The sequence below is a fragment of the Thamnophis elegans genome, chromosome 1 (genome assembly GCF_009769535.1).
Source record: "Thamnophis elegans isolate rThaEle1 chromosome 1, rThaEle1.pri, whole genome shotgun sequence".
Taxonomy (NCBI): Eukaryota; Metazoa; Chordata; class Lepidosauria; order Squamata; family Colubridae; genus Thamnophis; species Thamnophis elegans.
The window spans coordinates 69,992,044-70,127,527 of NC_045541.1; the positions used below are offsets into that span (position 1 = coordinate 69,992,044).

The 135,484-nt window shown below is 40.5% G+C and overlaps 8 protein-coding genes, 1 long non-coding RNA gene and 3 pseudogenes across 13 annotated transcripts in view; 7 read left to right on the forward strand and 5 right to left on the reverse strand.

The window, feature by feature from the left end:
* Positions 1-4,849: 4,849 nt before the first annotated feature.
* Positions 4,850-5,767, reverse strand: LOC116503346 (olfactory receptor 9G4-like). The gene has a single exon (XM_032209715.1). The coding sequence runs from the start codon at positions 5,765-5,767 to the stop codon at positions 4,850-4,852; it is 918 nt and encodes a 305-aa protein (XP_032065606.1).
* A 5,781-nt stretch (positions 5,768-11,548) lies between these two features.
* On the reverse strand, positions 11,549-12,491 carry LOC116503341 (annotated as a pseudogene).
* A 6,015-nt stretch (positions 12,492-18,506) lies between these two features.
* On the reverse strand, positions 18,507-19,459 carry LOC116505279 (annotated as a pseudogene).
* A 7,404-nt stretch (positions 19,460-26,863) lies between these two features.
* Positions 26,864-27,808, forward strand: LOC116505289 (olfactory receptor 9G4-like). The gene has a single exon (XM_032212453.1). The coding sequence runs from the start codon at positions 26,864-26,866 to the stop codon at positions 27,806-27,808; it is 945 nt and encodes a 314-aa protein (XP_032068344.1).
* A 9,948-nt stretch (positions 27,809-37,756) lies between these two features.
* On the forward strand, positions 37,757-38,698 carry LOC116503380 (olfactory receptor 9G4-like). The gene has a single exon (XM_032209763.1). The coding sequence runs from the start codon at positions 37,757-37,759 to the stop codon at positions 38,696-38,698; it is 942 nt and encodes a 313-aa protein (XP_032065654.1).
* A 1,341-nt stretch (positions 38,699-40,039) lies between these two features.
* Positions 40,040-40,708, forward strand: LOC116507455 (annotated as a pseudogene).
* Positions 40,709-48,966: 8,258 nt separating this feature from the next.
* On the forward strand, positions 48,967-59,287 carry LOC116517569 (B-lymphocyte antigen CD20-like). The gene is made up of 7 exons (XM_032230606.1): positions 48,967-49,200; positions 52,112-52,293; positions 53,294-53,410; positions 53,966-54,022; positions 55,747-55,893; positions 57,399-57,515; positions 58,667-59,287. The coding sequence occupies exons 2-7, from the start codon at positions 52,114-52,116 to the stop codon at positions 58,673-58,675; spliced, it is 627 nt and encodes a 208-aa protein (XP_032086497.1). The 5' UTR covers positions 48,967-49,200; positions 52,112-52,113; the 3' UTR covers positions 58,676-59,287.
* Positions 59,288-63,701: 4,414 nt separating this feature from the next.
* On the forward strand, positions 63,702-71,075 carry CCDC86 (coiled-coil domain containing 86). The gene is made up of 4 exons (XM_032219681.1): positions 63,702-64,714; positions 65,742-65,871; positions 68,124-68,198; positions 70,566-71,075. Exons 1-4 carry the CDS (start codon positions 64,482-64,484, stop codon positions 70,683-70,685), a joined length of 558 nt encoding a protein of 185 aa, XP_032075572.1. The 5' UTR covers positions 63,702-64,481; the 3' UTR covers positions 70,686-71,075.
* LOC116510218 lies at positions 65,411-80,785 on the reverse strand. The gene is made up of 3 exons (XR_004255627.1): positions 79,617-80,785; positions 71,044-71,146; positions 65,411-65,841 (listed from the first exon to the last, which is right to left on the reverse strand). It is a non-coding gene; the product is annotated as an uncharacterized LOC116510218 (long non-coding RNA).
* Positions 79,439-94,078, forward strand: BAAT (bile acid-CoA:amino acid N-acyltransferase). Of its 5 annotated transcripts, none has more exons than XM_032219665.1 (4): positions 79,439-79,586; positions 85,417-85,919; positions 87,584-87,786; positions 88,461-89,460. In XM_032219665.1, the coding sequence occupies exons 2-4, from the start codon at positions 85,457-85,459 to the stop codon at positions 89,055-89,057; spliced, it is 1,263 nt and encodes a 420-aa protein (XP_032075556.1). In that variant the 5' UTR covers positions 79,439-79,586; positions 85,417-85,456; the 3' UTR covers positions 89,058-89,460. The 5 variants fall into 5 exon arrangements, with proteins under 5 accessions (XP_032075556.1, XP_032075535.1, XP_032075563.1 ...); XM_032219644.1 differs by having other exon boundaries at positions 79,440-79,586; positions 85,435-85,919; XM_032219672.1 differs by lacking the exon at positions 88,461-89,460 and adding an exon at positions 93,241-94,078 and having other exon boundaries at positions 79,447-79,586; positions 85,435-85,919.
* Positions 94,079-107,268: 13,190 nt separating this feature from the next.
* ZP1 (zona pellucida glycoprotein 1) lies at positions 107,269-121,016 on the forward strand. Its single transcript, XM_032212464.1, has 12 exons — positions 107,269-107,455; positions 109,325-109,446; positions 110,215-114,358; positions 115,163-115,306; positions 116,110-116,294; positions 116,398-116,495; positions 117,196-117,323; positions 117,414-117,603; positions 117,905-118,055; positions 118,643-118,727; positions 120,177-120,293; positions 120,895-121,016. The coding sequence occupies exons 1-12, from the start codon at positions 107,269-107,271 to the stop codon at positions 121,014-121,016; spliced, it is 5,673 nt and encodes a 1,890-aa protein (XP_032068355.1).
* An 11,022-nt stretch (positions 121,017-132,038) lies between these two features.
* PRPF19 (pre-mRNA processing factor 19) overlaps positions 132,039-135,484 on the reverse strand; it is a 9,400-nt gene continuing 5,954 nt past the window's right edge. The window contains exons 11-16 of the mRNA XM_032221481.1: positions 135,462-135,484; positions 135,272-135,341; positions 135,040-135,125; positions 134,062-134,232; positions 133,370-133,475; positions 132,039-133,197 (exon numbers count right to left, since the gene is read on the reverse strand). The exon at positions 135,462-135,484 is cut by the window's right edge and continues 133 nt beyond it. Of these exons, the coding sequence (XP_032077372.1) occupies positions 133,100-133,197; positions 133,370-133,475; positions 134,062-134,232; positions 135,040-135,125; positions 135,272-135,341; positions 135,462-135,484 (554 nt within the window). The 3' untranslated portion in view covers positions 132,039-133,099. The remainder of the gene's footprint in view (positions 133,198-133,369; positions 133,476-134,061; positions 134,233-135,039; positions 135,126-135,271; positions 135,342-135,461) is intronic.

The window sequence follows — 135,484 nt, forward strand, 5'->3', positions numbered from 1 at the left end:
GATCTCCAGGTAAGCATTTGTCTTCCATGTTGAGGGCCCTTAGAGGTTCAGTTACAACCATCACTTATTTCAGGACCTTTTCTAGAAAAACATCTGTGGAATGTAGAATTCACAATGGCAACTCTTTAAACTTATTATAATTATTCATTTAAACAAAGTTTACAGAAAAATTCAAAGAAAGAGAAACAACAAGAGAAACTATAAACTGAAGAGAAAAATAAAAAAGGAATTACTTTTTTCATAATGATTTTTATTTTTATTCAAAAAGAAAATGCAAAGCTCCAAAACAGTAGAAAATCCACAGGAACAAACAAACAGAAAAGGATCAAAACATTTTAAAAAATGCACACATACACATATTATAAATAAATATATTTATAATATAAATATATTATAACAATATTGGTTTCCCACCCTTTATGAAACAGGCCCCCCATATTTTCAAATTTATGATTCTGTTTATAAATCATTAACCTGTCATCTCTCTACAATATTAATGGCCACACTCCCAGGGAAAATATTTTTAGTCCAGGATAAAAATATTTTTAAAGAAATAATCTCCAAAGTGTAGTGACAGTCCAATATAGCTGTAAATCAAGTCCAAACACTTCCACTACTGCAAGGCATGCTGTGTTTCCCTTTCAGAAGACAAAGGTTATTCAAAAAAAGTTTTAAAAAATCACAAAAGGAAAAGAACAAGAAAGAAATGGATAAAATCCAGCAGGGGATTAAAATAAATCAATATTCAACCAACCGGTCAACATTTAGAGAGCTGAAGCAAAACAGGAGCTTTAAAAAGTATAATTGAAATCCAGGCATGCTTAAGAGAATGGTCTGTCAAAAGGAAGAAGATGGATGAGTTCGCTTTCTGCTGCCCTCATTAGGCACTGTAATCTTCAAGATTCCTCATCCTAGGTGAGGAAGTTGTCCATAGTTCTCTGAAAGCCATCAAATCAAAATTAACTAAAGTGAGTCAATAAATGAAATCTTTATTATGGTCATAGGTCAGCATAGGGATGTTGGTGAGTTACAAACAAGAGTCATTGTCTCTCCAGGTAGGAAATTTCTCTGAATTGGCTTTCAAGGATAGGTTAGCGGAGGCATACCATTGTATAAGCATGAAGGCCATCCAGTGTCTAGGTACTTCAAGGTTGTTAAAGATGTCATGAGAGAGACAGAGAGTCTATCAGGTTCATTCTGATAGGTTCATTCATTCACCAACTTTCATCATGAATAAAAAGTAAGGACCTGGCTAGATCCAACTGGGGCTCTGTGTCTGCTATATGCTGTTTGATGAGAGCTTTAGCTTGATCATATCCTGTGCTCAATGGAAGACTTGTAGAGAAGTCCAAGGATGAGGCTTTAGTTGCAATGGCCTTTTTCATGTGGATTGAAAATCATCTCTCACAGTTAGTGAGGCAAGGTCAATGAGAAAAATGAGACTTTGAGCCAATAATTGAGTATGGTGACCCACACTCTTGCCTCCATTTTCATGAGCCTTTCTCCAATCTCAGGGAGGCATTAGAACCACATTTGAGAATCTCAAGGGCCAGTGTTAGAAATTTGGATTGAACATATTGTAATGATGCAAAATTGTAAAATGGCCCACCTGCATTCTGTAAAGAATGTGTGTTATTGGCTTGGCTACGAATAGTTTGAGTGCTGTAAGTATGTAGTGGTCACTTCTTACCTGGAGAAATTTGAGTATGGCAGTTGTGCTCCTCTGTGCATTTTCAGCAATATAGTCCCCATGGGTTTCCTAGTTTCTTTATTACACTCATATCCCTATGAGTTTTCCTACTGCTAGCAGAGTGAAGGACAACACCCAGAATTGAAACAGGATACCTACTCAGTTTTCTACCCATCTAAATTCCAGGAGTGACTCTTGGGCCTTTTGGCAATTGCCATGATTCTAGTTTTTTCATAATTGAGTGTGTTAGTATTCTCTGCAGTACTCTGCTCATGCTTTTAATGCTGTTTTAAGGCCAATAGATATTCTTGAAAATAATGTTGTGTCATCTGAGTAGAACAGAGATGTGTCTTCCAGAAAGTTTTTTGGGGGTTTAAAATTCATTCTGAGGAGAAAGTCCACCAAGGAATTGATATGGAACCGTGATGTCAAATCTATGGCACGCCTGCCACAGTGGCATCAGGGCACATGCCCTGGCCAGCTGACTTTGGCCTTCTTTTGAGGCCATTTTTCGCCCTCTGGAGGCTTCCTAAAGCCTTCAAAGCGTGAAAAACTGGCCCTATGGGCAAACCGCAATTTCAGGAACGGACTTCCAATTTGTTCGTATGCTTCATTTTAGCCCTCCGGAGCATTCAGGAGGCCACTGGAGGCTTCCCTGAAGGCTCCAGAGGGCAAAAAACGACACTACGAGCAAACAAGAAGTGACTCCCAGAGGGAAGCCTCACTTCAAGATGGAAGCCTCCTGGAGGCACCTGAAGGCTCCGGAGGGCTAAAACCAGCCCTACAAGCAAACCGAAAGTCCATTCCCAATGTTCCAGTTTGCCCGTAGGACCGGTTTTTCGTGCTCCAGAGGCTTCAGGGAAGCTCCTCTGGAGCTCTGGAGCCTGGGGAGTGTGAAAATAGCATGCCAAAAAGGGGGGAGTGCTGGTTGTGCACGCATGTGTGCTGTGATCATGCGCATAGCATTATGGGTGTGGCATGCCCATGCATAACCCCCCCCTGCGCTCCCCCCATTTTTGACACGCAAGCCAAAAAAGGTTCGCCATCACTGGTCTAGAGGCTGTTGGGAACCTGATGGGGTAAAACAGGTTCTAATGCAACCTGAGGAAGACAGAATGGCTGTGGGTATTCCCCCCCACCCCCGAGGCACAAGATTCTTCCACCTTTAGTACTGTATGGGGTTGCACTACCCTAGACAAACCCAGTGCACAAGTGGCAGCTGTAGATTGGAGAGCCTTTGCACACTTTTGGGTGGTACACCAATTGCATCCATTCCCTCCTGACTCATACCATTGTAACCTCTCATTTAAACCCCTGAAGAGCATTTACAAACTTGAAGTGCTACAGAATGTGGCTATGGGGGTATTAAATAGTGCCAAATGTACACCATACATAACATCAATTCCATGTGAGCTCCGTTGGTTACTGGTGTGCTTCCAGGTGCCATTCAAAGTGATAGTTAGCTTGGTACCTGATTACCTGAGGGATAACCTTTCTCCAAGAGACTTTATCCATCAAATTAATATAGCAGATTGTACATGCCATAGATCCTGTCAGACAAAGATTGTCAACTGGTAGGTACTATAAGTCATGTTTTTTCCGCAATGGCCCCTGATCTATGGAATATCCTCCCTTCAGAGATTAGAATGGCCCCAATCCTATTAACCCTTCAAAAGGCCCTAACACTTGGCTATGTTCTGTGCCCGGGTTGCTGAATGTGTCAAGGGCCCCATTTCCTGGTTGAATTATTAACTGGTCAAGTATCTCGACTGCTATGCATAGTTATTTTGGATGTTTTTTTTAAGTGTTTTAAAATGTTTTAATGTGTTAATGTGTTAATTGGTCTGAGGACGGGGAGACTAATTCCCCAGCAGGCCCAGCAGGTGGAGCTGGAGCTCCATTTGAACATCATGACAAAATCCAAATCAGTCAATTGTAAAAGGCAGCTTTATTTGGAACCACTTCCATCCTGCAATACAATCTTTACCCCTTCAAAGAATAACTTTTGCCTGTCCCAGGACGTTAGAAAAGACTTGATAGGTGGTCAAAAGTGGCAAATTCAATCTAAACATTTGTTTGACTGGATGTTGAACTATAATAGTAATAATTAACATGATCCAAACAGAAATTAGTACCAAATTAAATTCTAAAAAAAATCAAAATAGCAATATGGATCATTTCTTTGTTTTGGCCTTTGGGGGGGGGATTTGTTTATTTTTTAATGAAAAATGACATATTAGGCATATAAATTAAATAAATACATAAATATAACAAATAAAAAAGGACAGTTTTTTAAAAAATCAGAAAATTTTTAGAACATCCATTCAAAAAGAAGCAATATTTTAGATATGGTTTATAAGTGAAGCTGATATTGATTCAAAGGTGGATTTGAAAAATGAAAGGCCACAAAAAGGATATTGGGGGTGGGGGGAATAGAAATATTGAATGTGCAAATGAAGAAGGGTTCATAGAAAAGGAGGAAAGAGCTCTTTCTGCTTCAGTCAATGGAAAGAATGTGACAACAGACTGAAAGACAGAATACTGGCACCGAGAGCACTGTTGCCTTATATCCTGTCACTCTGGTGAATTGAAAGATGGCTAATCCTCGACCCCAGCTACCTGCCTTCCGTTAGGCTGCCCCACTGCCCCCTTCAGTAAAGACAATAATTGCTGGGATTTTTTCCCTCTTCTAATGGGAGATCCTTGGTTGGGGCAGAAGTGAAGCTGAAGGAATACACCAATTATTGCCTTTAAATTATCTCATATGAAATCAGTAAGGATTATCCAGCCAGAATGCTGAAGCAGGATAGGACTCAGTTTTGAGTCAATGCAATTTAGGCTGGTACACATTCTTAAATAATTACATCAGTGCAGGAACACAAATGTGAACGTGACTGTGAGAAGGACTCTAAGAGAACACCTTTGAGGTAATTCCCAAATATTGGTTAGAGTTTGGGAGAGAATTAAGCACAGGTTTCATTCATACACGTCTATCATCATGATTGCTGTGGAAGGAAGGAAGGAAGGAAGGAAGGAAGGAAGGAAGGAAGGAAGGAAGGAAGGAAGGAAGAAGGCTGACAGTATAGGTTTAAATCATCTGAAGTACAATCTGGGGAAAGAGACTATCAATGGCATTCATTTGGTTATTGTGAATTTACCTCAGACTTTCTTGAGGGCTGCCTTCACATCCTTGTTGCGTAAACTGTAAATGACAGGGTTGGCCAGAGGGTTGACTACAGTATAGAACAGTGCATTTGTCTTGTCCCAGTTTGGAGTGTGGTTAAAGTTGGGTGTGAGATACATGATGAAAATGGAACCATAGAAGAGGGAGACTGACATCAAGTGAGCTGAGCAAGTGAAGAAGGCTTTGCGTCTCCCTGTAGCTGACCGGATGTTAACTATGGCTACTCCAATGCCAACGTATGAGCTCACAATGATAGCTGTAGTTACTAGCAAATTGGAACCTAATACAGCAGCCACAATGAGTTCATAGAAACCTATGTCATTACAGGACATTTTAAGAAGTGGAGGCCCATCACAAAAGTAATGGTTGATCACATTATTGCCACAGAAATCTAGCCGAAAGGTGTTGCCAGTGTGTACAATTGCATTGGCAAAGCCAGCTGCATAAGCTCCTACCACCAACTGAATGCAGAGCTTCTTGGGCATTGCTGTGACATAAAGGAGTGGATTGCAGATGGCCACAAAGCGGTCATAGGCCATGAAGGCCAATAGGAAGCATTCAGTGTACGCTAAGCCAGCAGAGAAGAAGAACTGGGCTGCACAACCAGCTAGGGAAATGTGGTTGTTCTTGGACACACAGTCAGACAAGATCCGAGGAGTGTAGACTGTGGAGTACCAAATATCCAGGAAGGAAAGGTTGTCCACAAAGAAGTACATGGGTGTGTGCAAGCGGGAGTCCAGGTAGATCAGTGCTACAAGGCCCAAATTACCAGTCAGCGTTAGGGTGTAGGAGGCCAAGAACAGCATAAAGAAGATTATGCGTAGAAATGGGTCTGTTGTAAACCCAAGCAAGACAAAATCAGTAAGCAATGTCCGATTGCCTTCCACTTCCATCATTTTCATAGGCACAACCTGTTTGCAAAGGAAAGAGAAGTCAAAATTTGGCAATGTTGAAGTCCCCCTTCTCTAGCATATTTGGTATGAGTTTGACTATTTTACTTTACCAAATGCTTTTACTTCTGCTTTTTTAATGTATATTCCAAATACATTCACAGGATTCATCCTTTATAAGAAAATTATAACATAAGGCCCTCATTGCTTAGGAGCAGCGCTCCATTGTAGTCTACTACCGTGTTTCCCCGAAAATAAGACAAGGTCTTGTTTTCTTTTGACCCACGAAATAAGCACTTGGCCTTAATTCCAGGGCGGTCCTATTGTTTTTGAGATGCAGGAGGTGGCGAGTGTGGTCACCTCATGGCTGCTGCTGTGTTGCAATATTTGTGGGGAGGGCTTATTTTCAGGGGAGGGCTTATTTTAGCGCATGCGCTCAAAAAGCCCAATTGGGCTTATTATCCGGGGAGGGCTTATTTTCAAGGAAACAGTGTAATCCTTTCTGAAAGCAGGCTCAGACTGCTAACAAGATCAGGGTTGATGAAAACTGGGTGGAAAATCATCAAGAATCCCTGACTGTAGATTTAGAGAAAACCTGGTTATGGAGGGGAAAAAAACTTTGACATTTTTGTCAAGAAAACTGCATGGTCTTCCTCATGTTAACATAAAGCATCATCCTGGACTTGAAGGACATATTGCCTTTTTAAAATGTGTTAAGGTGAAATGAAGGCATAAATTCCAAATGGATTTTACCTCCCAGGCTGTCCTTGGATTAGTCTCTCCATGTGTCTATCACTGCAGCTTCCTAGCATCCTTCGTAAGAGTTATGGATCATAAGTGATGAAGGTTGGGGGAAAACTTTTCTTAGAGAAAAAGCAAGCTCATTCACAGGTATGTATGGAATAACAAAACAAAGAAGATAGGTTTCTATGGAGATTCTCAGACATCCAGGTCATGGTGGTCCCAAAGGTGCTTTTTTCCAAGAGGCAACTAAATTTTCCATTAAGTCCAGTTGCCTCTTGAAAAAAAGTATCTTTGTGACAAAAAAGATAAGAATTGAAAGGATATATTAGATGAGGAAGCCTGTTAAATACAAGTGCCAGTCCAACAATTGCATTACTAGCAATTCTGTTTCAAGGACAATTATATTAAGAGGTATCTGATTACATATGCAAGATTATACATATGGACCCAATAAACAATTTCAAATGCAATCAGAATTGGATAATGAAGCTGGAATCTACCCTGAATAGAAAATAAAAAGAAATCTCACAGCAGAAGACAGGACCCTGGGAAAAATATCAGTGTTTGAAAAACTTATACAAAAAAAATCAAGAACATTGACCTCAAGCTACAATTTGTGGAGAAATTGGTTCAAAATATTTGATAGTTGATTTATGACTCTTTTACAAATTGCCAAGATGAACAAATTGTGCAATAAATATTGGAATTGCCACAATGAAAAATGAACATTTTAATATATATACAAAAAGACTCAACAGTATGGGAAAGAAATACCTCAATATATCGAGAAAATTCTGACAATAAATTTGAATCAAACATACATGTATTTTTATTAGGTATGATCCTAGACAATATCCCTCACAATTTATGAAAATATGTGCTGACAATGGCAAGAGTCCCTCTGGGACAAAACTTGAAAAGGGAAACCTTGCAAATCAAATATGTTTGGGAGACTAAAATTAGAGAATACAAAGCAATGGAAAAATTGACAGTATATAGCAGAAACTTAACCAAGTTTGACAAGGAATCTACCCTGATTAATATATTTGTTATAAAAAAGGAAAATAAAGAGAAATCTCATAGCAGAGGAAAGGGCCTTTTTTCCATTCTGTGGAGCAGCAGAAAAGATCTTCCCTCCCTCCCCTTGTGCAGTTGCACGCTTGTCAATCAAGGTTCTCCCCAAGACTCCTCAGGGGGTTGCCATCTTCTGCTTAGATCCAGATTATTGTCCACTTTCCTTTGAAGTGTGAATAGTTCTCTTTTCCCTTCGTGGAAATCAACTGTTTAGATAAGTAAACTTCTTAAAGATGTCCCGTGAATAGCTTTTCCTGCTGTTTCTTAGAGCTCTACCTGGACTTTGTCTTTCAACTCCCATTCTAAGACTCCTGTCAGAGGCATGGTTGACTCCAACCTTCCTTTAGAGGAAGGGTTGGAAGAAATGACTGCCATGCACATGGAGGGAAGCAGAAATCGGAAAAGTGAACCACTTTTGAACACCTTTCCGTATTCAGAAATAGAGAAGGGTTGGGTTGGTGCATGGCTCTGAGACCCTTGACAATCAGAAGTGACACAAATGGCTTTGAGAGCATTGGTCAAATCCTAACTGCGATAACCATAGAATCCTGTTGGACATCTACCTAAACTATTCCCAGATATGCCAAACTTACCTGGATGAAGCTAAGTACATTTTCCTGCTATGTCTGTTGGAGAAACCAATGAATCAACCTATTTGGGAACATTGTACTTTCATGAATAAAGTGCTCACATCTTTCCTTCAAATTGGGCAGCCTCAGTTCCCCATGGAAGCACTTAGATTAAATTATCCCTCTTGATGATATGAAGTGGGAATATTATAGTTGCTACCAAAAGTTTTTTTCCTAAACCTTCCATAGGGTGTTTCACCTATGGGAAAAAAGGTGAAAAATCACTCCAGAGGCTTCCCGAATTCTCCAGATAAACTGTCATATTCTACCCTGAGGACACTAGAAGTTCAGCTACAATCATCACTTGTCTCAGGGCCTCTTTTGAGGGGGTGGGGAACCCTCCAAAAAGTATATGTGATCATAGTGAATCCTTTTAAATTATTATTATGTATTTACTTACATAATATTTACATAAATACAAAAAAGGAAAACAAATAGAATAAATATTTTTTGCATTAATAGATATAATTGTCTTTTCAAAAACAGAAAAGTTATATGTCTCTTAAATCCTGCCCTTCATAATGAAATAATACCCATTTTCCAGTTTCTCAAAATAATTCCCTCAGGAGCAATCCAGGACAAATAGACTATATCTCTTGAAAGTAATTCTATTCCAAAATTTTGGCTCATAATTTCATATAACATCTATCTATATATATATATATGTTATATATATGTTAAAATATTTTTCCAAACATATGTGAATTATTCATAAGACCATAGGACTTAATGATGCCCACCAATATTTTTTATATTGCCAATTGTAAAAATCTGATGCTTATCCTTTAAAATGTATTATTTTGGTTGCCCAATATATTCAGAATATAATCTGTGTGTGGAAGCCTCAAAGTTTAAGAAGGTGTGTGCCAACAGTGGCAAGAATCCATTTGGCTTGGCACCAGGTTATCTGAGGGACTTCTTTCTCCAGGACTGTCTACCCATCCAATCAGATGCAACGGACTGTGCCCATCAGTCAAAGAGTGCTGACTGGCAGAAATTAGATGTGGACCTATTTCTGCTCTAGTTCCCTGCCTTATAGAACATCCCTCAGAGATCAGAATGGCCCCAACCCTGTTAGCGCCTCACAAAGCTCTAAAAACTTGGCTATGTACTTGGAATGCGAGAAGAGCCCTATTAGTTGGCTTTACTATTTAGCAGACTAATCATCATGGCTGCTGTTTATATTTGTACATATTTTGTGAGTGTTTTTATTGTTTTAATGGTTTTTTAAATTTTATTTATTAAATGTATTTGCCACCCATTCCTGCAATGCAATGACACTTGGAGATTTACAGCATTATTTGCTTTAATTGTTTTAAAGTTGTAGACTTGTAAGCTGCCCAGGGTCACTTGGTTGAATGGGTGGACATACAAATTGAATAAGTAAATAAATGAATAAAAACAGCATTTGAAAAGAGAACCCCGCTGAGTAATAAAGGGATTGGGACATTAAAATTGGAGGCTATGCAGCAATAAAAAACTAGTAGTATACATTCACAGCAGAAGTCTATGTTGTAAATTCAAGCAGGAGAGGGTCCAATAAATACAATGTATATCATACAACAAGACAATCTTAGAAGCTATGGTGGTTTTTTTTTTGAAGAAAGGGAGAAACTATTTTTAATAATAATAGCAATAATAGCAATTACAATGATCTAAACAAAAATGAGTAACAATATCCACATTAAATTATTTTTTTTAAAAAGCATTCAAAGAGCAATATGTGTCTTTATTTTTGTTTTTGGTCTTTTTAATGTATATTTTATTGAATGAGCACTGAAATGGGACACTTGTACATATAATTAATAAATAATTAAATGTAAGAACAAAAAACATTTTTTCAAAAAGTATTTCAATAGATTTTAGATGGCATCCTTTTCAGGAGAAGAAATAAAGTGATATAAGTCTTTTATAGTCTTTTATATAAATAAATATCTATTTATTTATATTTTGATAGAAATACAATGTCGATTTCAATTCAGATACAGACTCCATCAAAGATGAGGGCATCTCAGGTTTCATGGAAGCAGCCAAAGCATGCAGAATATACAGAATAGCAGATTTGGAAGGGACCTTGTGGCTGTTTCGGGTGATTTTTTACCACCAATATTGTGAATATGAGTGACAAAATTCTGATTCTGGTCAAATAATGCAATAAGTATTAATAATAGCAATAACAAGAAATAATCATTGCACAGTAATTGATCTCAAATATGTATCCCCCATTCATTTGCAGAACATTTGACTCCTACTTAGAACTGAAGTTTTCTGATAAAGTCAAATATTCATGAACCTGAATACCAACTATGAGTCAGCAGAGCTTAAAATGTCTTAATGGCTCACAATCCATGACTAATGGCAGTAACGATAATAAAAATAAAAATAGTAAGAAGAAGCAGAGAACAAAATTAAAAACTGCTAAAATGATTTTAAAGATTCTGAATCTTTAAAGTTCAAGATTCTTCACGGGGCTTTATTACTGAAGGTCTGAAGGAAGGATAAAGTGTTCATTGATATTGGGAAAATAGTCCTTTTCTGCTCCAGCCAATGCACCCTGTTCAGCAATAGACTGAATGACAGATTACTGGCAAAGTTGCTCCATCCTGTCACACTCTGGTGAGTTGAAAAGTGGATAATCCTGGATCCCAGCTACCTACCTGCCTTCAGTTAGGCTCAGCCCCACTCCACCCTTCAATGAAGAATAAAATTGCTGATTTTTCCCCTTCTTCTTAATGGGTGATTCTTGGTAGGGGAGGAAGTGAAGCTGAAGAAATACACCAGTTGTTGCTTTTAAACTATCCCATATGAAACCAGGAAAGGCTGTCCAGCCAGATTGCTGAGGCAGGAAAGGACTGGGTTTTGGGACAATGTGATTAAGGCTGTATACTTTTTAAAATAATCACGAGTGCAGGGACATTTATAGAATGGGACTATGAGGAGGGCTTTAAGAAACAAGCCCTTAAGTAATTTTCAAATAGTGGGTAATGTTTGGAAAATAATTAAGCACACCTTGAATTGATACATTTTCATCTTTCCTAAGGCTGAAACTGTGTCCCTAGTCTATCATTGTCCAATGTTTCCATCCTGATCTTGCCTGCTATGCTTCATCCTATTTACCCTCCATGGACCATATTTTGAAGATGCTTTTGGGTAAGGAAAGGCCTGGGAAGATGTGTGTGAGAAACAATTGCCCACCAAGAACAACAAATCTGGAGATTTTGAAGATGGTTCCCTTGACCACCAGGGAGGGAGAGAGGGAAGGGAGGGAGGGTTGATACCATAAAGTAAGGTTTAACTTGTTTGAAATTTGTCCAGAGAAAGAGAGTTTCAATGGCCTTCATTTGGGTGCTATGAATCTCCAACCAACTTTTTTGAGGGCTGCCTTCACATCCTTGTTGCGTAAACTGTAAATGAAAGGATTGACCAGAGGGTTGACTACAGTATAGAAGAGTGCATTTATCTTGTCCCAGTTTGGAGAACGGTTAAAGTTGGGTGTGAGGTACATGATGAAAATGGAACCATAGAAGAGGGAGACTGACATCAAGTGAGCTGAGCAAGTGAAGAAGGCTTTCCGTCGCCCTGCAGCTGATCGGATGTTAATTATAGCTGCTCCAATGCCAACGTTATGAGCTCACGATGATAGCTGTGGGTACTAGCAAATTGGAACCCAATACAGTAGCTGCAATGAGTTCATGGACACCTGTGTCATTACAAGACATTTTAACAAGTGGTGGTCCATCACAAAAGTAATGGTTAATGACATTATTACCACAGAAATGTAGCCGAAAGGTGTTGCCAGTGTGTACAATTGCATTGGCAAAGCCCACTACATAAGCTCCTACTACCAACTGAATGCAGACCTTCTTGGGCATAGCAGTGTTGTAAAGGAGTGGGTTGCAGATGGCCACAAAGCGGTCATAGGCCATGAAGGCCAGTAGGAAGCATTCAGTGTACGCCAAGCCAGCAGAGAAGAAGAACTGTGCTGCACAACCAGCTAGGGAAATGTGGTTGTTCTTGGACACACAGTCAGACAAGATCCGAGGAGTGTAGACTGTGGAGTACCAAATATCAAGGAAGGAAAGGCTGCCCACAAAGAAATACATGGGTGTGTGCAAGCGGGAGTCCAGGTAGATCAGTGCTAGAAGGCCAAAATTACCAGCCAGCGTTAGGGTGTAGGATGCCAAGAACAGCATAAAGAAGATTATGCGTAGAAATGGGTCTGTTGTAAACCCAACCAGGACAAAATCAATAAGCAATGTCCGATTGCCTTCCACTTCCATCATTTTCATAAGTGTAACCTGAAAAAGAAGTTCGAATTGTGAAGTTTTCAGCTCTGATATGAAGAGTGCATGCTAATATTTTGAATTATGTATTGAATCCCCCTCCCTCAACGCATTTTGATTTTGCAATTATGCTCCAGAATGCTTTTGCTTTTTTAATATCGTGGATATATTACAGGATTCAGCATTTATAAAGGAAGGACAAGATAAAGGCCTCATTGCTTAGGAGCACTAGATGGAAGACCACATGGATATCTAGACTGTGCAGTTGGAGGAACCTTCTAGGACTAGTAATGAAAAAAATACTTCTAAATATTTGTCAAGAGTATTACATGGGGATGATGCCTTTTTTAATGGGATGAAGTGGAAAGGAAGCATATATTCCACATAGATTCCTCCACCCAGATCCTTTTGATTTCTTTTTATACTCTTCATATGTTTATCATGCATCTTGCAAGAATCCCAGGTAATATTTTGGATGAGTGATGAAGGTCAAGGAGAGAGAACTTTCTTTCTATCCAACCGATTTAAAGGTTGGGTCAAGAGAACAAATGATGCTAAATTTTTGTCAGTCAGCTTAGACTTTAAAAAAAAACCCATCCTGATTCCCCAGGAAAGCTCTTCTGCCAACAATCACTCTATTTACTCAGATTCTTGGAAAAAATAAAATAAATAATTAAGAATTAAAAAATTAAAAGTGATGCATGGAAATTCAATTACCACAAATCCAGAAGTGAAGGCCATATAACGTTCAGAAAAAGGTTTAATCCATGGGTCTTCTAAAATAAAGGCTAGGTCATCTGCAAACGCCTGTAACTTATACTGTTCCCTTTTATCTCCATGCCTTTTATCTCCGTATCTTGTCTAATATTTCTATTTAATACTTCCAATGTCAGTATAAACAACAATGGAGACAGGGGACATTGTTGCCTTGTGCCTTTCTTGATGCCAACTTTCTGCTCCATCGGCTGGTTTTGGGGGGAAATTAAAACTGTTTCTAAACCGTTGCATGAGTTGTTTCTTTTGTTCATGTTTGTTGTCTTTTTATTTTCTTTAAGTTATGTTCTTATTTAATAGGGCACTAAAGCTGGAATCTTTATAAGATAGGGAGATAAACAATATATAATATTATATAATAATATAATAAAATTGAGATCTGTATGTATGCTAATGTTAATGCCACCTGTGTTGACATCCCCGGCTGATATTTTGGGACTCCAAGGAGTTGTGCCCTTTGTTAAAGGAAGCATAAGGTCCACGGAAGGGCTTACTTTATAATTTTATACACTTCTGTAGGCATTGGCCCCATAGTGAATCCAGTATGAATAACCTCCACATATGTGGATGTACAAGAGCTTTGAAAGAGATGCAAGGTTAGCAGATAAAAAATATCTGCCCTCAACGCAATGAACAGGAGGGCAATTTCCAAAAGTCAGAATGATTTCAAAGTAGCAGAGGGTGAAGACTTGGGCTGTCTGTGGAAGCTGGAATTTCCACAGACAGCCCAAGAAGGGCAACTTATTGGGAAATACAAAATTAGCAGATTCCACAAAATCAGAGCAAATATCAACTGTGTTCTCTATCATAATACTAATAAAATAGTATGACAATAGCAGCAATAGTACAATAGAGTAATGCATTCATTTTTGCTGAAGTTAATTACTTACTTTGTTCTGGGACACCCTCAGTATTCAACCTTTTAAAGCTTAGTTGCTTAATCCATTCAAACTCCTCAATTAGCATAAATTACCTTGAACCCAAATTCTTCCCTTCAGTACTGTGATGTTTATATTATGTAATACAAAACCTTCATTGTTGAAAAACCCATATTTCTGAAACCTTGAAATCCTTCTCCAGAAAACAAGAGCAATTCAATATTTTTGTATCTTCTTTGAATTTTCTATTTGTCATACAATTCTCTAGCTCACAAGATCACAGGGTTCTAACTCAATCTCTCTATCAAGCATCACTCTGTACAGAAAATTATAGAGAACCACCTTTAATCCAAATTGTATTTGATTGTCCCCAAAGATAAAGATTCAGAAGTCAGCGTCCACTATGCATGGAATTGATTCTGGGGGAAATCAGAAGTTGGAAAACTTCTTCTCTTCTATTCTTCCTCTATAATGGATCAGTGTGAGCCAGCCTCTTACAGCCTTGACAATCAGCTGTGAGAAGAGGGCCATGGGAGGACTAGAGTAGACCTAGTTCCTAGAATGGTAGTAGCTTAGGAGAGAGACATCTCCCTAAATGATGCTTCATGATCCCAAACTTACCTAAAGAAACCAGGTACATTTTCCTGCTAAGAACCTTTGAGCAACAGATCAGCATATCTGGGAATCTTATTTTTTCCCAAGTAAAATAACCTTCCTGAGATTAGGCAGCCTTGATTGCCTACAGTTGCAATAAATTTGTCCTCTTGACAATCTGAAATGGGAATAGTATTATCATGCCAAAATATTTTTTCCTAATGCTCCCAAGGGAGTTTTTCCTTGCGTAAGAAAAAAACACTGTCCCCTGTGCTAGCTGAGTTCTTCAGGTAAACAATCAACTTCTACCTTGAGAGCTGAAATTCAGCAGTAAACATCACTTGCTTTGAGGCCTTATCCAGAAAAAATATGATTATTGGTAAAAACCAGCCCTTTTTAAAGTATTATTTAATTGTTTATTTAAACATGTTTTACTAAACAAATGGCAAAAGAAAGTTAAAAAAAAGACAAAAAGATAGATATGAGATTAGATATGGAAAGAAAGGATTTTTATTGCAATTTTAGAGAAAATGTTAAATTACTGTACAAATGAAAGGAAAGACTATGAAATTGATTTATTTGTTCATAGTTAAATATATTATATTCTTATTTCTGATAACTCTTAATGGACTTTTACTGATTATGATTGAATGATGTGGCTTTATTGTTTATTATCTATTTATTAATAGATAAAATATGAGATACGGGATAAAGATACAGTATCTTTGGTTGGAATGTTAGAGACAGTGATAATTTATATTTCTTTTTCCATTCCCCCTTTTTCTCCCCCTCTCTTTACACACAATTTGTATTAATTTGTATTCGTTTTTTATCTTTGTATTTTTAAACTTTAATTTAAAAAATATTAAAATTATTATAAAAAAGTAATACTGCAGAATATTCTCAAAGAAAGAAGCCAGACATTATTAGCCACAATATCAGAAATGTCACATTGAGGTACTTCTATATATAGACTATGTCCAAAAGATGTTAAATCTGATCCAGAAATACTAGAACCAGAAATCCTGGATATGTTTTTAAAGTGGGTATTACAAAATAAAGAAGGCAATTAAAGTGGAATTACAAATCAAGCCAAGGGAATGGCAAGGCAAAGAACATTTTAGTGGACATGCAAACGATGCTGATTAAATCTTCCAAGAAGCCCCTGAGATGGGAAAGAGAAAAACTGCAAAGGGACCAAAGCCAGTGACATCTGAATGAGTTAAAGATCAAGATTTTTAGAAGTAATAGGAAGAAATATAGAGTTGATTTGGTTGATCAAAGTTAATATAATATGTTTACAAAGTTCTGATAGCCATTTATGAACTTTCTGCTGGTACCAGGATTGAAAAGTCGATGATTTATAGATTTGCCTGTAAATAAGGGTTGGGTTATGGGAAGAAGAAGAATCATTTGTTTGATAAAGATTGAAAGTCCTTTCTTTATATGTTTTCTTTGTCTTTGTTCTTTTTTGCACTTTTTCTTTATAATTCTAGTTCTGATTTTAATTTATATTAAATTTTACAACTGTAATTAAAATATTTAATAAAATTGTTAAGATATTGTTAAGGACAGGTAGTAAATTAATAAAGAAAATTTATAATTACTTATTTTATTTTAAAATGGAAGAAGATATGTAAAAGAAAGCATGATAGTAAGGGCAAAAATTTGGGGGTATTCGATAGCATTAGATAATTGGCAAAAATTGTGGGAAAGAAATTACAAGTTAATGATGTCAACAGCATATAAAAAAACCTGTACAAAATGTTCTATAAATGGCATTGCCACCAGCAAGAATGGCAAAAATGTTCCCAAGTATTTCACCAGAATGCTGGGAATGTAAACAGTTCCTACTCCCATATTTGATGGACCTGTCCAATGGCAAAAAAATATTAGTTAAAGATAAAAAAAGTGGTTAGAAGAGATGACAGCACAGCAAACAGATCTAAAACAAGAACTGTTCTTATTAAGTACCGGGGAAATACAACAAAACTTAATGTTACATGTAATAACAGCAGCAAGAATCACACATATGCACAAAATAGGAACAATGAAAGTATACCTATAGATGAAAAGGTAATAAAGAAAATATTAGAATGTGCTGAAAAAAACAGGATAACAATGGAAATTAAGAATAAAGAGGAAACAGAGTATTACTTAACATGGGACATTGTACAAATGGTTAGATAAAAGATGCAGAGATTAATAACGTAACAAAAGAAGATTATATATACATATAATCTATATATACACACATACAGACATACACACACACACACACACACACACACTATAAGTAATATTACTATTGGACTGTACTTGGCTAGAGATTAAAGTGTATAGAGTGACAAGTATAGATTTTTATGCTATAACTATGAGATTAAGAGTTATAACTATGATGTACAATATTATGTATATTTAAAAGAGACTACATTGTATGATTATGAGAACAATTATTATAATTAGAGTGTATAACACTATATATACTTTAAAAAGACTTGATACAAATAGTACCCTGCTGTTGCAGAAATGGAAACATGATGCATAATAAAGGAAAATGCATAAAAAATACATTTTGTTAAAAATGAGTAGGTTGTAAACCCATCCAATGTGTGTAAACAATGTGTGATTGCCCTCCCTTTCATCGTTTTCATAACCACAATCTGTTTATAGAGGAGGAAGAAGAAAGACATTTGCAGTTTTCAATACTAAAATAAATAATACATGCTAATATTTTAAAGAATCCACTGAAATTCCTGTGGCGCATAGTATTTCTATAACTATAATTTCTATAACTTTCTAACTGATGCAATGGTTTCCAGAGATATTCTATTGCATGTAGATCCTAATGCTGTCCATCCACCCAATAGGAAAATTAATACTAATTCTTGGCTTCCAGTATTTAATACTTGACAATAGTTAAGCATAATGATATCATTCCAGATTCCAAAAACTTAATTTGCCTTCATGAATTGACAATTGCATTTTCTATATTCTTTAAATTGAAGTACCCTATGGGGGAGGGGAGAAACAAACCTTTTTCCTATGCTAAATAGGTTCTATGGGAAAAGCCAACTTTAAACATTGGGGGAAAGATTATGTTATGAAAAAAAACTGGAGGGAAGTGGGAATATTGATTTTGGGCCAAGTGATAAATGATAAAGATGAATTTTTAAAATACTCTGTGCTTGAAGAGGAATATAATCTGTCAGATATAGTCAAAGGGCAATATTTACAATTATAGCATTTTGGTTTCTGGATGCTCAAGATATAAAAATAACTTGTTAAATTCTTTATAACAAAACAACAACAACAACAACCCACTATTAATTTTTATAGATATTTGTTTCCAGTAAATCAATTTGATATGTAAATGGTAAAAAATGGGTGAAATAATGAATTAGAAATTATTATATTGTCTGGAGAATGAGAGAGTATCTTAACTTTTGTGGAAAGAGTGTAGTTGGACTTTAAATTATGAGTTATACAACAAAAAAGATTTAGAGTTTACTGACCATTACATTTGTATAAAAAGGACAGTGAAACAAAGCATTTTTCTGAAGATATACTGTAATAATGCATCTTTAAAGCACATGTTTCTACAATATTCATCGTGGGAAGATGAGAAACCATTTCTCATAGAGAGAAGTAAGTGAGGAGATTTTACAGAATGAAGACAATGGTATATCACTGAAATAATCTCTCCGATCTCTTGATTCTCTCCAACAACTTTTATTTTTGTAATCCAATCTGAAAAAAGGAAATATCAATGGCATTCATATGGATGAAGTGAATTTCCCCCAGACTTTCTTGAAGGCTGCTTCACATCTTTGTTGCGTAAACTATAAATGAAAGGGTTGACCAGAGGGTTGACAACCGTGTAGAACAATGCATTTACCTTGTCTGAATCTGGAGTGTGTTGAGAGATGGCCTGGAGTACATGGTGAGAATGGAACCATAGAAGAGAATGGCTGAGACCAGGTGAGCTGAACAAGTGAAGAAGGCTTTGAGTCTTCCTGCAGCTGAACGGATGCTGACTATGGCTGCCCCAATAGCAATATAAGATCTCAAGATGACAACTGTGGTTACCAGCAGACTGCAACCCTCTACAGAAGATACAATGAGATCATAGATCCTTATGTCATCGCAGGCCATCTTCACAAGTGGTGCCACATCACAAAAATAGTAGTTGATGACATTTTCCCCACAAAATCGTAGGCGGAAAGTATTACTAGTGTGTGCAATAGCATTGGCAAATCCAGCTGTATAAGATGCCATCACAAGCTGAGCACAAAGCTTTTTGGGCATTGCTGTGACGTAAAGGAGTGGATTGCAGATGGCCACATAGCGATCATAGGCCATGAAGGCCAATAAGAAGCATTCAGTGTAGGCCAAGCCAGCAGAGAAGAAGAACTGGGCTGCACAACCAGCTAGGGAAATGTGGTTGTTCTTGGACACACAGTCAAATAAGATCCGAGGAGTGTAGACCGAAGAGTACCAGACATCCAGGAAGGAAAGACTTCCCACAAAAAAGTACATGGGAATGTGCAAGCGGGAATCTAGGTAGATCAGGGCCATAAGGCCAAGGTTCCCAATCAATGTTATGGTGTAGGAGGCCAAGAACAGCACAAAGAAGATAAAGCGTAGAAATGGATCTGTTGTAAATCCAACCAAGACAAAATCAGTAATCAATGCCCTATTTTCTTCCACTTTCACCATATTCATAAGCAGAACCTATTTACTGAGCAAAAAGAAATTAGAATTTTGCAGTTTTCAGCCCTGAAATAGGGAATCCGTTCTAACATGTTGAATGATGTGTTGACACCACCCACGATACATTTGGTAAGAGTTTGACCAATTTTCTCCTAAAATGATTTTGCTTCTCTGTATTTAATGTGCTGGATATATTTACAGGATTCAACTTTTAGACAAAAAGGACAACAGAAGGCTCTCTTTACTTAGGAGCACTCCCTGTATTCGGCTAATCTTCTCTGAAGGTGGTCTTAGCATATGTGTGTGCTTGAAGGTTCTTATTGGGGCTCAGACTGTTAACAATGTTGGGGCTGAAGAAAAACTGGAAAGAAGATCCCGAAGGAGGCTGCACTATGCAGTTGCAGAAACCTTCCAGAACAGGTAACATCAAATCAATTCTACTATCATTCTTACACCCACCTCTTTGCAGTCCATTATGTGACAGACTGCAGTACATATTCAGAAATAGACATGTGGAGAAGGAATATAATTCTTTGCTCATAGTTTAGAGAGGAGGTGTACAATAAGGTGACCAGACATCCCGCATTTGGCGGGACAGGCACGCTTTGTCATAATTTTTCCCGCGTCCCGGGCCATTCCCAAAAGATCCCGCTTTTTAATTTTGGCGCCTTCTTCGATCGCTCACTCCCCCGCCCATCCGCTGCTGCTCACATGGGCGGGATAGTGTAGTGAGTGAGCAGGCGGATGGGCGGGGGAGCCTGCTTGCCTTTCCAGCCCCACTTCCGGACAAGCCATGGGAAAGTCTCCGCCTCTCCGAAAGAGCCACCTGTTTGTGTGGCCCTCGGCAGGGTCTGGAAGCGGTGCCTCTCCGCCAAAGCATCCCTCGTGCACTTCGGGGTCCGGCGGGCAAGGCGAGGGCAGCGTCTCTCCTGCTTCTTCACTTCTCCGTTCGGTCGTTGAAAGCGGGAGCCAAGCTGGGTCATTCCTTCCAAGAGGCAAGTTTCCCATCGAATGACTCGCTGCCCTAGACCCTCTGCAGTCCCTCTCATCTGGCCAGAATGCCAGCGAGAGTGTTGGGCTGAAGGAAGGAGGGAATATACACACTCGCGTTCTCCCCCTCCCTCCCTCCCTCTCTCTCTCTCAAATGGCAAATCCGAGCAGCCGCTGCTGGGAGCCTGTCCCATGCCTTCTCCTAACCCCTGCACCCATTCTCTTAGCTACTTTCTGCCTTGTGATTGCTGTCTCTAGGCTGGCTCTCTTCTCCTATTATCGTGGAAGGCGTCTCATTGAGGGGGGGAGAAAGGAGGCCTTTTTCCATTTCAAGGAGCTGCCGCTTCTTCCGCCACCTCCTCCCACCTCCGCCCCACCTCTTAGAAGTCCAGCCAGCTGCCCGCCAAGCTCTCCGCGGAGACTCACCCAGAGTTTTCACCGCGATTTGCCTGGTGAGGGGAGGCGGGAGGTTGATGCAGACCAAATCCACATCCTGGTGCAGCAGGACCTCGTCTATCCGGCTGGTGTAGAAGGGGACGCTCATCTCCTTGGCCAGTTCTTCCGCCTCTTCCTGAGTGCGGCCCTCCTCTCTTAGCTACTTTCTGCCTTGTGATTGCTGTCTCTAGGCTGGCTCTCCTCTCCTATTATCGTGGAAGGTGTCTCATTTGTGGGGGGGCAGGCCTTTCTCTATTCAACAGATCCAATATACAGAGTTTTATTTTTTGGCCCTAAAAATATTGCCACTGAGGATGACAGAAATTTCTTCATCATTGCTATTGGCCTCAAGTAGCAAATAATTAAACATGGTTTTTCGTGTACTTAGTTAGCCATCTGCTTTTTAACGTTACATGGTATCAGTTTCAAGAATGCATGCATTCCTGAAAACTTCTAACAAACTTGTTGAAAGGCCTATGAAATATTTTCTAGTTTAATATAGAATAAGTATTCTTAATAAAAGAAAAAGTCATTTTTATTTAATCAATTGCATTCCTTTTTATAATGACATTAATTAACTAAACTGGAAATAAATCTATGTTTTGCTAGAGTTTTAAAATTAAAAAACCTTACATTTTGTTGCTATTATTTTAATCAGAGTTTTGCCAAGTGAAATTATATAATGGTTCCTCATGTCTCTGTAATTTTCTAAATCTCATCCAGAAGTACCACAGAATCTGGCATTTTCAGCAGAATGATGCTGATGCTAATAAAACATCCTGATTTTTGGTGAAAGGATGGAAAGAGGAAAGAAGAAGGAAGAGAGAACTAAAGAGCAGAAAGACAGAAGGTAGATAGGCAAGAGGAAGAAAGGAAGGAGAAAGAATGGAAAGGGAGGAAGGCTAGAAGGAAGAAAGAGGGAGGGAGGGAAGGAAGGAAGGAAGGAAGGAAGGAAGGAAGGAAGGAAGGAAGGAAGGAAGGAAGGAAGGTGAAAGGAGGAAGGAAGGAAGGGGTACTTCCACTTGTAGGCCTGGGACTGAATGCAGGAGGAGTCTCTCCATAGGATCAGCTGCTCCTCTGATCATGGTCTATGAAAATGTTACTGTCTGCCTGATGCAAATTTAGACAGATGGTGCTTTGGGCTGCCCCTCAAATCCCCCCTTTACTCCTCCCCCTGTAGAATTCAGCCCCCTGAGTTTTGCCTTTGAGGGGCATGTGTGGTTATGGCGGATGGCAGAGTCAGCTGGAGGTTGAGAGGGGATTGGGGGCTTTTGTCCGCCTGTGGAGTTCTCCCCATGGACAGGATGGGATGTTGGCATGAAAGGGATCCGGGCACAATCTCACCTGTTCCAAGTAAAGTTGCCTTTTGCAATTGGCTACCGGTAATCCTCGACTTACGACCAGGATTGATCCCCCAATTTCTGTTGCTAAGGGAGACGTTTGTTAAATGATTTTTGCCTCATTTAGCGACCTTTTATTGCCACGTTAAGTGAATCATGGTGGTTGTTAAGTCAGGAACATGGCTGTTTAGTGACCAAAGTTACAATGGCATTGAAAAAAGTGACTGATGACCATTTTTCACACTTAGCGACCATTTTCACATTTAGTGACTGTTGCAGCATCCTCATGGTCACACGATCAAAATTTTGATGTTTGGCAACAGATTCATATTTATGATGATTTCAGTGTCCTGGGGTCATATAATCACCTTTTGACAAAGTCAAATGGGGAAACCAGATTCACTTATGTTACTAACTTATCAGTTGCAGTTATTCACTTAAGAACTGTGGCAAGAAAGGTGGTATAATGGGCTTAGTGACCAAAGTTACAATGGCATTGAAAAAAGTGAGTGATGACCATTTTTCACACTTAGTGACTATTTTCACACTTAGTGACCGTTGCAGCATTCTTATGGTCATGGGATCAAAATTTTGATGTTTGCCAATAGTTACAATTTATATTTGTAAATTGTAGTTATGTTGAAATAAAAAAATATTACAATACTATTTTTGTGTTGTATGAAAATTTTTGTTGCTCCGTATAAAATTTTTAATCAAGGCCCCCCACCCCCCGGTCAAAGGTATCCCTCTTTACCAATCTGGTCACCTTAGTGTACAAGCATTTGTGTTAACCAGTTAAATTGTGTCAACTTAAATTACATCTTGCTAATGGGAAAATAAGATCTGATTCACTGGTTGCTTCAAAATGTATGTGAAAATTAGTATTTTTCTATTCAACTTGCAAAGCTCTCTTGGTGTGTGCATGAGAGGGGTGGAGTGTTTTCCTGTTCAAGAAAGTTTTTTTTCTGTATTTAAGGAACTGATTTTGAAAAGTCAACAAAAATATTTTAAATAAAGGGTGTAAACCAGTTATGGCTTTAAAAAGTATTCTTTTTTGCATTAGAGGCACCAATTTTTAAAAATCCATAAAAATTAAAACATTTTAGGCTTTTCTTCATTTTACAAGGCGCAAATTGAAGTTATTTCCAAAATATGAAGTCATTATATTCACCTTTGTTACTATTGATTTGAATCCATATAGGTTTAGAATCAGGGTCTTCGTCAAGTTAATCATTCACTCTAGGACTGACTGGAAGCTTTCTTAGTAAGTAATCCTTTTTTATTTATTTTTTTTCTCTTTAGTTTGTTATAGATTCTTCCATTGCTTTTTTTTGTTATTTTCTTTGTTTTTCTCTTTGTATTTTTTGGAAAAAAAATGTTTAACTAAATAATTACAATAATTTTAAAGGGATGATCATTATTAAATCCACATTTCCCCCCCTCTGGAAAAGGCCATGAAACAAGTTATGAATGTAGCTGAATTTCTAAGGCCTCTTAACATGGAAGATGATTGCTTAACCTGGAGATCTCAGGTAGCCTCAGGGAATAGTGATTTTTTTCTCTCTCTCTCTCTCTCACTCACTTTTGTAGAAGAAACTCCCCTTGGAGGAATTAAGAGAAAACTTTTGGCATGATCCTGATGCTCCATCTTCAGTTTATTATCCCCCATAGGAAAGACTCAATCTAAGTACTTCCAAAGGAAACCGAGGGTACTTAATTTGAAGGAATAGTGTATTCACCCTATTTAGGATAAAACACGGCTCCCATATAGGCTGATTTGTTAGCTTGGCTAAACAGAATTAGCAAGAAAATGTACTGATACTCAGCTGATTTCAGGTAAGCTTTGCATCTCCAGGTATAATTTAGGGAGATTCCTTCCAAGATTCTAATTTCCTCAGCTAGGATTTGATTAATTAACTCCAAGTATTCAAAGGTGGATCAATTTTCTGATTTCTAATTTGCCCCAGAAACAGGCCCATCCTGCCTCTGACAAAAATCTTAAAAGGATATTTGAAAGACAAAGTCCAGGTAGAGCCTTGTGAAGGGGCAATGAAAGCTCTTTAAAATATTTAATTATCTAAACTGCTGACTTCTATAATGTTCCAATTTTCTGAAGGAGGATTTCAAGGGTCCAGAAGGTTCAATGAAGAGTTGTATCATATGAGATAATTTGGAGATCAGAATATTGTAGGGATTACAGAATTTTAGGCATGGGGTGGCTCAGGCTAACTAATGAATCTAAATGCATTAAGCAGTGAAACTGTAAAAGACAACACTGTAGGTGTCACAGAATAAAGAAGCACAATAAGTATACAGTCATTACTATAATGCAAATATTAATCATGACTCCTAATATTACTCTGCTTTCTTGAAATCCATTAACTCTTTCTTTCCCTATTTGGTTTCTATTATACATTTGAGGTTCCAGTCTAAGCTTTTCCTCTCTGGAATTTTGAAATAATTCTGCTTTTGAGAAATTGCTCTCCAATGGATTGTGTTGAATGCAAAATAATTCATATGCATCCTAGGATCTTTGGTACCAAGCATTCTCTTATAGGGGTATCCTACATCAACATGTTGGAAGTAATTCGTGCTGGATTCATTACAGGGCCTATGCTTAATGCATAATGTTGCACTTTAAACTATTCCATGTACCCTATTCATTTAAAAAAATCCTTGAAAACTTGAAAGATAAGTGCTGGTTGTCAGCAAAATTCGAATTCATGTCAACAAGAAAAATGAAAATGCAAATCTCAGAATTATTGAACAAGTATCATCCCCAGCATTTAATGGCTTCAGATTTAATGTACCATTATGCAAGTGGTATGAAATAAACAGGTTGATAGTGACAGGAGACAAAGGGCAAAAGAAAACAATCCAGAAGATGGTTGGGATACCTGGATACAATTTAGCTTTCACCACCGCAAAAGAAGTCATTGGTGAGGTCTGCTTTCTCTAGCCAGCTTGCCTTCCCAGATGTGTTGCACCCTCAGGCACTTAGTTCATGCAGTGACTATTCTGGATGAGTATTATGATAACTGCTTCCAGTATATTGGGGAAGAGAGGACGAAGTTAAGAATGCTTGGCTGAACTATTTGAAGTCTGATGACAGAATATTAAGGGTGAAATTATGGAATCCAATACTAATACTGCCAAAGCACCTTAAGGTGAGGAGAGTCATGAGCCCCCCCCCCCCCCCCGCCCCAAAAAAGGCTGAGAATGGGGACTGGGAGCATTTTCACAAACTAATTTGATGTCAGCTTCCAGTTTTGTAAATGCAGGGCCCCAGATGAGCTAATTATGGATATACTATATGGCAGAGACCCTCTTGATGTATAACATGAATGGGACAATATTCATCCTACCAATCTGAGATTTCCATTTGTCCATAACTGGCAGGTAATAGATTGCCTGGATGGTATGTCATTACTATTACCAGTACCCATTACCCAGATGGTGCTCAAATATGAGGTTCACTGACTTTCATTCCATTGCTTTCTCTTGGTCTGTTGCACCTGACAAAATTATAGGAAAAGGAATATAGGGAGGGATCAGAATAAGCCTTGAGATGATTGGGGGGGAGGGAATAACAGATAAATTAAGAAATGAAGAATTTCCAGATAAGTAATTGGTGCTGGTTCATTTAGGAATGTGCAGACTTTCTAAAAGGATATTTTTATCTGTTTAAAAATTTGCACAACAGATGCATCTATTTCCTCGACAATTTATGGGAAATAGTATTCACTTGTTTTTGCAAGATTTAAAATATTTGGACTAGATTTGAATCATTCCAGAATAAAATCTCCTCTAAACCTGTTTTGTGAGATGCTGATATAAAATATTATGCCTCATTTAACCTTTGATTTTTACAGCCTGAAAATCTATGCATTATTATAAAATCAACAGGTGCAGAACTGGGCCTTCAGATTCTCAAATATTTATGCATGATCTCCCCCCTCCCTCACTTGTAGTTCATATTAGCAGCAGAAGCCCCTGCTAAATGTACACTTCCCCCATTACAATACATGGCCTCATCTTGTCTGGAGCTCAGCCTTTAACGGTGTTACACCTCCTCCCCCAAACATGAAGTCCACACCTTCATGTGGATTTCACCTTCTCCATTTTAATCTAATAAAAGGTACTAGGATACTTTTCTTCATTTTAATTTGGGATGCTAGACAAAGGATCCCTTTAATATCTCATTCTTTTCTTTCTTTTTTTCTATGCCCTATAACAAAAAGCGGTGTCCATGTAATTATCTGGGAGAAGCTGCCCTAGGTGATGTCTCTAGCTTCCCAGACTAGTTTTCCTCATTGTCTTCCTCCAAATTCTATTCATCCCCCAACCGTCCAACAGGTTTGACAGCCAATAATATCAGTCAAGTACTTCCATATGCTGAGAGCTATATTTAGAAATAAGTTTGGAATATTATTGACAACAATTATAAACAGCATGCTATAAATGTGTATAGAACATTTTAAAAGTAGAAGCAAAATCAGTTCGGGGCATCATTGACAAAATTGTACCAAAGGTCTTGGGAGTTCAACAAATCTTTCAAGAGATTGGAATGAATTCTCTATTCTTGGGCTGAGAACTGCAGAATTCTCACTTCACTTTCCTTTCTAAACAGGTTATGCTTATAAAAATGACAGAAGTGGAAGGCAATTGGACATTGCTTACTGATTTTGTCTTGGTTGGGTTTACAACAGACCCATTTCTACGAATAATCTTCTTTGTGCTCTTCTTGGTCTCCTACACGCTAACACTGATTGGGAACTTGGGCCTTATGACCCTGATCTACCTAGATTCCTGCTTGCACACACCCATGTACCTCTTTGTGGGCAGTCTTTCTTTCCTGGATATCTGGTACTCTTCAGTCTACACTCCTCGGATCTTGTCTGACTGTGTGTCCATGAACAACCACATGTCCCTTGCTGGTTGCACAGCCCAGTTCTTCTTCTCTGCTGGCTTGGCCTATAGTGAATGCTTCTTGCTGGCCGTCATGGCCTATGACCGCTTTGTGGCCATCTGCAACCCGCTCCTTTATGTCACCGCTATGCCCAAGAAGCTCTGTGTCCAGCTGGTAGTAGGTTCCTATGTAGCTGGTTTTGCCAATGCCATTGCCCACACTGGCAACACCTTTCGGCTACGCTTCTGTGGGGACAATGTCATCAATCACTACTTTTGTGATGCAGTGCCACTTGTGAAGATGGCCTGCGATAACACACAAGTATATGAACTCATTCTGGCTACTCTTATTGGTAGTAATATGTTGGCAACCACAGTTGTGATCTTGAGCTCCTATATTGGTATTGGGGCAGCCATAGTGCGTATCCGCTCGGCTGCAGGGAGACGCAAAGCCTTCTTCACTTGCTCTGCTCATTTGGTTTCAGTCACTCTCTTCTATGGCTCCATTCTAATCATGTATTGCAGACCTCACTCTCAACACACTCCTAATTGGGACAAGGCAAATGCATTGTTTTATACAGTAGTCAATCCTTTGGTCAACCCTTTAATTTATAGCCTACGCAACAAAGATGTAAAGGCAGCCTTCAAAAAAATCTGGGGGAGACTCACAGCCCCCAAATGAATGTCATTTAGGTTCTGTATTTCTCCAGACTAGATTACGGACAATTAAGCCCCAATTTTTACTGTCAGCTTTCCTTCCTTCCTTCCTTCCTTCCTCCCTCCCTCCCTCCCTCCCTCCCTCCCTCCCTCCCTTCCTTCCTTCCTTCCTTCCTTCCTTCCTTCCTTCTTTCATAAAAGATGATGAAGAAAGACAGCAGATCTGAGAGATTGCTGCAAGAATTAACCACCATCTTCGGTCCTCAAAAATTTCCACACTTACTTCTCAGTGTAAGCAACTGTTTCCGATATATACATCTTCCCATTCCTCTTCCTACTATACAACATCCTACAGAGAGGCAGAAACAGAATGAAACAGACACAGCATGATCAGAATAAAATCACTGGACAATGAGAAGCTGGAGAAAAAGTTGGACTTCAAGGTAAGAATTGGCAAACTGAAGCACAGCTCCACTGTGGCAGAATGAAGAGCTGATGAATAGACTGGCTCTTTGTGATTTTCCGCTGGACAAGAAAAAAGTCTTCAGATCACCCACAAATGCTCTACTGTATACAGTTGTTCTTTGCAAGGAGCTAGCACTCTGGAAGGTTTAGAGCTCTGAGAGATAACACTATAGCATCTTGCTAAAATTATGCTTCGCACCTTTAAAAGAACACTAGGTTTGCCTATGCCCTTGTTTAATCACTTTAAGAAATTGCTTGTTAATTGCTTTTCAGTTCTTAGGGACCTATGGATCAACAAGCCTAAAAACATCAGGTGTGTTTCCTTCAATGCTTGAAAGAATTATTAAATATAAATTTAAAGATTTTTTTAAATAACAGCAAAAAGGTGATTAGAAATATGCTTTTGGAAAACTATAAATTAATTATAATTATAAATTAAGGTCAGATGAATTAGAAATAAGATTAAGAGATAAGATTTTGAAATTAAAACAATCCTTGTGAGTTTCTTAAATCCTTTTAACACATGGAGATTTTCAATCTTAAGTGTAAGAAATCTTGTGGGAAAGTGTTGCGGATTAAACCCATGATAAAAGGGGAATTTAATGGTTGAACACTAAAGGCAACTAGAAATAACTAAATATTATAATTAAAGGAGATGAGCTCTACTAATATAGGAGGGAGAAAAGTATATTGACTTTCAAAGAAAACAAGGATGTTTGCTAACAATGCACTCAGACATTTATTTTAAGATTGTATGCTGCAATAAAACGAATTTAAAAGAGAAGAGGATACAAATGAGAATGAGACTGTTTGGGATATGGATTTTAAAATGACAAAATAGAAGAATGAAATGGAGAATGTATTTATAAGTGAAACCAGTTGATGACTTAATCACTAAAAGCAACAGACAAATAATGAATCAGGGGAGTGACGTGGACAATTTATTTATCTTGGACTTATAAAAAAGAAGTGTTATACTCACAAGGGAGTTTCTGAGAGAAAATAAAAAGAAATAAGCTTTGGGGATTCTTTTTAAAAGGAATAAATATCAAGATTTTAAAAACAAAAAGAAATATAAAGTTGGCTTATATGATCCAAGTACATATACATATGCACATGCACATGCACATGCATATGCATACGTATACACATACACATGCACATGCACATGCACATACACATACACATACACATACACATACACATACAATACACATACACATACACATACACATACACATACACATACACATACATAGTGATGTGATTCAACCAGTTCGCACCACTTTCGCTGAACAGTTTGTTAAATTGTTGGCTGACCCTGCCCTGCCCCTCCTCCTTATCTCAACCCGCCCACATTGACCGATTTCTACAGTCCTGCCTGTGGCATAGCTGCTGCTACCCTCTGGTTCCTTCACTTGCCTCAACCACGGCCCCCCACAGCCCAGCTGATCCTTGCCTACTGAGTCTTCCTTAGCTGCCTCTCACACATCCCAGCCTGCTTGCCTGCCTTTGCCTCTGCCTTTGCCTCTGCCTACATGATCTCTGCATGGTGACAGGGCATGTGGCTGACACTGCCTTTCATTGGGGGTCATGGAACGAGATGGAGCTCCTCTTCTCTCTCCCCCTCACCAAGCATGGCAGTGCTTCCTGCCCCTCGCTTTCACTGTAATTTGGGGACAGTTGGGGGAAAGTTTGTTTGGGGGGAGGAAAGGTATTTCAGACTCCCAGGTCTACTGGCTTCTTCCCGGCAGCTCTTGCTCTGCCTTTTGATGTCAGCGGTCAAAGATGAGTTTTTTGTGGGCAGAAAGGTTTGCTGGCAATGGTCAGATACCCTCGCTTCCCCCAAGCATTTATTCACCTACATGATTTCCAGCTCCATCACGTTTCTCGCCATCATGTGCAGAGAAACAAAACTTTGTGGGACTAAAAATAAAATGCAATCAATCAATTTCAACCTCTTGCAAAAGAAAAAAATCTTACAAAGTTGGAATCGATTGAATATTTTTTTAGTCACGAAAACTTATTTTCCTGCACATGATAGCAAAAAACACGACGGAGCTGGAAATCAGGTTGGCAAAGCAATGCTTGAGGGAAGCGACGGCATCTGGCTGATAGTGGGTGGGGCAAGCGGCAGAATCACTGTGAGAAAAAAACAAAGCTGCCCATTATAGCCAGCACCACCCCCCACCAAACAAGCAGCAGTTGCTCCATTGTGCCATGCGTCCTCCTGCCGTGGAGCACGGCCAGTCGTGCATGGCCTCTCCTCAAATGGGCTTAAAATTAGGATACAGCCATGATAGCGAACCTATGGCACGCAGAGCCTTTTCTGTGGGCACGTGTACCATCATCAGCTGGTCTTCTGGTTTCCAGCGCTCTGACATGCATACCGGCCAGCTGGTCTTTGGGTTTCTGGTGCTCCGGCACACACACACACACACACACACACACACACACACACACACACACACGTTCCAGTTTCCACTTGGTGCCGGAAAGGTTCGCCATCACTGGGATAAAGCAACTGTATGCTCTATGCCAGTAACTTGTTCAATCTGTTGTCAAACTGGGCGTTGCACACTGCATTGAAGCAGAAAGAACTGTTTCTCCCTTTTCAATGCATCCTTCTTCCTTCCTTGAGACCTTCAACAGTAAAGCCCCAGGAAGAACCTTGAAAGGCAGCACCTTCATCTCCCAGGGGCCAGACAAGAGACACATGTATCATAAGCACACACTCTTCCATGACAGCTTCATCAGGAGAGGCCTAGTCCTGTTTCTATAATTACTGACTTCTCCCCTCTTTGAAAAGAGCCAAAACTGGGTTTGCAAGGATCCCATTTAACATACAATAACGAACATGGCAGGCGTGACAAGAATATGCCTCAGTGGAAACCAGGCACCTGTTTTTCCTGCCAGACAAAATGGCAGAGGGAAGATGGGAAGGGCAGCCTGAAGGCGGTAAATCACCATCCACAATATATCAATATTGCTCCATAAGAAGCTTCCAAGGAGACACGCAGTGATCATAGTTCAGGAACTCATGATCATTTAAATCACAATATGTCTCCCAATAGAAAACAGAGTTTGATTCACAACTGGAAACTACATGCAGTTGATTCCCAGACATGCCTGGACATATAATTCTGATCCTTACTGACTGTCATGTGACAAACTTATTGGCTGTCATTACTGGCTGTCATGTGACAGACCTCAGCCCATGCCATGAATCATGATCCTGACCAAAGGTGGGTTGCTACTGGTTCAGCCCAGATCAAGCAAACCAGTAGTGGTGTTGGTGGGAGGCTCCACCAGTGGTGGGATTCAGCCAGTTCGCACCTATTTGGGAGAACCAGTTGGTAACTTTCTAAGCAGTTCAGAGAACCGGTTGTTGGAAGAAATCTCCTTTTGTTTTTTTCCACTTTACAGGGCTAGTCCTGTAAGGAAGGCAGGAAGGAAACATTCTAGTGTTGTTTCTAGCCTAATCTTTATTGCCCTGCTTACAGAAACTGCCTCTCCAGTTAACCCTTATTACATTGTAACAGTTAAGGCGAAGCGCCCATTTACCTGAGTGACCTTGAGTTGGCCATGCCTACCCAGTCACATGACCACCAAGCCCCACTTACCCAGATGGTCATTAGGGCAGAGAACCGGTTGTTAAATTATTTGAATCCCACCATTGGGCTACACCCATCCGCCAGACACTTCTGTGCATGCGCAGAAGTGTTGTGTGCATATGTGGGAACGCACCTGAACCGGTAGTAAAAAAAATTAGCAACCCACCTCTGATCCTGACATGTTTAGACATGTGGATAAGAAGTAGTATTGTTTGCTCTTGAGTTGGAGGGGAGATGTGTGAACATTTATGTTACCAGTTAAATTATATGAAATTAAATCATGGATTGCTAGTTAGGAAATAAAATCTGATACAGGGACTGGGTGAATATTCATATTTTTCTGTTCAACTTTGCAAAGTTCAAAATTTCTTTGCGGAGTGTTGCGCAGGCGCTGTGCTCACCGTGCACATGCGTGGAAGTGCCGAAGAGCTCAAATACAGGTAAGGAGTTCAGGTGGGTGGGTGGGCCCTCTTGAGCATCATACTGGAACGGTACCTGGTGCTCCAGGCAGGCACCGGTACTCCCGTACTGGGGTGTACCACCTGCAACCCACCACTGGTGAATATTCATATTTTTCTATTCAACTTTGCAAAGTTGTTTGCATGTTTGTGTGGTTCCACCACAAAATCGCGGAGGACAAAATCGCGCTCGACGAAAGCGCGCATTTGACGTCATCACAGCGCAACGAAAACATCGCACTGTGATCGAAAAATGTAAAAATAAAGCTAAAACCTTACCCTAACCCCCCCAAACCTAACCCTAAACCTAACCCTTAACCTAACCCTAAATCTAACCCTAAACCTAACCGTTAACGTAACGCTAAACCTAACGCTAACCCTTAACCTAACGCTAAACCTAACGCTAACGCTCTAAACCTAACCCTAACCCTTAACCTAACCCTAACCCTAAACCTAACCCTTACCTTTATGTGAATCGGCTTGCTTTAATTTTAATTTTATTTCAATTTTTAATTTTTTTCGTTGCGCTGTGATGACGTCACATGCGCGCTTTCGTCGAGCGCGATTTTGTCCTCCGCGCTTTTGACGGGTCACGGTTTGTGTGTGTGTGTGTTTCCTAGAAATAATTTGCCAAACTATGAGTCTTTAACATTTAGAAACATAAGAAATTGAAAAAGGGGGAGGGGGATTGTATTCAAGGGACTGATTTTAAAAGTTCCATAAAAATAAAATATTTTTAAATAAGAGGTGTAAGACATCAATTTTTTCAAAAAAAAATCCACAATTTTTAATAGATCTTTAGGCTTTATTTTATAATGCGGAAATTGGAGTTTACTTCTCAAATATGATGAAGCCATAATTATTCACTTTAGTTAGTTTTGGTTTGAATCTGTATAGACTTAGAACCATGATTCAAGTCAGATTAATCATTCACTTTAGCTAACAGCTTTCTTATTAATCCCTTCTTTTCTCTTCAGTTTGTTGTTGTTTTTGTTATTTTCTTTTCTTTCTCTTTTTATGTTTTTCTCTAAAACCTATTTAAATAAATAGTTTTTTTATTATAATAATAAAAGGTCTGGCTATTATCAAGTGTGAACAACACTGTTTCTTCCAGAAAGGGCCCTGAGACAAATGATATAAGGTGAAATGATAAATAAATACATAAAATGACTGAACTTTTAATGTGGAAGATGATTATTTACTTGAAGATCTCGGGTAGGGATGATTATTTACTTGAAGATCTCGGGTAGGAAATGGTGGTTTTCCCCCCATTCTTTTCTTAGATGAAATTCCCTTTGGGAAAGTTAAGAGAAAATGTTTGGCATGATACTAATGTTCCAGATCATCAGAGGAAAGACTCAGTCTTCCACAGGGAACTGAGGCTACTTAAGTTGAAGGTATATTGTGCTCACCCTATTTAGGAAAACACAAAGCTCTCATGTATGGTGGTCTGTTAGCTTGTCCAAACAGACTTAGCGGGAAGACGTATTCTGATTCAGGTAAGTTTGGCATCACTAGATTTAAATTAGGGAAATTCCCATCAAGGTTATAATTTCCCCAGCTGGAACTTAACTAATTGTAAAATGTTTGAAGGCAAATTACTTTTTGACTTCCAATTCATCCCAGAGGCAGGTCCATGCATCATGCATGGTAACACTTCAGTTTCTTCGCACTTTCTCTAACAGCTGGTAGGAGTCAAACCTGCCTCTGACACATGCCTTGAAAACAAAGGATTTGAAAAACAAAGTCCAGGTAGAGGTCTGAGAAAGGACAGAGAAAGCTTTTCACAGCACATCTTTAGAACGTTTAATTACCTAAACTACCTCCAAGAGAAGAATTGAATCTACTGTACGTTGGTAGAAACTTAGTTTTATGAAATTTTGTAGACAAAGAGCAGTGCAGAATAGTGAAATCAAGTTATCAGTGCTCTGGAAAGCTAGGCAGTTGTACAGCTGAGAAAAAGATTTATCTCTATCTATTTATCTACCTATCTACCTATCTACTTACCTACCTATCTACCTATCTATCTACCTACCTACTTATCTACCTACCTATCTACCTATCTAACTACCTACCTACCTACCTACCTATCTACGTATCATCTAGCCAGCCAGCCATCTATCTACTTACCTATCTCTATCAAACTTCTTACCCATCCATCTTCCTCACAGAAAGCCTTTAGAAAAGATAGAAGAAATGTTTGAGTGGTCCAATTTTCTGAAGGAGGATTTTAAAGGTCTAGAAAATTGGAGAGTATTTCAATACTTCTTTGTATTTTAAATCTTTTAGTATTTTTAAAACTGTTTTTATGTAAGCCACCGGAGTCCTTTGGGATTGGGCGGCATACAAATTCATTAAATCTTGAATCTTGAATAAAGAGTTGCATCATATGAGATAATTTAGAGATCAAAACATTTTCGGGATTACAGAGCTTTAGGCATGAGGTGACAGGCTAACTAGGGAATCTGAATTCATTAAGCAAGGAAGCTGTAAAAGACTGAACACTGTAGGTTTCACAGAATAAAGCAGTGTACAGGTAGTCTTCAACTTACAAAAGTTCACTTAGTGATCATTTGTGACAATGGCACTGAAAAAAGTGATTTATAACTGTTTTTCACACTTATGACCATTGCAGCATCCCTATTGTCATGTGATTTACATTCAGATGCTTGGCAACTGACTCACATTTATGACAGTTGCAATATCCTGGGGTTACACAAACACCATTTGCAAACTTCTGACAAGCAAAGTCAATCGGGAAACCAGATTCATTTAACAACTCTGTTACTAACTTAACAACTGCAGTAATTCACTTAAGAAATGTGACTAGAAAATTTGTAAAATGGGGTGAAACTTAGTTAACACATTTCTCACTTAGCAACATAAATTTTGGGCTCAATTGTGGTTGTACGCTGAGGATTATCTGTATTTCAATAGCACAACAGAGAAACAGTCATTACTACAGTGCAAATGTTAATAATGACTCCTAATATTACTCTGCTTTCTTGAAATCCATGAAATCTTTATTTCCCTATTTGGACTTTCTGCTATATGTTTTAGTTTTACAGCTCCAGCCAGCCTAAGCTTTCTCTCTCTTCTATTTTGAAATAATTCTGCTTTGAGGGAATTGTCCTCCAGCCAATTTCGTTGAGTATAAAACAATTCATATGTGACCTAGTATCTTTGGTATAGAGAAGGAACCAAAGTATGGGGAATTATTTCCAGATTGAAAAGACATTAATAACAGTTAAATTTTAAAAAAAAAGAATTCCCAGTTAGCATGATGAGCCATACAAGTTACCATAATTTAGCAAGAGGCAGATTTTCTAAAAAGATATTCTGTTTAAAATTTTACACTATGGATGCAGCAATTCCTTGACAGTTATGAAGTAATGTTTCCTCTGATGGCCAGTTGACTGAGTGCATAGTATTGAATTATTTTTGCAACATTTAAAATATTTTGTCTAGATTTGAATTATTCTAGGCCCCTCTAAACCTGCTTTGTGAGGTATTGATATGAAAAATTATACCTCATTTTCCCTTCTTTGATCTATCATTGTAAAATCCACATGTTCAAAATTTCATGTGCAAAACTTCAGATTTTCAGGTATTTATGTATGACCTTTTTTCACTTGCAATTCATGTTAACAGCATGTAAGTCTACTACATGTACTCTTCCCCCATTACAATACAGTGGCCTCATCCTGCCTGGAGTCCAAACTTTAAACAGTGTTCTACTTGGTCTCCTAACTATGAAGCCCACCCCTCACCTGATCAGCATTGTAGTAAAAGTATTTCTAGGGTTTGCTGTATCTTTTGCCAAGTGATAAAAATATTTCATCATCTCAGACTAATAGAAATTACCAGGATGCTTTTCTTTGTTTTAATTTGGGATGGTAGATTTTGGATCATTTTAATCTCTTGTTCTTTTCTTTTCTCCTATGTGTGCCCATAGCAAATAGATTGTTAAAAAGATCTGGGTTACATAGATTTAAACATGATTTTATAATTTAAACCATTCTCTTTTTTAAAATGTAGTTTTTTGTAGTTGCAAACATATCTTTATTTTCTGCATACCTGTCATTGTCTTAGTCTTGTTAGGAGCAGGAGTCTAATTCTGGGAAGGCATTTAGATTTACATTCTCTCTCTCTTTCGAGCCTTGGTAAAACCATGGAGTTTATTTTATATGTAGTATATATGAAACCTAATTTATCACCTCACAGACTGTAAAGCCAACTCTTGGTTGGAGAGGAATGCCAAGCAGAAGAAAAATATTGCCTCTCAATTCTAATCTTTGAGCAGAAGGCAATATAGTCCCAAAGATCTGAATGGGCTTCTTCAATTAATCATATAACAATGTAACCATCTCCAAATCAGCTGAAATGTCTTGGGTCAATCAAGGAAACTCCTACATTTTATTCTTTTTTAAATAATCCAGACACAACTTCAATATGGGAAATCATTGGCCAACCTTTTTTATATCCCTTAGGAGAAGAAATCCATGTGGAATATATGCCTCCATTTCCCTGTGTCCTTTTAGAAAAGCCAATGTTTCCTTCAACTCCAGGTTGACTCATCATGTTTATATGAGCAAGTTATCTTGGCAAATATGTAAAAGTGGCTACACATTATCTGTCCTAGGACGTATCTCTAATTTCACAGATTAGTCTTCCTCAAAATTCTGTTGTTGTTAGTTGCGAAGTCATGTCTGACCCATCACGACCCCATGGACAACATTCCTCCAGCCCTTCCCGTCCTCTACTATTCTCTGGAGTCCATTTAAGCTCATGCCTACTGCTTCAGTTACTCCATCCAGCCACCTCATTCTCTGTCATCCCCTTCTTCTTTTGCCCTCAGTAGTTCCCAGCATTAGGCTCTTCTCCAGTGAGTCCTGACTTTTAATTAGATGGCCAAAATATTTGAGCTTCATCTTCAGGCCTTCTAAAGAGCAGTCAGGGTTGAACTCTTCTAAGACTGATCGATTTGATTGCCTTGCAATACAAGGGATTCGCAGGAGTCTTTTCCAGCACCATAGTTCAAAGGCCTAAATTCTTTGGTGCTCAGCTTTTCTTATGGTCCAACTTTCACAGCCATACATTACAACTGGGAAAACCATAGCCTTGGTTATACACACTTTGTTGGCATGGTTTTGAAATTCTACTTATAACCAAGTCTCCTAAAGGTCAGACAGCCAATAACATCACTCTGATCTACATTCAGAAAGAGTTGGAAAAGTTCACAGAGTGCCTATGATTCTGACCTGCATCCTGTAAATAGTTATAGAACATTTAAAAAGCAGAAACAAAATTGTACCAAAGCTGTTGGGGGTTCAACACATCCTTCAAAGGTTTTGAATGAATTCTCTATTCCTGGACTGACTTCTGCCAAATTCTTAGTTCTCTCTCCTCTGTAAACAGGTTGTGCGTCTGAAAACAATGGAAGTGAAAAGCAACCAAACAGCCATTACTGGTTTTGTCTTGGTTGGATTTACAACAGACCCATTTCTACGAATAACCTTCTTTGTGCTTTTCTTGGTCTCCTATACCCTAACACTGATTGGGAATCTGGGTCTCATGGCCCTGATCTACCTGGACTTCCACTTGCACACACCCATGTACTTCTTTGTGGGCAGCCTTTCCTTCCTGGATATTTGGTATTCGACAGTCTACACTCCTCGGATCTTGTCTGATTGTGTGTCCAAGAACAACCGCATGTCCCTAGCAGGTTGTGCAGCCCAGTTCTTCTTCTCTGCTGGATTGACCTTCAGTGAATGCTTTTTACTGGCCGTCATGGCCTATGACCGCTTTGTGGCCATCTGCAACCCACTCCTTTATGCCACTGCCATGCCTAAGAAGCTCTGTATCCAGCTGGTGGTAGGTTCCTACATAGCTGGTTTTGCCAATGCCATTGCCCACACTAGTAACACCTTTCGACTACGTTTTTGTGGGGAAAATGTCATCAACCACTACTTTTGTGATGTGGTGCCACTTGTGAAGATGGCCTGTGATGACACACAAGTATATGAATTCATTTTAACTACTCTTATTGGTAGTAATATGTTAGCAACCACAATTGTGATCCTGAGCTCCTATATTGGTATTGGTGTAGCCATAGTGCGTATCCGCTCGGCTGCAGGGAGACGCAAAGCCTTCTTCACTTGCTCTGCTCATTTGGTTTCAGTCACTCTCTTCTATGGCTCCATTCTAATCATGTATTGCAGACCTCACTCTCAACATACTCCAAATTGGGACAAGGCAAATGCATTGTTTTATACAGTAGTCAATCCTCTGGTCAACCCTTTAATTTATAGCCTACGCAACAAAGATGTAAAGGCAGCCTTCAAAAAAATCTGGGGGAGACTCACAGCACCCAAATGAATGTCATTTAGGTTCTGTATTTCTCCAGACTAGATTACTGACAATTAAGCCCCAATTTATACTGTCAGCTTTCCACTCCTCAGATCTTGTCTGATTGTGTGTCCAAGAACAACCACATGGGTGGGAGGCACTGTTTTGCAGTGGTTCTCCTCTTACCTCTTGGACAGGTCACAGTTGGTGTTAGTTGGAGGGCAGAGATCGACCCCTAGGCCCCTAACATATGGGGTGCCGCAGGGTTCGGTCTTATCCCCCCTACTATTCAACATCTACATGAAACCGCTGGGCGAGATCATTCAGCGGCACGGGATAAGATACCTTCAATATGCGGACGATACCCAGTTGTATCTGTCTGCCCCGTGCCAACTCAATGAAGCGGTGGATGTGATGGACCACGACCTTGAAGCTGTTAGGGACTGGATGAGGGCTAACAAGCTTGTGCTCAACCTGGATAAGACCGAGTGGCTGTTGTGTTTCCCTCCCACTAATTTGGCAAGTGTTCCATCTCTCAGGCTAGGGGGTCAAACACTACACCCCTCAGTCAGGGTTCGCAACTTGGGAGTCCTCCTGGACCCACAGCTGACCTTTGACCATCATTTGTCAGCTGTGACCAGGGGGGCATTTGCCCAGGTTCGCCTGGTGCACCAGTTGCGACCCTACCTGAACCGGGAGGCCCTCACAACAGTCACTCGTGCCCTTGTGACCTCTAGGCTGGAGTACTGCAACGTGCTCTACATGGGGCTGCCCTTGAAGAGCATCCGGCGACTTCAGCTAGTCCAGAATGCGGCCGCGCGAGCGATTGTGGGTGCACCTCGGTTCACCCACATAACACCTATCCTCCGCGAGCTGCGCTGGCTACCTGTTGATCTCTGGGTGCGCTTCAAGGTGCTACTTGCCACCCATAAAGCCCTTCATGGTAGTGGATCTGGATACTTGAGAGACCGCCTCCTGCCAATTACCTCCTCGCGACCAATTAGATCACACAGATTAGGCCTCCTCCGAATTCCATCTGCCAGTCAGTGTCGACTGGCAACTACGCGGAGGAGAGCCTTCTCGGTAGTAGCTCCAACCCTTTGGAACGATCTCCCCGTGGAGATTCGTACCCTCACCACCCTCCAGACCTTCCGCACAGCCCTTAAAATCTGGCTATCCCGTCAGGCCTGGGGCTAAAGATTTAATCCACCCCCACCCGAATGGTATGAATGTTGTGTTCTTTTTAATTATGTATTGTTCTTATGTGTCATTGTTTGTATCCCCTTCCCCATGAGTTGTAAGCCGCCCTGAGTCCCCCCAGGGAAAAGGGCGGCCTATAAATAAACTTTCAAATTCAAATTCAAATTTCAAATGTCCCTAGCAGGTTGTGCAGCCCAGTTCTTCTCTGCTGGATTAACCTTTGGTGAATGCTTTTTACTGGCCGTCATGGCCTATGACCGCTTTGTGGCCATCTGCAACCCACTCCTTTATGCCATTGCCATGCCTAAGAAGCTCTGTATCCAGCTGGTGGTAGGTTCCTACGTAGCTGGTTTTGCCAATGCCATTGAACACACTAGTAACACCTTTTGACTACGTTTTTTTGGGGGAGGGGAAATGTCATCAACCACTACTTTTGTGATCTGGTGCCACTTGTGAAGATGGCCTGTGATGACACACAAGTATATGAATTCATTCTGACTACTCTTATTGGTAGTAATATGTTAGTAACCACAGTTGTGATCCTGAGCTCCTATTATTGGTATTGGGGCAGCCATAGTGCGTATCCGCTCGGCTGCAGGGAGACACAAAGCCTTATTCACTTGCTCTGCTCACTTGGTTTCAGTCACTCTCTTCTATGGCTCCATTCTAATCATGTATTGCAGACCTCACTCTCAACACACTCCAAATTGGGACAAGGCAAATGCATTGTTCTATACGGTAATCAACCCTCTGGTCAACCCTTTCATTTACAGCTTACACAACAAAGATGTGAAGGCAGCCTTCAAGAAAGTCTGGAGGAGATTTCTAGCACACAAATGAATGTTACCAATACTGTATTTCTCTAGACTGGATTACAGAAAATGTAAGCCCTTCATTCCTTCTCCTCAGACGTGCAAGCCATCTTTTACGTTTGGGCCTTCAGGCCTGCAACATTTTCTACTGTGGGAAAATGGGAGGGGAGATTATGTAGAGTGTGGGTGATATATAGTCAAAATAACATTTTTCCAGATGTGCCAATATGGCATCTCTAATAAAATGGAACTTTGAGGAAATCCAAGCCTCAGAGTCTTCATTGGAGGTATTACTTGGAACCCTGACACCTTCCTCCCTCCCTCCCTCCCTCCCTCACCCACTCACCTTCTTTCCTTCCTCTCATATAATACTGTGTTTCCCTGAAAATATGACCTACCCCCCAAAAAAGCCTTAGACTGATTTTCATGCCTGTGCATAAAATAAGTCCTACCCCCAAAATAAGACCTGATTAATCCCCACCCTCCATCTGGTTGTATGAGATGGGATTGAGGTGCAGCCTTAAAAATCAAGCTATGGTGGAGGTGGGGGGAGGAGTTGCCCCATGCGCCCCACACTCACTCACTTTAGGAATGTTGTAGCCAGGCCTCCCACACCCTACACCTATCACATCACTGCCCAACTTCTTCTGCAGCTGCTGGCAGTCACTCGATGCAAGGGGTCACTTCTTTCTGCTTTAGCTTTGCCCTCAATTAGGAGCGGGGTGGCTCATGGTGATATGGGTGAATTCACTTGCAAAGTATTCCTAAAGCCTCAGCAGGAGGGGAGGGTTGCTTGGGTCGTAGGCTGAGAAAGTGGGCTTAATACGCAGGATATGGGTACAGGTTGAGCTTGGAATTTCACCTCACTGCCTTTCGTAAACTTTTGGCTGCATGCAAGGAAAGCAGGAGCAATAGGGATCCTGGCTTGTTCCCCCAAACTCCACCAGCAATGGGTCTTTGAGAGGCTCATCACACCTGTGCATCCTCTCGTAGCAGGATGCCGCAAGACTTGTTAAAATCCTATTAAATCTTAAAATTAAATCCTAAAATCCTATTAAAATATATGAAAAATTTTGAATTTTAAGTGTATGATTGGATATGGTGAATGCAGCATTGTGGGCAAAAAGAACTACAATTTTTTGTTGTAGATTCTTGGGAAGAAGGATTTTTCATTTATATAGAACTACTTTAAACCCACTGCTTTTTCTCAATGATTTGATGAGTCAAAATGACAATTTTGGCAAAAAATGCTGATGCTTTTGGGGAATTTATTTATTCAAATTTGTTATAGCTGTGCAATTCTATTGAACTCCAATGGGATGATGGTCAGGGGCGCCCTGGGGTTTCATAAATTGGGTTCTAAAGCACTCATGGGCCAAATCACCATATGTCAATAAAATTAATAAAATAAATGAAATGAAATGAAATGAAATAATAAAATAAAGTTGAACAATGGCAGAACTTTACAAACAGCAAGATTTCATATTTAACAATTGCATAATGCAGTTCCTTCAGAATAATTGAATAGCATGATGCAATGAAAACACTATTGTAATCAACACCACAACACCACAAAAAGGAAGCAATGTGGCAAATAAGTTCTTTCATTTGGGTTATAGTAAAAAGTTTTCAGTAGAAATATTTTGGCCATGTTCAGTGTCTGTTTTAACCATAGGGGGCTTCTGCAATAGCAATATATTAGTTTACTTAACAACTTTGGACCATCTTCTCCAGGCCCAATCCATCTCACAGAGACTAGTGTCCATAGAGAGAAAGAGGAAGAACATTATGTATGCTGTCTTGAGCTCCAGAATGAAAGGACAGAATAAATAAGTGAATCAATAGCCAGTGTAGACACAATGCTACTCTGTTTAGATCAAACTTCACTACAAAGACCAATGATGTCTATTGGTGGGCATCATTGCTTTGAAAGTTTCCAAAACTGGACTTAAGAGGAAATGTTGGAAAAAGCATATTTGCCTGGAGAATATGAGATACCAAATGAAAACTGATAGCATCTTTAAACACATGAAGGATATACTGAAGAAGATGGGGCTAATTCTGAGTAGGTAAACTTGGGGAGTTTTGAGATAGATCTCTATGCACAAACATATATCCAGATAGCCTTCTCATTACCTACAAAGATACATACGTGTCCCTGCAAAGACAGAGAGATCTATAATCTAGTGATCTTCACTGGAAGATGAGGGAGACACTTGTGCATCAGCAGAGGGTCACAATTGTTCCATTTTTCTGCAATGACTTTTATCAGTTTCACTGGGAGGAAAAAAGATGCCATGAGTTTCCCTTTCCCTTCTGGTGAAAGACAAAAGAAAGTCTCCTGTACCTGAATTGCATCTTTAATACCAGACATAGCACAAAGTTGTGTCAATCCATTGCTGTCCTGCAGCTCCCAATGGTGTCTCTTGATCTTCCCTCACAAGAGTGGGCACAATTTATTTTTTATTTTGAGTTTTAAATTGCTTTAGCCGTTTTAAATTGCATCTTAAATACTTCTTCCTGTCGTATTATACTTACTGCTATTTTAAGGGTTCTGTTGTATAATTATTTAGAGATATTACATTAGATTAATGTTGGACACCATCTTGATTGGGCTGTTTGGAAATGCTGCTCAAAATATAAATAATTAGACCTCTGCTAAAAACATTTCATATCCTCTGTTAGATAAATATTACACATACACATTTTCTATGTTGTGTACATTACTCAACATTATTAAATCCGTCTTTCAGAGTTTTTTTTTTGTTTCCAGTGAAGTCCTTGAAACAAGTGATTGCAGTTGAACACTAAGTGCCCTCAAAGGTAGAAAGGTTTACTCAGAGAATTCAGAGTAAACCCTAGGGACCAGCGTTCCCCCCCCCCTTTTATTCTGTTGAGACTCCCTTTGGGGGAATTAGAAAAAACTTCTGGCATGATAGTAATATTGCTATTTTGGATTATCAAAACAATTTAATCTAAATGGTTTCACAGAGAATTTAGATGGCCTCATTTGAGGGAATGATGTTGTCATCTTACTGAGGAAAACATTAAACTCCCATATAGGCTGATATATGGGCTGGTCCAAACATACTTAGTAGGAAAGTTAAATTTCCTTCATTCAGGTAAATTTGATGTCCCTAGAGAAAATCTGTACTTTCAGCTTGTTTAGAGTAGATTGCAGATGAGGAAATTAACCTCTGGATTCCAGTGTCTGTCAACTAACCTTCCTTCCTTCCTTCCTTCCTTCCTTCCTTCCTTCCTTCCTTCCTGTGAAGAAAGTCTGGAAACCAAAGGTAACCAGAGGTGGGTTGCTGCCAGTTCACCCCGGTTTGGCTGAACTAGTAGTGGAATTCAGGCCTGGGCTGCAGAACCGGCAGCAACCCAGGCACGATACCCCTCCCCCCGAACCGGTTTCCTCGTTGCCACTTGGGTGCTGCCATTTTGAATTTTAGTGACTGCATGTGTGCAGTTCACTGTAAATTGTTCCACACATCCGCGCAGAACAATTTACATTGAACGGTGCACACATGCGCAGGGTTAGGGTTTTTCCCAACTTTTCACAAACACGGGCCCATTTGTTTTAAAAAAACAGGGCATTCATAGGCTTTGGGAGACTTGTAGACTGCTCCTGAGGGCTGGGGCACCAAAAACAAACAAAAAACAACCCGTTCTTCCAGGTTCTTTGCCTCCTCTTCATCAGCACTTCCTGCCTAAGAAGCAGTAGAGTCCTCTGGAGCTCAGTCTGAGTCATAGTTCTCTGTTTCTCCGAAAGGAAGGGAAGAGAAAGTCACATGTGGGGGTTAAAATAACTGACAAACGCTGCAAAAAAAAACCTGGTGTATTGGGGATACAGTTAGGGAAGTAATAAACTCATTGACCTTTTAAGCATCTGTCACAGAGTTCTCCAGTTTGGTGGCTCCGCTCAAGCTCAGTGGGATTTTGCACAGGCAAAGTAAGAATGCTTTCAAAAGTCACTTCCTGCTTGCCTGGGAAGGCATTAGCTGCTTTGCAAAAGGGGAAAACCAAGCACAGATTTTAGCAATGCTCCCCTTTTGCCTCTGCAAGTTCGGCCAACTTTATTGTTTCTTGTTTTAATGTGACTTCTCTCTAAATCCCCCTGGTGGGATCTGATCCACACAAAACATCCCAAAGTATAATGAGAAAGTAGCTGCTTAAGATTTAGTTAAGTTAGTTTAGCTAGTTGCTCACTTATGAAACTAATATATTTGGGAGCGGGGGTTCAACAAGCCATCTTCAAGCAAACCATGTCATAGTAAAATGTATAAACTCAATCTTAATATGAGATTTTGAGGACATTGTGTAGAGGTAGGCTTATATTATTTGGAGAAAGAAAGGAAATTCGGGATTAAGGAAAAGAAGTCTGTCGTGTAGGGAGAAATCTTCCTGAATACCTTCAGAAGAGGGTAAATTGGACAGTAGCTTTGTTAATTTACTTGGATGCTTTTCAGAAAGAGGAATAGAAATTTGCTGATTTTTCCCTTCGCTTTTCTCACGCACTTTCATTGTTTGTGCAACCACTTAATCTCCCCACCCCCCTCTGAGATCTCTGCTGTTGAAAGAGGCAGCTTGGAGTTCTTGAAACTCCATTGGGGTCAACTCCCTTCACCCCCAATCTAACCAACCAGCAGTAAGAAACAGCAGGTCTTTTCACCCAAGAATATAGTATTGGATCCAAGTTTCCGCAAACCTCATTTCCACTGTTTGCCTCTTTAAAGGGAAACATGTAGTATGAAAAGACAATTCAATGCATCAAGGATTTTCTTGATTTTCTTCCTGAATTTCAGAGTCTGGGTTCTGTGATATTCAGCCAGTTCTGACAGGTTCTGAAGAATCGGTAGCAGAAATTTTGAGTAGTTCAGAGAATCGTGAAATAGGCTGGCCCCACCTCCGCTGCCTCCCAGCTGATCTTCTTTTGTTGTCCTGAACAGGAGAACAGAGCTGGAAAGCAGGTTAGTGGGGTGGGGAGTGAATGGGGATTTTGCAGTACCCTTCCCCAAGGAGTGGGGAGGGAATAGGGATTTTGAAGTGTCATTCCCCTGCCACACCCACAAAGCCATGTTCACAAAGCCACTCCCACAGAACTGGGAAAGGTTTTTGAATCCCACCACTGGCTCTTACATGTACTGACATTCTCTTATATGGATTGTATTGCAATACAATCTAGTATTGCAATATTGTAATATCTTGCAATACTTTGATGGTGTTATTAAGATTCCCTGTAGCAGGGCAAACCATCCTTCAGTGACTAGGAGCTTTGGGTCATTCACTGTTTTGTAACCTAATATCCCTCACACGGACTGTCTTCCAGAGGCAATAAGCAGAAGGGCGCATTGAATGCTTCTCACGAAGGGAAGTATATCAGGACAATATAAATAAGATTCATGCAATATTTAACGCTGTACAGTTGAGCCATATCTGAGTTCCTCATAAAATTACATAATGGAACAATGAAAGATTTCTCTGGAATGTCCTTAAACCAATTATTAGAAAGCACTTTCCGAGCAACAGTCTGAGTGATTAAGGCACCAGGCTAGAAAATGAGAGACTGTGAATTCTAGTCCTGCCTTAGCTATGAAAACCAGGTGGGCAATTTGGGGCCAGTCATTCTCTCTCAGCCCAACTCACCTCACAGGGTGGTTGTTGTGGGGAAAATAGGAGAAGGAAGATATGTTGGATATGTTCGCCATCTTGAGTTATTTGTAAATATGATAAAGGTGGAATACAAATAAATAAATAAACAGTAGGGTTCACTTCTCAATAAATGCATATTCCAAATTTCTTTAGCAGAACATTCTCCAGATCTTTTCAGACCTCAGTGGTTCAAATTGCTAGATAATAAACATTTTCACCATTCTGGCTGGGAAGTGCCACATTTCAAGAATGCCAAGTTGCAGAAGGCTTATATCTAGGATGGGACTATGAATCTTTTCATTAAAAAACATGTAAAGCCATGTTAAATGTATCTACAGAATAAATGCATTATTGATTAATGCTTAAGGCCTTTCAAAGCTAATGGCCTAGATCTCTGCAGGACTGCCTTGTTCAATGATGCAAAACATCTGATTAGATCTAGAACCCTGATGGCAAACCTATGGCACAAGTGCCACAGGTGGCACATGGAGCCATATCTGCCAGCAGGCAAGCTATCAGCTCCAGTGCAATTTTTTGCCAGCCAGCTGATTTTCTGCCTCCCGGAGGTGCGGAAGAGGCCATTTTCGCCCTCCCCAGGCTTCAGGAAAGCCTCTGGAGCCTGGGGAGGGCGTAAAATGGGCTGCCTGTCGATCTCCGGGTGCGCTTCAAGGTGCTACTTATCACCTATAAAGCCCTTCATGGTAGTGGGCCTGAGTATTTGAGAGACCACCTACTGCCAATTACCTCCACTAGACCGATACGATCGCATCGATTAGGCCTCCTCCGAATTCCATCTACTAGCCAGTGCAAACTGGCAACTACCCGGAGGAGAGCCTTCTCGGTGGCTGCTCCGACCCTCTGGAACGAACTCCCCGTGGAGATTCGGACCCTCACCACCCTTCAATCCTTCCGCGCCGCTTTAAAGATCTGGCTGTCCCGGCTGGCCTGGGGTTAAGATTTCAACCCCACCCGAATTGTGTGACTGTTGTGCTCTTTTTTAATATGTTGTATTGTTTCCATATTGGAATACTGTTTGTCTCCCCCCCCCCTTTTTGAATTGTGAGCCGCCCTGAGTCCCCCCAGGGAAAAGGGCGGCATACAAATAAAGGAAATTCAATTCAATTCAATTCAATTCAACAAGCCTACCAAAGTTTTTCAACCACCCCAGGCTCCAGAGACTTTCCTGAAGCCTGGGGAGGGTGAAAACAGGCTCTTCTGCCCCACCCCCCGAGGAAATACCAAGGTCAGCTTGAAAGCGAGCAGTGCAGCGCACAGGGAGGGGGGAGCGTGGGGTGGGGGGTTGTATGTGCAGGCACATGTGGGATCGTGCTTTGCATGATGGGTGCGAGCACGCACCTGCGCTATCAGGTGCATACCCTTGCATTTTTGGCACCCAACAATAAAAAGGTTAGCCATCCCTGATGGTTACAGCAAGTCCTATGGTTCACATGTATCAGCTTCCCTAGGTAGTTTATGTAAGGCTACATAAACAGAATCTTGCAAGTCTAAAAGTACAGGTAGTCCTTGACTTACAACAGTTTGTTTAGTGACCATTCAAAGTTATAACGGCACTGAAAAAAGTGAGTCATGACTATTTTTCACACTTATGACCGTGGCAGCATCCCCATGGTCATTGGAGGAGATTCTACAAATGTTCATGCCGGCTGTGAAAGGAATGGGGATTTTGCAGTAACCTTCCCCTGCCACGCCTACCAAACCATGCCCACAGAACCAATAGTAAAAAAAAAATGAATCCCACCACTGCACAACATGTAATTTTGAGAAGATAAACTTAACAGTATTTGTGGGGTATATGATCAGATGTGGCTTTCTCATATGAACTAAATGTGCAATTACAAAAATAACAGATTTGAATTCTTGGTGTTAAAAACACGTATTTTTAGAACCCCACACCAGGAAAAAATTCAAAAATTAATTTTCACCCCATTAAATGACACACTTAGTGGCTGGAGGGCCTTGCTTGAGGGATACAGAGACCCACACAACTCTGGGGCTGGCTGACCCCAGGAGAACTCCTCCCCCCTCCCCCATTAACAACTGCTAATACACACACACCCCTCCTTCTTGGAATTTCTCACCTTTTGTAATGTAATGTTATTTTTGTAATTTTAAAACTTTTAAATCTTAAAGTAAGCCTGATTTTAATGTTAATCTTATTAATTATATTGTAGATACAGCCCCTCTCCTAAAGAGAGGGTGGTTAAGAACTAGGAAATTAAGAGATGGATGGATGGATGGATGGATGGATGGATGGATGGATGGATAGATAGATAGATAGATAGATAGATAGATAGATAGATAGATAGATAGATAGATAGATAGATAGATAGATAGATAGATAGATAGCATATAGACATACATACATAAAAAAGCAAATACATTTTTAAAGCAGCATTTCCCTAAAATAGCACATATACTTTTGTTAGGAATAATCATTTCTCAATCGGAGCAGCTGCTTCCCGCATCCTCATCTTATTCTATCGATACGTTACAATCTTTGGCGACGCTGCATTAGTAACCATTCTAAGAAGCGTCCCCAAATTAGCCGCTACGGAAAAACTCCGGGAAGCAACAGCAACCTCTTTGCGCGCGCGCAGAGTCCAGATTCGGCGTTTCGCCGCCCCTCCTGGCTTCCGTTCCGCTTTCTTTCCTGGAAAGGCGATGCGAGCGAAACTGCCAGCGAGGGGTACCGACCGCAGCTGCCTGTTCTCGGGGTTGGGAAGCGGACGCGGAGAACGAAAGAGGTTTGGGTCAGCGGCAACTGCCGGCCAAGGATCGCAAGCTTAGAGAAGGGAAGAAGCGGTGAGTGTCTCCCCGGCTCCTGTTGCACCGGCGTTGTGTTTTTCGGTGAGAGGAAGGAGCGGGCGTGGTGAAAACAAGAAACTACGCGGGTTCAGGGAACTGTGTTGCTTCCCTGGAGGCAAAGCCCAGTCAGAGCACGCACCTAAACATTCAGATGTGATCTTCTTTATTAGATTTTTTTTTTTTTTTGGTATTAGCAAGAGTGTAGTGGAAAAGGAGTACGGATTTCAGTTGTCTTCGGAGTGGGAGAGGAGTCAGCAAAAGCGCAGAGCTCCCGGTGGTATTGGCGTCAGAGTTGAACGGGGAAAGGCGTTTCGCCTTCTGCACACAAGTATCCAGACAGGAATTTAATTTTTCTCACTTTGTCCTCGAGGGTGGACTTTTGCAGCAAGGTTGTTGGTAGGTTGATTATTTTAAAAATCTGGTCGTCATCGCTGTGCTTCGGAGGACCAAGGTAGATGAATAGAATAGGAATGGGAATGGAATAGAAATAGAAATGAATAGGAATAGAAATAAATAGAATAGAATTTTTTGTTGGCCAAGTGTGATTGGACACACAAAGAATTTGTCTTTGCTCTCAGTGTACATAAAGAAAAATAAATTAGAATACTTTCATCAAGAATCATAAGCTATAATACTTAGTGATAGTCATAGGTTACTCATAAGCAATCAAATTATACTAGGAAACAAACAAAAACAATATAAAATTTAAAGATATCGCAGGTGTGAGGTTCTAGCTCCATTTTGGAGCCCTGGTGGGGTCCTCTATTCCCTACCCAGGCTGTCCATCTGGATTGGGTCTTGCTATTTGCTTTGAAAAGTCCATTGATGTAGTTGCTCTTTGTGTTAATAGCATCTCTTCCAGGCCGACCCTAAGATTCTGCCACATTTCCAGTCATATGCTGCTATTTTCATTTCCTTCCAGTTGTACAATGCAAGAATGAAGCAAGCAATTCACATACATGATGAACAGGCTGACTGGAACATTTTTCTTTACTGCCAAAAAAGGAAACATGAAAATGTCTGTGGAGATGGTGAAATCAACTCCTAAAGTGGAAGAACTGAAAAATGTTCTTTCTAAAACTTGTTTTGCTTTATCATTAATAAGGCTAGGAAACACACTGTAATTCTCCTAAACTTCCACATGGTGGCCTTCTGAATATGATATGAAGGATGTGGGTCAGTTACACATGAAAAATAATTAACTATGGAAACCTTCTGGATTCCTATGAATGCAGTAAGAATTTGCACAATAAACTTTTGATTGGAAGCACCATAAATATAGGCTGGATTCCTACATTTCATTAAGCCAAAATGCTTAGTTTGAGCTTAGCGTGCTTTCTGAACCCACAAAATTGCCCCTTATTCAATACAGGTAGTTCTTGACTTATGACCACAATTAGGACTAGAATGTCTTCACTAAATGATGTCATGAAGCGAGACACATTCTGTTTTGCAATCTTTTATGCATAGTTGTTAAGCGATACATATAGTTATATGAAGGAGGTGGATCATGGAAAATAATGAAATATTGAAACCGTCTGGATTCCTATGAATGCAAGAAATTGCACAATAAAAACTTTTGATTGGAATAACCAATCACTCCTAAAAGTAATTAACTGGTGATCAGCTTTGGAACTTGCTACTATGGTTTAATGAAGCTGGTACTTCTTGTTTAGGTTGCAAAACTTGGTTGCAAAACTCAAGTGGCTTATTAAGTTGAGCGTCTGTTTAGTCCTGGACCTACCACTCTTTCCACTCTGACAATGACTTTGGTAAACAAGTAGCAGAAATGCTTATCAAATTTGTAAATGATGCAAAAATTATATATCTCCCCCTCAAAAAAACTGAAAATTATCTAGGTAAGGTTAGATAAATGGACTAAAAAATAATAAAATAGTATTTTCTGTAATGAAAACCAGTACAAAATTCTCAGAAATAGAAATCAAACAAACAGATATAGGATTTGGAGGGGGTATTAAGCTTGGTAACAGTATTTGTGAAACATTTCTTGGAACAGAAGTTAATTGGAATCTGAGCCAGTTTGGTCTAGTCCAGCGGTCGCCAACTGGTGGTCCATGAGAAAATTGTGGTGGTCCGCAGAATTTTTTTTTGCATTTTTTATATTGCATTAAATCAGGGGTCCTCAAACTATAGCCCCTGGGCCAAATATATGCAATGAACACTTGTGTTGTTACAGAGACGCTTTGGGGTCTTTTTGTGCAGGTCGGAGGGGGGCAGGAATTCCGACTTGAGGTGTCCTTCAACCTCCTGGTGTGGGGCTTTGGCCAAAGGATGGAGGGAAGCACCGCTGGTGGCAAAGAGCTGGGGGGGCTTGTTCCAGTGGGACTGTATCATGGCCTGGAACTGGCTGACCATCTCAGCCCGCTGAGCCTCCAGGTCCCAGTACTTGGCCTTGCACTCCCACAGGTCTTCCCTCTGAGTGAGATGCTTCTTTTGAGCCTCCTTGGTCAGATCCAATTTGAACTGAGATAGCTATTTTGCCAACTCTTTCTTGTGGTGGCTGCTTACCTCCACAACTTCCTATTGGGGCCCTAAGGAGCCTGGGCGGGTGGGAGAGGAGTGGCTGGGAGGAAAGGGGTGAGTAGAGGCCAGTGAGGTAACATGAATGACATCAAGTTTGCCATGCCCATCCAGTCACATGACCACCTAGCCATGCCCACCCAGCCAGTCATTAGGCAGATCATATTAGTGGTCCACTGGATTTAAAATTATGAATTTAATGGTCCCTGAGGTCCAAAAGGTTGGGGACTCCCGGTTTAGTCTAGTGGTTAAGGCACCAGGCTAGAAAGTGGTATAATGTATCAAATGGGAAAACAATTCCACTATTTTTTGAATTGGTCAGATTCATTTTAAATATTGGTTCACCGAGATTCTTATAAACTGGAACACATTCATTTTGGCTCTTGCTAATTATGCATTTGGTTTTCTTTAGAAATGGCCAGCACTGTGACAGAACATGGAAATGTGAGGATCCTCACTCAAACAGTCCCACAGACAGGTTCTCTGCCAACACCGGCAGCTACTGTCAGATTCATTGACTCTGGTTCTGCAACATCTCAGCTCCTACTAACCCATAAGAAAAAGATCAAGAATACCCTGCTCAATGTGATTGGGGTAAGGCTCTCCAGATTTCTCCAATTAAGCCCAAAGTCTGTGAAAACTTCTGCATTTCTTTGTGAGACAACTCAGGTCCTCAAGACCATTCAAGAAAGACTTGTTAACAAATTGAATTATAAGTAGAATCACAGACTTTCATTTTTATGTGATTATGCTAGCGACTGAAAGGTACACTAAATTTTTATTGGGCGATCCTTATGTAGAGGGAGAACATGGCTTAATGCTTCCTCTCCCGATTCCCCAGTTCTATTCTAGTAGAATTTACTACCTGGACTGCTACATCTACATTTTTTTGCATAATCCCTGATTATGCAAAGAAGCTCATACCTCAAAGACATTACAGTTATTTTGTGTTAATATAGTTTTAGCAGATATTTTTGCTGTTGTACTACTTCTATTGGGATTGTTGGTAATCAGATATATAAGAATAACCTTGGACTCCTTGCAAACCTAGAAAGATTTTTAGTTTTGGAGGGCCTGGGAAACAAAGTTCTACTTTTTAGCATGGCATCCCTAAAGGGTTTAGTATTGCTAGACTCCTCTTAACCAATGCTCAAAGTTCATTCTACATTTCTTTTTTTAAAAAAATGAGGATTGCATTTAAAAAAGAAAAAGCAAAGCAGAGGAGGAGAAGGAGGCAGCACAAGGAGGGCACTGAATGGTCCCTCTCCAGCTACTTGCAAATCATTTGCTGAAATCCCAAGAACATATTTAAGGAGTTAATTATTAACCATTTAGTTGAAATGATGGCACTGGTTTTATTTATAATTCTGAGTGTGATTTTCATCTTCCCCCTCCTTTTTTTAATATTACTGTCTTATCCAAAATACTCTTTCTAATAGAGGAAAAACTTGATGTTGTAGGAAACTTCTCATTAAAACTTTTGACATAGCACAACGCATAACACAAAATACTCCTTGGGTTTGTTAGGTGGTGATGTTAATGCTTTAGACATCTAAATATATTACTTGGCACCCTCTTTTCTTTTTTCCTTCAGATCTTGCAGATTGCTTTTGGAGTTACCCATCTGAGCTTTGGCATTGCCCTGACAGCAGCTCAAGGAAGCTACACCGTCACTGTGCAAAGTGGCATTTACTTCTGGACTGGGATCCTGGTAAGCAAACTTTTTGAGAGGCACAAAGATTTACCCATCTTCAGTCTATAGAAGCTTCTGCAGGGTGCTGTATAGTTTCAGAACCAGGGAGAGATCTAGAACCTGCTCTCCCCTTCCCCCAGTAGACAATATGTTTGTTCAACACAAATTTTTCCTTACACATTTTTTTTACAACTTGGTGCTTTCCAGATATCTTAGAATTCAGTTCCCATAATATCAGTGCTGATTAGAAAGCAGTGAAGTTAAAATCCAATGTAAGCCAAAGACGCCAAGTTAAGGGATACATTCTTTGATGTGGAGGATTTTTAAGTTTCTGAGCATTTTCCACACAAATTCAACGGGCATGCCTTGACCTACCCATAAGGGAAACTGGAATAGGCTTTTTCTCATCTTTTAGTTGCCTTCAGGATTTAGTGCTTGAGTAAGGAAGAAGGATGTAAATCAAGTTAATTAATAAATGACTAGTAGGAACAGCCTGATTCTAGGAACACTGGTTCTGCAATGTAAAATAGGCTCATCTTTATACCTGCTGTTTGTTTTTCTTTGCTTTTGTAGCTCTTGATCGCTGGGTCCTTGTTGTTAGAAGTTGAGAAAAGACAATCCAAGCAGCTAGTGAGTATGTTGCCAGATTTATCAGTCCGGCTTTGTGTTGTTTTTTTCTCCCTCGGGTAAAGCCACTTTAGCATGAAGCAATAAAGAGAGAGCTGGCTTCACTACTTCACTGCTCTCATTCCTGTTTGGGCTGATTCAGGTCTCTGGGATGGAGATTGACTTAGAAAGTTAATAAGTACTGAGGAAAGGCCACTTGAAAGAACTGGATCGTCCTGCAGCCCAAAAGAAAATAATCTTGGAGGACAGTGCCTGAGAACAGAGGGAAAAACACTTGCCCACACTAATATAAAGTGTCTAAGCAAATTCAAGGAATTATCTGAATATGCCACCAAGAGAATGGTTAGTGACACGTTAGATTGTATCTACAGGGAAATCTACATTGAATTAAGGGATACCAGTATAGTTAAAGAAAACTCAAGGCTGCCTCACATCTGAGGTGGAGGCTATTTGAAAGCAATATCATGAGAGAGGGGGTGGGGATTCACTGGTCTCTTTGTGCTGCAATTAGATTCAAACGGGAAAAGACTCACACTTGACCAAGATAACTAAAGGAACATCTGCATGAAGAGTTTGCACCAGGTTAGAATCAACTCTTGACATTTGATCATATGCCAACCTGTTTTGGGGGACTAGGTCAATGTCTTCCTAGCTTTGCATTGTTTTAGTTGAAACTGGAGCAAAATTGTTTTCTCCCTTTAAATTATAGTTGCTCCAATGAGCTTATGAGTGGTATAATTCCTTCCTGCTAGTAGAAATCAGAATTACTGACATGCTACATTTCAGTATTTTAGCTTGTAAGAGGCAAGAAGAGCAGTGATATGATTTACTTATCTTCCCTACTGGTTCACAAATGTGCACAGAAGGTCACGCATTACATTGGGGTGGGTGGGCGGAGTCTCCCACAGCAGCCACTACCGGTTCGCCCAAATTGGAGAGGACCAGGTGAATACCACCTCTGAAGGAGAGGCAATATGCAGGAGAAAAGGAGCCAAATGCCATGTGAAGGCGAGAGAAGGATGGTGTGGGTCATGGAAGGTGTTGAGGGGGCAGCTCAGCTCAGGAAAAATACAGGTGGGCGGGCTGGGGAAAGTGTTTGTGGGGGGGTTTCTTCCTCCCTCCCTCCCTGCCTTCCTTCCCCTTTCCCATCTCAACAGACAAGTAAATAGCTGCCGGGAGGGGGCGGGGAGCAAAGGATTGCAAATCTGTCTGGAAAACTGTCACAGAATATTGAAAATAAAGATCATGTGACTGGAGCTGCAGCCCATCATTACAGCAGCAGCCATGAAGCAACTTCAACTTTCTCAAATGTTATTTGGGAGTCATGAGTCCTGTATTTTTGATTCATTCTGTAAGTTAGCCGGTTTGAGGTACCTTGGTTCAATAATTGTTGCCCTATGATGCACCATTTTGCCTGGTTAATTTATGATGCTCCATTTTGCTTGGTTAATTTATGATGCTCCATTTTGCCTGGTTATTTAGTGTCCTATGACTATCACTAAGTGTTGTATCTTATGATTCTTGATGGATGTATTTTTTATGTACCCTGAGAGCTTATGCACCGAAAACAAATTGCTTGTGTGTCCAATCACACTTGACCAATAAATTATTCTATTCTATTCCATTTTTAAAGATCATGACAAGAGTTTTAGTAGTATATAGACAGATGCTTCTAAGAGTTAAACAAGATGTGTAACAACTAACATTTATCTAATATATTGCTGTAGGTGAAATCTTCTTTCTTTGCCAACGTGATATTTTGTGTAGCTGGACTGGTTGCTATAATCCTACATGGTATTGAGATTGCACAAACTGTTAAAGAAGGAAACCCATGTGACTCGAACCACAGTCATTATTGCCGAAATTATCATCAGGTAAATTCCTGACCTTCCTTCATGTGTACGTAGCAGCAATTGAAATGATTCTGACATAGTAAGAGTCAGACCTTTAAAGACTCTTCAACTTGTCTAAATTTGGTATAGATATGAGCCCTGTTCTCTATTAGGATATTTATTTTGTTTTGTACTGTTTTTGTGGCTTTTGCAGAACTATAATTATATTGTGTTACACAGGTATTTTTAACTGGAAACAAAGACATTGACTGAGTTAACATAGTACATCCAAATACATGCAACACCCCAAGTCACAAATTAATGTTAACAATTCACAGTGGTTGGGTTCACAGTCAAAATTAAACATTATTTCTGAGTATAGTGTCTAAATCCAATTACTGCATACTTTCTATATTGATTGAGAAACTTGTGATATCATTTCTTGAATTTTGACTTATTCACCTTCCCATCTTAGCATTTATTTCTGTGCAACACTTCCCTGCTTATCATCTCCTGAATGCAGCAGTAATTATTATGAGTATAACCGTGCATGTTCTATGCAACTCTTTGCTGCCTGCACTGTTCAGTTGCTAGTGACAGAAAAGATCTCATTTGTAGGGAGGGACATGCATCCTGATGTCTTACTGCTTTTTCAGTCTTCATATTCATCATAAAAATTTGTTCAATAGATTTGTAGCCACACAAAAAAAGAAAACTGGAAATACAAGGAAAAAGTTAACATAAGAGCCGGTGGTGGCGCGGTGGTTAGAATGCTGTACTGCAAGTTACTTCTGCAGGCTGCCTACCTGCAATTTGGCAGGTTGAATCTCACCAGGCTCAAGGTTGACTCAGCCTTCCATCCTTCTGAAGTTGGTAAAATGAGGACCCAAATTGTTGGGGGCAATAGGCTGACTCTGTAAACTGCTTAAAGAGGGCTGTAAAGCACTGCAAAGCGGTATATAAGTCTTAAGTGCTATTGCTATAAAAAGAAACTAAAAACACCGAAGATGACATGAAGCCTAATGCGGTCATCACCTGCCTTTTTCCGCAAGAGAAGGATAAGGCCTGAGTGAATGAAGCCATTACATTACATTCCAATCTTGGCTACTCAAGCAAGGTGGTACCCTAGGCAAAATTCTGGAAAAGCTCATGTCTTGCATGGGAAGGATGAAGCTGAGACAAGGAGAAGCCCATCCCCTTTGACTTTGAGAATCACAGTAGGTGACTCCTGTAGTCTTCACCTGTACCCCCCTTTTTTATTTCAAAGGGGCTCAGGCAATACTCCTGGAGTGAGGTGGTACAAAAAGAGCAAATAAGCTCCAAGTTACCAACATATGCTAAAGTAAGTTAAATGTATATCAAGTGTAACTAAATTAAATAATTGAGTAATATTTTGGTTTTAAGTTAATTAATTGTTCTTCACTGAGATATGAATTCCTGTAGTTCCAAGCAACTATAATGATAATGTTTTCAGTTCTGTGGTTTATATAACAGAGGAATTTACAATCAGGTAGAGGGTGGTAATTTGCATGTGATTTTGCCCACAGATTCTGTCATTTGGCCTGAACTCTGTGTTCCTCATCTTTGTGCTTCTTGAAGTATCCTTAGCTATCATAGCCATGATTAGGCTCAAGACTCAAAATCAACAGACCTATCATCCAATGGTGAGAATGAAAACTTTTCTCTGGGTTACTAATGTAGCAAATGTAGTCTTAAACCATGAGGTTTGAAGGCTATAAAGGAGGAGAGCCAAGTTAATCAATGAGCTAGATAAACTCTGTTATCAAGGAGAGACCCAACCTAAAACTAAAGAAAAATTTCCTGACGGTGAGAATAAAACTGAAGGTTATTGAGAAGAGGTTGGACAGCCACTTGTTTGAAATGGTATAGGGCCGTGATGGTGAAGGTGGCATGCGGAGCCATATCTGCCAGGATGTGAGCCGTCAGCTCCAGCGCGTATGAACGTGCTGGCCAGCTGATATTCAGCCTTCTGGAGGGCCAGGGGAGGCTGTTTTCGCATTCTCCAGGCTTCAGGAAAGTATCTGGAGCCTGGGGAGGGTGAAAAACGGGCCCAACAGGCCAACCAGAACTTCGGAAACGATTCATTTCTGGCTTTCAGAGGGCCTCCCGGGAGGTCGAGGAAGGCAGTTTTCACCCTCCCCAGGTTTCAGGAAAGCCTCCGAAGCCCGGGGAGGGCAAAAAATGGACCCAATGAGCAACCTAGAAGTTTGTTTCCATGTGCAGGGGTGGCTGTTGCATGCGCAGATGGGCAGGGCGCATTGCATTGTGGGTGTGAGGCACACACACATGTGCTATTGAATGCACATGCACAATTTCGGCACACGAGGACAAAAAGGTTCTAGTAAAGGGTTTTCTGCTTGAGCAGCAGGTTCTTATTAGAAGATCTCCAAGGTCCTTTCCAACTCTGTTGGAATTCTGTATAATCCATAATAGCAAAAAAAAATTATCAGAAAAATCCAATAGTATTTTTCATATCTAACAAATATTATTAAATCCACATCACTCTATACACACGACGAAATAAGCCACAGCTCAGGAAAGCTTATGCCTTGTGATAAAATATATTAGTTGGAAAAGGTGCACCAGAACTTCCTTCTGATTTTCAAACTCTGGGGACTCTCAAATCCTGAACTTCTTTCTGTTACCGTTTAGAGATTTCCAAATGTTCTCCAGGCATTTTGATTCTATTATTTTGGGAATTATGCCCGAAAATCGAACTTGTTATTCCTGAGCAATTAAATGGTTAAAAACCTTTACAGATGCTAGACTAATCTTTTTTGTGTGTATTTTCCAGGCATCATGAAGACAAGTGGTTTCTCTTGTCCTGTCACACAATGGTGAATTGTACTCTACTATATATGCTTCCTTGGCTTGAAGCTCTATGAGTGTGATCTTCCTATCTTTACCTTTCCAGTAAACCTTTCCTTCCCTTGCTAAATCCCAAACATCTGCCTCAACCAAGAAATGGAAAACAAGTTTTGTATTTGTTTATGAGCAGCTTCTCCTATACAGGGCAGCCACAGGTTTATCCTAAATGCAATGTCTGTTACATTCCCTGTATTATGAAAGATCCTCTGTAGTTTCATCAATGTTCATATCCTGAAAAGCACCAATCAGATGTGTGCTGGCGGTTCTAAATTGTATAATACAAGGGCTCTACCATCATTCCCTTCCACTTTGGGGTCTTAATGAAGAAGAGACATATTATCTGCAAGTTCTTCCCTGTCCTCCACCATAAGAGGCCATCTATTTGGAATCGACTTAAATTTGTATATTTTCCTCTGTGCGTTTGTACGAGAGAGAGCTTTTTCTAAGTAGGCTTTCTGAGTTTTTTCAAGTTCACTTTTCTTTTTTATACGTAACTACTACAATTTTAAGATGACATAAACTATTAAGAATTAACATTTAGAATAAAAGGGAAGAAGGAAAAGAAATAAGAAAAGCATACAAAAATTGCAGAAAAGAAATAGAAATTATTTCTGATTATAGAGTCATGGTGGCACAGTGGCTAGAATACAGTATTGCAGGTCTAACTCACTACCCACTCCAGGAGTTAGATTCTGAGCAGCTCAAATTTGACTCAGCCTTCCATCCTTCCAAGGTCGATAAATGAGGACCCGGATTGTTGTGGGCAATAGGCTGACTCTGTAAACCGCTTAGAGAGGGCTGTGAAGCACTGTGAAACAGTATGTAAGTCTAAGTGCTATTGCTATTTTTATAGCAGTTCTAAGCATAAATGTATATTAAACTTTTAACTTATAGTTAAAACACTTTACATTTTTTAAATGATTATTTTATGTTCTAATCATCCAAACCATGTAGATCTCTTTTATAATAAGACAGATTCCAGAATGACTGCATTGCTGCATGTAATGCTTATGCAAACATTATGAGTACTTCCATTTCTAATGGGTTTTTTTAAAATAGAGTAATGGGTGCTTATTGTAATGGGAAAAAATGAAACAAATGCCTTTAGATTTCTAAACTATGTAAATATAACTTGCCATGTTCACATTGATATTTGCATTGAAATAACTATTCTTAACAGTTGCATTAATACTACTTTGGATAATGTATGTTAATATGTAATTATCTGAAATATTTCTTGTACTTTCTTGCCAATTTTCTAGTTTCTTACTAGGATTATGTAAAGATCCAGCTCTGAAAGGAAAACGTGATTTATTGAACGTGCCTGCTTTTGTAACACTTGCTGGGAATACTATAAATTAAATATTTCCCAGGTTTGTGTATCAGTTATGGACAGGGGCAGCAGGACCCAACAAAGATATAGTTGCTTTACGATATTCCTAGCAGGGGCTCTGTACATGCTACATATAGTAATCTCCCTGGCATTTTTGAATTGGGATCTCTGTACTGTAGAGTCCTATGTTTCTATATACTATTTCTGATTAATTGTATTACATTTAGTGTTCGTTTGATTTTTTGTATTCATATTACAAAACCAAATTTCTTGGTGTGAGTAAGTGTGCTAATAAATGTAAGGTAGAAACTTCCCGAGGATTTTTTCCCCCTCTATGCAAGCTCATGTCCCAATAATTCCTGTTACAGCCAGCAGATCCACAATACGATGAAATCTGGTGCTACAAAATTCAAACCATGTAATAAATCTTGAAATGCAATCCATATCGTCTTGTTTCTTCGTAGAGAGAGCTTTAAACAAAATAATATCCCAATCATATTGATCATAATAGCTCAAATATAAAAGAGCATTTGTAATGTAGATTGTAACTACATAAGGGGTTCTTGTAATGAATCAAATTGAATAGAAAATGGACCCTTTTTTACACCCGTTTAAAGCCCCAACCCAGAGTAGTGCATGCAGAGCTTATTTGCCTCCATAATATATAGATGAACAGGCCACTGGTGTTTTTCACACTGCCCAACATCTCCAGCAAGATGTAAGGAGAAAGGGTTCCACCACAAAATCGCGGAGGACAAAATTGCGCTCGACGAAAGCGCGCATTTGACGTCATCACAGCGCGACAAAAACATCACGCTGTGATCGAAAAATGTAAAAATAAAGCAAAAACCTTACCCTAACCCCCCCAAACCTAACCCTAAATCTAACCCTAAACGTAACTCTTAACCTAACGCTAAACCTAACGCTAACCCTTAACCTAACGCTAAACGTAACCCTAACGCTCTAAACCCAACCCTTAACCTAAACCTAAACCTAACCCTTACCTTTATGTGAATCAGCTTGCTTTAATTTTATTTTTATTTCAATTTTTAATTTTTTTCGTCGCTCTGTGATGACGTCAAATGCGCGCTTTCGTCGAGCGCGATTTTCGGGTCACGAGGAGAAAGAGCTAGAACTTTCAGAGGCCAATTGTAAGCAATTTTCATCTTTATTTGCAAGCTAAATCAACTGGATTTATGCAGTTGATTTGTGCAACTGGTTTTAAATTTGCATTCTAGATCACAGGGAAATTTGACAACTTGCCCCGTTCATATAGCTTGCAGCTTTTGAGGATATTGAGAGAATAGATAGAGGGGGGGGGCACTTATCAATTTGCTTAACTCTTCCTTCCTAATTGGCCACTTAGTTCAGACACCCTGATTAAGACAGGCAACCAATGTGTCAGAATGTGGAATGTGTTCCTAACTGCTCAAAAGAGGTAGCTATAAGAATATGAAAATATGTGAAAAAGATTTTCTTATAATAATTATAGACCAATTTTAAATATTCTATTCTTGGGTGTGATAATTGAGACTGTGGGAGCCCCAAAGTTCCAGATACATTTGAAACTTATTTTCAGAGCAAATTCAGTTAAAGGGGTATTTAGAGTATGTTCCTGAAACTGCTTCCTGCCCAGTCATGCAGCCAAGCTGCAAATGTTGGGGACAGCTGGCCTAGATAATTGATCCATGGTGCTTCAGAGTTCTGTCTTGTCCACTACAGTGTTTTAACACCTTATGAAAGCATTCAGCATGTTGGGGAAATTTGCTGCTTCCCTACCCCAAGAATGCAATCTGTAGCCATTAAATTAGCTTTAATGGGATGAGACAGACACCTTGTGTTAACTCAATCATTAACTTATATTATTGGAAAGAGAAACATAACTAAGGCAGAATAACAACAGATAACCTAAATATGCAAAGATGAAATCAGGAAAGCAAAGGCTCAAAATGAACAAAGATTTGTAACAAAAGTCAAAGATAATAAAAAAGTTTATTTCAACATATAAATAACAAGAAAAAAGTCAAGGAAACAGTTGGTCCACTAAAGCAAGAAGATTGCAAGGACAATACAGATTGTAGAGAGAAAGAGTGGCTTAACTCATTCTTTGCATTGGTCCACACACAAAAAGAAACTATAGTCCAACCTACCCAAAACATAACCGTAAAAGGCAGACTAGAAATAAAAATTAAAATAAGCAAGAAAATGGTAAGAGAATACCTATCTGATCTTGATGAATATAAATTACGGAACCTGACAGATTACATCACAGAGATCTGAAGAACTGGCAGATGTTATCTCGGAACCATTACACAATATCTTTCAAAAATCCTGGAGCATCAAGGAACTACCGGGGATTGTAAAACAGCTTATGGGGTGGACTAGTGAAATGCTGCGGACTTAGTATACTTAGATTTTAGTAAAGCATTCAACAAAGTAGACCACAACCTACTTCTTAGAAAAATGTAGGGTAGACTCCATCACCAACATGGAGTTGTAATTGGCTGACAAACTACTCAACAAGTAGGTCTTAATGATACTATGGTATATCTGGAAGAAAGTAGCAGTGGAGTACCAGAAGGTTCCATCTTAGGCCCAGTATACTTCAATGGCTCATTATTCAGGCAATTGCCTCTCCTGTTAATTAATCTGACCAATTTCTTAAATCAACGAGAAACATATTTCTGAAGATTCTCTTTGCCAGAGCATGATTAAAGGTTCTAAATCACTATAACTATCATTGAATTTAGAGGTTATAGTGACATCAAAGAATATATTTATATAAGTACCAGTGTATCAGCTGACTCTAGTTGAGTCTGTTTTACTTAGCTTTGTTACAATACATCTCAACTACTATACCTTAAAAAGCATCCAGTAACTGCAGTTGATGTAATAGCTTTGTCAGCAGGTGTCTAATGCATATATTTGCATACCAGGTACAGATATCATACAATGCATAAACTAAATATATGCATATATTCTATACTACCTTATGGCTACAATTTTATTTATTTACTGAGCTGCATTTATAAACCATTCTAATGTACCAGAATGTGCTACAATAAACCAAAAATAGATTATCTCAAATAAGGAAAGAAATCTGATAATCTGACAAATCATAATTTACTGTTCAATGGCTCATTATTTAGGCAATTGCCTCTTAATTAATCTAATCAATTACTTAAATCAATGAGAAACACATTTCTGAAAATTCTGTTCGTCAGAAACATGATTAAAGGTTCTCAAGGAAATAGTAAATGATACATAATTTAGTTTTAGTTTTTATTTTGATTGCATTATTGTATATTCTATTTTTAATATGTAAAACAACTTTAGATTGCTATAAACAAAGATAGGATAAAAATCAAAAATAAATTAAAAGATACTTCTAGTTATCTTAATAACTTTATTCCAGGGAATTAGACACAATATGTAACAATACAACAAATACATGCATCTCATATTGTGGACCATTGATCCATAGAAATTTATACAATTATCAGTTTATTTCTCTTTAGTCTCTGTGCTATTTTTAAGCACTGAGCATTTGAAATATTAGAATATAAAAATGATGTTAAATTCATTTTCTTCTCACAAGTTCACATATACATTTCTTATATTCGATACAGAAAACAGGATCTGTTTCATTAATACTATGTAGAACATTATATTAATACTATATAGAACATTAATACTATGTTCTACTATATGGCTCTATCTGCTTTTAATGTATTTTAATCAGTGTTGTGTATTAACTTTGATAGTACTGTCACTGTTCAATTATTACCTATTCACCAAAAATATTTCACCATATTTTTCTTCTAAAAAAGGGAGAAAATAAGCAATACCCTTATCAAAAGTCCTCTAGACAATTGTTTAAAATCCCTGGAAAACCGAAAACTTTCAACTATCAGCTTTAATTGAGTATCTTAACGGTATTTTTAATGGATCTTTCCCAACTAAGCGCTTTCCAGCTGTATTTATACTGCAAAGTCCATAATGCGCAGCCAGCATGCATTTCGGAATTCTGGCCATACTGTTTCCAAAATATTTACAGAGTACTACATAGCGAAGACCATTGTACTGAAATTTTACCACTCTTGCCCCGCATATGGACTCCACTAAAAGCAGAGAATACCGGAAGTTGTATTCAAGAACAAGTGAAACTTTCCCTCTTTCTAGTCAAGGAACCGCTCTAGCTTACATAACTTCCAATGAATACCGCATTTGCAGAGGACGGCCACAAAGAACGTTATGTTGCTCGTAATTCTGCGCAACCGCGTCCGTCGCATTTGGGACGTCATCCGAAAGAGTCCTACTGGAGTCTTCCTCGTGGGGTGGCGGGGAAGGAGGGAGAGCACATGTTTTTTCGCTGGGAGTGTGTAGCGAAGAGACCAAAAGGAAGGAAATGGCAGCGCTTATCCCCGAGGAGCAACTGCAAGCCGACCGACTCTCTCCAGAGCCGGAACGGGGTGAGCAACTTCAGCAGCTGGAGAACGAGGAAGGGGCTGTCGCCTTAGTGGAAGCTGGATCTGGGAAGCTGCAAGTAACTGCTTTGGGTAAGAAGCGGAAGGAGGCACCACCTATTCCCAAAGGAAGGCCTAAATCTGGGCGGGTATGGAAAGACCCCGGCAAAAAGCGGTAAGAATGCGATCTTGGTCGCCAGGTGATCCGACGCAGCATCTTGGGGGAAGTTTTCTCCACATCAGCAACTTTTAGGATATATGGGCTTCAACTCTCAGAAATTCCCAGCAAGGATTCTGGGAGTTGAAGTCCACTCATCTTAAAGCTGCTTTGAGTTAAAGAGAAATGGGTTGCCGTTTATGTGTATTTTATACCGCTTTGTTAGACAGAAATACTGTATATTGGTTAGTTCTCCTAAAGGTAAAAGGGCACATATGTGTTAGTCGTTGCTGACTCTAGGGAGTAGTGCTCATCTCCGTTTCAAAGCCATGAAGACGTCTCCGTGGTCGTGTGGCTGGCATGACTAAACGCCAAAGGCGCACAGAACATTATTACCTTCCCACCTATTTTTTCTACCTGCATTTTTTATGTGCTTTCAAACTGCTAGGTTGGCAGAAGCTGGGACAAGTAACGGGAGCTCACTCTGTTATGTAGCACTAGGGATTCAAACCGCCGAACTGCCGATCTTTCTGATTGACAAGCTCAGCATCTTAGCCACTGAGCCACTGCATCCCCTTCATACTTCTCCTAGACAGATTTTATTTTATGCACTTCATGCCAATCCAGTGTTCAATGTTACAAAAAAAAAAAAAGGAAAATGTTAATATTCATCTTCAGTTCAAGTTGAGTGTAAATTTTAGAGAGTTTGTACTTTGGTGTCACACCCTAATTAAAATCATAGTGTGCTTTTAATATTCTTATTTGTTAGGGTAATGTTTTTTATATGCAAAAGCATTTTGTTTCCTTGGAACTCATTGCCAAGTAAGAGTATGCAGGACTCTTATCCTAGATCTGCTTCCGACAATATGCTAAATGTTATTAAGATTGTTTGGTTTAGTTGCAGTATATGGCTCAGTGTATTGCACCAATTTGATATTAGTTATTCAGTAAGGCTTTATTAAGGCAAACTATAGCTGTCTTGTAAGGTGAGACCATCTAGTGCTGAAACTCTAGCACTTATTTTTAGCTTTCCCCATTACTCCAGGTTTTCCCATATGATCCAGGATAAGCCTTTACATACTTCTTGGCAACAAAAAATGAAAATACGTCAGGAAAAGAAGTTGATCAAAGATTTTGCCCAGGAGCTGAAGGAACAAAAACAAAGGGAACGTGAGGTAAGTAAAATATGTTCATTTCAATGGAAGCAATACATCCATAATATTATTAAGTAACTATAAGGTATCCCTAAGCATCTCTTTCCAGACATCATCTTCACTGATATTTTTTGTCACTCTAATTAAACTATGGACCAGTGATGGCTAATCTTTTTATCGTCGCATGCCAAAAGCATTCTGCCCAGATCCATAATGCAGTGCACACGCAACACTCCCCTGCACATGTGCACGTGATCCCCCCCCCCATGCGCCACATTTTGAGTAGGCCTCCCTGAAGCTTCCTGGGACCAAAAACAGACCATAGCACCCCTACATGCTACCCCCAGAGTATGTGTGCGTGTCTTCCGCATGCCCCCCAATCACATGCACAGAAGAGACCCAAAAATTAGGTGGATGGCAGGAGACACATGCGCGATGCTCGCAGGTGGCACACGTGCCATAGGTTCGCCATCATGGTTATGGACTTAATTAGTAGGAAAGAATTAGTGCTAACTTTGTTGAACTCATACCCTCTGTTCTGATACTGTACAAGAATTGTGAATAGAATTCACAAAGGCATTCTGCTTTGGCCTGCAGATTGATCTGTTGTAGCTATTTTGAATTTGGCATCTACCATATTTTTTTAAATATAAGACACTCCAAGAGTGTGAAGAGGCAATTTTTTTTAAAAAGTAGGTAGGTAGATAGAGGGACAGAGAGGGAGAGAAAGAGAGAGAGAGAAATACAGTAGTTAGGTTGGGAGAGAGAGAGAGAGAGTAGTTAGGTAGGTAGATAGATGGAGAGAGAGAGAGAGAGAGAGAGAGTAGGTAGGTAGAGAGAAAGAGAGAGTAGGTAGGTAGGTAGATGTTTCCATGTGCTGGAGAAGGAAATCACTGACAATCTGCAGCACCTAAGACTTTCTGCTGGCACAGCACTTGATCAATGTAATTCTCATCAATCAGTTAAAGAGCTTTTCAAAGGGGGGAAAGTTTTTGCACTCTGCAAACTTCTCCAAAACAGCCCTTTTTTTGTGAAAAGGGCCCGTTTTTTCCCCCCCCCCAAAAAAGGCATGAATAGCCAGAGGGGCTTGCAGAGTGCTCCTGGGGGAGTGGGGGGGCCAAAAATGAGCAAAAAACAGCCCGTTTTCCGTCAAAAAAATTGCATGCATAGGCTTATAGAGTGCTGCTGGGAGCTGGGGGGTGGTGGCAAAAAACAGCCCGTTTTTTGCTCATTTCTGCCCTCCCCAGCCCCCAGGAGCTCTGAAAGCCTCCATAAGGGTATGCACGGCCATTTTGGTGAAGGGGCGGGGCTTCAGGAGGCAAAAAAATGCTGTATTCGGTGTATAAGAGGCACCCAGATTTTCAGTCTCTTTTTTGAGGAGAAAGGGTGCATCTTATACTCCAAAAAATATGGTAATAGGTTTTGTACTTATTTCTTCTATTGAAAGTTTAAAATAGAATTGCTACCCTTTTATTCTGGCATAAATGAATAACTTTGATGATGCTACTATTTTGTAAAGCAGAATATGAATTTCTGCATATCTTTGCTGTGAAACGTTAGTAGAGCTTCATGAGGATCCTACTTATATATTAAGAAAGATTGAGTGAAGATGTAATACCAGACTTTGATGCTTGTTTTATTTATGTCATAAACAAAATGACATAATAAACAACATGGCCACCCATGGGGAAAAGATAGATAAATGACGACACTTGCATTAGATGTCATGCCACAATTTCTGTATTTGATATTGCTGCTACTTAGATGCTGCTATGTGCCAGTGTGAAAAAATACCCCCTCATTTTTCCCAATTGAGTCAATTCAAATAAAATAATTAGCCAATTCACAAATACTTCATTCATGTTGCTGGTTTCAGCTGCCTTTGTCTTATGCAAATCCCACAAATATTCTGTTCATTTCAATGAAGGTCTCAACACATAGATTCTAAAGTCACATCATGTTCTGCTTAAACTTTTGAGAAGACCTCATAAAATGATAACTTGTATTCCAGCTTATCAGTCTGGAAAAGTTCAATGAGTGAGAACTTTTAAAGTGATAAGCAACTCAATAAAACATTCTTCTGCTGATACATACTTTGCTTATTTCTTTTTGAGAATTATTAATAAATTCAGCTTTTGGGTTTATAAAGCTGTTTGCATATGCTGTTTTTTCTGTTCGTATTTGTATTCTTGTATTTTTATGGAATTATTTGGTCATATTTTTGACTGGACTGTGATATATAGCATGCATAAAAGTTTTTTTTTTCCTTTTAGGAGAAAAAGCAGCGGAGAAGGGATAACTTAAAAAGAAGACTAGAAAATGAGAGGAAAGCAGAGGTTGTGCAAGTGGTGAGTTTTGGCTCAAGTTATTTTGATCTAAAAAGAAAATCTCTTTCCTTGGTTGAAGAAGAGTGGAGTGTATTTCATAATTAATGTTTTACTTAACTTGGTAGTATATTATAATATGTTTGGATCAGCAGCAATGTATAAAAAGTTATGCTTCTTCATTGCAATTAAGGAGGAGCATTTGAGAATTGGAGGCTGAATTATTGATCCAGTAACTACACAAATTTTATATCACTCTCTGTTGCCTCGGATGGGAAGTCCTTTGATGAAATGGAACTGCATTTAATTTTTCTCGTGGAAGGAGAGCACAAGTGCCTAAGTACAGACAATCCAAAACAAGTAAAATTATACAATAGTTGTATTAAATAGATTTCCTTGTCTGGAATCAAGATATTGATGTGCTGCTGGGTTTTGGCAAGGACTTTGCCTCTCCCCTTCCCAGCTTGAAGCATTAGGAAGGTGGATAGGATCCTGGAGATAGGTCCGTCACCTAGCCTGAGTTTAAATGCAAATGTGATTTGCTAACTTTGTATGTAAATGTGCTTGAACCAAGTTTCGACATTTTTGCCACAGAGATTCCTTTTGAGAATGAGCCAACATGAGAGATACATGCTAGGTTTTGGACCAAGCCATGAATAAGGGAACTTCAAGGGCATTTGATAAGATCTATTATAGAGAACTTCTGCTTCTTGAATTGAATTGAATTGAATTGATGATGATAGTGTGTCAGTAGAGCTCATCTGGCTCTTTCTTTCAATTATCTGGGCTCTGATCCAAGTGAAAGTTAGTTTCAGAGTCCAAGCCGACAGCTATGTTTCATTGTTAATACTTTACCACCAAGAACAGAGTTCTATGCTATTGGGAGATCATAACTATCAACTTTGCAACATGGAAAAAGTCAGAGGCATACAAACATGGGGAATCATATGCCAGTAAAAGTGGATCGTCATAGGCAGGCTGATACTATAGGAACGTGATCTCTATTTTAGTTTTTATTCAGGTTCTTATATATTTAAATGATTTTTCTCTGCTTTCTGCATAAAAAGTTAGAAGCGAAGCAATAAGACATACCGTATTTTTCAAAGTATAAGAACACTTTTTTTCCTCAAAAAAGAGGCTAAAAATCTGGGTGTGTCTTATACATCGAATACAGCATTTTTTTGCCTCCCGAAGCCCCGCCACTTCACCAAAATGGCAATGCATACCCTTGTGGAGGCTTTCAGAGAGCTGCTGGAGGCCCCCTCCAGCTACCAGCAGCACTCTATAAGCCTCCATAAGGCTGTGCATGCTACTGTTTTTGACAAAAAACAGGCCTGTTTTTTGCTCATTCCCCACCACCACCAGGAGCACTCTGCAAGCCCCCCCAAGACTATTCATGCCTTTATTTGGAAAAAAAAAAAAAAACAGGCTCATTTTTGCAAAAAACAGGACTTTTGAGGAGGTTTGCAGAGTGCAAAAACTTAATTTTTTCCCTTTCTGAAAGCTCTTTAGTCAGAGTGATTGATGAGAATTACATTGATCAAGTGCTGTGCCAGCAGAAGCATGTCTTAGATGCTGCAGGTTGTCAGCAATTTCCTTCTCCAACACATGGATAAATACACCTGGAAACATCTACCTACCTCCCTACTCTCTCTCTCTTCTCTACCTACCTACTGTATTTCTCTCTCTCCCTCCACCTACCTATTCTCTCTTCCTAACTACTTACGTACCTACTCTCTTTCACTACCTACCTACTGTATTTCTCTCCCTCCATCTACCTACCTACCTACTCTCTCTCTCCCTACCTACGTACTGTATTTCTCTCTCCCCCTCTATCTACCTACCTAGCTACTCTCTCCCTCTCCCTATCTACCTACTTTTTTTTTTAATTTGCCTCTTCAAAACCTTGCTGCATCTTATACTTCGGTGCATCTTATACTCCGAAAAATATGGTATGCTATTTATTTACAATGTCTTATAGTAACTGTTTGGAGGTACCTTTTATTTCAGGAAAAGAAAAAGTGTGGAGATGATGGGCTGGCTGTATTTCTTGTTTTTCCATTTACTGTTGACAAATGGAATGTCTGTTGCCAGATAACAAAACGACGGAACTTTTTTGTGGTGGTGTAGGCACGTGCCAATCCTACTTCCACATTTTCTTTATCTTCCTCTTACATGTGTAGAGTTTAATCTGTTGCTTTCTTTAGATTTAGGCGCCTTTAACAAGGTTTCTATGGAAAACCTGTGTTTGGTTCTGTTATGGAAGTTTTGTAAACTGATAGCAATAACATTCTAAAAGCCTCTAACTTGATTGATTGCTATTCAAAAAGTTTTTAAGTCTTAAATGAGCATGAGATAAGACCATATTTCTCTCTCTTTTTTTTTTTTAAGATTCGAAATCCCTTGAAACTGAAGCGTGCAAAGAAGAAACATTTGCGGCGCATTGAGAAGCGAGACACACTGGCCTTGCTGCAGAACTCCAAGGCACAACCTAAAGCAGCCAAGCAATAAAAGAGCAGAAGTCCCTTTTGTAGCACATTGAAAGACTTCTTGAAGTGCAAAAGTTGAGAGACAGAATCTAGTGTACGAAGACACATTGCTGTATTACAACTTTTTATTTGGTTCCTCTTCCAATCAGCAATAGGACCTTCCCTGCAAAATATGTTCTTGTATTCCAATAATTTCTCATCTCATAGCTTTGGTATTAAAAGAACAAATGTGGGGAGGACAGCTGGAATATTTGTTTGAAAATGAGGGAAAGCCCTAAAGGAGTTATTGCAAAATCTACAGCTTCCGGATGATTTGTAATTTCCAGAATTTACCTTTCTTCTTTAACCATGAAAAGAAAATAATTTAAAAAAAAACTTACTTTGAGGAAAAATATATGGTTCATCAAATCTCTTCATGGGTTATGTTGATTGTGGAGGACTTGGTAAAATCTTGGTAGTTCGCATCTCCCTATGACTTTCATCCTATAACAGAATTCAGATCTTTACTAGATAAGGGCAAGGTATATATTATGTAATACATATAAGTAATACACGCTTAAGCTAGAAAGAACGTTGGTCCTTACCTGAACGTTTCTTTTCTGTAATAGAGGCAGGAGGGGCTACAACAGGGCTTAGTCACAGCCTGATTGGTCCGAGACTGAGGGATTTTTCTTAAGTATCCTTTCCCTCTAGGCTCCCAGTTTCACAAAGTCGAATTGAGAAGCTGAATGCATTATGTAAGGAAAACACACCACATACATAGAGAGACTGCCCGGACCCCATCTGATCAAATCCATGGGCGGGAAGTAGCCCCTTCCGCCTCTACTACAGAAAAGAAACGTTCAGGTAAGGACTAACGTTCTTTGTCCTGTAGTTTCGGCAGGAGGTGCTACAACAGGGACATACCCAAGCTAAGTCCCAGGGCGGGTTGTTGACTCTGGGGAAGGGGAGGTCGCCACCTGTTGGAATACCCGAAGGCCATGTCCACCGAAGCGAAACTATCTAGGCGATAATGTCTAATAAAGGGAGATGGTGAGGCCCAGGTGGCTGCCTTACAAATATCCTCCAGTGGAGCCCTGGTAGCCCACGTGGCCGTGATAGCCGTGCTCCTAGTGGAATGGGCAGTAATTCCCAGCGGTGGAACCTGATGCATGGCCCGATAGGCCTCCATGATGGCCAAAGAAACCCTAGCACCTAGAGTACTAGGTGGTAGGACAAGAACAGGGCCTCCAATCGCCTGATGGAAGATGTACGCCTTAGATAAATGCGATGGACATGGTGGACATCCAGGCGGTGCCACAGGATCTCCCTCGTGGGAAGGAGACGGGCAGAAATTTGGAAGAATGACCTCATGTGACATATGGAATAGGGAGTTAACCTTTGGAAGAAAGGTCGGGTTGAGCCTCAGGACAACCCTAGACGATGCTGTAGAAATTTGAGGACCTGGGAGACCGAGGCTGAAGCCAAGGATATGTGGAACCTTTGCACCAGGACACAAATGTTGACCATGTCGAATTACAAATTTGAGTGGTTGATGGTTGCCTCGATAGCAGACAGGCTAGCATCCCTCAGGAGGCGCCGCTCAAGTGCCAGGCGATCAGCTGGAGCCACTGGGGCTCCCAGTGAACCAAGACCCCCTGGCATAGGGCAACCTCCTGGGGAATCCTTCAGGGTGGAGAAATGGATAGTTGGACTAGATCCACGAACCAAGGTCGCCTCGGCCAAAACGGGGCCACCAGAATGTTATGGGCCCCTTCCAACACAATTTTCCTCAGGGTTCCCTGGATGAAGGGAAGGGGAGGAAAGGCGTAAAGGAGACCGGGGGGCCACGGGCTTCTGAGAACATCTGTGCCCTCTGCATTGCGTGCAGGGAAGCAGGAGAAGAATCAGGGAATCTGAGCGTTGTTCGGGCTGGCGAACAAGTCCACCAGTGGATTGCCGAAAGGGAAGCAGATCATGTGGAATATCTCTGGAAGCAGCTGCCACTCCCTGTGATCAACTGTCATCTGGCTCAACCAGTTGGCTTGGTGATTGGCGATAACTGAGATGTGTTCTGAAATAATGGACACCAAGTTCTTTTCTGCCCATTGACCGAGCTTCTGAGCTTCCTGCCACAGGCTTTTGGAATGAGTCCCCCTCTGATGATTTATGTGAGCAACATTGTCTGTCAGGAGGAGTATATGTCGGTTAGTTATCGAGTCCTGAAAGTGAAGAAGGGCCAGGTGAGCCGCCTTCAGTTCCAGCCAATTAATGTTGTGGCGCAGGTTGGACTTCGACCATTGGCCCTTCGCCAGGCTGGCCTCCATCACAGTCCCCCAGCCAAAGAGGCTGGCATCCGTCATGATGGAGTTGCAGTCCGGCTCCCATAATTTGGCCCCATGGTTCAAAGATGGGGACAGCCACCACCTCAGGGACCAGCGGAGACCTGGTGACAGTTGAATGGAACGTGTGGAGTTGCTAATCCGCTGTTGTTGCAATGGGATGAGCTCCACTGAAGTGTTCGGGAGTGTAGACGGGCCCACGGGACAATACCTATGCATGACATCATCTTGCCCAGTAAGCAGGCCAAGGTCAGGATGGAAGCTGACCAACGTGCACGGATGTGTCGTGCCAAGGTTTGTAGGCTTGTCGGGCAGTCTGGGGAAAGGCGAACTAGCCCTGATCTTGAGTCTATCACTGTGCCTAAGGGTAGGACTTTTGTCAATGGAGAAAGATGGCTCTTAGGAAAGTTGATGGAAAACCCTAGAGACTGTAGAGCCTGGATGGTGACTTCCAGGTCCAAAATTGCCTGTTTCTGGGAATGGGCCAGGACAATCATGTCGTCGAGGCGCAGGTGAGCCACCATCGCCGCCAGGACCTTTGTGAACGTGTGGGGGGCAGAGGCCAGGCCAAATGGAAGGGCCCTGTACTGAAAATGACGACCCCTGTGGGAAAAATGGAGGAATCTGTGATGGGCTGAGCGAATTGGAATATGTAGATATGCCTCTGTTGATGCCATGAAGTCCTCCCATTGGATCTCCAGTAATATGGACTTGAGAGAAGACATCTTGAAGCGCCGGTAGATCAGGTGTGAATTCAGGCGCTTCAGCTCCAGAATCGCTTTCCATCCCCTTCGGGACGACAAAGAGGTTGGAGTACACGCCTTGCCCGTACTCCTCTGGTGGGACCGGCTCGAGCGCCTGAATGTCTAGCAGACGTTGGATCGCCAGAAACATTAGGTGACACCGTTCTGGGTCCCTGGAGGGAGGGAAGATCCTGAAGAGCACCGAGGGAGGGGAGGAGACCTTCCCTGACTGTCGACCTGACCCAGGCATCTGAGGTGATCTGATCCCACTGATCCGCGAAGGATGCTAGGTGGCCACCTATGGGTTGACTCGGATTGGAGTCATTTCCCCCTGCAGAAGGAATGGCCGCCCCCTCCATGAAAGGGCCATTTGGATTGATACCTATTCCTATCCTGGTAAAACAGCCGCTGACTCTGTCTGTCTTACCTGTAGGGAGCATACCACTGCTGGCAGTAGTCTTGGTTAGGCGGCCTAAAGGACAAAGGCCTATGATACGAGGACGGATGGGAGTCCGGCTTCTTAGAATTAGAAGGTAGGACCTTCTTATCCTTGTTCTCCACAAGGATAGGATCAAGGGAGGCCCCAAAAAGGGTAAGACCGGTGAAGGGGGCTGCTGCCAAGTTCCATTTGGATTTGTTGTCCAGTTGCCAATTACGGAGCCACAGGAGTCTCGTCGCAGTTACAGAGGTGGAGAGAGCCCCGGACATGAATTTAATGGAATCCATGGTGGCATCTGCCGAAAACTGGGTAGCTGAGATGATCTTAGTGAAGTCTTGGTGAAGATGCTCATCTTGTATAGGGATGCGGTCCTGCAATTGCCGCAGCCACAGGACCCTCGTGCGGTTGAAATAGGGCGCTTCTGCGGCCGCCTTAATGGCCCAGACAGAAGTGTTGAAATTCTTACGGAGAGTAAGCTCCGCACACTTGTCCTCTGGCTTCCGTTTGTTTTCCACGTCACCCAAGACTACTGTAAATGTGTTAGCAAGAAGGGCGACCAGGGCATCTACCGTGGGAAGTTGCAGGGCCTGAGAGAAAGCCTGCTCCATATTGTAACAACGCCTATCATTGCTCCCTGGATTGGGCAAGGAGGAAGGCCTCGCCCAGTGATTTTTGACCACCTCTAGGAAGAAGGGAGGGGCTGGGACCTCCTCCTTATCTGGGAGACTGGAGGGGCCCCAGTGCCAATCTCAGTAGTCTTTTTGGCCTTATGTAACATAGGTTTGAAGGCCGGGTGAGGAAAGAGGCCTGGTAATGCTGGGAGTTCTGGAAAAACTGAATCCTCATCCTCTGAAAACCCCAAGTCTGGGTGTGTCACCTCCTTCAAGATGGAACCTTCGCTGACTACTGAAGGGGAAGCAGGTCTAGGAGTATCCTGTCCCCTAGAAGAGGAAGGGGACCTGCACCCAGAGACTGCGGGTGGCCTGGGCACCCCTTGGGAGGAATGGTCCTTCTGGGATAGGCCCGACGAAATACCCCTAGATATAGTGGCAGAGATGAATCTCCTAATACTATCAGGCATCCAGTCCAAATCCTCCAAATCTTCCTCGAAAAGGCCACGGGACGGAGGCCCCCAGGGGGCAAGTTGGGCTGCTGGAAGGTAGTCCCGAGATCCCCCTTCTCCTGGGTCCTCTACCCCTTCCCTATAAGCTCTAGGTGAGATGGGGGGTGAAGGAGAGGCCACCCTCCTGCAAGGCCTTGCAGGAGAGATTGAGGGGGAAGAAGGACTGAAGCCCCTAGGGGACGATCCAGAGTTGTGAGAGCGGGGCCCAATTGGGGATCTAGATCTGCTGGGGGATTCAGGCCTAACCGCCTGACCCAGTCTTTCCGCCCTAGCCACCTGTTTTTCCAAGGCTTTTTGTCTTCTGGATTCATCTCTAGTGGCTGCTCTGAAGGGCGATGGTTGGCTGGAGGCCGCTGCCCTGGGCCTACGTCTGCCCTGGCCCTCCTCCTTTAGATCTCCTTGGACCTGCATGGGTTCCTGGACTGTGGAAGCCATGCCTCACGTGCTTGCTGGATGGACTGTGGGGTGCCTGCCAGCCTCGATAACTGACCGCACTGCAGGCACTGGATAGGAGCACTGTCTCACCAGCCTCAAGTGTGGCCGTGATTTCTCCGTGTCCTGATAGCCTGCGGGCCTAGATTAGGGGGATGATGCAATGGTTGACCATGGGGATGATGCAATGGTTGTAAGTGAAAAACAGACAAGTCATTTTTTTCAATGCCGTAACTTTGAACCATCACTAAATGAACTGGTAAGTCGAGGACTACCTGCGTAGAAAATGGTGGATGTCACTTAATTGTATCAGTTTCAGCTTGCAGCAAAGCACATTGGGAATCGGGGGGAGGGGGAGTAGAGGCTTTTGGCTGCATTTATATCCAAATTTTAATGTTTTCAACATTTTCTGCTCTATAGCAGGTATAATGAAATGTGAAGAATATATACTTAATTAAGGGAAATCTGATATAGAGATAACATTTACAACTGACTCTTTTTCTAAGGACTAGACATTTGAGTATTCTGAGAAAATGTAATCCATATCACATTCTTCATTTTCTTTTTAATCCTGCACTTCCTTATCAGCTATTTACCAAGGAAGCAGTTTTATAGCAAAAGGTTTATTGGGTTATAACCATTGCTGTATAAAGGTGGAGGTATACACCTGTTTTTATCAATTTTAAAAAACAAAACTAATTGTTATATTGCTTAATATTTATTTGAATCTGTGTATATAAATCATATGATGTTTCTTCTGGCTTTGCCTATGAGATACACAGCATTTGAAATTTTCCTGCAAGTTCTTAAGACAGAATACTAAAATAATTACTTTCAGGATTGTTCCTTTTAGAGATAGTCCTCGGCTTATAGCCATTCATTTAGTAACTGTTCAAAGCTACAACAGCATTGAAAAAAGTGCCATATGACTGTTTTCCACACTTATGACCCATTGTAGCATCCCTATGGTCACATGATCAAAATTCATAAATTTGGAAATTGGCATGTTTTTATGACACTTGCAATGTCCCGGGGTCATGTGATTACCTTTAGTGATCTTATAGCAATAGCAGTTAGACTTATATACCGCTTCATAGGGCTTTCAGCCCTCTCTAAGCGGTTTACAGAGTCAGCATATCACCCCCACAATCTGGGTCCTCATTTTACCCACCTCGGAAGGATGGAAGGCTGAGTCAACCCTGAGCCGGTGAGATTTGAACTGCTGAACTGCAGATAGCAGTCACCTGAAGTGGCCTGCAGTACTGCACTCTACCCACTGCGCCACCTCTTCTCACAAGCAAAGTCAATGGGGAGGCCAGATTCACTTAACAACTCGGTTGCTAATTTAACAACAGCAGTGATTCACTTTGTGGCAAAAAAAAGTAAAATGAGACAAAACTCAACTGTCTTACTTAGCAATAGAAATTTTAGATTCAATTGTTGTAAATCAAGGATTACAACATTATCTGGATTACAAGGATTATTCTGAACATTATTCAGAATAAAAAGTTATATCTACTTGTGACAATGTTATCTGCTGGGCCAATGTAGACTGAACAAACACAAAGGTTTTACATAAACAGAACGTGCAGTGTGAAGGTGATTTCTGTGAGTATCTGAAGATGTTGCACAAAGATTAGATTGTTGTCTGAGAATGGCCAAGCTATAAATGAATGAATTCATACATAACATTTTCTAGATAAGTATGGCAGTTTTTTTTACTAGAAGGATGAAAGTTAATGAGAATATCAAAACAAAATGCAGATTACTGAACTGTTTCCCTGAAAATAAGTTATCCATGCCTGGGAGCAAATGCTAGTTGTACCTTTCAGATTTTAAAAATGAGGTCTACAAATCTGGTGCCAGTTCATACCAGCTATTAAATGCAAATGATAACCAGTTTAACTTGCTTCTTTTGGCTTGGTAAGGCACACCTGCAGAATTTCATATGTTGTAATAACAAGAACAAGAATAGCCCTTTCATTGGGAAAAAGAAGTAATTGCTTCTTACACATTGCTTTTCACAGTTTGGCAACTCCCATGCTAAGATTTCTTTTGTCAGGGAATAATTATAGGTCCAGTTGATTGCCCGTTTTTTTAAGCTACGGTAAATGAAAGTTGAGAACAAGGCCAGCAAGCCCACCTAAGACCTGCCTCCTATCCCCCTCCCTGTGAAGTGGGTAGGCTGACAGAGTGAGTAGCCCAAAGTCATGCAGCTGGATTTCATACCTAAGGCAGGACTGAAGTAAAGTCTCCCATGCCAACAAATTCACCATCATACCCAATTGGCTCTTATACAATAAGAATGATCTTTTATTTCAGCATTTCTCCCCTTGTATTTTATGTTGTAATGGTATGAGTGATTCACTTTGAGGGAGGAGGAAAAGAAAAGACTGCCAAAAGCGGTATTAGATAAAAGCTGCTTAACATCAGAGAAAGAAACTTAGATAGGATCCACCCTAAATTGATCCGACTGTAAAGAAGAAAAAACAACCCAGTAAGGAGATTCGTATTTTCAGAATGGCAAGGTTCTATTAATATAGTTTTACAATAAACTAAGTGGCTTGCCTGGTCAGGTTTCCTGTCTGGTTTACGGGGGGGGGGGAGCTCCTGAGGCCTCCTGAGGGCATCGAGAGGGGGGGCTGTTTTCACCCTCCCCAGGCTCCTAGAAAGCCTCGCGCCTCGGGAGGGCGAAAACAAAATGCTCAAGAGTTGGGGGGGGGGGCTGTTCGTGCATGCATCCATTATGGGTGTGGCACAAGATCCTGCAAATCATAGCTGAGTTTGCTTGGGAAATCCTCCCAGTGGTTCGAAACGGCTGGACTGAAATACTGATTATGTAGAGAGGCCTCAAAGACAATCCAACTAGCAGAGTATAAAATAGGAACAGCATCAGAGGTGGTATTCAACATATTCTGACCAGTTCTGGAGAACCGGTACCAGAAATTTTGAGTAGTTCGGAGAACCAGTAAATACCACCTCTGACTGGCCCAGCCCCCATCTATTCTCTGCCTCCCAAGTCCCAGCTGATCGGGAGGAAATGGGGATTTTGCAGTATCCTTCCTGTGCCATACCTACCAAGCCACACCCACAGAACCGGTAGTAAAAAAAAATTGAATCCTACCACTGAGCAACATATGCTGAACAGCATGACTAAGTAGCTGGTATTCTATATAGGAACACCAGATGGGAGATTTCATAGAAAGTCATGGGGAATAAAAGGGCTAAGATACCGTGGGACTTCCAGATCCAGACCAACTGCTAGATATTAGCCAATCAGAATGCAGCGTTTGCATTTTATAATGATGTATATTGACATTTGATATGAATGTAAGTAATGACTGTAGAAGAGATGCACGAAAGCTAATTGTAACCAAGTGTCACACTTTCTACAAGATGTAATGTAAGATGATTATTTTTTTTTGTGTGCTGCTTGTTTAATAAAAATAAAAAAAATTGTAAAAAAAATGATGTAATCAACATTATCTAGGATGTATAGAGACACCTTTTCTTATTTCTCAGTTTGCTTTCTCATAAATATGATGACCTGGAAAAATAGTTCAAGCAGAGCTATAAAAAAGTGGGGATCTAGGAGTAGCTAAGTTTAAATGATACATTTAAGAAGGAAAGGCCATTGTCCGCAGGGTCATACTGGATTTTACAGTGGGTGGATTAGATATAGTTTATGTCTTTCAGTTAATGATTACCACGAGGCAGTTTTGATAAGCCAATATAAACAGGCCATGTTAATCAAGATCTCATTCTCGGATTTTTAATTTATAAAGTGGTGTTTAAAAGAGCTTGGATCCCAAGCAAACAAAGCAAGCAGAGAAACGTGAGAATTGTGGAAAAGTGCTGGAGAAAAGTGAGTTTGAGGCTCTTTGTCAAAACTTACCTACCATTCGGGCAACTGCTTTTTCATGGCAAGAGCTTTTGTGGTGCAGATTGAGTGATTGATCTCATGTACGGTACAGCCAATAGCTACTCCGAGGAAAAGATCATAGTATCTCATGTTCCAGAGTGAAAGAAACATCCAGTGCTTGAGTGGGAGGGTGGCTGCTGAAGTATCTCAATCTCACTGGGGAGGTTTCACCACTAAGCTAAACAGACAAGAGAGTTTGTTGCTCCATTTTATTTACTTGATATTGTTTTGCAATCTATGTTGTTAATGTTAAACTGAAAGCCAGGTGACGTATCCATTGCAAACAGAATGGCAGCATTAAAAAGTTTGAAGTGTTTAGGGAAGATGTTTCTTCTCTTCTTCTACTCCCCCACACCTTCTGATAGGAAAGCATCCCTCAAGCTTTAAAAAATGTAATAAAAATCAGCGATAAAGTACAATAGAAAGAAGCGGTTTTGTACAAGCCATTCAGTATCCAGCTTGGGGTATCTTCAGAAACAGAAACAGAAAAGGCGTGCTTAACCTTGATTTTAGAGACCAGGGGATTTGGGACGTTTGAGGCCATGGAAATTGAGGGATGAGATGCAATGTGGATGCAATATGGAGAGGCAATATAAAGATGCAATAATAGTGTCTTGGAGAATGGTCATGTCTGAGAATCTTACCTCAAAAGGCAAGGAAATCTCTCTTTCCTCAGGGAGGTCCATAAGTAGAACAGAAATGATAGAAATCAAAACGCCATAAAGGAAGCTATCTAAAAAAAAATGTTCAGCAGTAATAATGCCAGTAATAATTTTTACTGCATAAAAAGCATGGGAGGGAATCTGTTGAGAAGACTGTTACATAGCAGGAATACAGGATTCCTCATTTATACTTCACTTATTTCCGCACCCTTTAAATATTAAAATTGGACCTCTAGGCCTATTTCTGGATTTTAGAAAACATGAAGTTATGGGGTGCATCCCAATATTCCTTTCTCCTTAGAATGAGATTAAGAATGATCAAATGTCATGAATACTATAAAAATAGGAATAGATTCTCAGTTTTACAACATTAACTACAGAGATGAATTTAAACCTTTCCAGGTAGGAGCAGAGGTTGTATTCAGCAGGTTCTGGCCAGTTCTAGAGAACTGGTAGCGGAAATTTTGAGTAGTTCGGAGAACTGGTAAATATCACCTCTGACTGGCCCCACCCCCATCTATTCTCTGCCTCCCAAGTCCCAGCTGATTGGGAAGGAATGGGGATTTTGCAGTAATCTTCCCCGGGAGTGGGGTGGGATTAGAGATTTTACAGTATCCTTCCCGTGTCATGGCCACCAAGCCGCGTCCATCAAGCCATGCCACACCCACACAACTGGTAGTAAAAAAAATTGAATCCCACCACTGGATATGCAATTTCTGATTATGGATGATTTTGGGGGAAGCTAAAAAATTAGTCTGGAGATGTGGTGGGGAGAATTGATAATCCAGAACCATTTCTCCTCCTGTTAATCTGCTTGTTTATGGCTCTAAACTTCAAATGGAGCAGAAAGAGATGACATGGAAGCAAGCCTAAAAGCAAATTAAGCTGAAATAGATTGATGCTCTTGAATATATTGAAAATAAATGGGAACAAAATTGAACTTCATTAATCACTCCATTCTTTAAAATGTTGGAAACAAAGGAATTGTATGTCATAGCGACTTAAGCTCACCCAACATTAGGATCAAAATAACTAAAATTTCAATAGGAATATCATTATCTCAGTCAACTTATGAAATATTGCTCACCTGGGAAAAAAACCTGAAGTAGATCTTAAGATAAAAATTATCCAATTATCTCAACGCAAACCCTATTCCAAGCAAAATTTTGTTTAGAAAACTGTGCAAAATGCCAACTTCCTAATCAATCAAACCAACCAAAACTACCAGTTACAGTACAAGTCCAAGAAAGTACAAGTTCTATAAGAATGAAATTTGCTTCCCACTCAGGTTCAAAGTAAAATGATGATTTCATAATTACCCAAACTCAACAGTCATTAAGAGCACAGTACTGGAAGTAATATGACCAAAACATTCTGGAACAGCAGATTCTGTTTATGCATTATAAGCAAACTTTCATATATCCAAAAAAAAAAAAAAAAAAAACCCACCAAATCATGTTATCTTGCCTAGAATACATGACAAAAACCATGGTGCCCTTGAACATTTTGGGTGATAGTTCAACATGGTCAGATTCTTATCTAAAAAGTGAATTTGTTTTAGCTGAGTGGGGTACTATTCCAAATAGTTTCAGTAGTTCCCCAGTTCCTCCTTTCTGATAGTATTTTTGTCCTTTAATCATTTAGTATTTCACATATTCTCTGAGAGAATTTCAAAGATAATGATTTTCCTACAGAATAGTTTCTGTAGGAAATTAGCACCCACCCCTCTCCTAGAAAAATGAAATATTTTAGGAAATATTAAAAGGACAAAATGTTTCCACTAAAAGGGAGGCAGAAACTCAGGCCCCCACCTTTGTCAATGGGCCATTAAGGCCTGGGCCAGTCTTTTCTACGTAAGAAACATGTACCTCTTTTAGGCAGAGCCATAATAGGAATGCCAAAGCCCTTTCATTACATCATCACCCAGCAAAGGCTCAACCAAGCCTGGGACTCAAGACAGCCTACAGAGTTGCCCCTGCATGGCCCCATGGGAGTCTGATAATCAGTCAGAATACAAGCTCAAATTCAAAAGCGCAGAGAGGGCATAAAACCAGGACATTCTCAGCATCTCTTCCCTTTTCCCCCAGGACTTCAAACTATCCTGTCAATCATCAATAAACCTTCTTTCCAAACAACTTCCATGAATCCAGTGTCTTTAACCCACTTGGAACTGAACCCATATGGGCATTTCTTCTAACATTTCCAAAATATACAGTTTTCCAAATAAGGTTTATGCGTCCTATTACTGTGATTTACTGTTAAATTGTTTAGTTTGGTGGGTGGGGAAGTGGGTCATTCTGTGCTGATTTTGGAAATATAGGAGTTTGCCTGGAATATGTTGGGGAATTGTCAGCCTCTGCTTTGCTTACTTACTATCGGCTGCCATAGAAATGGGGAGGGTGGGGGAATGGTATTTGGGATGGAAATAAATGGTACAGGAATGATATGAAAAAGGGAGTTTTCTTCTCATCATCTTCTGCGCATGCTGGTGGCTGGTGTTTGGACTTGGTCAAGGCCAACTGTCCTGCATACCAACATGATGATGCCTTTTGGAGATGCACCCCACATGAGACCTAAGGGAGTTGCAGATTGGACACTGGGGTGGGGTTGTTGGAGGGAAGAGGCTGGGTTAACATTTGATATGTATTTGTTCGCGCCTTTCTAGCTCAGATCTTGCTTTACTTTCTGCTGCTATCTTTTCATAACCAGTAAAAGTATTTTAATTCTACAAACAATGGAGTTAGGAGTTTTCTTTCTTGGTTATTGATGGAGGCCATGAGGCCAATGTTGAGAAAAGACAGGAGACAACCTTTCTTGAGATGGAGCGACCCAGATTGGGGGTCTGAGAGCCCCTTTTATTGAGATAGGACAAAGGCAGGAGGAGCAATAGCATGTGGTTAAAAACAGCCTGTAAAAGTACAATTTCTAATCTACTGCTCAGTCTATATATGGTTAAATCCTGGACGTCAATGGTAGGGCACATCTCAGAATGTTATGTTATGCGCTATCAGGATGTTATGGCGTTCTAGGAGTTTGTTTTCTCCTGTGTGATTCAGCGTGACTCTGCAAGCCCTAGTATGAACTAGGCCATGGGTGACCCATACCTACACAAGGAACTATATTACAACATCTCCTACTTTTTTATTTTCTTTTTGTCAAAAAGACTTTTCCTCTTCATCTGACAGGGCTGATCACAGCATTCTACACATCACATCATGGCAAAGGGTGGGCAAAGGGGGAATAGAAAGTTACAGCACAGCATAGGGGGGAGAAAGGGCATGTGTGGGAGTAGCTGGCTCACATAGTTCATGTTACATGAGGCTGCATAGTGAGTCCTGGCCGTTTAGGCCGGAAGGATGTTTCTGGTACGATGTTTTTGCATCCCTGTGTATGTGTGTTTCAGACAGCAGAAACTGCCCTGCACACACACACCCGGAATGATTTTGTTTTTTAAAAGGCAGCGTCTCCTTCTTCATCGCTGGGCATGCGGAAGGGATCTTTCCCCATGCAAGCGGTTGACTGTTCATGTAACTGTGTGATTCAGTGTGACTCTGCAAGCCCTAGTATGAACTAGGCCATGGGTGACCCATACCTACACAAGGAACTATATTACAACAACACCTGATAGAAATGTTGTTTTCATGGGATGTTTGAAACTTTTTTTCATCAATGGCATTTATTATATATGACTATAAATGTTAATTTGGCTAGATGGATCATTTTTAGACAGTACATTTTTTTTTTACTGAGAATATACCATAGTTTCCTGATGTAAGCTCGATTCTTTTGGCATTAAAGGCTTTCTGGTTCACTATGGGTCTGCTGAGATTCATTGGTGTGGCTGGGTGGGAGGTAATATTTCTAACTGCTTCCTAAAATAGTGATTTTTGTGTGAAACCAGAACTGAAATGTGAGCTCTTTTGGAGTCATTGCTTTCTTGATGCACATAACTGCAGAGTTTTGTCTGTTTTACAGAAAGTGTTTCAGACAATGCCTTCTTGTTTGAATTATTGCATATTTAAAGGCATTAAAAGACTAAAAGAAGGCATTATTTATTTAAACACTTTGTAAAGTGACTCTGGGAAAAAACAGTTACAAATAGAATACTGTACAGTATGTTCCCATTTCTTTCTCAAATTGCTTGTTCCAGTCTATTAAACTCCATTCCAACTTTTATATCACCCTGAGAATTAGTTCAAGTCACATGGTTAGGATCCAGCTCCTTATTTTCCAAAATCTTCACTCGATCTGCTTTAAGCCACTGTTTGGTGTAGAGAAGAGTGCAGAAAGGACTTCGGAGTTCTGCCCAAAGTCTATTTTTTCCTTAGCGGTCAGTTGACACAGCAAGCCTTGATTCTGAAGAAGTTTGGAGCTGAAAGGTATTGTATTTGAAGTGGGTGAGAGAGATAGAATTGCACTGTGCCTTTCCATTACGGCTGAGAGAAGAGAAAGAAAGTGGCTACATGAGGCTGGTTCTTCAGTCTGGCAAATTCAGAGGCTCACTTTGAGGAGCAAGAACTTGAAGGTGAGGGGCATGCAAAATGCTGGCAAGCTTTGCCTTGTCCTTCTCTTTTCTGCTTGATGGGAGGGAGTTAGCTTAAAGGAATGTTTGTTTAATTGTCTTGATGTATTCTTAGTGAACTGCAAAAATATCAAGTTAGGAATTGCCTTTGGAAAGATGATCGCACTCAGGTGTATATCCAAAGCGGCTTATTGTTCCTTTTCCCTCCTGCTGGTTTTAACAATACTTTGATAATCTTGCAAACTGATCTGATACTTTGATAATCTTACAAACCTGTTGATGCCAAGTAGGAAATTGTAGAGGCAGGTTCACAAAAGATATCCAAAGTAGATTAAATCTACATTTGAATTGATGTCATCCCACACAAAAACTTAAGAGCATTTATAAAATCCTCCAATTGGTCCCAGAGTTGGGTTCTGAGATTATGAGCTGTCTGAACAAGTTAATGAAACAGAGACCTCTGGAATATTTTAGCATTGTAACATAGGACTGGCAGAGCAATGTAGATGACGTTTTGACCACAGATTGAGGACCAGCATGGTTTGAGAGGGGAGTGGTAAGGAGACAAGTCGCAAATTTATATCATTAGGAACCTGACTTTCCCCAGATACTCTCAAGAACTGGCTGCTATGGTCCACCTCAGTGTCACTCCTGAAGTCTCCCTCGCTGACTTGCCAGTGAAGATTTATGCCTCTGGCCTGGCGCCCTCCCAGCTTGTGACCTTACATGCATCATTGACAGATGAAAAGGGAATGAAGTTTGTAGCCAGAGCCTTTTACCAAGCCAATCAGAATGGAGAAGTGGATGTGGCACAGGCTTCTGCTCTGGGAGGTAACTATACAGGTGTGTGGCCCATGGGCCTCTTTTACACTCTAAAGGCTGAGAAGATGTTCCACAGGCTGCTCAAACGTGATGTGACAGGCAGCCCCTTCTATGTTCAGATTAGCCTCTTCGATTCTACTGTGATTGTGCCCTTGCCAATGCATGAACCACTGGCTACTTGCACTGTGGAACGATGGTATGCAGCCCCTGGAGTGGAACGCATCTCCATTAAGTGCGGCCGGGTCCGGGGAGCCCTCTTCTTGCCTCCAGGTAAGGAAACTGAATTCTGTTTTTTCTCCCACTTCTCTTTATTGCCTCAATCTCTTGCTTGCAATGGATGGTGCCTCCAAATGTATTTAAGGTGGTAGTGCCCAGACTTTCTAGCGAGCATTCATTAAATCATTATCTTTGAAATTCTGTCAGAGAATATGTGAAATACTAAATGACTAAAGAACAAAAATACTGTCAGAAAGGAGGAACTGGGGAACTACAAATCAGTCAATTTGGCATCAATATTTGGGAAGATTCTAGAGCAGATCATGAAAGAATTTGTTAGCATCTTGGAGAAATATTTAAACTTTATATATTTGCAGTAATACTAATTTACAATATTTGTACACTGCCCCAGTTATGAGAGTCTGTTACTACCCATTACTATACATTAGCATGTATCAGACTAATCTTTACAGGGCGGGGCATAACCTTTTCCTAGGGGGTCACAGCAACACTTGTAATAACAACACAAATAATTCATACACCATTCGAAAGCCCATCAAAAACTGAGTTTATTGACACGATTTAATAGTCAGTATGACCACCATTAGCCCTTCGAACAGCATTCAAACGAGGTGGATAAGAACACAACAAATCTTCAAACAGCCTCTCGAAAGGCAATGCATTTTATTCTGTCAATGATCCTTTGTTCTTCCGAATCGAATTTTCCAGCCATTCTTAAAGCAAATTTAACATTTAATAGCTCATTCAATTCAGTTTTTTATGGGCTTTAAAATGAGGTGTCGCGGAAGTTGTAAACTGCTTTCGATCTTGCTGTGACCCCCTAGGAAAAGGTTATGCCCCGCCCTGTACTTTCTATTAACGCCTTTCATAGATTATGAATATACTGTAGATACAACACTGTATACCAATGCATTTGACAAAGTATGACATTCTCATCAGCAGGCAGGATGATTGCGATTGAGTGACACGTCAGTTTGGATATATAGTAATTCAAAAATAATATTCAGATGCTCATTTAATCATGATTCTTCATGAAACTAAAGTGAGATACTGAATTCAGTGCTGCAAACTTCATCCTGTGTCAATATTTTTTATTAATGTCTTTGATTTGATGAAGAGGTAGAAGGAATGCTCTTCACATCTGCAGATAACACAGAATTAGGTGAAATAGCTGATGCCCTAGAAGATACCGATAAAATTGAACATGGAGGTAGTAGTTTGAGAAAAGGAACAAAAATGACAGAAAGAAACTTAATTGAGACAACGAAAAGTCTTTCATGCATCTCACAAATAAGATATAGAATAACAGAGTTGGAAGGGACCTTGAAGGTCTTCTAGTCCAACCTCTAGTCCTGCTTAGGAGGAAACCCTACACCACTTCAGACAAATGGATATCCAACATCTTCTTTAAAACATCCAGTGTTGAAGCATTCACAACTTCTGGAGGCAAGTTGTTCCATGTGAGATACAAAGCTTGCTAACGGTACCTATGAAAAAGATTTTGCAACAGTAACTGAGTGAAAATTAAATGTGGCCCAGTAGTATGACATAGTTATAAAAAAAAGCAAACAGTTTTAGACATCATTAAAAGCATTATTCCCAAATCAGAGAAAATAATGTATTTGATAAAAGGATATTACTCTTCGTTTTTCATTTCTTTACTTATCCTTGTTTTTTCTCCCTTTCTGCCTCACCAGGCCCTGGGCCATTTCCAGGACTGATTGACCTGTTCGGTGGAGCTGGAGGACTAATAGAATTTCGAGCTGGTTTATTGGCTAGTAAAGGCTTTGCAGTTCTGGCTTTGGCTTTCTTTGCATATGATGATTTACCACAGACTTTGGAAGTAATAGATCTGGAGTATTTTGAAGAAGCATCCAGACTACTCTTGAAAAATCCTAAGGTATGCCTGAGATTGTATCTTTTCTTAAACTTCTTGTTGAGACTCAGGAAAGATCCTAGAGTTTATTCTCTATTTGCTATGCAGAATACTTCATACAAACTAGGTACCCATAAGATATGACAAGCTAAAGGCATTTTGGGTCTATCATGAGCACAGCACTGATCAGTAGCATTATTCCTGAGGGCACAATGATGAGAGCAGCATTGCATTGCCACCTTTTGTATGAGCAATGTGATATCCCATACACATAGAAAAGGTGCAGGGCTGACCCCTCAATGTTGCAATGCTCATTTTGTGGACACCCATAACATCCACCCCACTTGGTTTTCATTAAAGCATACCATTTTTTCCTTAGGCTTCTTTATGTGTAGCTGAAAGACATGCAAAAACATGTGATTGAGAGTCGTGCTAAAAGTGCACTGCTTTAAAAAGCTGATTCATAAAAGCAACAACATTTTTGTCAGGCTTCCTCTCTGTCGTATTTTCTTCTCACATATTGGCTGGCTGACCGAAAGAGAAGGTGACCAACTTTTCATTTTGGAATGATGTAGAACTGCAGTAAAATAGCATGTGCACTAAAAGACTGTCATTTTTTATAGTTTCAATATTGTTTGTTGTCATTGTTTTGAAGAAGAAACTAATTTAAATTTTTGTATGTGTCTCTGCTCCTCTAGGTAAGAGGTCCGGGACTTGGAGTTATTGGTTTATCCAAAGGAGCAGAAATTGCATTGGCCATGAGTACTTTCTTAAAGGAAGTAGTGGCTTCAGTGTCCATCAATGGTCCAACAAGAATGACTGGTATACCACTCCACTTTCATGATGTCAGAATCCCTGGAACTTCCTACCCATCTGAGAAGGTTGTCATTAATGAAATGGGATTGGCATCCACTTTCTATTGCTTGGGACATCCTCTGGATCAAGCACATGAAGTATCTGCCATCCCTGTGGAGAAGGCCCAGGGACACATCCTCTTTGTGGTGGGAGAAGCTGACCAAAGCTTCAATGGCAAAGTGTTTGCTGAAGCAGCCATGGCTCGAGCAAAGAAACATGGAAACAATAATTATAGCCTGTTGTCTTATCCAGGAGCTGGACATCTGATAGAACCCCCTGGATCACCAGTTTGCTATGCTTATCCACTTCGGTTTTCTTCCATCCCAATCCAGTGGGGAGGGGAAATGAAGCCTCAGGCTAAAGCCCAGGAGCACTCTTGGAATGAGATCCTAAATTTTTTTAAGCTTCATCTTGGGCCACTTCAGAATAGCAGTTTATGATAAAAGAAAGACCCGGTTGTTTAGTTTCCTTTGGGATTATGCAGTTGGGTGGATACATTGAGGCCATGAACTCCAGTTTTCTTACTCTGTGCAGGTTAAAGTTAAAACCTTTAGATGAAGGGGAGTCCTGTAGTTCTTCAACTAATTAGATCCATTGTTGAACTGCTGTTGGTGTTAGGAAATTTTTCAGAACATTCAAATAGTCTGCCTCACATGTTTACATGTCCCACAGTCTGGGAAGAAAACAGACATTAGTGTTCTCTGTGGGCTTCCTAATGCTCTTCCATCCTTCCATCCATCGTTTGCTTTTCATAACGCTCCACAGGTCAACAGTCTTCATTTTACCTTCATAACATTTACTTGCCATTCTCTGAAATTAAAACAGTTTGTGTGAATTCTTAAAGGGTGGAACATTTCCTCCTCAGATTTGGAACTTACATTTCTTCTGGTACAAAGTAAATTACATTTGCTCTTTTTTAAAATAGCGTCACAATGTTATGTCAGTTTTCAATCAACAACTATTCTAAGCTGGGGGTTTGGTTGGGGTTTTTTTTGGGGGGGGAGATATTAGTATCAAATCAAATATCTTCCATCCCATAAATATGCATCTGAATTTTGCTTTCTAAATGCTTAATTTCACCTTTGTTTCTTTTAAAAATATTTTTTTTACCACTGGTTTATTTGACTTATGTAGGTAATTCTGAATTTTATTTCTATTCAGTTCTCAACCAGGTTAATATCATCTGAAAATGTGATATTTTGGCAGTAATTGTAACCAGAAAAAGAGCCTTCACAGGGTTTACTGATCCATAGTTTGTTGGATAAGCCATTGCTGCCTGATTAACATAAAATGCCAATAACCATAGAATACAAACTATCAACCTTTTTAAGGACCACAGAATACAAACCATGATAAAACAAAAAGTGATTTGCTTGGATTTTATTAGTGTGATGTGGGAACTCATTGTCAGCCCCAGGGAACCAAGGAGTATTCAGAGTACTTCACCATCTGGTCAGAACTTACCTTTCTATTCCCCCACCACTAACATCCAGTCTCAACTGTCAGTACCTATCCTTTAATCCCGCCCCCTGCCATCACATATGATGATGTTTCAGGAGAAATGAAACATTTCATTATTCTTCCTCAAGAAAAAAAAACAGTCCAGTTGCCTTTTCAAAAAGCATTTTTGAGACAAGTATGACCTGGATGACTGAGAATCTCCACTGACACTGAGTACACTACTTCAGAGTACTTTCTTTACTGTTACTCACTAATAGACAGAATTTTTTCCAAACTAAAACACTTTCTGCGTGACTATTAGATTTATCCTGTGAACTGGCAGGGAGGATAGATAGATAGATAGATAGATAGATAGATAGATAGATAGATAGATAGATAGATAGATAGATAGATAGATAGATAGATGATAGATAGATAGATGATTAGATAGATAGATATAGATATAGATAGACAGATAGATAGATAGAGATAGATAGATAGATAGATAGATAGATAGATAGATAGATAGATTTTCCAGGTTTCTATTTGTCTCATGCTGATTGGTATTTCTTTAGTACAAGTGCTCAACTGTAAAATGAAGTCAGTAATTTCCCCCTCCATATTCCTATCCAAAAGAAAGCCTCACTTACAATAGAAACAAAAAAGGCTTCTCAACTGAACCCAAAGCTAACTTCATATCTTATATTAAATTAGGAGAATCTATTTCATTGCGTGGATCAATTCCTATTTTAACAAGTAGCAGCACTAATTGTCCTTGGAAGCCAAATATAGTTCGACCTGATTAGTACCCAAATGGAAATATCCAAGGAAACGTTTTGAAGATGGGGCATGCCTCTTTTTGAGGCAAACAGATGCCAATATCAGTCATACTAGGTGTCCAAAAAATAAACTGACCTTTGTCACACAAATGTGGAGTGGAATATATGACTTCTGGAAATAGGCCTACACATTCAAGGCTTCTTTCTCCCAGATTTGCATATTTTAAAAATGGCATCAAGAAAACCTGGGATTATCAGTGAAATGTGGTCAGTTGCTATAAATTATTCTGAAGGGTGAGATTTAGAACTGGATGTATCTAACTAAACCATTTAGATGACAGCACCTAGCTAACCTTGGCTGGTCTCAAAAAACAACAACAACAGCTAAGCAGGGTAAGATGTTCAATACTTAAATAGGAGACAATAAAAAAAATTCAGGGCAACGCAGATAGTCCTCAACCTAGGATTGTGATTGAGCCCAAATTATGATTGTAAATTGTGCCAATCATCATGCAGGTCATCACATGAAAAACTTAGTTTTATAAAAAAAAAATTGCAGTGATTAAGGGAATCCATTAGTTTAGTTCATTCTATTGTCATTGCACATGGAAAACAAAATTAAATGTGGTCTTCAGTGTACATTACAATTATAAAAATTTTAAAAAGTTAATACATTGCAAGTAAATCCCAGTTTTTGGCAAAAAAAATGTCATAAATTGTCCTCATGAGAGCACAGGTTGCTGTAAACAGCCATAAATAGTGGCCAATTGTGAAGTACCCAAAATGTGATCACATAACTACAGGGAGTGGTGGTGTGGGAGTCATTGGAACTTAAAATTCAAGACATAAGTAGAGATGGGAAGGCTTGGATAACATCCTGGGAAAATTAGGAGGGGATGGGGGGGGGGGTTTCCCATTTTTTTCCAAACACCTTTCCTCCACAATTTTTCCAGGTTTTTTCCAGGCCTTCCCATCTGTAGTCGTAAGTACCTTTTGGGGAGGAGTGGTATGTTGTAACTTTGAATGGTCACTAAGCACTTATAGGCTAAACGGAAGTTGAAAAATACTAAATAATACAGCAATGGTGATTGCTTCTATTATTATTGCCAAGAAAATTAATCAACATGTCTTTTATGTCATTGGCAGTCAAGATCAACTCAAAGGAGTCTTTATTTTTTTATGGGCCAACTGTTTTTATTTTTTTCCTGTCCTTTCATTCCTCCTTTTGCACAATGAACTTTAAAGTATCAAGATAAGGCAGTCAGTTTTGAAACCAGGACTTTAAGAATTATGATTTGGGGGGGGGAGACAAGAGTGGAGCATGAACAGGGATATTTGGATACATGTCTTTAAAAAAAATAGAATTAAGATAACTATAGTTATTTTAAGGAATCATAGCATTATTATCTTAATTCTATAATTTATTTAGGTGCCCGGGAAGACAGATTACAGATAGTTATGAGAATGAACAATCTAAACATAAAAGTTGCTGTAGGTACTATTTCAGTTATCTGAAAATTAAAATTCATCCTATTGTTAGTTTGTTAAAGAGATAATGTACACAAATCTCAAAAGCTTTAGCCTTAGAATGCAACAAAACCTCTGTGAAGTACTGACGGTCAGCTCTACCACTCTCCTGCGGTCCCTCAGAACTAAGTCAGTGGCTGCTTGCCTCTGCTCACTAATAATCTGGGAAAGTATACTCTAATGGAAAACATAATACAGTTTAACTATAACTGGCTTGCTAGAGCAGCATCTCTTTCCACCAGTTGGCAGCAGTGAGAATAAGGAGAGAGAAGCAACTTTGTTTAGATGGGTGAGAAAGATGTGATTTAGCACACTGCTAGTGAGTCAAGTGGAATCGAATTGCCTAGTAAAGGCAGATTGGGAACTTCAGGGAGCTCTTGTTGAGGGCACTTCAAGACTGGACAGTGCTATGGACAATGTCATAGCCACCACAGGACTAAACTGAACAGATTCAGACTGACAGAAGTGTGTTCATCTGATTGTAAAATCTTGAATATTTATCAATAATTGCTCAGCCATATTAAGCAGGAAATACTAAAAGGGATTAAATCTTCAAACAAGACCCAGTTATCTTCACAAGAGTCTCGGGTAGTCTTATTTATGACTACACAAGACAGGAGGATTTTGATGGCAGAAAAGGCATATTAAATGCCACATTTTAAAACCAAACACTTGGCAGGTTGATATTTTGCCCGGTAAAATTCCATCACTTCCATTGACAAATTCATTCTGTGTATTTAGGCTTTTGTGATAAATGTTTGGATCAGGATTAAGAATTTCCATTTCCTCTGGGTTATGTTTGCATAACCATTTTTCAAGCTTCCATGAACTATTTTTAACCTTGGCTATTTGTTTATTTCTCCCCTTATCCTCCCAGGTAAAAGGCCCCAAAATTGGAGTTATTGGCTTGTCCAAAGGAGCTGAAGTTGCATTAGCCATGGGAACTTTTTTAGAGGAAATAGCAGCTGCAGTTTGCATCAATGGTGCCACAAGTATGAATGGTGCACCCCTCCATTTTCGCGATATCAACATCCCTGCTGTTCCCTACTCGGCAGAGGCAATTCTTATCAATGAAATGGAATTGATGTCCAGTTTCAGTGTCATGGGAGATCCTCTGGATTCAGTTCATGAAGTCTCTGCCATTCCCGTGGAAAAAGCCCAGGGTCACATTCTCCTTGTGGTAGGAGAAGCTGACCAAAGCTTGAACAGCAGGAAATTTGCTGAAATGTCTTTGGGCCGTGCAAAGAAGTTTGGGAGAACTAACTATAGCTTATTACCCTACCCTGGGGCTGGACATATGATAGAACCACCGGGATCCCCAATTTGTTTTATCTCTTCTATCCGGGGTAGTCCTATACCCACAATATGGGGAGGGGAGATGAAGCCTCATGCCAAAGCTGAGGAACATTCCTGGAAGGAGATCCTCAAATTTTTTGAGCTCCATCTTGGCCCTGCTAGAAAGTTATGATATCAGAAAAAAGTGCAGGTTTCATAGGTTCTTTGGGTGCACAAATATTATCAGAAAAGCCTACTCAGAAGATAGAAATTAGATTCTCATAATGCAGGTGTCATAAAGATAATGAGAGAGTAAGAATCATGTGCCATGACAAGACTCTGGAAATGGAAAAAGATTGTCTTGGCTTGTTTGGTCTATTGTGAATTTCAGAGTATTTCTATAAATTTTTATTTTAAATAAAATGATGAGTTAATTATAATTATGTTGGCTTTGAAATGAATCCTTTGAACTCAATGTGTTGCATCTATTGTAGTAAATAGCTTGTTTCATAAGCAGCTATCACCTGCAGGATTCCTAATTAATCTCAGGGTAGGACATACGTAAATCATGCTTGGTTCTATTGGGATGCTGATTTACATGCATTATAAAGTTATTCAATCACTTGTTTCCCTTTTTACCTTCTTACTATTTTAGTATGATTTACATTTACAAAAAGATTACATTTTTAAGTCCAGTTCTGTCTGCAGAAGAAACTGAAAGCTGTTAACTCTGATGGTTAACATAAATTAAACCTTCACATAGCAAATTTGTCTCAATGTTAAATATATTTCTAATATATAACAAGCATGGATTGCTTATACAGTTGATGCAAAATATGACAATGATAAGTTGCAAATGTATTCCATAGCTTTGTCAGATGAAAAAAGTTTATATCTTTGAACTTCATAAAATCTCTATTATTTTTATTGTTATTTATAAGTACTAAAAGAGGGGGGAGGAAAAGAAAAAAAAGGTGTCCTGCTTGGAAATAATACATAGGTATGTAATCTCCAACTTCCCCCTTTCTCTGTACTATCGTAAACATATCCTGATAAAAAACAAAGGGAAACCACAAGCAACCACAAGTAATAAATCTTACTTTGAGATCAGAGGTTTATTGTTTCATGAGCAATTTTGAACACGAATAGCAAACATAGCATCATTTAGATTAGCAATTTATTGCAATAAGATGCACTGACATAGTTGAATCCAGCAAGGATTAGCTATGACCAGTGGCCCTGAACTCCTCCATATATAGAATTAAAGAGTACAAATGTAGAAAGAGAGCTAGGGCCAGGTATAGAATTAAAGAGTACAGAAGAGAGTTAGGATCATTTTCTCACATTCCCTCCTGTTTAGCCTTGAGGACAACACCAACAATTGATAATATAGTACCTAGCACATCAGCTATTTAAAGTGTAACTTTCAATTAACCAATAAAACAAAACATTCATTTAAGATGGAGGAGGACATCTACTTTGATTAAAAGGCATTTCAGCAAAGCAGATACAGAAAAGGGAATAGACAGGATGAACCATTTGAATTATGGGGCATGCAACCCTAAATATACATTAACTATATATTAATTGGAGGGTTGGGGAACGTTCTCATAGAACTGTAGAGGAGCAACACAGCACTGGTCCAGACATCAGGCATAAGACCTCTTCTAAAGCAGGCTGTTTCTTGCAGTTGTTGCTGGGCTTCCATGAAGCTGGTCTTTTGTCTTGTTCATTGATGGAAGGCAGAAAAGAGTTACTCATTGCTGGCATTGTTTTGGGCAAAGGTATGGAGAGCAGGAGCAGAGGTTGCTAGCACTTACCTCCCTGTTGGGCAAAACTTCAGTCTTTGCCTTGTAGCAGTCAGGTGTCCTGAGCTGAGGGGCTTTCTCGTCTGTGGCTGGTACCTTCTTTCAGTGCAAATCATGCATCCAAGAGGCCAGATGTTGACACTTCACAGCACTATTGGTGGTCAAAATGATCTGGAATGAACCCTTCCAATGAAGAGCCAGACAATTCTTTCGTTGAAATACCTTCACCAGTACCCTAAGGTGCCAAGGAGTAGCAAGGATGAAAAGTCTTTTTTTTTCTTTGAAAGCGTAACAGCAACCTGTGAATGACAAGTCTTTAAGGTTGTAACTGAGGTACAACAATAGTCTAACATGATGATGTCCAAAACTTGTATATCAGCCAGGTGCACAACAAATGGAAGAGAAGCAGGCCTGAGGGTCAACCCATTCTAACAGGGTCCACTTGACGATTCCATGCATATTTCTTTAATTACCTGGTTTGCAAAGTGAGCACCCCTATCACTTCCCAAAAATATAGGGATACCAAATTGGGGCAAAAATGTCCTTAAGAAGGCCAATAGTATGTTGCTTGCAGACAATACAGATAGAGCAAAGATGTTTAGCCAGAACATGAACTCCAGGAGCAAACCATTTTATATAGCAGAAGATACCACCTCCTGGCCAACATGGACAGGCCCATGTTGGAGACAAACAAGATAGGGTAAATAGGGCAGCCATCCAGGTGATGCCACATCACTATGGAATCAACAGTACAGTCAGAGTTGTCACAGTCACACATTCAGCATTCGTGGTAGGAGATCCTTGGATTTTCATCTAGGTCCTACGGCTGCAAACATTTGCTCTTCATTTTCCCCCACATCAACTACATTGCATGCATACCATATTCTATTATCCTCTGATTAAAATGGACAACAGTCTCGTGTAACAGAAGCATAATAGTATCTGGAACAGAGGACACTGATATTATATATTATATTATATGGTTTAGGCACAATTGGGGAAGGGAAAGAAATCAGGAAAGAGTCAGATTAATGATTTTATTGCAAAATTATTTCTCCCTCATCATTGAACAGTGTAAAAAAATTACAAATTGCATAATGAATTCTATAATCCCAATGGATAAAAAGACTGCATCATTTCTTTATGCATTTCCCTTTTTTATTTTTATTTTTTCAAGCCCAGATTCCTTCAGTTATATTTTACATGGCTTAAATTTGCAGCGGTTTCTTTTCAAAAACTTTGTCCAAATACCCACACAAAAACACACACATACAAGACTTCCTCTTTAAATGAGTCATATTCACAGCCAAGTCTGTTCATATAGTTTACAATGGAATACTGTAAGTTCCCTGACAAAGATTTTGGGCTCATGGCTTGCAAATAAACTAGCAAGCAGTTAAATCCGCCATGGTTGCAAATTTTATACTGAAAGTTCCAAACGTTTGACAAAGGTTTGCGTGGTGGCTGCTGTGTCCAGTCTTCCCTCTGGTCCATGCCTGACACAGCAGCTGCTGAGCTCTGATTGGCTGAGGAGAAACTGGTGCCACTATATAAGGAGCTGTCAAAAGGCTGGCAGCTGCTGCTCCTGTTAGCCTACCAGCCACATTAGCTGTCAAACTAGTGCTTACTGTTAGCCTCCAATGTTAGCAATAAAGACTGTTAGCTTTTATCAATTGTCTCACCTCAGTATGTAAGTCCCCCTCGCACTGGGACATAACAGCTGGTGACGAGGGTGGGATAATGATCCCGACCTGAGGCGAAGACAAGGGCTGACCAAACAAGTCACTGAGCTGCCACTGAAAGAGCTGAAGCTGTTGTCAGCAACGAAAAGTCACCTGATGAAGACAAGCTACAAACTGTGTTCCCCATCTGTGGAGAATGGCAGCCTTGCCCGTTTTTGTTGCTTTTAAGCCCACAGAACAATCATGGGACACAAACGTAGAACAATTTGAATGTTTCCTAATGGCTAATGACTACGGAGGTATTTCAAATGATAGGAAAAAAGCTTATTTCCTATCCTATTGTGAGGATGAGGTGTTTGAAACTGCTAAGAATTTAATGGCTCCTTAGAAATTACATACTATGCCTTGGGAAGTAATTTTAGAAAATTTAAGGAACCATTATTCTTCTGTTCCCTCTGTGATAGCCAGAAGACATGCCTTCTATCACAGGAATCAAAAAGAGAGAGAAACCATAAATCAGTTCATATATTCCCTCAGAGCTGCTGCCTTGTACTGGAAATTTGAGAATTTGGAAAATGCTTAGGAATAGATTGGTATGTAGCATAAGTTTAGTTTAGTTTTCCCTTTATTTGTATGCCGCCCTTTTCCCTGGGGGTACTCAGGGCGGCTCACAGTTCAAAAAGGGGGGGGGGAGACAAACAATATTCAACATGGAGACAATACAACATATTAAAAAGAGAGCAGGTTGCAACACCACTTACTGACTAAAACAGTACTTCCCCTTAAATTGGCTCTTGATGAAGCTAGAACATAACAAATCTTCCTCAGAGATTCAACTGACAAACACTTCAAATTTTCCCGCCAAAACGGAGGCTATCCATTCAGAAACAGCAGACACATTGGGGGACACAGCAGACAAAGAAGAGATACACCGCCTCAAATTAGCAAGTAACAGAAGAGACAACAAAGGACAAGTAGACAACCCAGAATACATGCTAAGTTGTGGGGGACAACACCTGAGGTGTTCATGCAAGTTCCGGAATTCTTGACTGCTTACAATGTCGACAGAAGGGCCATCTGGCTAAAGTGTGCAGAGCCCCACAGCCAAATTCCAGGCCAGTAGACAAGAAATTTTAAAAAAAAACCCACTATTTTAAAAATACAAACAGGGGAGAGGATTGCTATACTATTAACAACTATAGTTATCCTTCCCCACCCACACCCCAAAAAACAGTAATTGGCAATGCAATCAGTGATAATAAGAAGAAAAACTTTGTTACTGTCAAATTAGAAGGGTCTCCATGGAAAATGGAGGTGGACACAGGTTCTTCTAAGTCCCTGATGTCCTGGCAAAATATTAAGAAATTAGTTCCAAAATTCAACCAGCCTTACTAAATTGAGGAACTACCAAGGCAGACTCATTCCCATTCTGGGTACCTGCCCATTCCATATTCAGCATGGAAATTTTTCAGGGTCTCTTCCACTCATTATAGTGGAAGACCCATGCCCTAGCCTTTTAGGCTTAGAATGGTTTGATTCACTGGGCCTTTCCATAGCTGGAATCCACCAATTCTAAGAACCACTGCTGTCAGATCTCAGCAAGGAGTTCAACAGGGTCTCCACCTCAGGCCTGGGCAAGTACACTGGAAATCCTCTTTCCTTTAATTTAGATCCCCAGGTGGCTCCCATTAGAATTAAGTCCAGGCAAGTTCCCTTTGCTCTTAAAGCAATTCAAGATGGTCCAACTCCACAAAACAAAACAGAGTTTCAGGCCTTTTTGAGCCTCCTCAATTTTTATAGTTTATTGTTGCCATATAAGGCATCAGTGACAGAGCCTTTACAAAAGGCCTTGGCTGTGGGGATCTCACGAGACTGCCGCCTTCAAAGCGGTTAAAAGGCTGCTAACATCAGACAGACTCCTCATACAATACAGTGACAGATTGCCTCTAATCCTAACATGTGATGCCTCACCTTATGGCATAGGAGCAGTCCTAAGCCATAGATTACCTACAGGATTGGAGGCACCTATAGCATATTTTTCCTGAACCATGTCACAAGCTGAAAGGAACTATGGACAAATTGATAAGGAGGCCTTAGCCTTAGTTGTAGGAGTGAAACAATTCCATCCTTGCACCAGATAAGCAAAAACCTCAAATACTATCCCCATGAATGACAAGATGGACGGTATTCATGCAAGCCTATGATTATACATTAGAGCACAGACCAGGAAAAAACTTTGCTCATGCAGATCCTTTGAGCGGATGCCCATTACCATTGGCAGGAGAAGACCCCGCAACTGATTACACTGCCTTATCAATAAAGGAGCTGCACAGCCCCTTAACTGCAGCAGATGTGTCCAAAAGCTCTGCCAAGGACAAAGTGATAGCAAGGGTATTGGATTGGGTTAAAAGAGGTTGGCCCTTGGATTCCTTGGGACCAGACTTTAAAGCATACAGAGCAAGGCAAAATAAACTATCAACCATGAAAGGCTGTTTGCTATTGGGACATAGAGTGGTTATTCCTGCCACATTACAGAAACAAATTCTAGACACCTTACATGACAGCCACCCAGGAGTAGTACGAATGAAAAGTCTGGCTAGAAGCTATATATGGTGGCCAGACATAGATAAAGACATTGGTGCATGGATGGATGGCTGTCAACGATGCCAGGAGTCGAGGGCAAAACATCAAAAGCTTCCCCCACTAGAGTAGGACAGACCAAGAGCCCCTTGATCTAGATTACACATAGACTTTGCTGGCCCTGTGAAAGGACAAATGTTTCTCATCGCAGTGGACGCCTATTCTAAATGGGTGGAGGTTAAACTGATATCCTCTACCACAGCAGAAGCCTTAATCAAGGTTCTCCAGGTTCTATTTGCAACCCATGACAGACTAGATACTATTGTCTCTGATAATTGGCCTCCAGTTGAGCTCTGGCCCCTTTGAACTCTACCTGGCAGGACTGGGTATATGACATATCCTTACAGGCCTATTTTTTCTTCTACCAATGGAAGAGCTGAAAGAGCTGCATACTCTGTTAAGGAGGCATTATCAAAATGGGCCCAGGGGACTGGAGCTCTAAAATTTCAAAATACCTGTTAATCCAGCATGCTACCCCTTGCCCAGACACCACTCAAAGCCCAGCTGAACTATTGATGGGGAGGAGAATAAAAACTAACTTGGACAAACTTCTTCCACTGTGAGGACCTTTCAAACAGGAGAGCTTGTATATGCCAGAAATTATTCTGGACAACCCCTCTGGCTACCTGGGAGAATTACTGAAATAACAGGCCCAAAGTCTTATAAACTGGTACTGGAGGATGGAAGGATGTGGAGAAGGCACGTAGATCAATTGAGGGATTGGTATAACACAAGGCCAAAATCCCTAATACCAGACATAATCACACACAATCCAAATAAAAGTATAATTCCAGATGGGCCTAACACAGCAGAGCCAATGCACGAGCCAGAGGTCACTGTAGGAAGAGAATACGACTTACCTGACCTGGAGACCAGTATTCCGAGCACCAAGGCGTCTGAGACAAAGATGAGTCTTCTCCGAGAAGTTCCAGGGAGCCTTCAGTGGTTCCACCTAATCCAGCATCTGCAGAGAGCCTTCAGAGGTCCGGGAGAATCAGAAGATAGTCTGCCTATCTACTGGACTACGAGTGTGCCATCTAGAGATGGAGGAGTGCTTTGTCCAGGCTTCCCTCTGATCCATGCCTGACACAGAAGCTGTGCCACTATATAAGAAGCTGTCAAAAGGCTGGCAGCTGCTGCTCCTGTTAGCCTACCAGCCTCATTAGCTCTCAAACTAGTGCTTACTGTTAGCCTCCAATGTTAGCAATAAAGACTGTTAGCTTTTACCAATTGTCTCAACTCAGTATGTAAGTACCCTTGCGCTGGGATATAACAGTGGCATTTAGAATGTTTTTACAAAACCATAGGCATAACCGTTTTAGACCAGGAGCCTCCATCACAAAACAGAAACATCCAAGAAAAAACGAACAGAGGAAGGGAAACACACATTAACTATATGAATAATGAATGTAAATCTGGACCACAGGCAAACGGAAAAAGGTCTTCCTTATCTATGGAAAAGTGATCAAGCTCAGACGCTTGTGGTTACAGTGATGCTCAGCATCTCATTCTTACACCGATCACACCCTGTTTACACCCTAATGGCAACACATTCGTGAAAACAAAACTGGATCTCAATGCATTCCTATCAGTATCTGCTTGAGGTAACAGGACATCTAACCATATTTGGTTAGCCCCCAGAGCGGGAAGAGGCTGAATTGGGGGCTCTGTGAGTTGGTTTATAGGACACGGATGGCTGTGGTCATAGGATTTGTTGGGAGTCGGTTTTAGTTCATAAAATATACCTACGAATATAAGTGGAAGGGATGTGTGTATGAGAGAGGGGGGAGAGAGAGAGAGAGAGAGAAAGAGTAAGAGATAAAGAAAGAGAAAGAAAAAGGAAGGAAGGAAGGGAGGGAGGGAGGGAGGGAGAGAAAAAAGAGAGACAAAGATAGAAAGTGAAAGAAAGAGAAAAAAGAGAAAGAAAGAAAGTGGGAGAGGGAGAGAGAAAAGAAAGAAAGAAAGAAAGAAAGAAAGAAAGAAAGAAAGAAAGAAAGAAAGAAAGAGAACTTATGACCACAATTGAGCCCAAACTTTTGGTTGCTAAGCAAGAGTGTTGTTAAGTGAGTTTCACCACATTTTACAAGTTGGCCATGCCCACCCAGTCACACGACCACCAAGCCATGCCCACAAAATAGGCCACACCCAAATAATAGGTAGAAAAAAATTTGAAACCCACTCCTGATCTAATCTAATCATATTACCCCACCAGGCATCTCAATCTCAAGGCCAAAAGGGTATAAAAATCACTCTACTTCCCATGCCAGGCGGTCAACTGTCCCAGAACTGATGCTAAGACATTTCGCTTCTGATTCCTAAATAAAGGGAGCCTGCCTCCAAATTCATTGACTCTTGCATCTTTCTCCCGGCTGATTTTTCTTCCAACAAAACTGTGGAAGATGAGTAAAGAGTTAGTGGTGTGGATCCCTTTTCCCTTTGCACCTACAGTACAAGAAATACTTCTATTTGCATATACAAATTATTAGGCCCAAACCCAGAAACAAAACAGTGGGGTCCAATTGAGTCCAGTTCTTTATTTGCTCATACTTAATGGATAGAAGCTTGCCAAACTACTTCTAACTTACTAGTTATATCCTGAGAGATTCTAGGCTTCCCTAAATCTTTTCCCTCTTCCCCTCAGGACCGCACAGTGTCTTATTCCAGGCCTCTTTTAGGGAAATATCTGGGTTGCCAAAGGTCTCCCACTCTGCACATTCCATCACATCAATTGCTCTACACATTCATTTAACATACACCTCCCCATCACCCCTATTCCACCACTTTTTCTTTTTGTGGATTCAAAAATTTGAGGAGCCGTAACAATCCAGTGCAGAGGTGGGTTGCTACCGGTTTGCACCGGTTTGTTGGCCTGGGTCATAGAACCAGCAGCAACCCAGGCTGGCCACACCTCCAAACCAGTTCCCTGGTCGCTGCTGGCATTGCCGGCATGTTTTTTTGTCCTTTTTTTAATGTTCTGTGCATGCACACAATATTTTACAAGCAACTCGCATGCAAAGCATGCATGCAGCGAACTGGCAGTAATGCCTGCAGCAACCCACCCTTGATCCAGTGTCCTTAACTGTCTGGGCAAGCTTATCTGAGAATAAGATGTAAGTAATAAGGTCATATGGACAAGTTCTTACTTCACACATTTCCTGAGGAAGCAAAATTCTCCACTCAGAGCTGGGATGACCTAATTAATACATAGATGAAAAGGGGGCAGTGCAAGCACACATCCTTTAGACATATTTATGTTGTTGGGAGTCGTCAGATGTCCTCCTGGGATGACCCTAATCTGAATTTGAGTGCTTGTGTATTAAAACACAATCATGTTTAGTATGAATAACCTTCTATCTAATTTAACTCATAGCTTGCTTCTGCTAATAAAAACAATTTCCTGAAGGCATGTTTTACATATTTATCAAATCATACAATACAAAATTGTTGAGCATTCTACTCTGCAAATATGTTGTTTCAGTGACCTAAACCACTAATTTGTTAGCTAGAAGTTTAGCATACATCTGGCCATGATGTTAATCAGCCTAATTGGCCTATAATTCCCCAGAGGATTGCCTTTTTTCATATTGGGATCACTAGAGCTTGCATTGCAACTCCTCTTGAGGGAGTTGGTGTGAGGAGTTAACGTTATTAAAAAGTTCAACCAAAATAGGCTTCCACCAAACAGTATTAACTTTTAATGAATCTCCATGGGTATAATCTTCTCCTGAGACTAAGTCAGAAACAGAGGTTCAATTTCTTTTAGAGAGAGGGGGGCTTGAGAATAAGATTTGGGTTAATCAGAGAATTGTCCTGGGTGAGATAGGAAGCAAACAATCTATTTTAATGATTCTCCCATTGATTTTTGGATTCTCTACTTTCTAAAAATACTTATCTTCATCCAAATTGTCTTTTCAGAATAATGCTGTGTTTTTTTAAAAAAATCCATGGCAGTCAGGAGAGAGTGCTAAAGAATCATTTCATATATTTTAGGAGATATTTGTACTTTAGGAGATGTTTATATCCCCTCCCCCTTTTTCCCCTAAGCAGCTCCATGATTACATGTGGAATAATTTTCTTTTGCTTTCCTTGCCAAATTGCTAACCATTCAACATACTGCTATAGTCTTAAACTGAAACATATTTTATGCAGATACATAATAGGCTGTTTGATTTTGGTCAATTTTCCATTCCATTAAAGAATTTAGAAACTACTACCATCAGCTGCATATTTGATAAAAAACAAACAAACATTGAATAATGTAAAATTTAGGATGAAGTATTGCAGCAATGGCACTCAAGCTTCCTCTTTCCAGTGTTGAAGAACCAGGGCTAATTTTACTCTGAGGGGTCCTTGGTGCTCTCTCTTGTAAACACTGCTCTCTACTGACACTGGTCATATAACCTACTTGGGTAATGAAACATCTATAAGAAAATTAGTTTTGTTTTTTTTTTACTAATAGAAGATATTTCTTTGAAAGAAAGAAATATATTCTATTAGTAAAATTACTAATTTTCTTATAGATGTTTCATTACCCAAGTAGGTTACATCACCAGTTACTCTTTCAACATGTTTTCCAACCCAACACAAATCCACTTAACCTGTAGTAAGCCTCTTTGCTATCCAAAATGTCATGGAATTCTTTGTCAAATATTTTGCCAAAATCAAACTGCAACCATGGTGCATGTCAAGATATTGAAGAAAAATAAAATGTTGTTTTACCTTGAATGGTGGAGCTGGGGGAATGGGAGAGGATAAATGCAATATGAAAGACTACCTCTACCTTGCAAACCTCTTTGTAATTGAAGTTAGAACTTTATTGCTGGTCCATCCATCTTCAAGGGAGAGTATATCTTTGAACAGTGATAATTTTTTTCACTGGAAAAAAATATCTGATTCCAGCATGTTTGTAACAGCTCTCACATTTTTTTAAATAAATTCTAGAGCTAAACAAATCTGTTTTACTGGTAGCGAAGCAATTGTTCAAGAAATCTAAACAGAAAGACGCTTTGATAGGAAGTACAAGCATATTATGAAATTAAGAATGGCTACATTCTGGGGAAAAGAAAGAGAGGGGGGTGGATAGCTGTTTAGCAAACCCTTTTCATAAATCCAGAGCAATAGCCAGATATTCAGAAGACATAATAGGAGACTGATTAACTTCTTAAAGTAACTTTTTGAAGCAAAAATATGCCTTCATTCAAGTCAACACTGGAAGTTTTAAAGAAGAGATTGGATAACTATTTGTCTGAAGTGGTATAGGGTTTCCTGCCTAAGCAGGGGGTTGGACTAGAAGACCTCCAAGGTCCCTTCCAACTCTGTTATTCTAAATCTGGCATTTTAGAGAAGTTTAATTCCTCTGAAAGTGAGGCAATAAGAAGTGATCATTTCACCCTGCTATCACTGGTTTATGAAGCAACAGACTGTTGAAAGCAACCAATGGAAATTCTGAAATTCTGCAAATTCTGTATAAGTTGTGGAAGAATTACCAATATTTCAGAGAAGGGCATCTTTAGTACAATAGAGCATTATTGGTTTGATGGTCCCTGCTTCCCAAAACTTTCAGCAAGATCCATTGCCATATTGGTTTAACAGACTCACTTCTTGACAAGGCATTTGGGAGTAGAAGTATGATATAACTAACAGACATGTGAAGATTCACCAGATTCTAATGGTAACATTATTTGAGAAGAAGCAGAATTAAAGATAATGATGGTTGGAGGTTCCTAGGAGGAATATTAAAATGAAAGATTCATCCCGCCTAACCTCACATTACAGAAAAACACTCTTAACAATCCAAATATGTGTGAGTGGACATACGGTGAAATGAGAACATTGTGATAATAAATGCAGGGATCATGGGAAGTATGTGTAACTCTCTCATGCTGTGAATCTGTGTCTTTTTTATTACACTTGAAAATCTCCTCCAGAGAAGGTGATAATTTTTCATTTTTCAACATTAATTTTTTGCTCATCTTCTCCAAAGTTTGGGTCCTCTGTTCTTTAAGAACTTTAGAAACTCTGGTAGTAATTATGACTGTGTTTATTAGCATTTAGGCTTTTAGTCACATGTCTTTGGACCATCTAGTTTTTTGCAGCCAAAATCATGACTGGAACAAATATCAAACATAATAAATGGAAAGATTGCAATCATTTACCTCAGTGGTGTTTTATTGGTATAGACCAGAGGTGGGTTGCTGCTGATTTAGCCCAGTTTGGCTAAACCGGTAGCAGAATTCAAGCCTGGGTCGCACAACCAGCAGCAACCCAGGCCTGCCACGCCCCTGAACCAGTTCTCTCGCTGTTGCTTGGCTGCCGCCATGTTGGATTTTAGTGACTGCATGTGCGCAGTTCACTATAAATTGTTCTGTGCATGGAACAATTTACATTAAGAGCGTGTGCACCCATTACACATGGATTGCAAGCCAGCAGTAACACTGGCAGCAACCCACCCCTGGTATAGAAGTGGTTACAGTCAGAATAAAATTAACTTTAACATTAAAATTAATGCACCTTAGTATAAGGCAGAGAAAAACAATATAAATGAGAAAGTAAGTAATGTGGCGATATGCCCAAATGGTACAGATTATAAAATCCATGAATATAATGGGAAGAATACAATAAACAATGTCCTACCAGTCAGAAAATAGAGGCTGAAACACTTTTTTCATTTCCAAGGTAGTAATGTTTTCATCTGAAACCTAAAACTTCCTAATCAAGACTAAATTAGTGTCAAGAGGAAGAAAAAGAGAAAGCTATGGGTGGCAAGAAGCATGGTGTGGAGTACTTTGAAATTGTACATTATAATATTGCGGGCTGCTATTTAATTTCTTAAAAAAACCTATATACACCATAAAAATAATTAAACCTGCACCCTTCCTAACAAATTTGTGGTAGATCTAGTTTCCCTGCAGAGTGTATTTTTTCTTCAACAGCTGCACTGCATAATAAGATGAAATTCAACTGGAGAAGCTATTCCAATCTTATCTTGCTAAATTTCTGTGCACTAAAAACTTCAAAGAAAATGAAAGCATGCAGTCTCAGAAAAGGGGGCAGCATAAGAAAAACAATGTAAAAAACTGAGACAGAACATCTGCTACTAAATTCTATACAAAACTTAGTTTAGATAGCCCTATTGAAGTTAGTGGAACTGGCTTCCAAATTAATATATGTGGGATTGCCTTATTCTCTATTCAGCAATAATGCCTAAAGTGAATTATTTTTACAGCCCAGTTCAAGAAAGGGTGAGAGAAAAAAGTGGCAGGGGAAGTGCTTGTGGGACGAATACTATGAATGTTTCTCTTTGGTTGAGTCTTGTTCTTTTGACCCTGTCCCTTATTTGGCCTAACAGATCCCCAGGTGCAGACAATGCTGGGTGAATTTTCATTTCAGCCAATCAACCTCCCCCCTTGCTCTTTTATAATTCCAGTCCTCCCGCACTTCTGTTTTTACCAGCAGTAGCAGCTCGCTGGTGCAGCATTGGTTTATTTGGCCGCTACAACCATGGAGTTGGGTTGTAGTGGCTCTCTAGGTTTAGTATTCCTAGTGATTCTGGGGTTATGTCATGGGCAAGCAGACTTCTGGAAAGCTGGCACAGAAGCCATCCAGTATCACTATAACTGTGAAGATGATGGTTTCCAGTTGCTTGTGTACCGCAATCAAGTCCAGGAGGTCCGCTTTAAAGTTGTGGGTAAGGACAATCGTCTGTTTTCCTGCAAAATACTAAATTAGAGTTGTAACATTTCTTGTAACAAGAGGACACTTGGGGCTGTAAGGGACTTTATGCTTAGTACACATAGTAATCCTTTTTAAGGTGGGTATGGTGGCTACTCCTATATTTAGTATTACTGAGCAAAAGGAAGTTAGACAAGTTTCTCCCTGTGAGTGAAGAGTTGACATCAAGTTGATTCGGAATATCTAATTGCCATTTCTACAACTTAAAATAGATGTAGGCTTTCCTAGCAAGTTCTGCTGGCATTCTAGGAGGAAAAGACATGTTGATTTAAAGAAGCCAGCAATCAGAAGGAGCCTGGCAAAACTTTTTCCAACTAACCAACTTTATTAAAAGGAATCACCTCTGAGGGGCAAATAACATGGGTTTTGTTATTTGTTATCTAACATAGTTAGTTTGTATTTTAATCTGATTTATATTCTTTCTTTTAAAGTAATGTTCAAGATTTATTAGCTTTTAACACTCCTAAACTGATAAAGAAGCTGGAAACTAGTTCCATGATAAGAAAAGTTTGTTAGTATTGGGATCTGGCTTATCTCTTGTGAACCCTAAACAACCTTTCTCACAATTTATTCCCCTTCAGACCTCATTTTAATAAACATGTATGCTATTATCCTGTTCAATCAACTTTCCTCTATCAGACTTCTTTGTTATGGGATGCAAGCTAAAGATCAGGGTTCCCTCTTTGAATGAGGAATCCCTTTTGTCTGAATATTCTGATAAATTGTAATAAAATGATCTTCCTGTCTTGGTTTATCTCATTGGAAAACATGCACACCGAGGCACAAGCCTGAAAAAGCCATATTTGGCCATCATCTCTCATATTTTATTCCAGTTGTTTATTGGTCAGAGTCACCCAGAGAGTATTGTGGTTTGGAGAATTTAAACCCACATTGTCCTGGGTCTCAGAGGACATGCTAATTGCCCTACAATTAGTAAATTTGTAGGGCAATTAGCATGCAATTATAGTGAAAAGAGCAAGGGGAAAACAAGCTATAGGCAATCCATGGTTCACAAGCAGCTTCCTCCTAATATAAATTTGGCTAGATAATCTGGAGTGAAATATTTAATAGGGACAGGAAATCTTACAAAGAAATTAGAGCATTAGGAAAGATTAGCAATTTCTAGGAGTTTAAGAAATAATTCCTCAATCCCTGGGGAGTAAAATTGGAGGTTTAGAAATGCAAAACCAGGAAAGCTATTCACAAACCTTGGCTTTTTAAATGAAGCTGCTTGCTATAACTTGCTAAAGTTTCTGTAATTTTGTTCTTGATATAATTTAATCTAGCGTCCAATTCTTGTAGAATTTGTTTTCAGATAAACTCCTATAGGAATGTCAGATCAGAGACTATGTCTTGATTCACATATTGTAAGCTTGGGTTATCTAAATGAGGTTTATCAAATAAACTAATTGGTTGGTTCCTACAATGAACTATAATATGATTTACAAATCCTCATGGCTGGGACTAATTTATGACTAATTTATGACTATTATAGCCTCCTTTTTGTGGGAGGTAACTTCAACTTCCAGAATTCTCCAGCCAGTATGGTTCTTGGAGAGAATTCTGAAAATTGCAGTCCAAAGTTTAACGGTACTGTAGAGGAAGCTCAAAGAATTCATGCAATTTGTAACATATACAAATTATAGAAATTAAATTATTTAATCTGCTTCTAGCCTTTATATCTCTTCAGTAATTGTGGGGTGTTATGAAGACCATGTAAGTAATCCAAACAACACATATTTGCAGAGCCTATTAATGCTATTGCCTTTGGCATCTATTTGGATAAATAGCCTTTGATAGTTAATGCATTAATTTTTGTCAACAGATGAATTTGGGAAAGTCGTTGACGTTTCCAATTGTCCCTTCTGTCGTCACTTGATTATATCAGATAATAGGACAGTTACCTTCTCTGCTGGCTATGGTAGTCGCTGCGGTATAATAAAGAAGGTGAGACTTTGCTAGAAAATACTGGGTGTGGGGAGGGGAGCTGTAGACATATGTATTGTATTTCTGAATTTCTACTTAGAAGAGTTTTTACCAAACTTTCCCCATCAGATATTTTTGGCTTAAATTTGCATGAACCAAAACAATGTTGGCTAGAAATTAGGAGAATGGCCACCCCAAACCTCAGCAAGGCCCCAAGCTGGGAAAGGCAGAAATATAATTTATGTAGACACCTGGGTCTCCATTTCCTCCCCAGAAAATTCAAGGACAATGCAAAAACTGCAGGGAATGATTTTTGAAGCCCAGAAGCTACAGTTGCTACCACACTAATCAGAATGGACTAATCTGCAGGATTTGAGTCCATTCTAAGAAACTAATCAGACAACCCCCTCCCTAATTAACATCAAGATAAAGTGAAGGAAGCAAATTCTTTTACTGCAGTATTGTGTTTTTAGCTCTATATAGAAGTAATTTCTCAGTCTGCCCTACCCTATAGGGTTTAAGCTTGGGTTATCTAAATGAGGCTCCCTTTATTCACATATTACAAATAGGAACAAGGTATGTTAAAATAGAATATAATAGAAGGGAAATTCCATAGTTTCAAACTACTGTGATTTGGAAATCCTAAACCTAACACATGGGAGACATCCTTGTCAATTTTACTGTTAAAAACATTTTCTGAAGCATAGCAATATACACACACATGCACCCACATACATAGCCAGTGTATAAAAGCTTATACTGTAACATTTTGGATTAATGTTTTTCTAGGATGGAAAACTTCACATGAAAGTTCATTTAGAGCAACTAACAAGGAATGGAAGAGTAGCTGCTCATGACATCAACATGATCTGCCCGAAGCCACAGGAGCATTTCACAACCCCAATGTGGCCTCAGCCTGGTCTTGTGCACCCTATCCAGCCAGGACAGATTCCCCCAGGAGAGTCTCAACCCGGCCTAGTGCCCCCCATCCATCCAGGACAGATTCGGCCAGGAGAGTCCCAGCCTGGCCTAATGAGCCCCGTCCAGCCAGAACAGGTGCGCCCAGGAGAGTTTCTGCCCAGCCTAGTGCACCCCATCCAGCCCGGACAAGTACGCCCAGGAGAATCTCTGCCCGGTCTTGTGCGCCCCATCCAGCCAGGACAGGTGCGACCAGGAGAATCTCACACTGGCCGAGTGCACCCCATCCAGCCAGAACAGGTGCGCCCAAGAGAATCTCTGCCCGGCCTAGTGCGGCCCATCCAGCCAGGACAGGTTTGCCCAGGAGAATCTCTATTCGGCCTAGTGTGCCCCATCCAGCCAGAACAGGTGCGCCCAGGAGAATCTCACACTGGCCTATTGCGCCCCATCCAGCCAGGTCAAATTCGCCCAGGAGGATCTCTGCCCGGTCTAGTGCGCCCCATCCAGCCAGGACAGGTTCGCCCAGGAGAATCTCTGCCCGGCCTAGTGCGGCCCATCCAGCCAGGACAGGTTCACCCAGGAGAATCTCTGCCCGGTCTTGTGCGCCCCATCCAGCCAGGACAGGTGCGCCCAGGAGAATCTCACACCGGCCTAGTACAGCCCATCCAGCCAGGACAGGTTTGCCCAGGAGAATCTCTGCCCGGCCTAGTGTGCCCCATCCAGCCAGAACAGGTGCGCCCAGGAGAATCTCTGCCCAGCCTAGTGCGCCCCATCCAGCCAGGACCGGTGCGCCCAGGAGAATCTCTGCCCGGTCTAGTGCGCCCCATCCATCCAGGACAGGTTCGCCCAGGAGAATCTCTGCCCGGCCTAGTGCGCCCCATCCAGCCAGAACAGGTGCGTCCAGGAGAAACTCTGCCCGGCCTAGTGCGCCCTATCCAGCCAGAACAGGTGCGTCCAGGACAATCTCTGCCCGGCCTTGTGCGCCCCATCCAGCCAGGACAGGTGCGACCAGGAGAATCTCACACTGGCCTAGTGCAGCCCATCCAGCCAGGACAGGTTCACCCAGGAGAATCTCTGCCCGGCCTAGTGCACCCCATCCAGCCAGAACAGGTGCGACCAGGAGAAACTCTGCCCGGCCTTGTGCGCCCCATCCAGCCAGGACAGGTGCGTCCAGGACAGTCTCTGCCCGGCTTAGTGCAGCCCATGCAGCCAGAACAGGTGCGCCCAGGAGAAACTCTGCCCGGCCTAGTGCGCCCCATCCAGCCAGGACAGGTGCGTCCAGGACAATCTCTGCCTGGTCTTGTGCGCCCCATTCAGCCAGGACAGGTTCGCCCAGTAGAGTCCGAGACCGGCCTAGTGCGCCCCATCCAGCCAGAACAGGTGCGTCCAGGACAATCTCTGCCTGGTCTAGTGCGCCCCATCCTGCCAGAACAGGTGCGCCCAGGAGAATCTCTGCCCGGCCTAGTGCGCCCCATCCAGCCAGGACAGGTGCGTCCAGGACAATCTCTGCCCGGCCTTGTGCACCCCATCCAGCCAGGACAGGTGCGACCAGGAGAATCTCACACTGGCCTAGTGCAGCCCATCCAGCCAGAACAGGTGCGTCCAGGAGAATCTCTGCCTGGTCTTGTGCGCCCCATCCAGCCAGGACAGGTTCGCCCAGTAGAGTCCGAGACCGGCCTAGTGCGCCCCATCCAGCCAGGACAGGTTCGCCCAGGAGAATCTCTGCCCGGCCTAGTGCGCCCCATCCAGCCAGGACAGGTGCGCCCAGGAGAATCTCTACCTGGCCTAGTGCGCCCCATCCAGCCAGGACAGGTGCGACCAGGAGAATCTCACACGGGCCTAGTGCGCCCCATCCAGCCAGGACAGGTGCGTCCAGGACAATCTCTGCCTGGTCTTGTGCGCCCCATCCAGCCAGGACAGGTTCGTCCAGGAGAATCTCACACCGGCCTAGTGCGCCCCACCCAGCCAGAACAGGGGCGCCCAGAAGAATCTCTGCCCGGCCTAGTGCGCCCCATCCAGCCAGGACAAGTTCGCCCAGTAGAGTCTGAGACCGGCCTAGTGCGCCCCATCCAGCCAGGACAGGTGCGACCAGGGGAATCTCACACTGGCCTAGTGCGCCCCATCCAGCCAGGACAGGTGCGTCCAGGACAATCTCTGCCTGGTCTTGTGCGCCCCATCCAGCCAGGACAGGTTCGCCCAGTAGAGTCCGAGACCGGCCTAGTGCGCCCCATCCAGCCAGGACAGGTTCGCCCAGGAGAATCTCTGCCCGGCCTAGTGCGCCCCATCCAGCCAGGACAGGTGCGTCCAGGAGAATCTCTGCTCGGCCTAGTGCGCCCCATCCAGCCAGGACAGGTGCGACCAGGAGAATCTCACACGGGCCTAGTGCGCCCCATCCAGCCAGGACAGGTTCGTCCAGGAGAATCTCACACCGGCCTAGTGCGCCCCATCCAGCCAGGACAGGTTCGTCCAGGAGAATCTCACACCGGCCTAGTGCGCCCCATCCAGCCAGAACAGGTGCGCCCAGGAGAATCTCACACCGGCCTTGTGCGCCCCATCCAGCCAGGACAGGTGCGTCCAGGACAATCTCTGCCCGGTCTTGTGCACCCCATCCAGCCAGGACAGGTTCGCCCAGTAGAGTCCGAGACCGGCCTAGTGCGCCCCATCCAGCCAGAACAGGTGCGTCCAGGAGAATCTCACACCAGCCTAGTGCGCCCAGGAGAATCTCACACGGGCCTAGTGCGCCCCATCCAGCCAGGACAGGTTCGTCCAGGAGAATCTCACACCGGCCTAGTGCGCCCCATCCAGCCAGGACAGGTTCGTCCAGGAGAATCTCACACCGGCCTAGTGCGCCCCATCCAGCCAGAACAGGTGCGTCCAGGAGAATCTCACACCGGCCTTGTGCGCCCCATCCAGCCAGGACAGGTGCGTCCAGGAGAATCTCTGCCCGGCCTAGTGCACCCCATCCAGCCAGGACAGGTGCGACCAGGAGAATCTCACACGGGCCTAGTGCGCCCCATCCAGCCAGAACAGGTGCGCCCAGGAGAATCTCACACCGGCCTTGTGCGCCCCATCCAGCCAGGACAGGTGCGTCCAGGAGAATCTCTGCCCGGCCTAGTGCACCCCATCCAGCCAGAACAGGTGCGCCCAGGAGAAACTCTGCCCGGCCTAGTGCGCCCCATCCAGCCAGGACAAGTTCGCCCAGTAGAGTCTGAGACCGGCCTAGTGCGCCCCATCCAGCCAGGACAGGTTCGCCCAGGAGAATCTCACACTGGCCTAGTGTGGCCCATCCAGCCAGAACAGGTGCGCCCAGGAGAAACTCTGCCCGGCCTAGTGCGCCCCATCCATCCAGGACAGGTGCGTCCAGGACAATCTCTGCCTGGTCTTGTGCGCCCCATCCAGCCAGGACAGGTTCGCCCAGTAGAGTCCGAGACCGGCCTAGTGCGCCCCATCCAGCCAGGACAGGTTCGCCCAGGAGAATCTCACACTGGCCTAGTGTGGCCCATCCAGCCAGAACAGGTGCGCCCAGGAGAAACTCTGCCCGGCCTAGTGCGCCCCATCCATCCAGGACAGGTGCGTCCAGGACAATCTCTGCCCGGTCTTGTGCGCCCCATCCAGCCAGGACAGGTTCGCCCAGTAGAGTCCGAGACCGGCCTAGTGCGCCCCATCCAGCCAGAACAGGTGCGTCCAGGAGAATCTCTGACCGGCCTAGTGCACCCCATCCAGCCTGGGCAGGTGCGCCCAGGAGAATCTCAAACCAGCCTAGTACGCCCTATCCAGCCAGGACAGGTTCACCCAGGAGAGTCTCAGCCTGGCCTAGTGCGCCCCATCCAGCCAGGACAGATTCACCCCAGAGAGTCCCAGCCTGGCTTGGTGCGTCCAGGGCAGTTTCAGCCAGGCCTGGTGTATCCAGGTGAATCCCAACCTGGCCAACTTCTTCCACTTCAGCCAGACCATGTTCGTCCAGGGGAGTCTTTTCCTGAGCATGTGTATTCAATGGTCATCCAGTCTCGTGTAGGTATGTAGATTTTCTTTTTACTTAAATGTTTGTTATTGCCAGTTTCATACATGTGCAATATGTTGCATATACTATCACTCAATAAAAGTAACTTTGGTTTTTGGGTTTATGTTTTTAATTTATGAATGTGCAGATCTTATAGAGTAACAATTATTGCTCTATATTGCTTTTCTAGTTTTGTTTTTCTTATTTATATACTATTAAATCCTGCGTGTCTGTAACCTTTAAGTGGGTGAAACATTACCTCATAGGCCAAAATATTTTTTACCAAATTACCTCAAATGGGCTAACTTGTAGAATGCATCCAAAATCTGGGACCCATGACACCTGTGGAATTGAAACCGGGCAAGTTTTATAAAGCATTTTATGACATAAAAAGTATCATAAAAGATATTTTATGGCGTAATACATAACGTCATGAAACATTTCATATGTCAACTCCTGATGTTTGACTGCTATACAGTTCAACGGGGGCTACTTTCGATGGGGATACATTAAGAACTCTTGATGTCCATTGGAAGCTTTGCTATTTTTGAACGCATTGAGGAATCTAGTAAGGAAATATCTCTGGAATGAGCTAACAGGTCACAGGTGATGTCTAGTTTTCATGTTTAGGTCCAGAACCCTTCCAGTTTTCAGCTTCTTGTGTATTTCTGCCCTTCTCTCTTTGTTACTTGAATCATAAGAGTTTGTGATGCTAATTTCATACCAGACAAAAACATTACGGTTTATTATGATACATACATCTAGTCATTAAGGGCTAATTTTCTATTTTCTAAACAATGTAATTTCTTTTACTTCCAGGTCGCCCTCTAACTCAGCAACAATGCCAGGTTTCTTCTGGGAGAATACCCTGTGCAGATGTACAAGGACCAACAGCTTGTCATCAAACAGGATGCTGTTATGATGCTAGGGATCAGGTGACTCCATGCTACTATGGCAACACAGGTAAAAAGTAAAAAAAAAACTTAATGCTGTGCCTAGGGTCCAGCCACTGCTATACTTTGAAAGTGAAATGTCTTGTTTGCTCACAGCCAATAACTAGGAACACTGCTGAGACAGGTTTTTTTTCTCCATATCAACATTCTTCACAGCATTTTATCAAATCAAATTATTTTCCTAAAAAGACAGTTTATATGCAATATCATATCTTGTGCAAGTTTCAGTTTCAAGGTTTTTCCATATTGTATAGGATGTTTTGTTATATATTTTTATCTTACCTTTTTTCCATATACAACTCAAAGTGGCAGACTTACTCATACTCCTTTCTCCTATCACAACAACAACAGCTCTGTAAGGTGAGTTGGGCTGTGAGTGGCTCATCCAATGTTATCCAGCTGGTTTTTCATGCCTAAAGCAGGACTAGAATTCACTATCTTCTGTTTCTAGACCAGCACCTTAACTACTGCATCAAACTGTAGTGGAACACTAAGCTGTTCATTGGGACAACTTTACAAATTATCAACCAGCATGGTCAATAACTCTAGAAATTATTCACTGGGACTTTTGCAGATTACACATTGATTCATATTGGTGAAGCTTATTCTAGATACATTTCATTTTTAATTTGAGAAGCATCAAAGCTTCTGTGAGAAGGCAGCTGAGCAATAAATTTCCTGCTCCAAGTCTGATGAAACTGAGTGAGAGAACTATCACTTCTGCTTTTTGATGAAATAAACTAACACACACACACCCACTCCGAGAGTTCTTGATCTGTCTGGCTTTTAACCTCTGCACTTTGTGTCTTGCAGTCACTGTTCAGTGCCTTCGAGATGGCTACTTCATTTTGGTAATCTCCAGGGATATGTTGGATTATCCGATCATCCTGGAGAGTGTCAGACTCTCCTATGCCCAAGCAAGTTGCAGTCCAGTCAGAAAAACAGAATCTTTCCTGGTCTTCCGCTTTCCTCTCACACAGTGTGGCACAACTGTTCAGGTGAGGGTGCTGTCTAGGCAAGTGCTAATCTATCTGGAATTTGAAGGATCTTTGATTTAATTACTAGACCATCTAAAAATGTCTGTGTTTCTTGTCCTTCTAGGTGACTGGTGGCAAATTGATATACGAAAACCAGCTCGTTTCTGGCCTCGACATCCTAAAAGGGCGAGATGGCTCTATTACACGAGATAGTACCTTCATGTATGTTGAATTTGCCATGTACCGATGAGATAGTTCTCCATTTAGTGTTAAGATATGGATATGTTTAGTCTTCTAAATTAAGTTTTACAGATTTGATCTTGGTCTTCTTTAGAGCTTTTGATTTATGTAGCTACTGTGTTTTCCCCAAAATAAGACAGGGTCTTATTTTCTTTTGACCTCCGAAATAAGTACTTTATTTTCGAGGAGATTCTATTATTTTTGAGGTGCAGGAGGTGGCGAGTGTGGTCACTTCATGGCTGCTGCTGTGTTGCAATATTTTCAGGGAAGGGCTTATTTTAGCACAAGCACTGAAAAGCCTGATTGGGCTTATTATCCAGGGAGGTCTTATTTTGCGGGAAACAGGGTATTTTTTCAGACTATTGATCAAGTTATCTGATTAGAATGGGAATGAAAGTCCAATTATAGAAGATTCCCCACTTTTGGCATAGATTGGTTGGGCATCATTTATAAACTAAGGTCCATCTTCCATAGCTCTTCTTTTCAAAGTATCCAACAGTTAAGCGCAGCTTGATTCACATTTGTTTAGACTGCCATAAATAATCATGTTATAACAGAGGTTTGTTAACTCAAAACCTTAGAAAAGGATACTGTAGCTATCTACTAAAACTAAGATTAATTTTGAACATTCTAGTCAAAGCAAATGATTTACAGGAAAGTTTCTTCTATCTTACATGTGTAGGCTTCATGCTCGTTGTATCTACAATGCTACTGATTTCCTGCCACTTCAAGTTGAAGTGTTCTCACCTCCCAGTCCAGCTCCAATTTTCCAAGTAGGACCTCTCCGGCTTGAGCTGCGCATTGCCACAGGTACATGTGCCTTAATGTCTGATATCAACACTGCTGTGCATCTCCTTGCCTTGAAAAACCATATAATCATATTTTGCCTCTTGTCCTCAGATTCAAGTTATACCTCATACTACTCAAATTTACAATATCCTATTGTGAAGATCCTGAGAGAGCCTGTGCATGTAGAGATTCGCATCCTACAGAGACTGGACCCATCCCTGATTCTGGTTCTCCATGATTGCTGGGCTACTCCAAGTTCAAATCCCCTTGAGCAATTACAGTGGCCAATTCTAGTAGATGGGTAAGTAAATAAAAAAGAAAAATGCTAATTCTCATAGCACTGGGTGGTTTCAATGAGAATGTTTTACTCACTTTATTTAAAAGAAGTTTATATGGCCATCCAATTTAACCAATGTGACTCTTGGTGGCTTACAGAAAATTCTGTAAAATCTGGTTAAACCAATTAATAATGATGAAATAATAAAGTGTAGATCCAAATGGAAATGAAACCATCACACAATTGGGCCTTCAACACATCATGATCCCAAGGCTTGGAGAAAGAGCCACATCTTGACAACTTTTCTAATGTGTCTTTTTCCCAGGTGCCCATTTGAAGGAGACAACTACAGAACCGAGCTGGTGCCCATGGGACCTGCTACATCAGAGCTTTCCTTTCCTAACCACTACCAGCGTTTCATCATTTACACGTTCACATTTGTGGATTCTGCCCCTCAAATGATGCTAGATGGTTCTGTAAGAAGATAAGCAAAATAATTATTTTTTATATTCAGTTTTTCCAATCAAATTAACTTCTAAGAGAGTAGGGGACAATGTGCAAAGTATGCTACTTGAATGTAAAGGGGGAAATATAGTAACTACTTTTCCTAAGAAAATGGTGTGGTCGGGTTTTTAATTCTAGTACAGATCACACATGTTGCTAAGGAGCAGGTCTGAAATAAATGTCTGGAGGGCATTAACCTGGATTTTTAATGGGCACTTTGGGGCGAGACAAATACATTTATTTGTACTCATCTTTTATTACAAATATGTTTAAGAAATGTTGTTTCCTGAATACTTGTACCTAATAAACTGCTTATGGAAGCAGTGCATATCTTATATCTAAAGAGAGATGGACAAAATATACAATACCTTAACTTTTAGGGCGCTGTCCATTACTTACTTCTTTGGGTCCTTTTTTAGCAAAGCATTAATGAGTACATATTTTGGAGATATATCTTAATAGAAGTTATAATTTTGTTGGAATTGAAATTAACTAAAATTAGATCTGGCAAGATTGAGACTGGTCTACTCTTAACAGACTCATGTTCTGTCTTTTCTAGGTGCACCTCTTCTGCAGCGTATCTGTTTGCCATCCCTCCGATCATGATTCCTGCAGAGTTGCATGTCAAATGCCAGTGGCTTCAAGTAAGTTAGAATGCTTCAAAGCCACAGCTTTAAAGGACTCTCTCCCTCTACTTAGGTGTTCATGAGGCACCTAATATATAAAAATAGTTAATATCAATATATCTTGGAATGCATGAAGAAATCAAACATGATCTAGTTTAAGGAAGAATTTTTAAAAATCATTTTCAATAGTTTAGTATTGCCCATAAATCTGACTAGCTCACTGCTTACCCATAAAGTCAAAAATTTGTATGAGCAAGGAAGACCATAAGAAGCAATTGTCCTTTTTTCTATTCTGCCTTGATCAAACCCCACTTGGAATACTGTGTTCACCTGTGGACATTGCAGTATAAAATAGACATTGATACATTGGAGCAAGTTCATAGGATGACTATAAGGTAGTAAGGGGATTGACAAACCCAGTCTCATGAGAAATAGAGGAGGGTATGTTTTGCCTGCAGAAGAGAAGACTGAGGAGAGAAATGGTATCAGTTTTCAGATATACACTGGAGGAAATAGACTTGTTCTCTTTCACCCCAGAGGCAGAGGGCAGTGCAAGAATCAGATGGACATAGATTCAGGTGGTTAAATGTTAAGAAGAATTTGCTGATGGTGTTCATGATGTGATATATCATTCTTTACTTGAGATTTTCAAATAGAAGATACATAGTCACATGTCCAAAATATTTTAGCAGTTCCTCCATTGAAGGAGGAGTTGGACTAGATAAAATTTTAAGGGCTCTTCCAACATTGATTAGGAGCCGTTTAAGTTAAAAAGCACTGGTTCTGAAAATAGTTCTGGAGGAACTCTACTTGTTTCTCTCCATTCCACATATTACTAATTACTTTGTTTTGTTTTGCCTGTTAGCAAAATGTAAAAGAACAAAGCCTTTGACCTCATTGCCACTAAATTGTGTTTTCATTACCAGTTTTGCCAAAGGCGCTTAGAAAATCCAAATATTGAACATGAGCAAGGTTATTTTCATTCACTTGGAGATTCTTTAAAAAAAATGAAATATTGGTAAAGCGGTATTTAGCTTTGTAAAATCCGTGCAGATTTTTTCTTTAGTAGGGCCTTATGCCTCTGTGTGCCTCAATTCTTTTGAATAGGGTTTTCACAGCTTTCCTGATATTAGGCTTATTAATTAATAATTTCCTGATTCTCCCATGGATTCATTTTTAAAAAAATATTTGTATATGGTTAATTGATTATGTAAATAATTTAAAAAATATTTACATCCCACCTTTATTATTTTTTATTGTTAATAACTCAAGGCAGCAAACATACCTAATGCCCATTCCTCTTCTTTTCCCCATAACAACTCTATGAGGTGGATTGAACTGAGGGAGTGGTGTTTTGAACTTTTCTGTATATTTTTTTTAACTTTCCCCTTTTGTAGTTAAATGGAAATATATTGCAACTGTATATTTCTATGTATCTTATTGGAGATCTTGTCTTCAATGTCTTAGGAGGCCGTCGGTTTTTGAAGGAGGCGAATGAGACAGAATCCATGGACTTAATAAGCACTTATGGAGCTGTAATTTTTCAAGAGAATATTCATGAGAAACAAGTTGAGTGGAAGAGTGGTAAGTATGTACAATAACGAAGAGCCAGAAATTACAATACTGTAAGTATACCCAAGTTAGAGTTTTAAGAGAAATATGAAGTATGTTAAATATAAACATACTTCATATTTCTCTTAAAACTCTAACTTGGGTTACTACATTCCTGTATAAAGTGAATGCTTGGTATGCATAGTGATTTAAATAGGAATATTTATAAGTGGATTAGTAAATGGGCACCAGCTGACAATTATTGCCTTTAATATTCCAGAATCTACTGACAGTCCTGCAGACGTTACATTATTATTACAGAAAAATTCAAGCTGTAAACATCGCCTTCCCCTCATTCTTTTTACCCCAAGCTGGGGTAATGCTGATAGAATTTACTAATACTTTGGATCTCAAGCCACTGTATATTCTATAATAGAATATGTTATGTAAAGATGAAACAAGGGAGCTTTCATAAGAAATGTGGACATCATTATATTTTATTTAGTGTCATGTGTGGCCCCTACAGAATAATCATAATCTAGCAAGAAAAATGTTTTTCAATAGCTTGGCCAAGTGACAACTGCTTTATGAGATGACAATAAATGAATTATAAAAGGTTTTCTCTTATCCACAGATGTGAACTCCAGTGAAGACTTCACTCTGGTGCTTTTGGTGGTACTACCTATCATTGGGATTATCCTATTTATTGCTGTGCTAGTGCTCTGGAAGAAAAGAAGCAGGATGACTAAATTCTAAATTTGTTATACAAAAAATATGTAAATAAAGCTATCCCCAATAGCTTATAGTCTCTTGATATTTCAATTCTTTGTTGACTAGATAGAAAATCTGCCATTAAGTGATTACTTCCAGTAATAATTCAATTCTTACATAGATGTTAGATATCTTCACATTTCTACTACTATGAATGCAAGAAACCTATTTTTATACCAAAATTCATGCTTTGTTCCTTTTTTATCATATGGATCCTCTTTTAAAAACTATGCCCTTACACAAATACTGCATGTACAAATAGACATATAGTCTCTTGTTTCAAACAGATTCCTGTGTGAGGTCCTCTTAGCTTATTGCTAGTGCCTCAATATTACTTAAAGAGGAGGGATGAAATTAAAAGCACCAGCTATATTAAATGAAGCACACAAGAGAGATTCTAGAAAACGTTTCTAGGAATTATTAAGGAGTTTTTGAGAAAGACAGAGTGAGTTATTGCTGGAAATAACTCATGTGAATTAATGAATTGCAGATTTGTAAACATGGCCCTGAGACAATTTGCACAGATGCAACAATGGGAGGAGGGGAGCAGCATATATTTAGGAGGAAAAATGTCCCGTAGTAAAGTAATTCTTGCTTTCCCCCATTTTCCAACTCACCCTTTTCAAAACCTCATCTGAACTTCATCACCAGAAATGGATGGAAAAAATCAGTTTGTCCTATCTTTGCTGCCATTGATGTTGCATGGGGATACTTAACATTTATTTGGAACTTGCTTCAGCTCCAATTACTATATTCATAACTTGCAGCAGAGATGGGCCTTAATTGTTGGAAACCCCCTTTGTCTACACCATTACATTTTTGTTTTCTGATACAAGAGCCAAAAACATCAATGCAAAAATATAGACTAGTCTAATATTGTTTTAAAAATGACAAAAACCGATAGGCACGATTTTGAACTAGAGAATGAATTTGGGTGGACCTGCAAGAATAAAACTAGGATTTCATTGGGGTTCAGGTTGATGAGAAATTGCTATTGTAGGTCACTCAAAATAATGGTAACAACATACCACCTTATAAAGTCATCTTTTTGCCTTTGGAACAATTTTTGACTCCTGGCTGTTTTCTTGGCAAGGTTTTTGAAAAGTGGCTTGTTCTTGCCTACTTCCTAGGGCTGAGAGAGAGGAACTGGGCCATGGTCACCCAGCAGGCTTTGTACCGAATAAATAGTGAAAGGTGGGGAAATGTAGCAGGGAAAAAATTAACAAAATTCAGACTGCTTCCTCCCCAGTCTTTTGGATATGACCAAGGTCAAATTCAAATATCCTCTCTTTGCCTAAACTCATATTTTAATGGGAAGGGTGAACTTTCTGAATTATTATCTAGTTGCTGAAAACTGGGTTTCCTTTAAAGACATGCATTCTCATTTTCCAAAGTCAGAAGAAGAAGAAATAGAATCAAAATCACGTGAAGTGTTAATACCACTTAATAATGCCTTGGTAAGACCACATTTGGAATATTGCATCCAGCTTTGGCTGCCACAATATAAAAAAGATGTTGAGGCTCTAGAAAGTGCAGGGAAAGGCAACAAAATGATTAGGGGATTGGAGACTAAAACATGAAGAACCGTTGCAGGAATTGGGTAGGTCAGGTTTAATAAAAAGAACGAGGGGTAACAGGATAGCAATGTTCCAATATCTCAGGGGTTGCCACAAAGAGGAAGAGCTCAACTTATTTTCCAAAGCATCTGAAGGCAGGACAAGAAATGTATGGAAACCAATCAAAGAGAGAACCAACTTGATCTAAGGACAAATTTCCTGAGATTTAGAATAATTAATCAGCGGAATGACTTGCCTCCAGAAGACAACCCTAACACAGCTTGTTTACCTTCCTGAAGAGAGAAGTCAAGTCTTCCTGCCTCAGCCTGAAAGTGCTTGGCAGCATTCACTGGAATGGTTGCCCTAGAAAAGGCTTCATGACTCAGACAGGCCCGGGGTTGACTCAGGGAACCCAGGCAGCTTTTTAATGCCTTTGTTAAAGCATAATAGCAACCTTAGGGTCTCCAGGATGCTTAACTTCACTTCCCCCCCCCCCCCCGCAATGAGACTTATCCCTCCTTGGGTTAACTTCCTCTGGTGAAGCAGCCAGTCAGCCAAGAGGGATGGCTGACATTGACAATCCCTTTCCTCTATCTCAGCCCTGCCCAAGTGTGTGAGGGGGCTTCTTGAGATGAGGGTCTCACTTGGCCTCATTTTTCTGACAGTGTGATGCTGGCAGAACAACTGTCTCTGCTAGCTTAGCAAATATTCAGGGGGCAGACAGGCTTCATAGAACAGCTTGCACTGTTCACCACCACAAACTAGCATTGCCAGGACTGCTTTTCTCCTGGCCAGGGTTTCTTCCTGATGACATTTCATGAACGTGGCTTTCTTTCTGTTCAGCTGACAGCAAACGATTTTATTACGGCCCCACTCTCCCACAGACAAAGTGTATTTATTTATTAAACAAATTTATATAGCCATCTATCTCACAGTGACTCTGGGCAGCATACAATACTAAAAACCCAGTTTTAAAACCACAATTTAAAACCACAATCTCCCCACCCTCATTGCAATCTGGCAATTAATAAGTGCATTAATTGCCAAACTGGCAGTGATCCTGTATGTTGAGATGATGACGACGACGCACATTTATTTAACACAGTGGTTCCCAAACTTTTTCAGTCCACCGCCCCCTTGGTGCTACAAATTGATCCTCAGTGTCCCCCACCCAGTGGTGGAATTCAATTTTTTTTACTACCAGTTCTGTGGGCGTGGCTTGGTGGGCGTGGCTGGGGGTGTCATGTGACTGGGCAGTTTGCACGATGGAAGGAAGATAGTAACAGTAAAATTCAAAACTGTAACAACTAATTGCACATTTATTCAAAATCCAATTTAAAAACCTTTTTAATTAATGTTAATTCAACTAAATTGTTGAACATGATCCAGTGATACCAGGTTTTCAAAGTCTCATAGTCATATATCAGGAACCTTAGTAACTAGTGTCTTAGTAAATTCAGTAAAATTTAGTAACCACTGTTCAGTAAATTCTTAATGTGATGGATGGGCTTGATGAAGTGATACCAGTTTCCCAATGTCTGGTTTTAAGTCACTTAGCAGGAGTCTTAAATCACCACGTTCAGTAATCTGGAGTCGATTTCTTTGCTTGGAGAGATGTTGGATGACCACACTGAAGCCACGTTCCACCAATATGATGTTGGAAATGCAACAAGGAGCTTCTTAACTACTGTCCATAGTGCAGGATAGTGATCAGAAATTTCTTTCTGTAACCAAAATTCTTGATACGATTTCTTAAACTTTGGCTTCAGCTCAATGTCATTTTGCAGCTCTATGAGTTGTTCCTCCACTACCCCATCTTCCTCAGTATCTGAAAATGGATTTATCACCCAATCTGGAATTTCCATCAAAAAAAGATCCTGATATCACTCAGACATCTAAGTCTTGGAAGTCAGAGAAACAACTTTAGCTGGATAGTCACATCCCTGCAATAACATCATTGTAATTTTCAGTTTCATTAATTTCCACAATATCAACACTAGCTTTGCTACTAACCCTTTCCAAACCATCTGCATAGTCTTTAATATTTGGTGGTCTAAATATAAAAAACAGTTGACTCATATGACACATCTAAGCAAAACTGAAGTACAATCTATTTTTCCTTTTTTTAAAAAAATCTCAATTTTAAGATTTGTATTACTGTTTTCATCCAGTCCCCATCCAAAAATGGCAAGAAACTCTGGTGTCATTTTTTAAAAGCAACCATGGACAGATAATTGCTCATACTTGCCTTAATATTATTGGCCAAGTTTCTTATTGGCTATGCTAACCAAGAGATGTTCTGGTCATTGCTAACCCTGCTGCAAAATTTATGTGTGCACATATCCACACATACAATGGCATACAATATAATCTTATCTCCTTCAGATTGCCAATTATTTTGCATGACAGACATTCTGCCTTTAAATGCTTATGTGGTTTCAACGGCTAAACTTCGGCTTGCCGAACCAACTATTCAAAACCAGTAATTCCGCAAGGAGATTTAGAGAGATTTTTTAGAGATTTTATTAATATTTGTAGGCCGCCCTTTTCCCTGAGGGGACTCAGGGCGGCTCACATAAAATCAGGGAGGGGGAATACAAACATTGACATAGAGACATATAATAAAATAGCAAGCAACATACATTCATCATTCGGGAGGGGCGCCTATCCTTGTCCCCAGGCCTGACGGGCTAGCCAGTTCTTAAGGGCTGTGCGGAAGGCCTGGACGGTGGAGAGGGTACGAATCTCCACGGGGAGCTCGTTCCAAAGGGTCGGGGCTACTACTGAGAAGGCCCTCCTCCTTGTAGTTGCCAGCCGGCACTGGCTGGCCGATGGAATACGGAGGAGGCCTAATCTATGAGATCTTATTGGTCGCAGGGAGGTAATTGGCAGAGAGAGGATGGGAATGGGGATATTTCAAAAACTAAACACATATCCTAAAAGAAAATCCACCCGCGACCAGCATTGAGTGGAGCTTTTATAAGCTTTAGAATTAATGACCTGGAAGGGACCTTGGAGGTCTTCTGGTCCAGCCCCCTGCTCAAGTAGGAGAACCTACACCAGAGGTCTTCAAACTTGGCAACTTTAAGACTTGTGGACTTCAATTCCCAGAATTCTCCAGACAGCTATGGACTTCAACTCCCAGCTATGCTGGCTGGAGAATTGTAGGAGTTGAAGTCCACAAGTCTTAAAGTTGCCAAGTTTGGGGACTCCTGACCTATACTATAGTAGTACATACATATAGTATATTATACCTATATCAAAGCTCCCGTGAGTTTAACAACACCCATATTTCCAAGGCTAGAAATGGAAGATTGCAATGCGAGCTCCCTCCTGCTGGTAATCCAAACCTCCCTAACCAAAATTCACACCACCAAAAGGGAGCGGCCGCACTTCTGCTCATCACTCCCTCCCCCCAGTTACTTTTACCCAGCAGCGTCTCCATGCAAAGGAAAAGGATGGCACAAAATGTGACCGTTTAAACCAGTGGCAAAGAGCTCTCTCGCAAGCTCAACTAGAATTTGATTGGTGGTGGTGGGGGATTCCCCCTAACAATACCATGCATGATCTCCCCGCCCACAGACCGTTTTTAAAAACCTTTGCACAAGCCAAGCTGGTCGGTTAAGACGTCAGCGATGTTGGGGAGTGGGTGATTGAAGCGGGGTGCGCCCCTCTCCTGGGAGGAAGGCGGTGATTGGAGGGGAGGGTAGTGATGTTGCTTAAAGGGAAACCTGCAGCTATTTCCAGGTTTCTTTGGGTAATTTTGTCCTTCTGCCCACGCCAATGGGCTTTAAACAGCCCATTTTCTGCTCTGCAAGTTTCTCCTTTCCATCTGAGAATTAGCTAAGGGGAAGCTACCAACCTAGGGGTGACGCCCTCTGCAGCCAACACAATACACAATCTTTTTTTCCTCGCCCTCTTAGCGTCCCCCTGCCGCCCCCCCTTGCCTCTTAGCGCCCTCCAAGTCATCCCACCGCCCCCCAGGGGGCGGTAATGCCCACTTTGGGAACCACTGATTTTAACATTTCCCAAATAGTCTTAACTTACAACAGTTCACTTAGTGACCATTTCAACTTACAGTTGCAAGAAAAAGTATGTGAACCCCTTGGGATTACATAGTTTTGCATGAATTGGTCATAAAATGTACTCTGAACTTCATCTAAGTCACAACAATAGACAAACACAGTCTGCTGAAAATAATACTACACAAACATTAAATGTTGCCATGGTTTAATTGCACATAACATGTAAACATTCACAGTGCAGGGAGGAAAAAGTATGTGAGCCCCTAGCCTAATGACGTCTCCAAGAGCTAATTGGAGCCAGGAGTGCGCCAACCTTGACTCCAATCAGTGTGATGATATTGGATGTGTTGCTGACAGCTGTTCTGCCCTTTAAAAACACACACCTGTTGTGGGTTTACTGGTTTCAAGAAGCACTGTCTGATGTGAACCATGCCTCGCAGAAAAGAGCTCTCAGAAGTCCTACGATCAAGAATTGTTGACTTGCATGAAGCTGGAAAGGGTTACAAAAGTATCTCCAAAAGCCTTGATGTTCATGTGTCCACGGAAAGACAGACTGTCTTACAAATGGAGAAAGTTTAGCACTCTTGCTACTCTCCCTAGGTGTGGTCGTCCTGTAAAAATGACTGCAAGAGCACAGTGCAGAATGCTTCATGAGATAAAGAAGAATCCTAGAGTGTCAGCTAAAGACCTACAGAAATCTCTGGCACATGCTAACATTTTTGTTGACACATCTACAATAAGGAAAACATTAAACAAGAATGGACTACATGGGAGGACACCACGGAGGAAGCCATTGCTGTCCAAAAAAAATATTGCAGCACGTTTGAAGTTTGCAAAAGAGCACCTGGATGTTCCACAGCACTACTGGCAAAATATACTGTGGACAGATGAAACCAAAATTGAGTTGTTTGGGTAAAACACACAACACTATGTGTGGAGAAAAAAAGGCACAGCACACCAACATCAAAACCTCATCCCCACTGTAAAACATGGTGGAGGGAGCAACATGGTTTGGGGCTGCTTTGCTGCCTCAGGGCCTGGACGGATTGTTGTCATTGATGGGAAAATGAATTCCAGAGTTTATCAAGACATTTTGCAGGAAAACATACGACCATCTGTCCGCGAACTGAAGCTCTGCAGGGGATGAGTGATGCAACAGGACAATGACCCAAAGCATACAAGTAAGTCAACACAAAAATGGCTTCAACAGCACAGAATACGCCCTCTGGAGTGGCCCAGTCAGAGTCCTGACCTCAACCCGATTGAAATGCTGTGGCATGACCTTAGGAGAGCGATTCACACCAGACATCCCAAGAATATTGCTACACTGAAACAGTTTTGTGAAGAGGAGTGGTCCAAAATTACTCCAGATCGTTGTGCACGTCTGATCTGCAACTACAAGAAACGTTTGGTTGAGGTTATTGCTGCCAAAGGAGGGTCAACCAGTTATTAAGTCCAAGGGTTCACATACTTTTTCCTCCCTGCACTGTGAATGTTTACATGTTATGTGCAATTAAACCATGTCAACATCTAATGTTTGTGTAGTATTATTTTCAGCAGACTGTGTTTCTCTATTGTTGTGACTTAGATGAAGTTCAGAGCACATTTTATGACCAATTCATGCAAAACTCTATGTAATCCCAAGGGGTTCACATACTTTTTCTTGCAACTGTACACTGAAAAAAGTGACTTATGACAATTTTTCATTCTTATAACCGCTGCAGCATCCCCCTGGTCACGTGATTTACATTCGGATGCTTGACAACTGACTCACATTTATGATGATTGGAGTGTCCCGGAGGGCATGTGATCATCTTTTGCGACTTTCTGACGGGGAACGTCAATGGGGAAGCCAGATTCACTTAACAAACGTGTTACTAATTTAACGGCAGTGATTCACTTAACAAATGTGGCAAGAAAAGTTGTAAAATGGGGAAAAAGTCATTTAACAAATGTCTCACTTAGCAACATGTTGAGCTCAATTGTGGTCGTAAGTTGAGAACTACCTGTATATAGTTGCCCATCTTATGTTGCACTGGGACATCTTCCAATGAACAAACATACAAAACAGAGGGAACTTCAATCACTCTGTTGTCATGGTCAACTTGACTTTTCTGACCACACTCTGTAGACACATGTAAGCAAAGTACACATTTATGCACCTGGTCTGAGTGAAACTGGTTGTATAAAAGGGGGAATGGAGGAAAAATGTTTGCAGATCATCGGTCAATTCAAGGCTACAATATCAGTTGCTTTTGCAGTCAGTTTCATCTTAATTGTGCAAGGTATCAAATGTATGTAAACAGATTTCAGGTCTCTGCCATTCTAAAAGGGGAAAAAAGAGAACAAACACTACGAGTTAATGATTTCTATGAAACCTAGAACTTTTGGGCTTCCATTTGCAGTCTAAATCTTGCACTTTCAACATGACCCCTCAGCTATTATGAGCGTCTTCCTGAAGGGCAAAATTGCTCAGCAATTTGCCTAACTTGCAGATAGATCTCTAAATCGCTGCTCACTTTTGGGAATAACTAACCTGAGCTTGGTTTTACTATAATAGAAGAAAATGAAATAAAGAAAAATTACATGAGGCAGTTACCACAGATGATGTACACATCTACATTGTTATTCCTTGTTTGATGTGCCCCTTGGACAGTATGATCAATGTGAAAAATTTGCTTTTTCTAAGTTTTTGCTAGGGAGTATATACAGGTGAAACTCAAAAAATTAGAATATTGTGCAAAAGTTTATTTATTTCAGTAATGCAACTTAAAAGGTGAAACTAATATATGAGATAGATTCATTACATGCAAAACAAGATAGTTCAAGTTGCCATAATTGCGGTGATCATGGCTTACAGATCATGAAAACCCCAAATCCACAAAAAATTAGATTGTGAAAAGGTGCAATATTCTAGGCTCAAAATGTCCCACTCTAATCAGCTAATTAAGCCATAACACCTGAAAAGGGTTCCTGAGCCTTTAAATGGTCTCTGTCTGGTTCAGTAGGAATCACAATCATGTGAAAGACTGCGGACCTGACAGTTGTGCAAAAAACCATCATTGACACCTTCCATAAGGAGGGAAAGCCTCAAAAGGTACTTGTAAAAGAAGTTGGATGTTCCCAAAGTGCTGTATCAAAGCACATTAATAGAAAGTTGTGTGGAAGGGAAAAGTGTGGAAGAAAAAGGTGCACAAGCAGCAGGAATGACTGCAGCCTGGAGAGGATTGTCAGGAAAAGGCCATTTAAAAGTGTTGGGGACTTTCACAAGGAGTGGACTGAGGCTGGAGTCAGTGCATCAAGAGCCACCACACACAGATCCTGGACATGGGCTACAAATGTCATATTCCTCTTGCCAAGCCGCTCCTGAATAACAATGTCAGAAGTGTTTTACCTGGGCTAAAGAAAAAGACCTGGTCTGTTGCTCAGTGGTCCAAAGTCCTCTTTTCTGATGAGAGCAACTTTTGCACCTCATTTGGAAATCAAGAACCCAGAGTATGAAGGAAGAATGCAAGATGCTTGAAGTCCAGTGTAAAGTTTCCACAGTCTGTGTTGATTTGGGGAGCCATGTCATCTGCTGGTGTTGGTCCACTGTGCTTCATTAAGTCCAGGGTCAACGCAGCCGTCTACCAGGAGATTTTGGAGCACTTCACGCTTCCTTCCTCAGACGAGCTTTATGGGGATGCTGACTTCATTTTCCAGCAGGCCTCTACACTGCCAAAAGCACCAAAACCTGGTTCAATTACCGTGGGATTACTGTGCTTGATTGGCCAGCAAACTCGCCTGACCTGAACCCCATAGAGAATCTATGGGGCATTGCCAAGAGAAAGATGAGAGACACGAGACCGAACAATGCAGAAGAGCTGAAGGCCGCTATTGAAGCATCCTGGTCCTTCCATAACACCTCAGCGGTGCCACAGACTGATAGCTTCCATGCCATGTCGCATTGAGGCAGTAATTGCTGCAAAAGGGTCCCAAACCAAGTACTGAGTACATATGCATTCTTATACTTTTCAGAGGTCCAATAATGTTCTATGTACAATCTTTGTTTTATTGATTGCATATAATATTCTAATTTTCTGGTGGTGGATTTGGGGTTTTTATGAGCTGTAAGCCATGATCATCACAATTATGACAAATCACGGCTTGAACTATCTTGCTTTGCATGTAATGAATCTATCTCATATATTAGTTTCACCTTTTAAGTTGCATTACTGAAATAAATGAACTTTTGCACGATATTCTAATTTTTCGAGTTTCACCTGTACATGCTGGGTGAGCACAGCAAGTTATAACGAGATCTGTTGCCTAATGACAAGATGTAGGTAAATGTCTTTTGTTTACTCCTTTTGTCTACCTTTCTCAAATTTTGTTATTTCATAATACAAACGTATTATTTCTGTATAAAAAATCCTTTCTTTCAGGACTCATCCTGCTATTGTGCAAAGTAAGACAGTGCCTCTGAAGAAATCCATCATGGCCTAAGATAAGACCTCTTCTGCTGAATGAGTTAAAGTTTGTATCAGTAGCATATATTACCAGTAAGCAATAATTAATAACATTAAGTTTGGTCAGGGCTATTTTTATCAATTTTTTTAATGACAAGAAACTTCCTTTTTTCTAGTTCAAAACAAAAACCACATTTGGAAGAGCTGTTAAGTTTTGCCCTCTGTTCCTTACCAATATCCAATAGCATTGTATCAATGAATATTGATAGTCAAGAAGCAACAAATCAATCCTACAGCATATGCAATATTTGTTCTAAGAGCCGAATTTATGATAAACTTTTCAATGTTACTCATTTGATTGCTCATTCTATTTTTCCATAGAATTAACTGTCAGAGATTCAAATTGGTGAGACAACACTACATCAACCTATCAATAAATGTTTCTGCTCCCAGAAAGACTATGAACACTCTAATTGCAATTATCTTAATTTATTGAGGTCTTTACCCAGAATGAATTAAAGTGATTCCATTGGCTGATTCATATACTCCTTGGCAAAAGATGAAAGTTCAGTTTCATGGAAGAGTATGTTAGGTTCTGTTTAGGGAATCTAACAGAAGCGGCAGTAACTGCATTATGAAGCAGATAGCCTTAAGTGGAATGTTTTAATCCTAGCCTTATCACAACTGTTGAAAGATTTACAACACAATACCATAAAAAGTCAGGTGATAAAAATGTAGCATCCTCCAATGACTTTATAAGCACACCTCATTTTTCAAACAGCATTCTATTTTAATGAGACTTAAATAACCAAACTTCTTTTAAAAATTTCTGGAGAAGTTGATGTGTTCTTACTTTGATCTGTTCAACCTTAGCTATTGCCTTGCAGTCATTGTTCAGGATCTGGAAGGCAATACCTTTATAGTACAATGAAGTTCATTCTTTAAATGAAGTTGTGAATTTTTTCTAATGTTTCTGAATAAATGTAATGATAAGCTTACAGACAAATATGGTCTGTCTCTGGTACTGATATCTAAAATGCACTAGGTGTTTTAATGTCCTGTGACAATTCCTTTAAGTCCCCAGAAAAATCCTGACAATATGTTTTACTTGCTATATACTATATATAACACACTTGCCAGGATTAATTTAACCAGTTTGCTCAGTAATCTCAAACTTCTAAAACAGTGATCCATAAATTAACCAGACAAAGCAAATTCACTTAAAATGATAGAGTAACTATTCTGTGGCCTGTTTTATCCCAGTATAGCCAGGCTATGCTTAAAACAATACAGAATAAAATGTACATGTTTATATATTTACGACATAAATGAAATGAAACTAAAATGAAAGTCTTTGGAAATAAGAAGCCCAGAGAAAAAGACTGATCAAAATCCCAGATATCTAGACACAGAAAGGTGCCTTTATGCACCTAGAGTCCTGGACCACAGAGCATACTATTGTCTATTCTAATGAAACAAATACCAGATTTCACATCTCCAAGTAGCATGCATTTGCATCTTTGCAAATTGAATACTATCTTTAAGGAACTCATCATTAAAATTGCTGAACTGTGGTAATCTGATACCTTCTGATGCATAAGCATTCATAAGAGATACAGCCAACTGTGTATGTTGGCAAAATGTAGTTCAAAATTCAAATGTTTGAAATGTGAGATATCACCCAAAACACCTTGTTATAATTGAACCGGTTTTTTTTTTAATGAAACTAGAGAGCAGCATACAAAAATATGCACATCTCACCCTCCCTTTCTTCACATTCATCTCTGACTGTCCCTACTAGAGTCAGCAGTGGATGGATTTGACTAAGTAGTCTTACAGTTACAAATCTACATGAAAAACAAACAGAGAGGAAAACAAATGTATTTAAAACTGAGGGCAATTTTCCTTGCTACAGAAAATTGACATCAACAGCTATAATGTTCACGATGTTCCATCAGTCCAACACCCCATGTTTACCCCATAGTTTTTCATTACAGCAGAGAATAGGATCCAGCAGCTTTGCATCCTAGAAACAGAAGCTACAGGCTGTAGAATTTCAGGCTTCTGTCCATGCCTGTGGAAGCGAGGAACTTAGCATGGTGCCCAAAGGCTACTCCTGTTGTCAGCCCACTGTGCTCTGTAGAAAAAAAGGGAAAAAAGTCAGACAAGATATTTTTCACTCTATGGTTATCACTTCAAAGAAACAGAAGGCAGCAGAAATAATGAAACTACTGATTCTAGCGATCAATACAAATGACAATATTGTACAGTACCTGTGGAGAATGATACAAAGGCCAACAATCTCATACCTGTGAAATGAAGAACTTCTGTCCATTGTTTACAGATGAACACCTGGACATCAGTACCACCCAGGGCCAGATAGGTACCACTCTGATCAAAGATGAGAGACTTCACCTAAAGAGGAAAGGCACAGAAAATAGGTTTCTAGAAGCAAAGCATGATCTATTCACATGATCTAAGATTCTTCTACTTTGATTAAATCTATCCAGCCAATTCAAACAAGTAAAGAGAACATGCCATAAATCGCCACTTTAGGGGGAAAGGGATCATTGAAATAACAGTCTCTGCTATGATTCCTATATTCTGAACAAGTTTGCATTCCCAATGTCAGGAATGGTGCACCTTCCCTATTAATGTTCAGGAAATACTGCTCTTCTGTAGTCTTCCTGGAATGTTAGTCTATGTCATAATTGAACCTAGCAGTGATTCTATGGGAACTACTGACTATTTGTTATAGTTTGGATTGTTTTTGTATTGTGCTATAATGTAAGCCACCTGTATTGTGAGGGTGCGCACATTTCAAAAGAAACCAATCTCTCATATAGCATAGAGACAACAGGTTTTGTTCCATTTCAAGGAGGAGATTCTAAAGCTTTAAAAGCAGCAAGATGAAATCTGTCGGAAGAGATTTCAGTGGCTATATTAAAACAAAGAAGAATAAAAAATACAGAACTGACAAACAAAATGTAACTAGGCAAACCTCAAAGTTATTATCCAGCTGCAGCGTCTTGAAATTCTTCAGCTTGCGGAGATCCCAAAGTTTGACTGAGGAATCATCAGCAGCAGTGGCCAAGTAGTAGCCATTCTCGGAGAAGGCAATGCTAGTAATGGGACCAGAGTGTCCAGGGAAGTTAGCGACATTAGTCCGTTCCTGAGGAAGGCAAGTAATTAGTGGATATTAGAGTGTTGTTATACCCTCCAAACAAATGCAACTCCTGTCTCTTCTCTGCCTTCACCATGAACAGAGATGTGACCGTTCATTCTACATTCCATATATTTTACATTCCATATTATATTCCATATAATATTTTGTTCTACATAACATTGACAGCAATATCTAGGATAGATATTTCAGATAGATCAGATCTCAAGACTAAAAAACTGTTTGAAAGAGAATGAAATGAACCTTTAGAGTTCGTAACAGTAACAGCTATTTTTTTTACTTTAAAAAGATATTCCACCTGTCAAAGCAAATGTTTCCCATAACACTTTACATAACCATTTAGATACCTTAAAAAGCCAATAAAAATATAAACATAATTGTTGCACATCTCTTTCGATTCAAAACAATGATGATTATACTTCAGGAAAGTAGGAGTTATTTGAAATGTTCCCCATCTTTATCTACATCTTTAGAAGAGGAGGAACACTTGACATAGAACTCCTAAGTCTTTCCCTCTAACTAAGAAGTCAAGGAGACTTCCATGCTCTTTAACATTAGCATAAGAACTTTCTAAATAATGGTATTTAATATCAACTAAACTAACCTACTAAATAAATTATTAATGGTCTAGCTCTAGTTAAGATACTGATGTACTAAATATTCAATTTCTAATTCAAAACCTCTAAAAGGATAAGAATACTTTAGACTATGCATGGTCAATGTCAGCAAATCCTTAATAATCAGGCTTGCAAAGTAAAACTTTCAAGCACTGTCATATAAGAAGCCAATTCTTACCTTTAAGTCCCAGATTTTAATCTGGGAGTCCATTGTTCCTGTCCCAAAAATAAGCCCATCAGGATGGAACTGAGCACAGGTGAGAGCTGCAGGAAAGAATATTGGATCACTGAATAAATGAGGGAGCTCCAACTAACTTCTTCCCTCCCACATGTCCAACACATTGAGACCACACTTGTTCAAGCATGTCTCACAGAATACACAATTTGGATTCTAAATGCAAGATCCATACCACAGCCAGAAGTTTCGTCTGTGACCTTGGTGAGAACACGGCCAGTCTGGATGTCAGAGAAAGCCCAATACTATAAAAAGCAAAGGTCGAGGCTGTACATAAGTAATTGTTTCCAGAAGACTTTATTATTATGTTGAATTCTTATTTTTTTTTAAATCTAGGCTAAAAGATATTCTGCATTCATTCTCACCTGATCATCAGAAGAGCTGAGAA

Bases quoted from the DNA above. Each gene is read 5' to 3' on its own strand.
- LOC116503346 (XM_032209715.1), bottom strand. From the start codon at position 5,767: ATGGAAGTGGAAGGCAATCGGACATTGCTTACTGATTTTGTCTTGCTT.
- LOC116503380 (XM_032209763.1), top strand. From the start codon at position 37,757: ATGGAAGTGAAAAGCAACCAAACAGCCATTACTGGTTTTGTCTTGGTT.
- ZP1 (XM_032212464.1), top strand. From the start codon at position 107,269: ATGGAGTTGGGTTGTAGTGGCTCTCTAGGTTTAGTATTCCTAGTGATT. The intron at 107,456-109,324 runs GTAAGGACAATC...TTTTGTCAACAG, and splicing joins GGTCCGCTTTAAAGTTGTGG to ATGAATTTGGGAAAGTCGTT. The intron at 120,294-120,894 runs GTAAGTATGTAC...TCTTATCCACAG, and splicing joins ACAAGTTGAGTGGAAGAGTG to ATGTGAACTCCAGTGAAGAC.
- CCDC86 (XM_032219681.1), top strand. From the start codon at position 64,482: ATGGCAGCGCTTATCCCCGAGGAGCAACTGCAAGCCGACCGACTCTCT. The intron at 64,715-65,741 runs GTAAGAATGCGA...CCATTACTCCAG, and splicing joins AAAGACCCCGGCAAAAAGCG to GTTTTCCCATATGATCCAGG. The intron at 68,199-70,565 runs GTGAGTTTTGGC...TTTTTTTTTAAG, and splicing joins AAGCAGAGGTTGTGCAAGTG to ATTCGAAATCCCTTGAAACT.
- BAAT (XM_032219665.1), top strand. From the start codon at position 85,457: ATGGTCCACCTCAGTGTCACTCCTGAAGTCTCCCTCGCTGACTTGCCA. The intron at 85,920-87,583 runs GTAAGGAAACTG...CTGCCTCACCAG, and splicing joins AGCCCTCTTCTTGCCTCCAG to GCCCTGGGCCATTTCCAGGA. The intron at 87,787-88,460 runs GTATGCCTGAGA...CTGCTCCTCTAG, and splicing joins TACTCTTGAAAAATCCTAAG to GTAAGAGGTCCGGGACTTGG.
- LOC116517569 (XM_032230606.1), top strand. From the start codon at position 52,114: ATGGCCAGCACTGTGACAGAACATGGAAATGTGAGGATCCTCACTCAA. The intron at 52,294-53,293 runs GTAAGGCTCTCC...TTTTTCCTTCAG, and splicing joins CCCTGCTCAATGTGATTGGG to ATCTTGCAGATTGCTTTTGG. The intron at 55,894-57,398 runs GTAAATTCCTGA...TTTTGCCCACAG, and splicing joins ATTGCCGAAATTATCATCAG to ATTCTGTCATTTGGCCTGAA.
- LOC116505289 (XM_032212453.1), top strand. From the start codon at position 26,864: ATGACAGAAGTGGAAGGCAATTGGACATTGCTTACTGATTTTGTCTTG.